Source organism: Malus sylvestris, chromosome 13 (assembly GCF_916048215.2).
Source record: "Malus sylvestris chromosome 13, drMalSylv7.2, whole genome shotgun sequence".
Taxonomy (NCBI): Eukaryota; Viridiplantae; Streptophyta; class Magnoliopsida; order Rosales; family Rosaceae; genus Malus; species Malus sylvestris.
The window spans coordinates 6523923-6660973 of NC_062272.1; the positions used below are offsets into that span (position 1 = coordinate 6523923).

General features: G+C 39.3%; 20 protein-coding genes, 2 long non-coding RNA genes, 1 other non-coding gene and 3 pseudogenes across 27 annotated transcripts; 14 read left to right on the forward strand and 12 right to left on the reverse strand.

The window, feature by feature from the left end:
* Positions 1-956: 956 nt before the first annotated feature.
* LOC126597548 (pentatricopeptide repeat-containing protein At1g60770-like) lies at positions 957-3294 on the reverse strand. The gene is made up of 2 exons (XM_050264348.1): positions 2997-3294; positions 957-2391 (listed from the first exon to the last, which is right to left on the reverse strand). Exons 1-2 carry the CDS (start codon positions 3219-3221, stop codon positions 1147-1149), a joined length of 1470 nt encoding a protein of 489 aa, XP_050120305.1. The 5' UTR covers positions 3222-3294; the 3' UTR covers positions 957-1146.
* A 5604-nt stretch (positions 3295-8898) lies between these two features.
* On the forward strand, positions 8899-12499 carry LOC126597558 (uncharacterized). Its single transcript, XM_050264354.1, has 8 exons — positions 8899-9900; positions 10030-10124; positions 10274-10377; positions 10513-10613; positions 10960-11063; positions 11240-11677; positions 11770-11901; positions 11999-12499. Exons 1-8 carry the CDS (start codon positions 9628-9630, stop codon positions 12156-12158), a joined length of 1407 nt encoding a protein of 468 aa, XP_050120311.1. The 5' UTR covers positions 8899-9627; the 3' UTR covers positions 12159-12499.
* A 5811-nt stretch (positions 12500-18310) lies between these two features.
* Positions 18311-19693, forward strand: LOC126596809 (COP1-interactive protein 1-like). Its single transcript, XM_050263467.1, has 2 exons — positions 18311-19484; positions 19563-19693. Exons 1-2 carry the CDS (start codon positions 18311-18313, stop codon positions 19691-19693), a joined length of 1305 nt encoding a protein of 434 aa, XP_050119424.1.
* A 4409-nt stretch (positions 19694-24102) lies between these two features.
* LOC126596810 (uncharacterized) lies at positions 24103-25266 on the reverse strand. The gene has a single exon (XM_050263468.1). The coding sequence runs from the start codon at positions 25264-25266 to the stop codon at positions 24103-24105; it is 1164 nt and encodes a 387-aa protein (XP_050119425.1).
* Positions 25267-35932: 10666 nt separating this feature from the next.
* LOC126597560 (L-tryptophan--pyruvate aminotransferase 1-like) lies at positions 35933-41212 on the forward strand. Of its 2 annotated transcripts, XR_007614284.1 has the most exons (6): positions 35933-36089; positions 36357-36663; positions 37511-37803; positions 37921-38225; positions 38558-38835; positions 41153-41212. XR_007614284.1 is itself a non-coding variant. In XM_050264356.1 (5 exons), exons 1-5 carry the CDS (start codon positions 35968-35970, stop codon positions 38755-38757), a joined length of 1227 nt encoding a protein of 408 aa, XP_050120313.1. In that variant the 5' UTR covers positions 35933-35967; the 3' UTR covers positions 38758-38901. The 2 variants fall into 2 exon arrangements, 1 of the variants encoding a protein (XP_050120313.1); XM_050264356.1 differs by lacking the exon at positions 41153-41212 and having other exon boundaries at positions 38558-38901.
* Positions 41213-41735: 523 nt separating this feature from the next.
* Positions 41736-45365, reverse strand: LOC126597559 (AP-1 complex subunit mu-2-like). The gene is made up of 11 exons (XM_050264355.1): positions 44970-45365; positions 44584-44730; positions 44413-44475; positions 44155-44331; positions 43960-44063; positions 43276-43383; positions 43063-43159; positions 42835-42932; positions 42604-42745; positions 42376-42498; positions 41736-42152 (listed from the first exon to the last, which is right to left on the reverse strand). The coding sequence occupies exons 1-11, from the start codon at positions 45096-45098 to the stop codon at positions 42054-42056; spliced, it is 1287 nt and encodes a 428-aa protein (XP_050120312.1). The 5' UTR covers positions 45099-45365; the 3' UTR covers positions 41736-42053.
* Positions 45366-46144: 779 nt separating this feature from the next.
* On the reverse strand, positions 46145-57872 carry LOC126596811 (lysM domain receptor-like kinase 3; annotated as a pseudogene).
* On the reverse strand, positions 50766-52672 carry LOC126597562 (uncharacterized). Its single transcript, XM_050264357.1, has 3 exons — positions 52552-52672; positions 50938-51777; positions 50766-50827 (listed from the first exon to the last, which is right to left on the reverse strand). Exons 1-3 carry the CDS (start codon positions 52568-52570, stop codon positions 50799-50801), a joined length of 888 nt encoding a protein of 295 aa, XP_050120314.1. The 5' UTR covers positions 52571-52672; the 3' UTR covers positions 50766-50798.
* Positions 57873-59823: 1951 nt separating the features above from the next.
* Positions 59824-60444, reverse strand: LOC126597567 (uncharacterized). The gene is made up of 2 exons (XR_007614285.1): positions 60309-60444; positions 59824-60198 (listed from the first exon to the last, which is right to left on the reverse strand). It is a non-coding gene; the product is annotated as an uncharacterized LOC126597567 (long non-coding RNA).
* Positions 59878-63597, forward strand: LOC126597564 (peroxidase 5-like). 2 transcript variants are annotated; one of them, XM_050264361.1, is made up of 4 exons: positions 59878-60185; positions 60348-60516; positions 61858-62549; positions 62707-63597. In XM_050264361.1, exons 3-4 carry the CDS (start codon positions 62304-62306, stop codon positions 63478-63480), a joined length of 1020 nt encoding a protein of 339 aa, XP_050120318.1. In that variant the 5' UTR covers positions 59878-60185; positions 60348-60516; positions 61858-62303; the 3' UTR covers positions 63481-63597. The 2 variants fall into 2 exon arrangements, with proteins under 2 accessions (XP_050120318.1, XP_050120319.1); XM_050264362.1 differs by lacking the exons at positions 59878-60185; positions 60348-60516 and having other exon boundaries at positions 61600-62549.
* Positions 63598-65697: 2100 nt separating this feature from the next.
* LOC126597565 (peroxidase 5-like) lies at positions 65698-66963 on the forward strand. Its single transcript, XM_050264363.1, has 2 exons — positions 65698-66000; positions 66190-66963. The coding sequence occupies exons 1-2, from the start codon at positions 65755-65757 to the stop codon at positions 66961-66963; spliced, it is 1020 nt and encodes a 339-aa protein (XP_050120320.1). The 5' UTR covers positions 65698-65754.
* Positions 66964-67026: 63 nt separating this feature from the next.
* On the reverse strand, positions 67027-70128 carry LOC126597563 (protein POOR HOMOLOGOUS SYNAPSIS 1-like). 2 transcript variants are annotated; one of them, XM_050264359.1, is made up of 8 exons: positions 69748-70128; positions 69015-69131; positions 68816-68881; positions 68564-68664; positions 68154-68473; positions 67954-68009; positions 67735-67762; positions 67027-67376 (listed from the first exon to the last, which is right to left on the reverse strand). In XM_050264359.1, the coding sequence occupies exons 1-8, from the start codon at positions 70105-70107 to the stop codon at positions 67318-67320; spliced, it is 1107 nt and encodes a 368-aa protein (XP_050120316.1). In that variant the 5' UTR covers positions 70108-70128; the 3' UTR covers positions 67027-67317. The 2 variants fall into 2 exon arrangements, with proteins under 2 accessions (XP_050120316.1, XP_050120315.1); XM_050264358.1 differs by having other exon boundaries at positions 68564-68667.
* Positions 70129-71208: 1080 nt separating this feature from the next.
* Positions 71209-73713, reverse strand: LOC126597566 (protein POOR HOMOLOGOUS SYNAPSIS 1-like). Of its 2 annotated transcripts, none has more exons than XM_050264365.1 (9): positions 73290-73713; positions 72645-72761; positions 72490-72555; positions 72290-72384; positions 72014-72207; positions 71812-71910; positions 71656-71708; positions 71514-71541; positions 71209-71365 (listed from the first exon to the last, which is right to left on the reverse strand). In XM_050264365.1, exons 1-9 carry the CDS (start codon positions 73590-73592, stop codon positions 71307-71309), a joined length of 1014 nt encoding a protein of 337 aa, XP_050120322.1. In that variant the 5' UTR covers positions 73593-73713; the 3' UTR covers positions 71209-71306. The 2 variants fall into 2 exon arrangements, with proteins under 2 accessions (XP_050120322.1, XP_050120321.1); XM_050264364.1 differs by having other exon boundaries at positions 71514-71544.
* A 1891-nt stretch (positions 73714-75604) lies between these two features.
* LOC126597568 (uncharacterized) lies at positions 75605-79137 on the forward strand. Its single transcript, XM_050264366.1, has 10 exons — positions 75605-76577; positions 76667-76824; positions 76908-76991; positions 77089-77141; positions 77239-77320; positions 77676-77783; positions 77966-78089; positions 78249-78334; positions 78472-78779; positions 78906-79137. Exons 1-9 carry the CDS (start codon positions 75707-75709, stop codon positions 78688-78690), a joined length of 1785 nt encoding a protein of 594 aa, XP_050120323.1. The 5' UTR covers positions 75605-75706; the 3' UTR covers positions 78691-78779; positions 78906-79137.
* A 604-nt stretch (positions 79138-79741) lies between these two features.
* Positions 79742-82642, reverse strand: LOC126597571 (ribose-phosphate pyrophosphokinase 4-like). Its single transcript, XM_050264368.1, has 8 exons — positions 82152-82642; positions 81723-82038; positions 81523-81618; positions 81335-81403; positions 80858-80986; positions 80674-80773; positions 80440-80569; positions 79742-79934 (listed from the first exon to the last, which is right to left on the reverse strand). Exons 1-8 carry the CDS (start codon positions 82520-82522, stop codon positions 79919-79921), a joined length of 1227 nt encoding a protein of 408 aa, XP_050120325.1. The 5' UTR covers positions 82523-82642; the 3' UTR covers positions 79742-79918.
* Positions 82643-83403: 761 nt separating this feature from the next.
* On the forward strand, positions 83404-87387 carry LOC126597569 (protein PECTIC ARABINOGALACTAN SYNTHESIS-RELATED-like). The gene is made up of 11 exons (XM_050264367.1): positions 83404-83762; positions 83886-83936; positions 84025-84115; positions 84228-84304; positions 85020-85108; positions 85376-85495; positions 85597-85713; positions 85877-86020; positions 86114-86237; positions 86338-86529; positions 86756-87387. Exons 1-11 carry the CDS (start codon positions 83451-83453, stop codon positions 87113-87115), a joined length of 1677 nt encoding a protein of 558 aa, XP_050120324.1. The 5' UTR covers positions 83404-83450; the 3' UTR covers positions 87116-87387.
* Positions 87388-91623: 4236 nt separating this feature from the next.
* On the forward strand, positions 91624-96297 carry LOC126597572 (uncharacterized). Its single transcript, XM_050264369.1, has 14 exons — positions 91624-91870; positions 92302-92440; positions 92547-92804; positions 93058-93232; positions 93371-93432; positions 93622-93785; positions 93881-93978; positions 94348-94406; positions 94492-94626; positions 94713-94978; positions 95077-95236; positions 95383-95473; positions 95565-95615; positions 95706-96297. The coding sequence occupies exons 1-14, from the start codon at positions 91809-91811 to the stop codon at positions 95924-95926; spliced, it is 1941 nt and encodes a 646-aa protein (XP_050120326.1). The 5' UTR covers positions 91624-91808; the 3' UTR covers positions 95927-96297.
* A 1042-nt stretch (positions 96298-97339) lies between these two features.
* LOC126597573 (uncharacterized) lies at positions 97340-101815 on the forward strand. Its single transcript, XM_050264370.1, has 14 exons — positions 97340-97493; positions 97979-98117; positions 98280-98537; positions 98759-98933; positions 99077-99138; positions 99269-99444; positions 99542-99639; positions 99940-99998; positions 100080-100214; positions 100297-100559; positions 100660-100819; positions 100975-101050; positions 101164-101217; positions 101303-101815. The coding sequence occupies exons 1-14, from the start codon at positions 97432-97434 to the stop codon at positions 101521-101523; spliced, it is 1938 nt and encodes a 645-aa protein (XP_050120327.1). The 5' UTR covers positions 97340-97431; the 3' UTR covers positions 101524-101815.
* Positions 101816-103835: 2020 nt separating this feature from the next.
* LOC126597574 (sufE-like protein 2, chloroplastic) lies at positions 103836-105154 on the forward strand. Its single transcript, XM_050264372.1, has one exon. The coding sequence runs from the start codon at positions 103972-103974 to the stop codon at positions 104764-104766; it is 795 nt and encodes a 264-aa protein (XP_050120329.1). The 5' UTR covers positions 103836-103971; the 3' UTR covers positions 104767-105154.
* A 2176-nt stretch (positions 105155-107330) lies between these two features.
* Positions 107331-109297, reverse strand: LOC126597575 (uncharacterized). The gene is made up of 3 exons (XR_007614286.1): positions 109071-109297; positions 108284-108347; positions 107331-107516 (listed from the first exon to the last, which is right to left on the reverse strand). It is a non-coding gene; the product is annotated as an uncharacterized LOC126597575 (long non-coding RNA).
* Positions 109298-112352: 3055 nt separating this feature from the next.
* Positions 112353-115272, forward strand: LOC126597576 (eukaryotic translation initiation factor 4B2-like). Its single transcript, XM_050264373.1, has 3 exons — positions 112353-113574; positions 114264-114482; positions 114788-115272. Exons 1-3 carry the CDS (start codon positions 112457-112459, stop codon positions 114810-114812), a joined length of 1362 nt encoding a protein of 453 aa, XP_050120330.1. The 5' UTR covers positions 112353-112456; the 3' UTR covers positions 114813-115272.
* A 683-nt stretch (positions 115273-115955) lies between these two features.
* Positions 115956-118651, forward strand: LOC126597577 (GDSL esterase/lipase At5g14450-like). Its single transcript, XM_050264374.1, has 6 exons — positions 115956-116280; positions 116665-117006; positions 117085-117294; positions 117405-117577; positions 117835-118105; positions 118201-118651. Exons 2-6 carry the CDS (start codon positions 116697-116699, stop codon positions 118449-118451), a joined length of 1215 nt encoding a protein of 404 aa, XP_050120331.1. The 5' UTR covers positions 115956-116280; positions 116665-116696; the 3' UTR covers positions 118452-118651.
* Positions 118652-118742: 91 nt separating this feature from the next.
* Positions 118743-120649, forward strand: LOC126597578 (GDSL esterase/lipase At5g14450-like; annotated as a pseudogene).
* Positions 120650-120849: 200 nt separating this feature from the next.
* On the reverse strand, positions 120850-120922 carry TRNAR-ACG (transfer RNA arginine (anticodon ACG)). Its single transcript has one exon. It is a non-coding gene; the product is annotated as a tRNA-Arg (tRNA).
* Positions 120923-120962: 40 nt separating this feature from the next.
* LOC126596813 (alpha-L-fucosidase 3-like) lies at positions 120963-122952 on the forward strand (annotated as a pseudogene).
* On the reverse strand, positions 122950-125462 carry LOC126597580 (probable protein phosphatase 2C 14). The gene is made up of 5 exons (XM_050264376.1): positions 125086-125462; positions 124817-124978; positions 124380-124550; positions 124115-124294; positions 122950-123829 (listed from the first exon to the last, which is right to left on the reverse strand). The coding sequence occupies exons 1-5, from the start codon at positions 125380-125382 to the stop codon at positions 123257-123259; spliced, it is 1383 nt and encodes a 460-aa protein (XP_050120333.1). The 5' UTR covers positions 125383-125462; the 3' UTR covers positions 122950-123256.
* Positions 125463-137051: the final 11589 nt, after the last annotated feature.

The window sequence follows — 137051 nt, forward strand, 5'->3', positions numbered from 1 at the left end:
GTAGTACTCCGTCAACGGCAACATTATCACCATCTAAACCTCGTCTTTCTCTCCCTTTCTTTCGGTGCAGCCAGGACAGTGGAACCCAGGAACTCTCCGGCGAGTTCTCTTGATCCTTCTCTGGTTAGGTAAGCCCCGGATTACCTCAATTCATCTTGGATGTTGTGTGGTTGAGATATACTAAGTTTTATTTCGTTTTGTTAACAAGGTTTTAGAACGAGATCGACCCGGGGAAGGCACACCTAGCTCTGGTGAGGCTGTGAGTGTCGAGGAACTTTTTGAACACCTCCGATCGTTTCACAGCAAACGGAAGGAATAAAAATATTTCTCTCATCTTGTGTTTCATTTTGATACCTAGATCGGAGTCTAGGGTGCTCTTTTACAGTCGGCCGGAACTGTAGAAGCTCCGACGTTCTTCTCCGATTTGCACCAGTCCTAAAATATCACGATATTATCGATAGTATCGCAATATATTGACGATAATTAAGTGGATAAGTGTAAAAATATCGCCCTCTCACAAAAATGATATTATCGACGAAATATCGCCGATAATATCAATATTTTAGACCATGATCCTATCCAACACTCTCATGCAAGTGGTGACTACCAACCACTCACCATTACACGTTGGTGGGGTTGCAAGAGAATGATAAGGCATCATAGCAATCAACTATAGCAACGAAACTTCAGTAGGGCTGCGGTATTAGCACTTCTCACGTAACATATGACTACCATGAGTTCGAGCAAGACTAAATACAAAAAATTACACATTAGTATCAAAGATACCATACAGATGTATTAGTCAATGATGTGTCTCCACTTAAGTTTTTCTCCTGATTTCACAAGGGTTCGAATTTAGGAGTGTTATTAATTTGGTGATCAAGGATGGGGCCCAAAACCCCAGACTAAGAGTTGGGTTTCTTAGGTGGAACATGGTTCTACTTAATAATCTCAACTGGTGAAAAGCATACTAAATCAAGAATTGAACTCAGTATCAAGATTACAACAATGATCCTTTGATTGCTTGTTATGGTGCAGAAAGGAACGTTTTATTATCAGAACAAAAACCCCCAAGCAAGACCAGCAAAACTCGTTTCCTCGAAATTGAAAATCTGAAGTAAATACATATGTGAAGATAAACAAATCTCATTCCACACATACGGCCTCGAGCAACTTTTTACTGGCTTCACTCACCTCCAATTTCTCCATTTTCAAACGAGCATGCATAGCAGGACTCGTCCTTCCAGCAGCAGCATAAGTTCTGATCAATGACTCAAACACATCAACCCCTAAGGATTCTACGGACTTCTTCAGAATCTCAAGAAAACCTTCTGCGCCATCAACATCCTTCTCTTGCTCGAAATGCTCCATCAAGGTTTTGACAATCTTATTTGACGGACTCCACTTCTTACCATCCCCTCTACCAATGGATATCGCACTGGCAACACAATCAACTGCCAACTGATATTCTCCAGACTTCAGATAATAATCCAGAAAGATCTCCGAGCTTGTTGCATTAGGCTTGGCTCCTCTCCGGCGGGCCAGCTCCTTGAGCTCCTTCGCCTTCTCTAGCATACCCTGTTCAGCATAAGCTCCAATCAACACATTTGCTACCCGAATATCATATGTTGAGCACTGACATTCCCAGTCCCTGAAAGTTTTCTCTGCACCCGGTACATCATTCAAGTTGACCAAGACCTGAATCATATTCAGATAACTGACATTTGCAGTCTTGGGGAAAGCCAGCCTCAAGGAACGCCACACCCGATAAACTTCACGTAGGTTCCCTGTTTTACCATACAATGTAATGAGGAATTGGAAAGCAAAAGGATCTCGGCTCGAATTTTTCTTCTCCAATTCTTTGAGCGCATTTTCTGCCTTCTCAAACATGCCGGCTTCAACAAAAATTGAAGCTAAGTTGCTATACGTGGTCCAATCACTGGCAACTCGACCATCCCTCTTCATCTCATCAATAACCCTTTCAGCCCCAGAAATATCATTAACAGAAGCAAGTGCCCGCATCCAGACATTGTATGAATAGGAATCAAGCATGACATTACAGGCCTTCATTTCTTGTATGATGGCTGGGATCTTATCCGGCTTTCCAGTTTTTGAGTAAAGGGTCATAAGGCTGTTATAAGGCATGGAGGTTAAAGGAAGGTTAAGAGCCTTCATCTTTTCTATGAGGGCTTCGGCTTTTTCAGTCATCAATTCCTTACAGTAACAGTTGAGCAGGGCACCATAACAGAGATGGGTCTTTGCTGATTCAGGAAGATCAATGAAATAATTTTCCACAGCAGGAATACCTCGGGCTTTAGCAACAAGATCAAGATGCATTGCCTGATCACTGACTGTCTTGTTCATTCCTCTTCTATCCATAGCTTCCGATAGCTGTAATGTAAAACAGCTTAGCATCTACACGCCTTGCCTTGCGGTTCAAATTAGAAAAGGGAGAACATGGAAACATAAACTAGAAACAAAGAAAAATGTTCCAGGATCAAGCTTTATCTTATCTAATATCTTTCGAATAGGAGACTATAAGAAATGTGGTATAAATCAACAAGGGGTACTGATCTGGAGTTGGATATTTTCTAATGAATCAATTCAAACTGGCATCGATCGAGAATAATTCACCCCAAAGAAAAACATACAAAGAATAGCCAAAATCCATGTAAATACACATAAGTGTACGTTCACATTGGCGATTCGACAAACATTCATACATTCTAACCTCTGAATACAAAAAAGATGTGTAAAATTCTCGAACAAAATCATCAAATTTACCATAAACACTTCCAACCATTTTACCAAGTTTCCAAATCATACACATTAAAAAAATAATCCATCAAATCCTACTTCTAGGCTCGGCATAAATTCAACAAATCAAGTAGCTATAAAAACTACTCTTCGAGATTCATAAATTGAGCAACTTTTTGTGTAAAAAATATGCAGAAAATCGGTAACTAATACAAATTTAATGATTTAGGGTTTCGGACCTTGAGGGCAGGGTAGTATAGCTTGCGTTCGCGAAGCTTCTTGAGGGTGTCGCCGACCTCCCATTTGTAAACTCGCTTGCGGCTCTTGAGAACTTCATTGAGGTGCTGTCGAACGCTCACCTCCGAGCCGCCGTCCTTGAACAGCCTCAGGTACAGAGCCTCCTCCAAGTACTTGCTCGACCGCTTCGTCACGCTCTTCGTGCGCCCGAACTGTTGCAGCGCCATTAGATCTCTGAGATTAGGGTTTTGCGAGAAAGGAGGAGCGTCATCGAGAGGGGTTTTGCTGAAAATGAAAAAAAATGGCGCAGTGAAGTATTGTGCCGAAAAATGTAGTTTGGGCCTTCCTGCTATGTAACATAAAGCCCAATTAAAGTTGACATAATGATGGGCAATTTTGGGCCACAGAGATTGAACTGGAACTTAAAAAAAAAATGATTTTATCATTATTAAGGGAAGAGTGGGAGAATTCAAACTGTCACAATAATTTAGGGGGAGGAGTTTCAGAACATGACGTATGAGTAGAAATCTAACACCCTATCTATTAGGATGTTATTTTTATTTATCTAAATAGAATTACTAATTTTGTAATCTTCACTCCCGAACGATGATGCTCTTGAAAGGGAAATAATTTTTCACACTCATTTTTTAATACTGTACTTTTATTCCAACCTTTAGGTTGAAAAATTAAAGGGAATCAAGAGACGAAAACAATAAAAGGATAATAGAAAAGAAAAAATGAGAACGTGAAAATCACTACACTCTATTATCAGTTTTTAATTGGGAGTTTTAACACTCCCGGTACTGTTTACTTTTAACGAAAAACCACATTTTTACCTTTAACTGACACTATTCATTATACCTTTAAAAATGATTTTTTGTTAAAAGAACTTTTTTTTTTTAGATTTTTCATTAGTTTTCCTTTTTTAATTACGAATGAGTGTTTAGTTCCGGACATGAAATTTTAATTTGGGCCAGGGTGAAATGGCGTTGGGCCTTCTTTATCAATCTATCTCCACTTTAGAGCGACGACTGAAAATTGGATTAGCAGTTTTTAATCATCAATTACGTCACGTGATTAATGTGGTAAATGATGCACTAGAAGTTTCCAGGATAAAGTTGATTCTTCTGACCAAATTTTTTAGGCCTTTGCCTCTCGACTTTTCTGAATTGGTGCTGGACTCTCACGTGGTCCACGTATCATATAAAGTACAAACGTCGTGTCTTTGTTGCATTCCTGTCGGGGAGTATCAATTATTCTTTCTTTTTCTAGCATTTTCACAATTTTTTATTTTTTGATGAACAAAATATTGTGTTATCCGGGTAAAGATGCCAAAGTTTACAAAGAAGCCTAACTCGAGGCAAACAGCCAACTACAGCATTTTCACAATTTTGTTTTAACAGTTTATATTAGTTTCTTCCAAATATAGGTTACCATAAATAATTTAGGAAAATTAATGAAAAGTCCAAAAAAATTTCCCTTTTAATGAAAAGTTATTTTTAAATGTATAGTGAATACTACCAGATAAAAGTATAAATGTAATTTTTCGTTAAAAGTAAACAATACCAAAAATATTTTGTTAAAACTCCCAAATAATTTAAGTCGAATTCAAGTGTTCTTGCCTAACAAATAGCCAATACGGGACCACTTACGTATGAATATGATTCACTCGACATCAATTTTAAATAGTCAATACTCGACATTTTGGATCTGATAAAGCAAAGGAGAATCATAAGATGGTTTTAAATATGAGTGTAAAAAATGAGAAAAATGGTGTTTAAAAATTGTTTTCCTTTATTTGTATTGCAACTCTCAACGATAAACCTTTACCGTTAATTTTACAATCAGTAGGGTTTTCTATCATTCTATTTGGTTGTGATGTTCTGTATTTTGATGGCAGTGTGTATCCCGTTCTTAAATACGGTGGCAGCTCCTCATAGAAGCAATTGAGCTTTTAGGGCATTTCTAACCGAAAAGGTTAAACATAATCCTTTCAGAATTATAGTCTTGCAAAAAATTATTTTTAAATCAACAATGTCAAGTCATACTTATATATCATTTCTAACTGAAATGGCTAAACATAACCCCTCAATAATTTATTAGTTTTAAGTTTATATTTTAAATTTATTGGTTAATCTTGTTAAACTAACGTTGAATGTTTTCAAATATAATTGTTGAACATAAATCAATTATTGCAACTAAAGAGCTGGACACAAAAATGGGCTAAGAGTGGCTACATTTGGCCAAGCATGCCCCTTTGCCCAAATAATATATGGTGAACTTGATAAAATTATAGCTAATTATCAATTGAAGATATATTTTTAGGCAAATCAAGCCATTTTATAGTTTTTGAACCCCTAGCCCTCTCTATTGGGATGACCTTGGTCTTATGGCTAGTTTTTAGATTTTTAGTTGGACTCTTTAGCGAGTTTAAATAAGTTGTAACAACTATTTACAAGTTTGTTGTCCTTGTGACCTATCCAAATGTGACAAAAAGAAAATATTTATTCAAATTATTGATTAATGGCATTGCATGTGAGGAAAGGTACCAACAAACAATTAGTCGATAAACAAACCAAATTAGAGTCACAGCAGGATGCAAAATTAAGGTAAGCAACTTTGGTGGCTAATAAATTATCAAAATATCTCAAATCATGCAACGATTCCCCTTTGCACAGCAAACAACAGCGCAGGATGGATCACCGCTCACGAATATTATTATGTGAGGCTGAGATTTCTCCATCTGGCAGCTTCCAGTTGGAAGGCGGGCCAACTTGTTTGTCTTCTTTTCTTTTTTATTTAATTTAGGGTTTGTTTATTTTATCCATTCACTGCCAGCAATCAATTTGCATGTGCAACACGGAAAGTGATTCTTTCCGATTCATTCGGTTCTTAGGAATCTTTACATTTTAACATTTCATTTTATATCGTACAGTCTTTTTTTATCAGATATTATTTATTTTTAATTTTAAATAATAAAAATTAAATGATTTCTAATTAGACGATAGATAATGAATGATTAAGATATGAGAATTCTTGCATGTTGATGGGATCCAATTCCGTGCAAGAACACCAACGCCACCAAACCAAACCCGACCAGGCCACCACGTATTGCAAGACGTGCGGGATACTTTCCCTTCCCAATTATTGTTACGTGAATATCGACCCATATCACTCCTGTATGTTTAGTTCACTAACCCTAATTTTGGGCATCAAGTTCGTACCAAACTAATCCTAATCACTCTAATTATTAAGGAAAATCCACGTTAGGACGCCATGAACACAATTGCCTCAACTTTTAATAAATGGTATATGCCTAATTATCATTTGGAGTAATTAGGTTTTCATCTTTATTTTTACTACTCTATTGATTAAAACCTTATTACTTTTCAATTTTTGATCAAGGTCATTTGTATTAATAATATCAATAATTATTTCAATAATAAAATATTTTTTATTTATAAATATATTCATTTAATATTAAAAATGTTACAATTAGTATATTTATATTTATGGCTAAATTTTTTATCATATATTTTTATTTTTAGTTTGTACCCATTTTTAATTTGCAACCCTTTTTTAATTTGTACCAATTTTCCTTTCAATTTTAATTTGTACCCATATATTAATTTCTTTTTGTGCCCATATTTTTTAAAGTTTTATTTGTATTGTACCCATATTTTTTTATTTATTTGTACCCATATTTTTTTATTTATTTGTACCCATTTTTATTTTTTGCTAAATGTACCCATTTTGAAGAATGTACCCATGTTTTGATACAATAATTTTTTGGTTATTTTTTATGAATGTACCCATGTTTACACACACACACACACAATAGTATATTTATATTTTAATATTTTTAATCCCACAAATTATGTTTTTTATTTAAAATCTCATTAATATAAACAACTATAAATTTTAATTTTTAATTTAAAAATATAGTAACGTACATAGAAATAAATTATCAATTAATTTTAGGGACTTGGATCAAAAATTGAAAACCAACAAAGTTTCAGTCAAAGATTGTTCATAACTAGAGACCGCATCCAAAGTCTCCCTTATCATTTTTTATGTTCTTATTGAGCATGAGTGTTATCAAAATAAGATGTTTGACAAAATTTCTTATAAAACCGAGAGAACATAGCGGTACTAAAGCAACTAAAGCAAACTAACAAATGCACAAGGTTCATCTTTCCCCCCACAAAGAACCTAACACTCAATTCACAGCCCTAGGTGTTTGTGTTTCTCTCCTTGTCTCTTCATGGTGAAGCCCTCGCGGCTTGTGAAGGTCTGCTTTTGGATATGCATAGGTTTACACAATTTAATCCTTGAGAGTGATTACAGCACTTCAAAGGAATTCCATGGATGTGCACGCCATTGGGCACATTGTGGAAGATTCCAAGGCTTTGCTGCTAGGGATCACTGGAGCTACTGCTTTCCATGCGCGTCGCCAAGCAAATGAAGCTGCTCGCCACCTTGCTCGCTATGCCTTATCCTCCCCATGCGAGTGTGCTTGGTTTGAGGATCCCTCGATATTATCCACGATGTTTTGTTGCCAGACAGTAGCTCTTAGGCCTTTGAGGAGTTTTCCTGTGCTATGTAATCCGCTACCACTTTTGATCTATTATCAATATAATACCATATCATTGTTGTGAAAAGAAAAGGTCAAATAACACCTTGATCCCCCTTTGAGTTCTTTTTCAAAGAAGGGGAAGCAATGCGTTTGATGAAATAACTTCTTCGGTAGGATCATTTTATCATGTCCTATTACGATAAAATTCTGAATTCGACGTTCCTCTCGTTGGTCCTAATTAACCTTAAGCTTGTGTGTACTAAGAAATTCCTTGCATGTATATGTTTTGACTTGTACGTCATAAAGTGCAGTATCTGTTCAACGATTAACAGAGTATAGCATCATCATTGGTTAAAGTATTTTCTGTTGAAGACTAGCTAGCAAAGTGAGGTCAAACTTGGTCAGTGTGTAAGAAGTTAAGACCAACCGACCGTCCCATACCATGAGAGGTTGACAACAGTTGGTAGCTAGCAGATGTGTGCTTGCACTTAGTGTTTGAAATTTCTTTGAAACAGTCAATATTATGTGAAAATATTCAAAAAAATCACAGAAAAATATGGAAAGAGTGTGAAATCTAAAATCCATCCCATGTCGAAAAAGCTCTTTTATTTCGGTTAAAATTGATAGATTCATCGATATTTCTTACATATAGGTTAAATATCGATTTTTTTTTATATTTGGTCTAAACTAACGTTCGATATTACCTAAAGTTTCATTTTTAATTTCTATCATTTTCATTGAAACCAATCGATACCGACACTAATATATCCATCGATATTTCAACAAATTCGTATATACCAATATTTTATACACTGCCTTGCATGCACTGGATCAGACCATAAAGCTCTTGTTAGTCAATCTAATCTTACACGTTGCGCCAAAATGCCCATAACCTAGAGCTGTCCCTTTCAAAATAATAAAGACCACCAGTACACCACCACCAAAACTCAATGCAACAAGTTTTTCATGAAAAGAACGTTAATTTCTCATGTCACACGTAAGAAAATAACTTACATAAAATCTGTTCTGTCATGTGACATCCTAATTTAATAACGTATAATTTTTGTATAAATTTACTACACAACAATGTACCATTAGAACCGAAACGTTCCATATAAGTTGTTGCTCTCGTCTCCGCCTTACTTTCTTTGTTTGATCAATCTCCGCCTTTCGTTGAAAGCGCGTGAGTTGGAAGTATGGGTTTTTCTTGTTAGGTACTAAATTCAAGGACCGGTTTTAGTTCGCCGTTGAGAGTTAGGGCACCTTTCAAAGTCATTTAATTTCAAGGTGACTCAAATATAAATGGGCTCCCAAATCTCCAAATCTCCAAACATCTTCCAAATTCAATTCACGGGAGCTTCAGCAGACAGTTGGACCTCTGTAGAAACGCCTAGAATTTTGTTGGTTTTCCTCATCCACAAATAACACAAACAAAAATCCTTATCCAAAATCCCCAGAATATTTCATCCAAAAAAAAAAAAAATCCCCAGAATATTAATTAGATTATTACTGTTTATTTAATCGTTTTAATTAGCTTAATCAACGTTGCTGTCAACTCAGCGGGGTGGAAGTTATCATAATTTCTTAGAGCGGTTTTCTCGAGGGGACACGTTGCACCCGTCCACACCGACTCTCTCTCTCTTCTCCCTCTCCCTCTCTCCTCTCTGCCTTCAACTCAAACGACAAAAGAAGGAATTAACAGCGAACCCTTCCGATAGTTGGGAAACGAGGGAATTGTGGTTGCAAATTCCAACTCCCATTTTTTTTCAATTTCTCAGAGCATTCAAAGATTAATCCTTTTCCCTTTTTTTTATTTTTTATTTTTTTGCCCCCTTGGTTTCTCCCTCTTGTTTGGACAAAGAAAACAAAGACCCGCGGAGTTTCAGAGACATTGGATTCTCGGATTTTTCCCCGTTCTATCGAAATTTCATAGAGGGGGGGCTTCAAGTTTCATGCTTATATAAAAAAAGCTCGAGCCTTTTCGTTTTCTGCAACGAGGAGCCTTCTGGGTTTTGTGTTTTCTGAGTTTCTTGAAGAAGAAGGCTCTGTAATTGTAAATGCTGACGAGTTTGGAGAAAATGATAAGACTATGGATTGCGGCGCTGCAATTTTCGGAGCTCTTTGTGAGCAGCTTGTTTCACATGCTGTACGGGTTCTATATCTTTAGCACCGCCGTGGCCGGCGATCTGTCGCAGGCGCTGAACGATTTGCTCTCGAAGCCGAACGTGAGCATTCAGGTGAAGGATGAGGTGGCACAGAGAGACCTGTCGGCCAATGGCAGCCTGCCACCTATTGTTTTGGTTCATGGGATATTTGGTTTTGGCAAAGGGGTACGTTTGTATTGATTTTTGTTCCGAATGGGTTCCGATTCGCTCTGCAAATGGAGCATTTTGAGGTTTTAAATTGTTTTTTGTTCAGGTTTTTGTAACTGGGTATTTTGGATTTCGTCTGTTTTGCAGAGATTGGGAAGTTTATCGTATTTCGCCGGGGCGGAGAAGAAGGATGACAGGGTTCTGGTGCCTGATTTGGGATCTCTTACGAGCATTTATGATAGGTTCGTGCTGTTTGGAGCCTCAAAATTTTTTTTCGATACAAGTGATATTGGTTGGGGAGAATCGAACTCAGGACCTCGATCCCCAATAGCTGTTTTTGTATTGTACCCTTTGGAGCTAACAAGGTTTAATGGGGGTTTTGGGGTTTCAGGGCTCGTGAATTGTTCTACTATTTGAAGGGTGGGCGAGTCGATTATGGTGAAGAACACAGCAAGGCTTGTGGGCACTCACAATTCGGTCGAATTTACGAACAAGGTTAGCATTTCTTTGTGTTCATATTATTTTGTCGTTCTGTGAAAGTGCTTTTAGGATTCTAAAACCACAAAAGTATGTGCTTTGTTAGGCCTTATAGCAAGTGTGTCATTGCTAATGTGTGATTGGGATATGCAGGGCACTACCCTGAATGGGATGAGGATCACCCTATTCACTTTGTCGGCCATTCAGCCGGAGCACAGGTTGTCCGTGTGCTGCAGCAAATGCTTGCTGATAAGGTAAGTCAAGACTATGAATTTGTTTCAGACTAGTTCTTCTGAGTGAGAGAAACTTCGGTTGGAGGGTAGCTCTCACACAAGCTGAGACCAACAAGGGGGTCAGGCAGGACCAAAATGTCTCATGCTTTTGTGAGAGGTGCCCTACAGATGACATGATAAGCTAACCCCTACCCAAAATTTCCATGACCATTCTTTATGTAAACATGCCTTAAACAACACTCCAAATCCTTAGAATATGTATGACAAGCTTTAATTAAGGTAAAAAGAGAATGGCAGGAAGAATCCTGCTTTCATTTTTTACTGAATGTTTCATTTTGTTGACTGAAACGTTTGATTTTGTCTGCAGGCGTTCAAGGGGTTTGAGAACACGAATGAGAATTGGGTACTGAGCTTAACATCATTGTCAGGAGCATTCAATGGGACAACAAGAACCTACTTGGATGGATTTCAGTGAGTTTCCATTTCATCATCTTATTCTTTTGTCTTTAAAACTGTGTGATGAATACAAATGCTTATATAAGAGGATGAGTGTTGTTTTATATTTATAATAACACATTTATTTCATATGCGAATTGTACTTGATTTTCTAGTGCTAAAATTCTTGCTGTGGTTTCTGTATTTCTCAGGCCAGAAGATGGAAAAACTTTGAAACCAATATGTCTGCTGCAGTTATGCCGGCTAGGAGTGATCATTTACGATTGGTTTAACATTCCCTGGCTGAAGGCTTATTACAACTTTGGATTTGATCACTTTAACCTCACATGGAAGAAAATGGGTGTGAGGGGTCTTGTTGATTGCCTCTTGGGAAACTCAGGCCCGTTCGCTTCTGGTGATTGGATTCTCCCAGACCTAACACTTCAAGGCTCCATAAGACTTAACAGCCATCTCCATTCCTTCCCCAACACATATTACTTCAGCTATGCCACTAAGCGTACCAAGAAGGTGTTGGGTGTCACAGTTCCTTCAAGTATATTCGGAATTCATCCATTGCTTTTTATTAGAGTGTTGCAGATGAGCCAATGGCGTCACCCTCCAGATGTCTCTCCCCCGTACAAAGGCTACAGGTTTGTTCTTAAGCACATATCGATAGTAATGGAATGCTCAAATTCAATTGCATCATGATGACTCAATCGTTGTGTGAATAATTCATGTGCAGGGATGAGGATTGGCAGGACAATGATGGCGCTTTGAATACCATCTCCATGACACGCCCTCTTCTTCCAATTGAACATCCAAGCCGTTTTTTAAAAGATGAATCAGATTGTCATCCCTTGCAACCGGGCATCTGGTTAGTACAAACACACTTATTTACTCATCACTACTACCTATTCTTCATTGTTTCTCATTGAACAAAACAATAAATTTGGAATTTGATTACAATGCAGGTACTACAAGATTGTGGAAGCCGATCACATATTCTTCATTGTGAATCGGGAGAGAGCCGGAGTTCAGTTTGATCTGATATACAACAGCATTTTCGAACGCTGCAGAAAGCATGTATTTAGAAAAACTCCTCAGACTTTACCGAACGAAACACACCATTAGTTCAGCATTCCAGTACTCTCACACAATAAACTACAAAACTAGAACCTAGAATTCAATACAAAGAAAGCTATTGAATTAGCACCAGCAATAGCCCCCCTTTGTTCCCCTTCTCTGACCTCATGTAGATGTTTAGTTCTCCTGTCTTTCGATTTTTTGAATTTTTACCCTCACCCTCCACTGCTGGTACAATTTGCGTAGCTTTCGTTGTAGTGTAGTGAGAGATATTTATAGGGTTTAGCTTTGTACATCAGACCTCTCTGGCCTTTCCAAAGTGCATGTATTTGGAAACAAACAGTAGCATTCAATTTACACTCCTATAATTCCATTTTCAGTTCTCAACAGTACATGATTCCATTTCTAAATATGAACATGTGCATTAATTGTCAATTTATACGAGGGATACAGAGCTCGGGTACAAAGTAAATGTTCATAATCACTTGAGCTACAAGCATGTCTCGACTGTCGTCTCACTTCTCCTTTACTAGAATCAAGAACTCAAGATAAATCTTGAATACAGGCGCCGATCAGCTTCAATCTCTACTTTTTATCTTCACAGCTCTACTAGCACTTATCCCAAGTCAAAGAACAAAAAACTAAGAGAGTTGTTATTGACACTTCAAAAAAAAAAAAAAAAAAAAAAAAACACATAACCATGCAAGATTTTGGCCCATTCCTCTAATCCTCTTTCCTTTACTCCATCAAATCTGGATCATACGTACATTGCTTAGTTGGATTAATCAAACTTGGGCTGAACTGGACCAACAACAATTTCTAGGTCTCCTTTTTTGGTAAAGCCCAAATCCGTTTTTCTTTCTCATCCATCTCTAAAACAACATTTACTTCTAAGCGAGCGATTGTGCATCGAGTGATTTATGACATGTAACAGTTTGCATTTGTGTGGTTTACTACATGTAACAGTTCAGTCCACATACAGATACAGGGCAGGCTTTACGGGACGGCTTGTGGATGGCGAAGTCTAAGGGTTTGGCTTGCATTGTGGTGGAGGGTGATTAGGGTTTAGGTGGTGATTGAGTCCATGAGTGGCGCTTATAACCCCCCCCTTGGAGAAGAAGTCCATCTTGAAGGATATTCGCTGGTTTGCTGGGTTTTTTTAGGACATGTGTTGGAATCATGTCTTTAGGGAAGCCAATTTTCTAGCGGATGCCATAATTAGTGTCGGTTATTTTGTTGTTGTTTTTCATGTTTAGGATAGAACTCTTCCTACAGCTGCCTGGCAGACCTTCCTATTTGATTGTACGCAAACTGGTTGCCCTAGGGGCTTTTCTCTTTAATGAAGTTATTTTTCTATCAAAAAATAAAAAGTTCAGTCCACTTATTTTATAAATAGGAAAAATCATTTTTTTTCTATTTATTATTAAGGAGAGGAGGAGGTTCGAAGCTACTATAATAATATAGGAGATGGGAGTTTCAAACCCGGATTCATGGATAGAAACTAGGCTATATTACTTTTCCAATATAGTAGTGATATCCAAGACAATTAGATTTATTAAAAAGCGCTTTACCACAATAACCGTAAGATGATGAGAAACGTAAATGCAAAGCCTCGGAATCCTTACTGATACATATTTGTCAATTATGTATTAATATTTCATTAATGGAATCATGCAGTTACTCAATAAGGATTAAACATATGGTGAATTAGCACTTGCATGAACATCATATAGATATCATTGGTGGCACACGGGGTTATATATGCATGTTTTGTTGATGCAACACAATGCATGTGTTGGGACCAAAGGAACAAGACAGTTGTGAATCAAACTAGTATTTGGTCGACCTAAACTGTATATCTTGAACAAAGTTTAACCCCAATGAAGCAGGGGAATCTCTTCTAAAAATATACTAGTAATCTATGCGTCTTCAGTTGTGATCATTCAAGTCAAAATCGATCCGACCAGAAATAATTAATTTGAAGTCAAGAATCGAAGTCGATTGGCCGACCCAATAAACAACTGATGCATTCATTTGTTTGTGCAATTGTATATATAACGTAAAGAGTCACATGATTTTTTTATTTTTTTTGTTTGCTTACCGCCTAAATCTTAGTAGTGTACGGCTAATAGACATGTGGCTTTTATTCGAGGGATTGTGCATTGAGTCGGAAATTGGTTCGATTTGGTTCCTATTTTTAGGAATTAAATCATGATGAACAATGTGAAGTTTAGCTTACTTTTCAAATCTTTAGCATATATAATATCGTTGCTAAAAAAAATAAAAATCATGATGAACACAAACACTGTGATTGCCTTGACATTGAAAAAAAAAAATCGAAATAGCTAACTACTATAAGGAGTATGAAAAAGTAACAAGAAATCTGTAGACATAATTCATGCCATATGAAAAGATCAATAATATCTTGGCAACATATCCATTTTCCTTCTACCTCGTTAGGCCTATATTCTAATAAATTCCTAAACAAGGCATAAGTTGGCCTTAAAACGATTCAGATTTTTGTCTTTTGTGTAGCATGATAACAAGTGATCAATTATAATTTTCTTTTGGTTGAAGATTTTTCTTCTATATTGTTAATTAGTGGAAAGTTAAGGAAAGTCAAAGTATTGATCATCAATTCAATCCTTGAAGAAAGGAAAGGCTAACCAGTAGGTTTAGGATTCAAGTCCTCTACAAAATAGTTATGGATGGAGTATTCATTTGATAAGGTTTTAGGTTTGACTTATTAATTAACAAATTTAGTACATAAATGTGTCTGGTTTATTGTAAGCAAATTTTATTATGCGTTGTATAAATATTTTTGTAAAGATTTGTTTCTTTTTCTGAAAAAAATGACAGTATTCTCTTGAACCATAGCCCTTTCCACTAATTAGATGGACCACCCACAATTTGAAGGTAAATATGAGTTTAAATGTCATATGGGAGTTAAAGAAGAAAGTTGAGGTGTATGGATAAGATAGTTGAATTAGGATCTAATTATCATATTAACTGTGCTTTTGAAGCTCGTTATTAAAATTTATAGATCGATATATAGTGGTGTTTTGAGTGCATGCAATGGTTGACAAAACGAGTTCTCTTAATAATCGAATAGGTACAAGTATCATATCCGAACAAAACGTATAATAACTTTGGAGTATCATTTATCTTACCTCTCATTAAAAATGGGGTGTGGATGCAAATTTTCTCCTCTTCGATCTTGGACGATTTTGCACCTACAAAACAACTAGCACCTTAGGTTAAGGCCAAAAGCCTCACGCGCCCACGATGAATGGGGGGGGGCTTTGGCCGAAGAACCTCCGATGCCAAAGTTAGAAATTTAGAGAGAAATAGTGTTTAGAGTGTTTTGGAATTTTTGCAAGAGGTTTGGAATGAATTTTTGGTGAGAATAGGAGCCTATTTATAGGATTAGGCTTCCCCATTTTTCACCAAGGAAGGGCCGGCCACACCCTTCCCTTTTCTTAGTCAATTTGTGGTTTTTTATTAGCCCCTTTATTGGCTAATAAAATAGAAATGAATGGGGTCTTAAATGATTAGCTTTATTTGAGTAATAAAGTGGAGGAAAATAAAAAAAAAGGTAGGGAAAAGATGGGAGGGAATATGGCCGGTTACTATGGGATTTTTAGGTTTTATTTTAGGTTTAATTAGCCAATTAATTGGCTAATTAAATATGAAAGGAGATATTTTATTATTTATGGTATTGATTGGCTAATTTAAAAGGGAAGGAAAGGTGGAAAAGGTAGAAAAAAAGGTGATGGAATAGACTTTGAATGGGGTAGCCGCCCTATCCCATTTTTTAGGTTTGAGTGGATGTTTCAAATTGGTAATTAAGGGATGATTTTAGGAGATATGGGAAGAATATATTATTTAGATAATTAATTAACTAAATAATATATTAGGGAAATTAAGTTTTGGAAGTAATTACCTAAAATAAGATAATTTGGAATTAGTTACCTCTTCTGGAGCATTTTTGAATTGGTTGAGGATGATTACCCACTACTTGCGCGTAGGAATCCCGATATACCTCAAGGGTATTTTTGTCCTCTTTCGTTCACAAATCCACGTGTCGCCTAGTGAATATTTTTGGCTCCACATGGGGTAATTGCGAGGGATCTGAATTCTTTTGCTTAAACCAACATGTATTGTATTAAGAAATATCGTGTAATATATTTTGTAATATATTTACCTAATATGATTTATGTCAAATCCCATCAAAAGAGGGATACGATTTTGACATTGATGTAGGGTTAATTGGTTGACCCAATGGTGTATATATTGTACTGTAAAGTTTATCAATAATACACACGAAATCATTCAGTTTGCTCCTTTCCATAGAGGTAGATTGTCTACCCTCCTGTTTGGGTGCATTTCTCATCTCCTCATATTTTGTGCGATCACAGTTAAATCATGTCAACATTTTATATGAATTTTTTTATAGAGATAATAAGACAAAAAACAATAAGAATATAAAATGTTGAAGTGGATTAATCATGACCACACAAATAGGAAGAGATGAGAAAGGTACCCAAACAGGAGGGCATTCAATCTGCCTCCCCTTTCCATTGCTTTGCCATTTAGCCATTTTAATATTCAACTTTTTTTAAGATGGTATACAGAGCATCAAGGAAAAGGATTCTCTCCTGAGCATATGCTCAGGATCCTGCTGAGCAGGACACGAGGACCGTTGGATGAAAATCCAACGGCTATAAAAAGGTGGATCCCTTTAAAGTTATAATAATTATAACCATTGGATTTCCCCAAAGCTTATTTAAGTCCACCTTAAGTGGATTGTTAAATCAACTTTTAGAGTGAAACTTATTCATCCTTACAAGAGAAAAAGAGAGCTTAGAGGATATTTGTTCCCCCTCCTCTAGCAATCTTCTACGTCTTGCCCGTGTAAAGGATCGCTCTTCGTTGCTTCCAGGTAAGAAAAAATTATTTTTCTTGTCTTCTTGATTTTCTGGAATCTTTGGATCTTGATTCTTGGCCTGATAGGAATCAGAGACTTGTTATAGGTTGATCTGGTGAACCATGGCATGGTAATGCCATGAAAATATATATATTTTTTCTTGCTGGGCGTTGAAGCAAGCCAGGCCGTGGGGCCTGGCAGGTTTGCTGGTCCTGCGGCTTTAAGCCTAATTCCTTTTTTTTTTTTTTTTTTGCTGCCGAGAGCTGTGTTTTTTTTTTTAACAACTCTCTAACATATCTTCCTTGTACTTTTGTAGAATTTTCAAGCATGTCCTCCTCGAGCCGTAAGAATGATGATGGTGTGCCCCCGCTGTACCGTCAAGGCGGGTCTTTGAGTAAGATTGGCTACTTCAAAGCTGCTCACATCAAGATTAGCTCCGACAATTTGTTTAGAGATTTTCTTGAAACGTATTGGCATGCCATTCCGTCGGGAGTGCATGTGAGGCGAGTTAAAGATGGTAGCAGCCGAGAACCATGTAGTGGAACTCGGAGAACTATCAAGTTCCATCCTTACTATTTTGTATTAGGGTTTACTTTCCCTATGCCGCGTTTCTTCCAAGAAGTGCTTTGCTCTATGAAATGTGCGCCTGCCCAATGTTCCCCGAATGCGGTCCGAATGATGGTGGGGTTCCACAATTTGAACCAATTCTTTGACTTGGGACTAACCACCAACGAATTTTGGTATTTCTTTGACATAGGTCGTATTGATGGAGTTGGACAACTGCGAATCCGTCATAAGCTTTTTGATAATTCGAGTAAAGGAGATCATGATTGGGCCAAAGAGACTTGGAGATAAGTGGAGAATGGGAATCTGATTCTTCTCCCGAGCTGCGTGTATCAACGGTCTTCATATCTGGTAAGCAGACTGCTTAGTCTTTTCGGCTGCTTTGCTTTAGTGCCAAATCATTCTTCAATTTTCTGATTGTCTTCTGTTTTTTTTTTTTGTAGATTCGGAATTTGGCTCAACTCCTAGGGTTTCTCCAGATACGAAAAAAGTGCATGTCGCTCTGGGTATTCCTTCCGAGTATCGTGAGTGGCGTTGGCTGCTTAGTCCTCTTCGTAGGGAAAAAGGTGGACTACCCCCAGAAGAAGAAATAAAACGGATCAAGGCAGACGCGATGGCTCGTCCTATCACTGTGGTGGAGCCTACTACCAATGAAGGTGGGAAAAAGAAACATTCCCCGCCTGCTCAAGAGATACCTGCTGAGAAGAAAATGAAGACTGCTCGTGGGGATTCTCCGGCTGCTCCCAAGATTGTGATTGACCTGACTTCCTCTAAGGGCGAGAAAGAACGAACTGCTACATTTGTGCCAGTAACGCCTATTGCTTCGAAGGCTGCTAGCTCGATTGCTGAAAAAATTGCTCAGCGTAAAAGTTCTTCCGTGCCTTTGGTACCGAAGTTTGTGCCAAAACGTCCGTCCGGGACTAAACCTGACTTACCCTTGAAGAGACTTGCTACTATGAAGAGTGATAAGGTGCCCCTGTCTGCTAAAGTGGCGCCGAATACTGCTTCTTCCGCTGCTGCAACCATCTCGTCTGCTGATAAGAATGAAGCTGCTCGCTCAGGCAGGCTTGAAGAATCCGCCAAGGCCGTTTCTGAGGAGGCTGCTAAGATTTGTGCTCTTTTGAAACCAGATCTTCTTGAAGACATGGATGTATGCGCCCAGTTTGTTGATGGCGTCAAAGAGATTGTTGGTCCGAGTCTTTTTGCAAAGCATACACCCGAGTATAGGAAGACTGCTCTGCTAGCCATGATGCAGAAAACAACAATTCTGGCAGCCGAGTCTATGTTCCTTGACCAAGAGGACACCAAGGCTGCTAAAGAGATGGCAAGAACTATGGCTGCCGAAGCTTATTCCTCGGTTGAAAAAATCAAAAAATTGGAATCTGAGCTTGCTGCTTTGAAGGAATCTCATACTTCTGACCCCACTTCTCAGCAGCTTGAGGCCGCTCACCAGGAGATCATGGATTTGAAGACTAGGTTTGATGCGGTCCAACCAAAGAATGAAAGTGCAGAGAAGGAAATCGAGCGTTACATACCTCAGATTCGAGATCTTGAACGCTCCATATCTGAACTTCGCTCCGCTGCTTATGCAAAGGATGAAGAATTGATTGCTACTTACAACCAAGCGATCCACTTCAAAGAGGTTGCTGACAGGCTTGAGCCTCAAGTGTCAGAACTTCAAGGTGTTTTGAAGACCAACGACAATCTGAAGAAAGAAATTGAGGAGTTGCAGCGAGTTCGTGCTTGCCTGTTTGAGGAGAATGAGCAGTTGAAGAGTGAGAAAAATGGTTTCGAGGCTTCGCTTATTCAGAACCAATCTGATTTCTACAAGCTGGGCTATGTAGATCATCTCTATGGGCGGCCGTCTGACTTTGAGTTTTCCGGTAAAGACTTCGAGACCTTCTCTATTTCCCCAGAAGACTTGCTCGATTTTACCTTTGAGTCTTCTATCGGTGAAATAGCTGGAGGAGTTGATACCCAGGCTGGAGCAGTCGAGGGTAAAGGTTCGGAGGATGCCGCTGCTGAGAACACCAAGGCTGCTGAAGGTGTAACAACCGAGCAGTTGGGAGATGTCCAAACTACCGAAGAGTAGTCTTCTAGGTAGCTTTTAGGGTTTCCTTTTCTTTCCTTTGTTGCTTTTGCTTGAACTCCTTTGGTATTTGCTTGTTGTTTATCAATTTTGCTATAAAATTTAATAAACTCGTTTCTTTTGCTTTTCCCATTTTTTTTTTAACCTTTAGACCTTATAAGCCAGTGGCAGGCGTGCTACTTTTCTATAAGTAGACAGGCCCACATAGCCTATGCAACCGTAGGTGTTAATGTAGAAACTTTTGCAAAGTTATTAACCATAGGGTTGGCAGCCGGATGCCTTACTTACAGAAGCAGACGAATCCGCGTAACCACTTGGCTATTCAACCTTGGATTTTTCCAATTCCGTAGGCCGTGTAGCAAGTATCACAACACTTTAGGATTTGGTATAAGTTATTCTGCGTTTGACAGAGGTGAAGCTTATCAACTACGTAGCATGTCGGTAGTGGATAAAATCTTCGTGTGTGCACGCTAACTTGTTTAACCTTTCACAATAATGTGCGGTTGCATAAGTCTAGCGTGGTTCTACTGCTCGAAGGGCAAGCCGTAGGCAGTCTTCTGGAAATCCGTAGGCTACCTTAGTGCACTCGGTAGCAGCTTTAGGTTTCCAGGGCAGCCGCCCATTGGGTGTGCTGCATAATGTGCCCCCTCCGTCTCTAGGGCCCGGTTCCCTGCGGATTAAGCCGATAGACCCATAATCCTTCAACTAGCTAAGCCTTGAAACAGACCATTGTGGCTACTTCTAGGAATCCCGGCGCAAGCCATCATGCACCTAGTCATTCTAGGGCAGCCAAGCTCATCCACGTCTGGATATTCGGAGTGTTGAGTTTATCCTCCTTCCTTGGAGAGCACAGTTGGTCCCTTGGGGGGTGTAATTTTTTTTGAAGTGCAGAAAGAAATAAGTTGTTGTAGACATATATTAAAGCCAAATTACAAATTACTTTTGAATTATTTATTGAAAAATAAAATGAGCAAATAACTTGGTTGCAAAAACTGCATGATGATTGGATAGTCCTCGGTTTACGAGGTGGTGCCCGTTAAGATGCTCGAGTCCTCGGGTCTTGATATAGTGTGAAGTCACACATGGTATTTCCTCAAATTGTAGGCGTTCCATTGCTTCTCGATCTCTTTATCATTCATGGTAGCAAGAGTATAACTGCCTTTGCCGCCGACTCTGTTGATCTTGTAAGGACCTTCCCAGATGGGGTCCATTTTTTTCGAGCCTTCTCTGCGGGCAGTGATGAAAGCTTTTCTTAGGACTAGGTCTCCGGGTTGGAACTGCCGGATCTTGGCCCTTTTGTTGTAGCTGGAAATGAGTTGCTGCTGGTAGGCTGCGATGCGGGTGATGGTTTGTTCGCGCCTTTCTTCTGCCAGATCTAAATCTGTGGCCATTTCTTTACTGTTCTGCTCAACGTTTGGCAATAGAGTGTTGATGCTTGGCACGATGATGTTGGGAGGTATGATTGCTTCCGAACCAAACGCCAAAGAGAAAGGGGTTTCACCGGTTGCTCGTCTTTTGGTGGTGCGATATGCCCATAAACATCCTGGAAGCTCATCTGGCCATTTTCCCTTTTTATCGGTGAGGGATTTCTTGAGACAGTCGAGGATCGTCTTGTTGGATGCTTCGGCCTGCCCATTGCCTTGAGGATATCTTGGTGTGGACATGTGTTGTTTGATGCCGTATTTTTGGAAGAACTTTGCCAAATCTTTTCCCACAAATTGAGGACCGTTGTCAGTGACGATGGATTGAGGGATGCCAAATCGGCAAATGATGTTCCTCCATATAAAGCGCTCTATGTCCGTCTGAGTCGTGGTTGTCATGGGTTCTGCTTCTACCCATTTGGTGAAATAGTCGGTTGCCACGATCATCATGCATCTGCCCCCCGTAGCAGGCGGCATAGGCCCTACCAGGTCGATTGCCCACTGCATGAATGGCCAAGGACTCGTTTGCGGGTGTAACTCACTAGCGGGTAGTGCTGGTACTGGTTTGTAGCGTTGGCAACGGTCGCATTTTTGTACTAACTCCTTAGCATCTTGGTGCATGGTAGGCCAGTAATAGCCTGCGTTAAGAGCCTTTTGGGCTAAGGATTGACCTCCAGAGTGATTCCCACAAACGCCTTCGTGGATTGAGCTTAGAACCTTCAAGTCATCGGGAGGTGCCAGGCAGCGGAGATGTGGTCCGGTGTAGGATCTTCGGACGAGAATGCCATTCCACATATAGTAGCGTGCCGACTTAATTTGGAGCTTCCTTGACTCCAATCTTTCTGTGGGTAATGTGCCGTTGACCAAGTAGTCTATAATTGGACTTTGCCAAGTGGGAGTTACACTAACCTGTGACACTTCGGCTATCGACTCCATCTCTATGCTTGGCTTGTCTAGATATTCCACCGGAATGGAGCGTTTGAATTGGTGGTCAAGGGCGGAGCCTAAACCAGCTAGTGCATCTGCATGTGCATTGTCTGCCCGCGGAACTTGAGTGAGAGTGTAAGTCTGAAATGCTTCAAGTTGCTGGCATACTTTCTCTAGGTATTGTGCCATCCTTGGGTGTTTTGCCGTGTATTCCCCAGTAGCCTGGCTGGTGATTAGTTGGGAATTAGAATGAATTGCGAGTTTCTTCACCGCTAAGTCTTTTGCCATTCGGAGACCCGCTAGTAGAGCCTCGTACTCTGCTTCGTTATTGGATGCTTTGAAACCTAGGGTGATCGCCTGCTCGAGCATTGAGCCATCTGGAGTAACAAGAACTACACCTGCTCCCGAGCCTTTATAGTTGGATGCACCGTCGACATGCAAGTTCCAGAAATCTTTGTTGGATGGAGTAAGTGTGGCTAAGGTACTCTCTGCTGCTTCTGGGGCGTCGTTGGGCCGCATTGTTGCGTTGCCTAGGCTAGGTGTGAATTCTGCCACGAAATCTGCCAAGGCTTGGGCCTTTATCGCTGTGCGAGGTTGGAAAACTAAACCATATTGGCCAAGTTCCAATGCCCATTTCATCACTCGTTGAGAAGCGTCCGGACCATGTAATATTGATCGTAAGGGATATTGAGTCATAACAATGACTGTATGAGCTTGAAAGTAGGGTCTGAGCTTCCGAGCCGCAACAACTAACGCCAAAATTAATTTTTCAATCTTCGGATATCTTGTTTCCGCATCGAGAAGAGCTTTAGAAGTGTAGAATACCGGCAGTTGGGCCCCCAGCTCTTCTCGTATGAGAGCAGAGCTCACTGCTACCTCGGAAACTGCCAAATAAATATATAAATCCTCCGCTGCTTCCGGCTTGGATAGTAAGGGAGGTGATGTGAGATAACTCTTCAAGTCTTGGAAAGCTTTTTCGCATTCTTTATCCCATTTGTTTCTTTGTGCCCTCCTGATAGCTTTGAAAAAGGGTTTGCATCGATCGGTGGATCGTGAGAGGAAACGATTGAGGGCGGCTGCTCGTCCGGTCAAGCTTTGGATCTCCTTCAAGGTAGTTGGAGATTTCATCTCTATGATTGCTTGGATTTGCTTGGGATGTGCTTCAATTCCTCGTTGGGTTACTAAGTACCCTAGGAATCGACCTGAAGATACTCCAAACGTGCACTTGGTGGGGTTGAGCTTCATCTTGTACCTTCTAAGGATATTGAAAGCTTCTGCTAAATTGCAAATGTGATCTGATCGCTGCTTGCCCTTTACCATGATATCGTCGACATAGACCTCCATGGTTACCCCAATTTGCTTTTTGAACATCATATTTACTAGCCTTTGGTAAGTGGCTCCCGCGTTCTTGAGGCCAAAAGGCATGACCTTGTAGCAGTAAGTGCCTCGCTCTATCACAAACGCAGTTTTCTCATTGTCGGGCTCATGCATGGCTATTTGGTTGTAACCGGAGTATGCGTCTAAGAAACTAAGTAACTGGTTTCCAGAAGTTGAATCTACTAATAGATCAATCCGGGGGACAGGATAATGGTCTTTTGGGCATGCCTTGTTGAGGTCAGTGTAGTCTATGCAAACCCTCCATTTGCCCTTCTCCTTCTTCATGACTAGTACGACATTAGCAAGCCATGCCGAGTGTGCTACCTCCTCTATGAAACCGGCCTCCAATAGTTTGTCGATTTCTGCCTCGATGATCGCTACTCGTTCGGGAGCGAAATGTCTTCTTTTTTGAATTACTGGTTTGGCAGTTGGATCGACGTGCAGCTTGTGGCAGGCCACTTTGGGATCAATACCAGGCATGTCGGATGGTGACCATGCGAAGATATCTCGGTTTTTCCTAAGGAAAATTGTGAGTTCTTCCTTCTCGTCTGGGCTTAATCGTGAGCCAATTTTAGCCGTCTTTTCCGGCTGCTAGGGATCAAGAATGATGTCCTCGGCGTCCTCTTCGGGTTTCCATCCTATCTTGTCTGCTTGGGCGCCATCTTCTCGATCCACCTGCTGTAATTGCTATTTGGCAATTTCTTTACCCTTTTGGACTTCGGTAACCTTTACGGGGGTAAAGGTCTTCTTCTTTGTTTCTTTTAACATTTGCACAGTGCATCGTCGGGATGAAACCTGGTCAGACTTGATCTCTCCGACTCCTCCTCCCGGGATGCGAAATCGGATTTTTTGATACTTAACGGAAGTGACAGCATCCAGCTTGATCAACCAAGGTCTCCCAAGAATCCCATTGTAGAGACATGGGTCGCTTACAATCGTGAATGTTTGCTTTGAGACGACTGGCGGTGTTTTTACGTCAAGTATGATATGACCGATGGCAGTTGAGGTGTGTCCGTTGAATCCAGTAAGTACCTCTGCCCGGCGTATGATTGTACTTTCCAAGCCCATCTTCTGAATGACTGAAAGTTGAAGTAGGTTGACCGCACTTCCATTGTCAACCATCATCCTGTCGACTATAGCATGGGCTAGTTGGACAGATACTACTAATGCATCGTCGTGTGGGAAGTCGACTCCTCCTGCATCCTGCTCTGTGAAGCCAATGATAGGTCCAGGTTGGGTATCGACTGCATGAACTTGTGAGATTAGTAAAGCCTGCTGGATCTTCCTCTTTTTGGAGTTATTAGTAGCCCCTAAGTGCTCGGACTCAGCGAAAATGCCATTGATTCGAATCGTCTTAGTTGGTGGCTCCTCATCTCCGTCTGCATTCCTTTTTGGCTGCTCAGCTGGCTTGTCCAAATATCTATCGACTTTGCCTTCTTTCACGAGTTTCTCTAGGTAGTTCTTCCAAGTGTAGCAATCGTTGGTTGTGTGACCGGGACCTCGGTGGAATGCGCAGTACTTAGTATGGTCCAACTTGGAAGTATCTCCTTTTGACTGCCTCGGCAACTTGAACCATGGTTCATTCTTGACGTCTCGAAGGATTTGATGAATCGGAATTGAGAACTTAGAATAGTTGTTGGTCATTGGGCCTTCTTTGGTCGTGGGTCGGTCCCTGCGCTTGAACTCCTGCCTGCCCTTGTTGGGTTGTTTTTCATCCTTCTTTTGAGCAGTTGCCAACTCTTTTCGAGGTTGTTCGGGAGCTTTTTCTGCTTGTCGAGCCTCGTCCCAAAGCGCATGCTTTTCTGCTAGAGCAAAGGAATCTGCTAGAGTTAGGTCTTCTTTCATGATCATTTCTCCAAACAGTGGGTGGTCTGCTGGCAGTCCTTTTTGGAAGGCTGCACTTGCTATCGAGTTGTCGCATCCGACGATCTTCGCCTTCTCTGCTTTGAATCTCTTCACGTAATCGCGAAGTGACTCTTTTGGGTTTTTCTTTACGTTGAACAGGTGATCGGACTTCTTCTTGATCGATCGATAAGATGAGTATTCTTTGGTGAAGACCAAGGAAAGATCATCAAAATTCTGGATGGATCGTGTCGGCAAGGTATGAAACCAATCTTGTGCCTCGCCTTGTAAAGTAGTGGCGAATATTTTGCACATAAGGGCGTCATTATTCCGATAAAGGACCATCGCATTTCGGTAATGCTTCAAGTGTCTTTCGGGATCCCCATCTCCTTTGAAAGATGTGAAGTGTGGCATGCTAAACTTGCGCGGAGGCTCTGCCTGCTCGATCTCATCCGCGAAAGGTGACCTGCTCATGTTGGTCATATCTCACCTTAGTGCCTCATCAACCATTTCGTTGCGCCGAAAATCACGCATCCGTTCATTGAAAAGCCTTTCTACCTCTTCTTGGATTTGCTTTTGTTGGGGTAGCGGAGCTTTTTGCTGCCCTTGGTCTTTTTCTACCGGTCTAGGCTGCTCTTCTTCTCGCTCGACTCGTCTACGCTGTGGCTGCAATGGATGAGATAGATTCCTAGCAGGCGAGGGATTTCTTTGCAGGCTACCGGTTGAACTAGAGCCAGATTGAACGATCGTTTCCTTCCGTTTGTCAGGCTGCCTGCTCCGATGTGATGTGGAGGATACTCCTTGTGAGCCTAATCGCGAATGAATGCTTTGCCTGGAAGGTTGCCCATGTTGATTATCAAAGCGTGGCCCCAACCGTGAATGTATACTTGCTCGTGGGCCTAACCGAGAGTGCACGCTCATCCGCGCGCTAAGACGGGAGTATACACTATTTCGGGGGCCCAATCGAGAGTGTGCACTGTCTGAATGCTCCACTTGTGATGGGTTGAATGGCTGCTTTCCAGGACGCTGTTTAAAAGGCTCCTTGTCTACCCTTGTTCTACTCCGGGAAACTTCATCGTGAGCGCGATGCATCTCAGTACGTTGTAAAAGTTGATTCACCAAGGTGGTTTGTTGTGCAAGGGCGCTCGTCAATTCTATGACTTGTCGGGACAAGTTTTGTTCGCCATTCGGATTGGAAGAACTTGGATGGAATGCACCTCCTTGAACAATGAAAGGGTGGTTGACTCCAAGTGCGAGATTTGAGTTGGGGAATGTCAAATCTGCAGAGAAATGTGGTGAAAACGCCTCAGCCTCGATGATTGGTCCGGATGGTTGAGATTGTCTCGGGCGGACTTGGGCAGCTTGGGAAACCATGAAAACAGGCTGGGCTGCGGGGGCAGGCTGGATCACTGGGGCAGGCTGGATCGTTGGAGCAGGCTGGGCTACAAGAGCAGGCTGGATCATGGGAGCAGGCTGCTCAATGCGCGGTGCATGTGAATGCGAGGCTTGGGCTTTGGTCCACGTAAACTTGGATGGCACGACTCGGGCCGTGGTGAAGGCTCCATGGACCTCGCCACGAGTGGCTACCGAAGTAGCCACCGTGGTGGTTCCCATGGCGGCTGTGGTGAAGGCTCCATGGACCTCGCCACGAGCGGCTACCGAAGTAGCCACCGTGGTGGTTCCCATGGCGGCCGTGGTGAAGGCACCATGGACCTCGCCGCGGGTGGCTACCGAGGTAGCCATCACGGTGGTTCCCATGGTGGAAGCTCGTGGTGATGATGCCGCTCCCCTTCTTGTCGCATTTTGCCTCATGGATCTCCGTAGTCCCATTTCTTGAATACTAGAATTTTTACTTGCGGAATTTTCTAAATTTCTAGTCATTATATTTTTCTTATACGTTTTATCAAAGAACCTTTGCAAGTAGAAAATTCTAATAATAAGAACGTATGAAAAATATTCAAATAGACTAGAAAATAAAGAAAAAACCTTTTTGTACGAGAGTCTTCTACGAGTATGGATTACAACTCTCAATGAAAGCACCAATTTGTGGATGCAAATTTTCTCCTCTTCGATCTTGGACGATTTTGCACCTACAAAACAACTAGCACCTTAGGTTAAGGCCAAAAGCCTCACGCGCCCACGATGAATGGGGGGGGCTTTGGCCGAAGAACCTCCGATGCCAAAGTTAGAAATTTAGAGAGAAATAGTGTTTAGAGTGTTTTGGAATTTTTGCAAGAGGTTTGGAATGAATTTTTGGTGAGAATAGGAGCCTATTTATAGGATTAGGCTTCCCCATTTTTCACCAAGGAAGGGCCGGCCACACCCTTCCCTTTTCTTAGTCAATTTGTGGTTTTTTATTAGCCCCTTTATTGGCTAATAAAATAGAAATGAATGGGGTCTTAAATGATTAGCTTTATTTGAGTAATAAAGTGGAGGAAAATAAAAAAAAAGGTAGGGAAAAGATGGGAGGGAATATGGCCGGTTACTATGGGATTTTTAGGTTTTATTTTAGGTTTAATTAGCCAATTAATTGGCTAATTAAATATGAAAGGAGATATTTTATTATTTATGGTATTGATTGGCTAATTTAAAAGGGAAGGAAAGGTGGAAAAGGTAGAAAAAAAGGTGATGGAATAGACTTTGAATGGGGTAGCCGCCCTATCCCATTTTTTAGGTTTGAGTGGATGTTTCAAATTGGTAATTAAGGGATGATTTTAGGAGATATGGGAAGAATATATTATTTAGATAATTAATTAACTAAATAATATATTAGGGAAATTAAGTTTTGGAAGTAATTACCTAAAATAAGATAATTTGGAATTAGTTACCTCTTCTGGAGCATTTTTGAATTGGTTGAGGATGATTACCCACTACTTGCGCGTAGGAATCCCGATATACCTCAAGGGTATTTTTGTCCTCTTTCGTTCACAAATCCACGTGTCGCCTAGTGAATATTTTTGGCTCCACATGGGGTAATTGCGAGGGATCTGAATTCTTTTGCTTAAACCAACATGTATTGTATTAAGAAATATCGTGTAATATATTTTGTAATATATTTACCTAATATGATTTATGTCAAATCCCATCAAAAGAGGGATACGATTTTGACATTGATGTAGGGTTAATTGGTTGACCCAATGGTGTATATATTGTACTGTAAAGTTTATCAATAATACACACGAAATCATTCAGTTTGCTCCTTTCCATAGAGGTAGATTGTCTACCCTCCTGTTTGGGTGCATTTCTCATCTCCTCATATTTTGTGCGATCACAGTTAAATCATGTCAACATTTTATATGAATTTTTTTATAGAGATAATAAGACAAAAAACAATAAGAATATAAAATGTTGAAGTGGATTAATCATGACCACACAAATAGGAAGAGATGAGAAAGGTACCCAAACAGGAGGGCATTCAATCTGCCTCCCCTTTCCATTGCTTTGCCATTTAGCCATTTTAATATTCAACTTTTTTTAAGATGGTATACAGAGCATCAAGGAAAAGGATTCTCTCCTGAGCATATGCTCAGGATCCTGCTGAGCAGGACACGAGGACCGTTGGATGAAAATCCAACGGCTATAAAAAGGTGGATCCCTTTAAAGTTATAATAATTATAACCATTGGATTTTCATCCAACGGTCCTCGTGTCCTGCTCAGCAGGATCCTGAGCATATGCTCAGGAGAGAATCCTTTTCCGTATTTCAACCGTAACCACAAAATAGTCAACCCCATAGCAAGATCGGTGTGGATTCATCAAACCCATACTATGTCCTAGTCATATGCTCGTTCCGGAAAAATTGAATGGATCCAACTATCCATCTTGGAGCAAATCCATGATTCATGCTCTCATGGCCAAAAACAAAATTGGTTTTGTTGATGGCTCCATTCAGCCTCCCTCAGCAAAAGATCAACCAAAAGAATAAGCTCTCTGGAATCAATGTATGTTTTTAATATGGCTCGCTCAATCCGTGAAGCCTGATTTATCCAAATTAGTTGTTCATGCCAAAAACGCTCAACAGGTATGGGAAGATTTTAAAGATCAGTTCTCACAAAAGAATGCACCAACAATTTATCAAATTCAGAAGTCCATCACATCCTTCTCTCAAGGTTCCATGACAGTCTCGACTTATTTTACAAAACTTAAAGGCCTTTGACATGAATTAGAGACTTATCGACCTCTTCTCATATGCGACCAAACAAAGGCATATAATGAACAAATAGAAGAAGATCGAATGATGCAATTTCTCATGGGTCTCAACGATGTCTATAGTGGAGTTCAAAGTAATATTCTCATGATGGCACCTTTGCCTAAAGTTTGTCAAGCCTACTCACTTGTTATTCATGATGAAACATAAAGACAAATGTCTTCAGGATCGGGTGAAAATTTTTCCATCGTTGCAACCGTTCAAAGTCGATCAAACTATTCCTTCAACAATTCCAAAATTCTCTGTTGTGAATACTATGATAAAGATGGACATACAATTGACAATTATAGGACTAAAAAATATCACTACAAATTTTGTGATAAAAGAGGCCACACTTAAGACAAATGCCGATTTAAAAATGGGATGAGTGGAGGAAGTCAAGGGAGCCATAAAGCATAGCAGCGCAGTTTCCAAAGCAGCAGCAACCCACGTGCTGCATTGTAGGTTGCCTATGCCTTTTCTCCTACTGCCAATGCAACGACTAGTCCCCATACTGCTGCAAACGCAGCACCTGTCCTCCCTGAAACACAAACGCAGCCTTCACCGAACCTGTTGTAAGGAATTTCTGCAGACCAACTTCAACAATTGGCTCACGTTGTGTCCATGATGAATTTAAACAATACCTCTGGTAATAACATTGCTTATGCGAATGCAGCAGGTCTGACTCATTTTACTGTTGCATTCGTTAATTCTGTATATACTCAACCTTGGATTTTGGATAGTGGGGCTCCCAACCACATCATTTCAGATTCTACACTTTTCACCAAAAACACATCTTCACCAATATCCACTGTTAAATTACCCATCAGCTCTTCAGCCACAATCACTTCTACAAGGACCGTACCATTCAATTAAGATATTACATTAAACAACGTTTTATGTGTTCCTTCTTTTCACTTAAATCTCATGTTTACCAGTCAAGTCACTGACTCTTTAAATTGTTATGCCATTTTGTTTCCCACTTGTTGTGTCTTGCAGGACTTGGCTTCGAGGAAGATGATTGGATTGGGTAAGCAACATGGTGATCTTTATTACATGTCCCCGTTGCAACGAACGCCTCTCTTCTGTCAAGTTTCCCATTCCTCCTATTTGTGGCATATGCGACTTGGACATCCTTCACCTACTCGCCTTAAATTAGTATTTCCCTCGCTGTCTTCAAATAATTTTTCTTTCAATAATAATTGTACTATTTGTCCCATGGCTAAACAAATCAGACTTCCATTTCCTTTAAGTTCTATATCAACTCATGCTCCATTTGATTTGTTACATTATGATATATGGGGTCCTCATAGAGTTCCCACACATTCGGGGGCTCCATTCTTTCTTACCATTGTCAATGATTTTACTAGGTGCGCATGGGGTTTTTTTTTTTATGCAACATAAATTTGAAACTCAACACCTTTTAAATCTTTTGTTACTTTTGCTTATACACAATTTCATGCAAGTATAAAAGCAGTAAGGGTTGACAATGAGTCTGAGTCGTTGTCCATGAAAGATTTTTTCCAAACCAATGACATTGAATATCAATGCACATGTGTCTACACTCCACAATAAAATGGCGTTGTCAAACGTAAGCATTGTCACATTCACATCGTTACACGTAGCTTACGCTTCCAATCTCAGGTACCCCTTTCATTTCGGGGCGAGTGTGTATCCACTGCTGTTTATCTCATTAACTGATTACCATCTCCTTTGTTATCTAACAAATCCCCTTTTGAGTTATTATATAAATGTCCGCCATCTTTTGACCACTTGAAAGTTTTTGGTTGTTTGTGTTTTGCTACTGTTGTTCACCTTACCCATAAATTCGACCTTCGTGCTAAACGATGTGTCTTTGTTGGATACCCCACTGGTCAAAAGGGTTATAAACTATATGATTTGGAAACTAAAAAAATTCTTTGTCAATCGTGACGTTAAATTTACTGAAACTACTTTCCCTTTTCACTCTATACCAACATCCCCTCTGACCCATACATTTCCCATACATGACAACAAGCCCCTCCACCCCATCTGCCCACAACCCATTCTCCCAGCCTTGCTGACACCCCACTCAACCTGCTAGCACCTCTTCTATCATATCCATCTCCCTCGGACCTATCTAACCCACGGACCTCTCCACCTAATCTTACCCTTCCTGACATGATCCCATCACACATCCAGACATGCTCTCATCACACATTTGTTTCACTTCTTAAAGTCCAACCTCCCTACCCACTGTCGTGTCAACCTCTTTTACTCCACCATCCACTGATATGTTTGCCCTATCACCTGACCTCTCTCATCCACCAGACGCCATGTCAGCTCAGCCATCCTCTCCCACGTTAGTCTCTCCATCCTAAGTAACCTCCCATATGGCATAAAGATTATCACATGATTAACTAGGTCAGTCACTCTCCCTCGGCGCCTCGTTATTCCTCAAGTACTAGATACCTTTTTTTCTAATTTTCTGTCTTATTCACGCCTTTCTTCTGCCCATTGTGCTTTTCTAGCCAACATTACAGGTCCCACTGAACCTACTTCTTATGCCCAGGCTATCCTTGATCCTAATTGGCGACATGCCATGCATGCAAAATTAACGACTTTGCAACAAAACAATACACGGAACATGGTTCCCTTGCCTGCAGGAAATAAACTCATTGGCTGCAAATGGGTCTATAAAATCAAATACAACTCTGATGGCACAATTGAGCGATACAAGGCTCGTCTTGTTACAAAATGATACACTCAAATTGAGGGCATCAATTATCAAGAAACATTTTCTCCTACCGCCGAACTCACCACTCTTCGTTGTCTCCTTGTGATGAGTCAATATTTTCTATATATTTTAGCCTAATCTTAGTATTAATTTATTATTTATTTTGGTGAGATTTTGATACTTTGAATTATATTTCCAATGTAGGACAATCGACTTCCTCTTGAGCAAAAAGTAACCAAACAGATGAATTTTGGAGTCATTCTAATTGGAGGATGTTTGTGAGTTTTTCAAGATGATTGTAGCAAAGTTTTAGATTTTTCTACTAAGCTATTTGATTGACCGTGGCAATGAAATAAAGGCCCAGCATGCAGCTTTCCCAGATTGACATTTTTAGACGTTTTGGGCATTTTGGAGGTCAAGATGACATATTTTGAGGAAGATTCATTCTTAGGATTTGTAGGGGACGACTTAAGCTTTCAAAAGATACCTTTTAGGACCAAATCGGAGTTGATTTGGTTGGTCAAAAGTCTGATTTTCTGAGAAGTCCGAATTTTAGTTCAAATAGGAAGCCTTTTATTTTCTATTTTATTATTTTATTATGTTTCTTAGTTTTATTCTAAGACCTTTTAGGGTTTTATTTTGTAGTAGTATAAATAAAGATATTTAGCCATTAGGGTTGTAGAGAAGAGAGGAGGAGACGCACAAGCCTTTTGACAATTCAAGTTTATTTTCTAGGTGTTGTCTGTCCTTATTCTCAATAATATTTTGTTTTATAATTGTTCGTAACTAATTTCGTTTGCTAGGACAAAGCCTTGAGTCTTAGCAAGAATATGTAGTTTCTTTTCAATTACTTATGATATTATGCATGCATGTTTTGAATTATTAATCACCGTGATTAAAACTGTCTAATTGTCTTAATGCCTAATCACCATTAGAATATTTAGAAAAGTAATTTGATACAATTTTGGTCAGAAGGTTCCTTGAAATTGATGTTGGCTTCTTGTGGTTAATAATTGTAATTTCACTTAAGATGAACACCACGTCTTAAGGGTTGCATGGTTTTTCAAAGAGTTTTCATAAAACTTAATGAGTCTCTCATGTTCATGTTTGATCCGAACGTCCGGACGGGTTGCATGTTAGATATACGTTCTATGTTGGAGGTTCCAAGTATAATATATATTAGGAAAACCTAACTTTCAAAATATGCATGAGTAATTCATAAGTAATTGGAAAAATTACGTAGGATTGTTAAGGTGACGGCTGAACCCATGACTTTTACAAATTGATTTTCTTTAAATTATTCTCTAGTTAATTTATTTAATTGTTTTAATTTAAATTCGTTTGTATTATTTTAAATTCCAAAATCATCATTTTCACAACTTTGTTCTAAATAATTAGCTAAGGATTAGTATAAATACAAATTATTCATTCAATCCCTATGGAAACGACCTTGCTTGAGTTGCTATACTACGACAACCTTGTATTCTTACAAATATTTTTAAGTGTTTTTATCCCTACTTTTGCAGGTGGTAAAAATCTCTATCAACTTGCTGTTGCCAGTGCCCATCATTGGTTCATTCATCAACTGGATGTTCAAAACGCTTTTCTCCATGGTGATTTGCATGGAAACTCCTTTTGGTCTTCGCCGACAGGGGGAGAACATTGTATGTAAGCTTAACAAATCTCTATATGGACTCAAACAGGCCTCTAGAAACTGGTTTTCGACTTTTTCAGTCACCATTCAAAATACGATTTATCAATAGTCAAAAACTGATTATTCTCTTTTTACCAAGGCTCAAGGTACTTCATTTACTGCAGTCCTTATCTATGTAGATGACATACTTCTTACATGAAATGATCTTTAAGTGATGGAACGCCTCAAAACATTTCTTCTCACACGCTTCTGCATCAAAGATCTTGGTGATTTGAAATATTTTTTTGGCATTGAATTTCTCATTCTAAGAAAGGCATTTTCATGTCTCAGAGAAAATATGCACTAGACATTTTGCAGGATTTTGGATTTATGGGAGCACGCCCAGACAAGTTTCCAATGGAACAAATTTGAAACTCACTCCCACTAATGGAGCATTATTAGGTGATCTCACCAAGTACAGAAGACTAGTTGGACGATTGATTTATCTTACTGTCATTAGGCCTGACATAGTCTTTTCAATTCGTACATTGAGTCAATTCATGCATAAGCCTCGCAAACCTCATTGGGATGCAACTTTACGAATTCTCAGGTACATCAAAGGTACTCCTGGTCAAGGTTTGTTATTCCTTGTCTTTGACAATCTTGAGTTAAAGGCTTTTTGTGATTTCGATTGGGGAGGTTGTCGTGCCACAAAAAGGTCAGTTACAAGATATTGTGTTTTTCTTGGAAATTCTCTCATCTCATGGAAATCCAAGAAACAAGACAATGTTTTTCGATCATCTACAGAAGCCGAATATCGAGCTATGGCCAACACATGTTTAGAGTTAACTTGGCTACGCTATATATTTGCAAGATTTAAAAGTTTTGCAAAAGGCTCCCACATCATTGTTTTGTGACAATCAAGTTGCACTATAAGTTGTAGCTAATCCTGTTTTTCACGAGCGAACGAAGCATATTGAAATTGATTGTCACATCATTTGAGAAAAACTGCAAGCTACAATGATTATTTCCTCACATCTACCTACACGTTTCCAATTAGCAGATTTATTTACAAAAGCCTCGGAAAAAGATCAATTTGCGATACCACGCGACAAGTTGGGAGTTCATAATATTTACTCTCCAACTTGAGGGGAGAGTATAAAAAAAAATCATGTAATATATTTTGTAATATATTTACCTAATATGGTATATGTCAAATCCCACCAAAAGAGGGATACGATTTTCTAGGACATTGATGTAGGGTTAATTGGTTGACCCAATGGTGTATATATTGTACTGTAAAGTTTATCAATAATACATACGAAATCATTCAGTCTGCTACTTTCCATTGCTTTGCCATTTAGCCATTTTAATATTCAACATGCCAACGGTATTGTTTACTTCAACGAAAAATCATATTTTTACACTAAAAAATCAATCCTGGTACTATTCATTTTACCCTTTATTTTGTCCTTATCGTTAAAACTCAAAGTTTTCAAACAATTTTCATTAGTTTTCCTTTTTAAGATACTGATATGAGATTTCCATACCAGCCTTTTAATATCTGGATTTACTATAGTTTACCAATTTCTCTAGAAACGATCTGTAAAATAGACTACGTAAACCAAACAACTTAGACGTCTTGTTTAAATACACATGTTTGCAATCTATCTGCACATGTACATATATTTAGTAAATAATCGTGATCATTTACGTCAATCTTAAATAATAGAAAAATTAAATTTATTAATTACCGTGAGTTCAAAATGTAAGGTTTCACCGTTTGGTGTGGTTGGTACCTGAACATTATAACGGGAAACTTAAAATATAAGGTGGGCACATACAAAAATTCCTCCAAAATTGGAAAGTAATTAATTTAGAAAATCTTGCCATCAAACAGAATTGTTTAATTAACCAATACGGTCATTGCTGTTGAGATTTGTTCCTATTTTTTGGGAGGTTCTTAGATTTTCTAAAGTTATAAGGAATATGGTCAGATTTTCTTACGAAATAGGAAGGAATTAGGGTTGATGCACCTCTCCCCATATTATTGGGTGTCACTGAAGGTAGACACCCTCTCCATATGTTCTATAAATAGAGGCATAAGCACAGAAGAGGAGACCCAACTTTGAGACCTCAGACAAATTAATAGCTGTGTATTGTTAGAGAAACAGAGATGACAATGTGCGGCACGGAGAACCCTACTTCCAATAACAAAACCTCCTGTGTGTCCCCGGCCAATGGTAACGGCATGACACTGCCTAGTTTTCCATCCGACCATGTCCTCAATCTTGAACAGTAAGTTCTCTCCTTAGCTTCTTTATTCCAAGTAGATCAGAGAGGATGCAACATCTTGTTATTTACTGTAGGTTAAGGTCGAGAATCTTTTATAGCTCAGTTCTTGATTTTCACATTTGGATTTTGAATACGAATGTTTTACAATGCATTATTCGTTTTTTTTCTTTCTATAAAACCATATTTTCCAACAACTGAGTTTTGGTTAGTTTACTAATTAGGTTAACATGCAATCGACATTACTGGTGTTTCCGGTTTTGGTGATGACAGGGGCGACCCGACAGTGTTCGAGTCCTATTGGAGGAAGATGGGGGACAAGTGTACGATGGTGATCTCCGGAAGCGAATTGATGAGCTACATCAGCGATTTCACCAGCGTGTGCTGGTTTTTGGAGCCAGCATTGGAGGCGGCGGTTAGAAGATTTCATCGTACGGTTGGAAACGCCGTCGTGGACGGTGATCGGCATATCGTGGTGGGGACAGGCTCGACTCAGCTCTATCAGGCTGCGCTGTATGCCCTCACTTCCCCCGGCAGGTCCGAGCCCGTCAGCGTTGTGTCTGCCGCCCCTTACTACTCGGTGAGGCTCTCTATACTCGTTGACATTTGGCAACCTTTTATTATGTTGATCATGTGTGGAACTTGATGTTGGCTTTGTTATTTTTTTTTTTTGTCAACTGCAAAAGATCAACAAAATGCTGCTTCAGCTTCACTGGTTATAAATTATATCAAATTAAGCGTGCTTTCAGCGGTTGTGTTAGCTATGTTCAAGGGCCGATTAAATTGGGCCTGTCGAGATTTCTTCTATTATAATATATCTGCTATGTTACGTTATTTGATGATCAATCTTGATCACTCAATTTATATCGATAGTTTTTTGTCATAACATGTTAAATGCACGTCTATACAATATATGAGATGAGGCAATCAATCTAGATCAGGGATAGTTTTATATTAGGTAGTTTGATTAGACTTAATATTTTTAAACATAACATGTCAAGTCTGACGGACTAAGAAAGCTTACGTCCACATATATTTATGCCATAGTTTTCCCTTGGTATGCATGCTGCGAAGGTGTTCGAGTTGTGAGGAGACGAAATTACGAGAAGACTGTCGTGGAACATGCAGATGTTCTGCATGGGAAATGCGACAAAGAGGCAAATATGTCTTTTTGAAAACATAACAATGCATGTTTGAGAACATGCAGCAAACATATGCAAGTAGCCCCGTGTTTTGAAACCCTTGGATCGAAATTAAACATAGTAACATGGGCATGTCTTGTTTATTGTTAACCACCTCTTCCACTCAACCTTAATTAGATCCTCTACGCTTTAATTACTTGTTTTCCTTCTATTAAACTCAATGTAACTTTGTACTTCGAGAACATTATCAACTAATTGTAACAAATATTTACTTATTTGTTCTAGTCATATCCGGATGAGACAGACTATCTTTGTTCTGCGTTGTACAAATGGACAGGTGATGCATATGCCTTTAACAAAACTAGACATGGACCTTACATTGAGGTGGTCAACACCCCAAACAACCCCGACGGCACTCTCCGAGAGGCCGTCGTAAAGAACAGAAGTGATCAGGGGAAGCTGATTCATGACCTGGCCTACTATTGGCCTCAATACACCCCAATTACTCGTCCGGCCGATCATGACATCATGTACTTCACATTCTCCAAAAGCACAGGACATGCTGGTTCTCGCATTGGGTAAGGAGCCTTTATTGACACTTAAAAAAAAGTCATCAAGAACTAGTTAAAGTGCAATATCTTCGTAATATTTTTTGTACGCAATTTGTTCAATTGGTTTTTGTTTTCTTTGATCAGATGGGCCATTGTTAAGGACAGAGAGGTTGCAAGAAAGATGTCAAAGTTTGTAGAGCTGAGTTCACTTGGTGTGTCCAAGGATTCACAGCAACGAGCTGCAAAGATAATGGGAGTGATCTGCGACGGATATGAGAACTGCAAGTCCACTGACAACTCTGAGCTCTTCTTCGACCACTGCCATCAAATAATGGGGAACAGATGGGAGAGGTTAAGAAAAGTGGTCGAGCAAAGTGAAGTTTTCAGCCTACCCAACTACCCCAAAAAGTACTGCATCTTCTTTGGAGATTCCGTTGAACCATATCCAGGTAAAATCATAATTATTACTCTCTTTTTGCAACTAACTCACTCGAAACATATTTGGAAACTTAAAACATGCTGGCTTACATAAATTGGATATTAAAATCGTTGATTCTTCATTTTCTTGCGTTTTAATGAAACATGAGTATTGACGTTATTCCAATTTCTGACTTCTCATATGTTTATTACCACATAATAATACAAAGTGTGAGTTGGATTTCACGTTAAAATTCGTAATCCAGTACCTAAAAAACAGAATCACAACTTCCCCGATAGATGTAATTATAATATTTATAAAGTTGTGTCTTCCAATATTGGGAATGTTATTTTACAATGCCAGCATTTGCATGGATGGAGGCGGAGGAGGATGTAGACACAGAGAAGGTTCTGAGAGGACAGATTAAGGTACAAGGAAGAACAGGGAGGCGCTTTGGGGTTGATCAGAGGTACGTCAGGATTAGCATGCTGAGCAGGGAAGACGTGTTTAACCACTTCTTGGAGAGATTATCAACTATCAAGTCCGTTACTAATGGTCATTAATTAGCTTAATCTGTTAATGTTAAAGAAATAGAAAACAGAGTTATGAGAGAGAGTAGCAGAGAACAGAGAGAGAGAGAGGTAAGAAGGTAAATGAGATTTTTGTATTGTTTTCTTAATGATGGAGTAATTACAAGTGTATGTATTTATAGTAAACTAGTCACTCTAACAGACTTCCTAACAAACTACTAATCTAACAAACCACCTAATCTAATTACACATGGCAAGATCTCAACCATACAACATTATATTCTAACTTCCCCCCTCAAACTCAAGATTGGGGCACCTAATCATGAGGTTGAAGCAGTCAGGTTCTCAAATAATCATTAGTGCAGTATTCCTTGCAATTGGAGAGTGAGGTTGCTGCTGCACAAAGTCTCTGCAATAAGAAAACCCTCCTAGCATCTTGAGCTTGTATATTATTGCTATATCATGTGTACCATAGTAGCCAAATCAACGTAGACCTGGTGCCCCCACCCTTGTCACAAATTCTCATATGATAGCCTAACTGAATATCGAATATACATCCACCATTGCATAACCGAAATACATAAAATCTTCTGAACTCATGTGCAAGTGCAACAGTTTGAGCAGGAACACTAATGTCCGTCTTGTTGTCAGAGTTAAGAACATGAAATGTCACTTGAATACACGATTGTAAACCCATTGAAATCAATTGAGATTATGTACCTTCGTTGTCAATACATTCCAAAACTTGGTCTTTGACATCATCTAAAAACATTTCATCTTCTGAAACAATGAAGTCCGAGAGAGAACCAGACTTGCAATCATAAACCGTATGAATTTCAACATCAGAATTACTCTGTAAAGGTGTTTCATGTTTCTGCAGGATGACTGGACAACCTAGTTTGAATTGTTGATCCAATGGGCTTTGACATGATTCAGGGGTTGAAACTGAAGACTGAGCATTATGTCTGGGATAACAATCATCATCAAAATGATCATTCTGTGAACAAATTTGATGTGTAGGAAAATCAGGTGGTGGAGAATTAAAATTTGGAGATGGCGGGGAGCCAAGAATTCCAGGTGAAAGTTTAGGAAAATACTTGTAGGTTGCACCATTATTGTAATGAAACCTCCCTTTACCATGATTCTTGAATCGAAAATTGATATACACACCATTATAACCATCAACATTATTATCTAAGTGTGATTGGCATGAACTAAAATTGTGTTGAGCATGATAACCATTATTGAAACCAGCATGTAACTGAGAGCTAGAGAGAGGAAAGAAAGAACCTTGTGTCTGACAGTCACCAAATTTAGTTACCACAGTAGACAGAAGGGGTGCCACAGAAGCACAATCCACAATGGCTTCCTGAGCGAGCAATTGTTGACGAAAGTTCTCGAGTGAAATAACACTCTCACGCCCTCTGATTACACATTTAAATGTGTTGTATGTTGCAGGGAGTCCATTCAACGCAATGAGCACAAAGTCTTCATCAGTAAGTGTGACACCAAGAACAGAAAGTCCATCACTTGCTTCTTTAATTCTTCGAAGAAACTGGGAAATTGAATCTGATCCTTTCTTCATGTTGTAAAGATAAGTCTGTAACTTGATTATACTGGTTTTTGTACTTGGTAAGAAAAAATGGTTTTGGAGACGAACCCACATCTCTCGAGAGCTCGTGCTACCAATCACACATGAAATTGCGGATGAAGAAAGTGTTGCAGTAAGGAGCAACATCAGAGCATAATCGTGCATTTTCCATGCTTTAAACTCATCTGATTCAGGGCTAGCAGAGGAACCATTTTGGAGTACTGAATGTGCAGAGGTTGCTGCATACTGAGGAGGACACAAATTTGATCCGTCAACAAATCCCATAATGCCATGGCCCTCAAGCAGCAATTGCAACAGAAAGTGCCATTGAAGGTAATTGGTCTCGTCCAACTTGACAGAAACGGATGTAGAGACTGAAGAAATCAAGCCAGTAATTGGGGATTGCAAGATTTGCAATTGATTTGCAGTGACCATTTTAAGAAAATTGAGAGGAAGATTTCACTAAGGAAAAAGGTCGAACACCTTATGTGCAACAATTTGCAGCTTGAGAAACACATACATGGGTAGTCGGAGGTGCCCGGAAACACAAAGAAGACACAAGCACAGCACAAGAAATGTATAGTGGAAGTTAACGATCTTCAAGAACCAATAATGGAGCTCCAAGAATCAAGATTCTAAAGCTTGGACACCGACGATTGAGGTGGTGAAAGACGACTCCACCAAAGAACTCAACAACCACCACGAAAAAGAATCAAAACAGCGGAAGAACACAGGATCGGAGTTGGCGATTAGCCTAGACTGGCGATGATACCATGTTAATGTTAAAGAAATATAAAACAGAGTTATGAGAGAGAGTAGCAGAGAATAGAGAGAGAGAGAACTAAGAAGGTAAATGAGATTTTTGTATTGTTTTCTTAATGATGGAGTAATAACAAGTGTATGTATTTATAGGAAACTAGTCACTCTAACAGACTTCCTAACAAACTACTAATCTAACAAACCACCTAATCTAATTACACATGGCAAGATCTCAACCATACAACATTATATTCTAACATAATCTACTACTTAACCACAGCGATCGCACAGAGTTTCACTCAAATTCTGCACACCTTACAAGCTACGCAGGCATATTTATTTTAAAACTAGTTTCTATACCTAATGTAATAGTAAACCCGTGAGCAGTTTATTATCGATAAAGTGAATAATTTTCATCTTATAAAGACATTACGCTTTGAGAAAACCTTATTTCTACCCAATTTTCTTTTCATTTTTATCTCATTTGTTGACGCGATTGGTTCCAATATTTGGTACATAAAACCTAAGTAACCATCCCAATAAATGAAATCAAAATCGAATCAAAGTGCGGGTTTTTCAATGCACACATAAAGACCAATTCGAGTATATGGCCGATGATAAATGGTTGAAACGAGCCGATGTTTCAAAACGAATCTCAATCAAAAAAAAGAAAAATATGTACTAATTTGGACAGTCTCCAGACAAATAAGAATCGAATCCAAAACCACAATGACGAATCTTAATTCAACGTGCTGAATAAATCTACCATCCGGTGACGATAAACTTAAAACATTGTTAGATAAACCTTCATTATACATGCACCAAAGCAAAGGCCAGATAACTCATTCTCAACAAACGACTGATCGCAGGCAACTGGCTCTCAAAGATGGTCCTGTAATCTATCCACCAATTTTGGATTTGAACCATGCCAGATTGTACGTGAGAGCTGCGCCACAGAAAACATCTTGCAGGGGCAACTTTATACCAGTCTTAATTCATACTCGCCAGCCATGGTTATGTATCTCACCCATGGAAGAGCTTGGTATCCGCTTTTTTCAATAATCTTGAGGTAACGAACCTACAAAACCCCAATTTGCTCATAAGAAAACCGCACAATAACAAATTCCTAGCTCTACGATGGCTGATCATTTAACATGTTGACATATGGAATACAAATTCCATCGTTGCTCTGAAATATCAGGTCCTAATACAGGCTTAGGTGCCCTTAACTAAGTTGATTGTAGAAAGAGATCCAGATGTCCCCGAAATAGAGCAAAGCAATCAGGTTCATAAAGGCATACCTGTATTCCAGAAACAGTGAAATATGGTATCTCGAACTTCACACGTATAGGCGCTTTTCTCTCAGGAGTTGATTCTTCAGCTGTTACACTTGGAAGACGAAACTCTGCTCTCAACATGTATTCCTAGGAAATTTGGATTAGAAACAAGATCAATAAAAGGGGATAAAGTGCACAGCATGAGGTACAACATAATAATCTTCTTAAACTAGCAATAATACGAGTCCACACCTTGCCTCCGGGAAAAGATCTTATTTTCCAGATAAGCGCATCACTTTCAGGTGCATATGCTGCAGATCCTAATGATGTCCGAACATCAGGGTTAGTGGCATCAGATACCACAGGAACCTCAATCTCAACGTTTGTTGCAGTACTGTGCAGTTAAATTTTCATGAATACTAAGGGAATAAACATTAGGATACCCAAAGCACAAAGAAATTGATTAAAGAACTTTTTTAATACCTACGCTCCTTGAACTGGCTTCTAGCTTTTACCAGAATCTCAATGCGACTTTTTGAATGCCTTTCAATTTGACATTCAACCCAAATTAGAGGCTTAACCTGAAAGGGAAAATGACGACAATTAACTGGAATGAGATGAGCAATAAATAAACCTCCCCTCCCCACTCAATGCGTGCACAGACACACACAAAGAAAAGAAAACAGAGCATCAGCAGAGCATGAGGGATACCTGTGTACTCAGCCTATATGTCATGAGATCAAAAGCTCCATCAGGTGGTACAAAAGATATTGTCCGGTCATTTTCAAACCGAGCCAAACGAACACACCTAAAACAAATTTTATAATTTAATGTAAGGACTTGCAGGAAGATTAGTCTTATATAAAATCTCAAACACTTATAAGACACAAAAGCAGCACTCAGATAAATCAGAAAGCTACATACTGATGAAATTTGATGTCTTCCAAATCAATGGCCTTTCCCTTTGTTGCTCGCCCTTGTGCCTCCAATAACACTCTATCATTTAAGCCCAGCTTACATTCAGGCATACCACTGCAAGCAAAATGGGTAAGTACTAGTTGCTAGCTGCTACCAGCATATAAAAGAGAAAGGTAGATAGTTAAAAAAGTAAATGGAATTGCTATAAATTACTATGCTACGGTAAATTCTTGTGTTCTGGAGAAGAAAAAAAAATATTGTACAATAGCACAGTGTATAAACGAGACCGCTCTTAAGATGTAAAGCTACCATTCATATCTGCAACTCAGAAAAGAAATTCAATTCCTCTTGTTTTTTTCAGAGATTTTCTCCAAACCCTGGTTTTCTATCTTTGATCTTTCTGTGCATTGGTTTTTGACTTCGATCAAGTTAATGGCTTCGACGAAACAGAGTACTCAAAAGAGAAATTTTAACTAGGATTTATACCACTGTCCTCATAAACATAGTTTCTTCTTACGAATGGATTATAACTCTAGCGTAAACCAAACAAGCTAGCAAATCTTAAACTGACATCTCTACATGAAAATGGATGTATTCACTTGGCATTTAAAAAGCATATCCAGTGAAAGAAGCACAAGTTAGAATGCTAAAGCATAGATTAAAATTAACTGGGTTAGAACAGAAACACACCTCAAATAAGTTCTCATCTTCAAGGCACCAACAACATCAGACCTAATGATTTGTCCATTGCTGTTGACTAGTATATTAACACTCTCCACCACATCCAGGAAAACCTAGGTGAAAAAGAAGAAGAAAGGAAAGTCATCCAATTGCTGTGGCTTCAAAGAAGAGTGAAAACTCTTCAGTTTTTCCCAAAGCACATACCTCATTCTTCTTGTAACGTATCCCTTCACTTCGCCAAGACACCGCATTTGTTACGGCCATGGGAGGTCTCTGTGTAACTTCCATCCTGTAAGCATCAGTCTTGATAAATTCGCTGAGAATCTTGGCTTCAGTATACTGAGGGTAACCAAAGTCCATCATTTCATCGAGCAACTCATACTACAACACAAAAAAACACATCAAATCACAATGTTTCTCAATCAAAATTAAGCAAAATGAAGGGCACAAACATCTCCTTACCACAACCACAAAGTTATCCCTAAGCGATTCTTCTTCTAACTCTTCAAAGTAATGCTTGAACACCTGCCGTCCAATAATCAATTCACTAATTACGCATTTCAAATAAGTGTAGAAACAAATAACAAGAATGAATGAGGAACAAAACCTATCATAATTATCAATAGAGCTTACATCGACTATTCGGTGTAGAAAGAAGAGAAGACTAGCCGCATTGCAGTTCTGCCTGGACGCAGTCATCAAGTAAACATTGTTATGCTGTATAAACAAGTAGCTCACGCCATTATCGTGAACAACTGGATCATGAGATTCCGGATCAACCTGAACCGCATCTCAACAAGCATGGAAAGACAACATAATGCCACCATCAATTTCTACTCTCACAAAACACAGATCAAATCCAAATTTGCAGGGGAATAATTCATCAACAAACGACAATTCAGTTTCGTTTTCCTTCGTTTTCTCGGCAACCAATCAGTTCCCCAAGCAATTACAAGATCAAAAAACGCAGAAATTCTGGAAATTGAGTAAATTTAAGTAAGAAGAAGCAATTTTTTTACCTCTTTCTCGATGAGCTTAGTGAAGAAGCGCTCGGCTTGAGCGGCGGAGACGTCGCCGCGGTAGTCGCGCCAGATGAGAACGCGGCCTTTGATGTCTAGGAGGAACAGCGCCGAGACTGCCCCTGCCATGAGATCTGATCGGCGGTTGCAGAAATTGGACGCGATCTGATTCGGATATAGCAGCGGAGTCGATTGGCGTAGTCGTAGATCTGAATCTGAATTTTAGGCGTTAGGGTTCCGTTCGCCGTCTGCTGTTACTGTTGCAGCATCAACCGCCATCTTCAATCTGTCTGAGAGTCTGAAGAAGAAGGAGTCCGAGTTTTGGAAATGGAGGTGTTCGCGCACCGCGGTGAATATTTTGCTTATTCGGACGTTAGAGACCCGCGCCTCTCTCCTTCTTACGACGACGTTTTATGTTAAACTCCCAAGGTAATCATACCGTTCAAGTTTACAGAAATATTGATATGTAATTTTACAGAAATATTAATGGTAGGTTGTTTTTTATAGAAATTATGAAAATTTGCAATGGAATAGGTATCAGATTTAGTCGAAATTAGAGAAAGTTTCTCAAAAAGTTCAAAAGTTCGAAATCTACAGTAAGTTCCGGTAAATTTTTTATACTGAATCGGTAAATATTGCCGATACTCATTGACTTCATATATCCTGTCGTTATAGGATGAAGTTTGCATTTCACACATTTTCCATTCGATCCTTAATTTTTTGGATATTTTGAGAGAAATATCAACAATTTCGTAGATATTTTAAACATTGCTCTTATTTATTACTTATGGAGAATCATTTTCATATGTTTAAAGCTGAAAATTTGATTATGTCTCACGTATAGTGTCTCATAAGGCCAACATGTGGATAGTCTTACACTATATCAAAATATGAACATTTAGTTCAAAATTAATTAAAAATAAACGAAAATTCTCATAATTCTTTAAATTATTTTACTAATTCTATTTTTCGACGTGAGATAAATGCTCTCAACAAATAAATTACAAATTGTTACGGGTTACAATAATAACATAAGATAGTTAAAAAGCTGCTATATTCGATCTGTTATAAAAGGGGGGAAAATACAACAAATCATCTGGAAAAAAAAATGACTTGATATTACATGAACTTTCACATAACACAAGAATCATCGATCATTTGGTTTAGGGTTTGGATCATCTTCCACTAAAATTAAATACACCACTGAAAACCTGGCTGTTGCCACATAGTGTTGCTTCCCACTTGATCGAAGATGTCGCAATCTGTGAGAGCATCACAACAATCTCCCTCATCTCTGGCCTCTCCACTGCTTCTTCACTCAAACACCATTCTGCAATTTCTGCCATCTGCAACAATAGTAGTGATTTGACTCTTTTGTTGTGTCAATGTGTGATTCGTCGGAATGACTCCTTAACTGTAAGGAGTCGAGCAATGTTTAAACATTAAAGACAAAGGAGCATGGACTGCGAATAAGTGTGTGTGAAATCATTAGAGCACCTTGAATATGTCCTCCATAGGATAGTTTCTTATGAGGTTTCCATCTGTGGCAGCCTCTAAAGCTGCTTCTGGATGATCATCCTGGAACACCTTTTTTATCCGATAAAATGTGCAGCAAATCAATCAAATTCAGATTGTTCTACTAGTGAGTGATATGCATTGGTCTTTTTGTTCAAGATTCGGTTGGAACTTACTACTGTAATTAAGGATTTCATCTTCCCAGGCTCTCGATTGTCACGGAAAAGTGCATGTTGCCCTGTGATCAGCTCTGCTAGTACACTCCAAATGCGAATACATCTGTTTTGTGAGTCATCTGTGTAAGAGTATAACTGACTGCATGTATAGAACCACATACATATATGAACATGCATACATGAGAGAAGTGAGTGCTTACCTGAGGAAGAACTCGACATTTCTGCAGAAGGATGAAAAGAGATCTTCTACACTCAGCAGCCTAAAGTTCCTGCTAGAATAGGGTTCGCACGTAATGGAATAATTACTGTGAGTGCAGGGACCTCCTAATATATAGCCAATCATCCTTGATATCAGGCCTATCAACTGATACCCGGATATTATTAGGGTTTCACAATAGTCCTACTTGCTGTTGAATTCTTTGTCAAAACGTGATAAGGTTTACCAATAATAGTTGCATATTAGGACTCTTAATCTCAGCCAAGTAATAGCTTAATCTTCTCCACGTGATAACCCATAACCGAAACATGGGTTAGAGTGAGAAACAGAAGTCGTTCTCCTTGACACTCACAAACTTACATTCTCCCACTTGAGTGTCCAAGAAGAACGACATTACTTTGATCGAGATTAAGGTGATCACTAGTCCATAGTAACTGCAAGTTTACCTTTAACAACGTGTCACTCATAGCTTTAAATACTGAACCATAAACACAGTATGTAATTCCTTCTACATGTGCGTTTTATCGTCACAAGCATTCAAACTATGAGCACTGTGTTGTTTGACAAAATTCAAAATACTTCAGGTTGATAAACAAAATTCAACTCCTGAACCGAGCCGCATGCTAACGCATGGCTCATATAATTTCAATAAGATAGTTATGAGCATAAAACATCATGAAAACATCCAATTAGCAAGAAACATAACGAAACAATGAGTGAGTTACTACTCCCACTTATTAACAGAACCAAGTGGAATATATTACTCCCACTCATCAATAGAATCAAAATCTTCTCGCATACCCATGTTGTGAACATGTTTCTTGAACACTCCCACTGGTAAGCCTTTATTCATTGGATCAGCTATCATGGCATTAGTTCCTATATGAACTATGTTGATCAGCCCTTTTCTGACTTCATCTCTTACATGCAAGTACTTAATATCCATTAGTCTGCAAGCAATGGATCTCTTGTTATTTCTGGAAAAGAAGACTGCAGCCTTGTTGTCACAAAAAATAGTGATAGGTCTTTCTATCGAGTCCACAACCTTTAGTCCCATAATAAAATTCCTTAACCAGATTGCTTGTTTGGTAGCAGTATAGCAACCAATAAACTCTGCCTCCATAGTTGAGGAAGCAATCACCTTTTGCTTGGAACTTTTCCACGAGATGGCACCATCAGCAAGAAGAAAAACATACCCACTTGTAGATTTTCTTTCATCCACACAGCCAGCTAAGTCTGAATCCGAGTATGCAACCATTTCCAACTGTTTAACTTGTCGATACACTAGTGCCAGGTTTCTAGTTTTCTTTAAATACCTTAGTACTTTCTTAGTTGCAGTCCAGTGAGTATTCCCAGGGTTAGATTGAAAACGCCCTAGGACACTGACTGCAAATCCCAGATCAGGCCTAGTGCAAACTTGGGCATACATGATGCTGCCAACAAGTGAAGCATAAGGCTTATCCTTCATCTTATTCTTTTCAAGATCATTTTTGGGACATTGATCAGTGCTTAGCTTATCCCCTTTTGCAATTGGAAGCTCGCCACCTGCACATTTCTCCATATTAAATCTTTTCAAGATTCTGTCAATATAAGTCTTCTGTGATAATCTTAGCATTCTCTTGGATCTATCTCTCTCTATTTCAATACCAAGAACAAAATGTGCCTCACCAAGATCTTTCATATCAAAACTCTCAGTCAACATGCCTTTGGTTGTGTGTAGAAGATTTGAATCGGAGCTAGCTAATAGAATATCGTCAACATATAGTACCAAGAATATAAATTTCGAGCCACTGACCTTGAGGTATATACAGTCATCAATTTTGTTTTCTTCAAAACCAAAAGCAGCAACAACTTGATCAAACTTAATGTACCATTGCCTGGATGATTGTTTTAAGCCATAGATAGATTTGTTGAGCCTGCAGACCATAGACTCCTTCCCTTCCTCCACAAAACCTGGTGGTTGAACCATTACTATTTCTTCGAACAAATCTCCATTAAGAAATGCGGACTTTACATCCATTTGATGTAATTCCAGGTTGAAATGAGCAGTTAAGGCCATAATCACCCTTAGAGAGTCTTTGGATGAAACTGGAGAGAAGGTTTCATTATAGTCAATGCCTTCTCTTTGTGTAAAACCCTTAGCTACGAGCCTAGCTTTATGTCGTTCAACCTTTCCCACTGCATTTCTTTTGGTTTTGAAAACCCACTTGCACCCAATGGGTTTGGCATTGCATGGAAGTGGCACCAACGTCCAAACTTTATTCTTTTCCATAGCTGCAAGTTCTTCGGCCATTGCAGCCTGCCATAATTCTGCTTTCGAGCTGTTGACAGCTTGATGAAATGTGATGGGATCGTCTTCATCCCCAATGTTGTATTCAGTCTCTTGTAAATAGACAAAATCTGGGAGAATCACAGGCTTTCTTTGCCTATTAGACTGTCGTAAGGGCAGCTGCACTTGATGTAGAGACTGATCAACATCGGGGTCAGGAATTTGTTGCTCAGGCACTGGTTGTTCAGTATCATAATTGTCCACCGGTGGCTGGGCAGGTTCTGGAATGAACGTGGTATCTTGTGATTGAGGGTTTGGAAGAACAACTGGAAGGGAATACAAGCTTCCTTGGTCAACAAGCAACGGTGCATGCATGGTTGCTGAAGCTTGATCACAATCATCTCCAATCGCTTCAAAATATGTGTTGTTATGTTGCACAATACCTTCTTCTAAATCCTCAATGAACTTTGCATTGTTGGTTTCTTGTATTCTAGTGTGGGAATCCGAACAATAGAATTTGAAGCCTTTAGACTTCTCAGCATAGCCAATGAATCTGCAACTTACAGTTCGAGGATCTAATTTTCTTTCTTGAGGGTTGTAAAACCGAGCCTCAGCCCTACATCCCCAGACATGGAAATGGTTGAAGCTTGGCTTCCTACCTGTCCAAGCTTCGAAGGGTACAACTTGGACAGATTTGCTTGGGACTCTATTCAGTGTATAGTTGGCTGTTTTGAGTGCTTCTCCCCAGAGAAAAATTGGAAGTTTGGACCTTGAAAACATGGATCGAACCATGTCTTTCAGCGTCCTATTTTTCCGTTCTGCCACGCCGTTTTGATGCGGAGTGCCTGGAGTAGTATACTGTGCAACGATTCCTGATGCTTCAAGATATTGTGCAAAGGCTCCATTGTGTTGTCCAGTCTCTGTAAACCTGCCAAAATACTCACCACCCCTATCCGATCTCACAATTTTAATATTCTTCTCAAGTTGTTTTTCAACCTCATGTTTATATATTTTAAAACAGTCAAGAACAGAAGACTTTTCAGCTATGAGAAAAATATAATAGTATCTTGAAAAATCGTCAATAAAAGTGACAAAATATGAGTTACCACAGATGGTTTTATTTGGAAAAGGGCCACAAACATCGGTGTGTATTATTTCTAAAAGCTGGTTACTTCTTGTGGATCCTAATTTTCTGGTATTGGTCATTTTCCCTTTAAAACAGTCGATACAAGTAGGTAAACTTCCATAATCAAGTTTTGGTATAAGATTTTGTTTTGATAAAATCACAAGTATTTCTTTGGATATGTGACCGAGTCTTTTATGCCAAAGAGTGGGAGAATCATCACTTTGAAATAATCTTTTGGAACCAATGTGACAGACAGTAAAACATTCATGTAAATAATCACATTGAAGCTGCCACATATCAACTTGAAGAGAAGCATATCCGAGCAAGGTATCCAATTTATTTGAATGAAAAAATCTTACACTTTCATTGTCACCAACAAAAGTATAACCTGATTTGACTAACTTAGAAGCTGAAATCAAATTCCTTCTCATAGAAGGTACATAGAGTAGAAAGCTTTAATGAAACACTGCCAATGGACTCGACTGCTACCTTGCTCTCATTCCCAACGAAAACATTGTAAATCTCATTATTTTTCTCCTTTAGTTTTGAGAAGCCCTGCAAGGTATTCGTAATGTGAATTGAACAGCCAGTATCAAACCACCAACTAAAAGGAGGAACATAAATCAAGTTGGACTCGAAACAAACAAAAACATTTATTTCATTACCTTTCTTAACCAGCCAGTTTTTAAAACCAGTGCAATCTTTCCTTAGATGGCCGACTTCTTTGCAGAAATAACAAGGCTTAGGAGCTTCAGTTGTGACTTTAAATTTTTGAGATCGTTTAAGAGGGTTAGTATTTTTAAAAGAAGAAAAGGTTGAATTTTTCTTCTGCTTACCAGCAGTCATAGATGACTGATCAACAGCCACATGTTTGCCCTTTGCATTGTGAACAAAGTTCACAGTCTCCATTTTATCAGTTGACAGCCTCAACTCTTCCTGTGCACACATGGAAATTAAGTCATCAATATCCCAGGTTGCTTTCTGAGTGTTGTACGACACCTTTAGCTGGCCATACTGTGCAGGCAAGGAATTTAGTGCCATATGCACCAAAAACTGGTCTGTCAATGGATGCTCCAGTTCTTTCAGCTTTTGTGCGATGTCTGACATTTTCAGAATGTGTTCTCTCACACTCCCAACACCGTCGAACTTCATGGATGTCAATTTCGTGAGAAAATTTCCAGTTTCAGCTTTTTCAGATTCCTTGAACTTGTTCCCTATGGCGTCAAAGAATGTTTTTGCACTGTCACTCTTTGGAATGCCACCTTTCACGCTGCTTGTCATGGACCTTTTCATAATCATAAGGGCCATCCTGTTTGCCTTCTCCCATTGAGCAGACTTCGACTTTTGTTCTGCTGTGCTTTCAACAGTCAGTGCAGCAGGCTTGTCCTCCCTTAGAGCCAAGTCAAAATCCATCATGCCAAGGGCTATCTCCAAGTCCTCTTTCCATTTCTTGTAATTGGAACCCGTTAGGGTTTCAATGTTAGAGAAGTTGAGAGAAGTCATGGCTGCATCAACCATAATTATATGTTACTTGTTCTCATAAGCTCATCATTAAGAGTCCAAAATATGAACAATTAATGGCATCGTAAAACATATAATACCAGTCACATCTTTAGATCGAAAACTGATTATATTAGGATTTGCACAATTGAAATACAAGGTTTCACATTCGCTAGGCAATTTTAACACTTTTGAGTAGATAAAATTGCTTGGATCATGATTGTGCATTTCACTTATACACCAATTAAACATGACTGAATATAAGAATTCTTTAGAATTATCTCAAAATATATTCACCATCAGTTTAATCATTATGTTCAGCATGAACAGATACTAGAATACATGATTCAAACACTTTTGAGTCGAAATTGATCATGATTCACAAAATGGTTTGTATGTAAAGTCATTAGTGATAGTAACCTTTAGTTCTTCAAGTACCGGAGATTCTTCTTCATTTTCTGAGGAAGGAATTTTGCAGAACATACATATATATATATATATATATATATATATATATATGTTTATGTGTGCGTCTATGTATAAGTGAAACATGGATGCGAGTTGAATAGACTAACATACAATGATAATCATCAATAAAACATCAGTTTCAATATGCGGAAGACTTTTATCAGGATCACAACTTGTTTAATCAGGGTCTTGCGTAAGGATTCTAAACATGACAGTGAGGCTCTGATACCACATGTAAGAGTATAACTGACTGCATGTATAGAACCACATACATATATGAACATGCATACATGAGAGAAGTGAGTGCTTACCTGAGGAAGAACTCGACATTTCTGCAGAAGGATGAAAAGAGATCTTCTACACTCAGCAGCCTAAAGTTCCTGCTAGAATAGGGTTCGCACGTAATGGAATAATTACTGTGAGTGCAGGGACCTCCTAATATATAGCCAATCATCCTTGATATCAGGCCTATCAACTAATACCTGGATATTATTAGGGTTTCACAATAGTCCTACTTGCTGTTGAATTCTTTGTCAAAACGTGATAAGGTTTACCAATAATAGTTGCATATGAGGACTCTTAATCTCAGCCAAGTAATAGCTTAATCTTCTCCACGTGATAACCCATAACCGAAACATGGGTTAGAGTGAGAAACAGAAGTCGTTCTCCTTGACACTCACAAACTTACAATCTGGAGTTCCTTCACGGATCTTTCATAAACACAGACACAGTCAGATATACGAAAAACTGGGACAAGCTTTGCTTCCTTGTGAAGGTAAACCCTAATGAAACTTACTCTGGGGGAAGATAACCCGGTGTTCCAACCAACCGTGTCGCTATAACATCTTCTTCATTTGTTCTTCCAACAAGCTTTGCCAAACCAAAATCTGCTACCTACAGAAAATGGATTTTTAAGCTACTAATTAAAATCATGAAGTAATCATCTAATAATTCAGTGAACTTCAATAAAAATGGATGGATTCATATTTTAGGTATACCTTTGCTCTGAGCCCCTCGTCGAGTGGAATGTTACTCGTCTTTATATCACGGTGCACATATTGCGCTTTTGTGTGTTCATGAATGTATTCAATACCTTTTGCAGTGTCCAGTGCAATTTGTGTTCTTGCAGTCCAAGTAAGTGGCTGGTGACCTGGTTTAATATGTTTGGTTAGCTGCAAATCATTTATCGGCAGTTCAATTAAATATCCCCGTGTGAACGCTTCACTAAAGATATGTGCGTGCAATGGTTCAAGTACCTTTCAGTAGCAGATTGTGAAGATGTTCGCTCAGCAATCCATTCTGGACATACTCATAGACCAGGTAGAGGTGGTCATCTCCAGTGGCATACCCCAAAAGTTCCACCTAAAACAGATATATTTACACAAGTGATTCATGTACTCGAAGCACTTTTTTCGCACCATGTTAGAGGTCAACTTATTCAGAAATGATCAATCACTCACGACATTAATGTGATGGATCTTGCATAAGACCTTTAGCTCTGCAAAGAATTCTTTGGTACTATTAGACCTCGTCTTCTTTATGGCAACCTCCTGAAAGTTGAATATATATAGCTTAGTTTCATAACATTTTTCGGGTAGAAATGGAGAAAACATGTGGGGTTCCTGCCATATACCTTCTTCCTTATTACTCCAAAGAACACGCTACCATATCCACTGACACGCCCCGATCCCGATATTCTCCGAATACCAGGATAAGCACATGTTGGCCGACACCCGAGGGTGACGAAAGCCATTTGTTGAGTGTAAATGCTAAGAATAAGGAATAGATAAGACTTATAAATATAAAAGAATCAAGAATATGCATTTAATGAACATGTTCAGAGCATACGACTAACTAGAACATCGAAAGAAATAATATAAAATTTAATGAAACAAAGGATGGGTCCTGCACCGAGAGGACTCGAAGATGTCAATGCGGAAGTGTCTGGATGCTGGGATTGTATGTCTCGATTCTAAGTTCTGAAGGGGGCGCAAAACAAATATGAGTGGACAAATTTGATATATACATAGTAAAACAGTTATCAACGTAATAACCCCAGGTTTTATGAAAACACATATATATCATGATAAACATCGGTTTTCCGAAACCTAGCATGCCGTGCAATATCTCAAATCATAACTTTTATATATAATAATCACTATTGAATTGTTCGATAACCCCTAGGCCCCATGCTGGCTCCCCATCTCTGAGCAGACAGTCAGAGGAAAATACACTTCAGGCCCCATGTCAGCTCCCCGTCCCTGTGCTAAATAGCCAGAGGAAACACACTCCAGGCCCTATGCCAACACCAAACCGTCGCCCGGGACGGACCGGAATCTATCCCTACGTCCCGTAGCGGAAATGACCATTAGGTAAGTACAAAACCATTGAACATATATATATTGAAAAACAACTTTGTAGTATAAAGTCATCCATCATCTATACTATAAAGAAGTGTTCGAAACATATTCTAAATATCATATCGTCATCCATCAGATATTCTATAAGAACACGGGTTATAGGAAAAATAGTAATAATTCAAACTAGCCTCAATAAGTATGTTATCTCAAAGCGTTTCATAGAACATAATAATCAAATCATGCTTTTCATATATGCATTTCTACTATCAAAACATGTATTTTTAGAAGGGGTCCACTCACAGATACTTGGCCGCCGAAGAGCCACGCAAACTAGTAACCACGGAAACGTCACAAATATTGCCCCTAAGCACATAAAGGGTTCAATTAATAAAACTATTTAATAGCAATTGAATATGGGAAAACGGATGTCGAAAACGGATAAGAACATCGAATTACCCTAAGAATAAGAAGGGTCCCAGTTAAATTTCGTAAAAGCTAATAGAATATTTCGTGCCCTGACGGAATATTCTCTGATAGAATATTCCCAAACGAAATATTCCACAAAAGGATTTGAGCCGGCTAGGGTTTAGGGTTGGAAAGATTAAAGGGTTTAGGCTTAGAGCTTTAGGGTCTAGGATTGGACTTAGGGGTTTAGGGTTTTAGATAAGGCCCAAAGGCCTTGGTTTAAATAAATACAATAAAAAAAATTTAAAATAAAGGGGTTTGGGTTTAAACGGGCCTAAGCCCTGGGTTTGGCACGGCCCAAAGGGCCTGGGTTGAGGGTGGTTTTCAGGCCACCCTTTGGCCGGTTTGGTGGTTGATTTTCCACAGCTCATAACTTCTTCGTTACGTATCAAAATCAAGTGATCCAAACATGAAAGTTGTAGTACTCGACGAGATGAAGAGATTGATACCTGCATGCTGGCCAACTCGCCGTGGTTTGGCAGGAAAACGCCTCGAAAGGGGCGGTGCTCGTTGGAAAACTGGGTTTTGGCTGAAGGTTTTGGGAATTTTCAAAGCTACATAACTTCTTCGTTACTTAACCAAATTGAGTGATTCAAAGCCAAAATGTAGCTAGAAATGTGGAGAAGAGAATCATACTAAGTGGGGACCGATTGGTAGCCGGAGTTGACCGAAAAATGGCCTGAAATATGGCCAAACGACCATGGTTTATCGCTGGAATCTGGGTTTAGCTCCTCCTAGGTGTTTCTTCATAATTTGACATCCAGAACACATCAATGTGGTTAGAAACGAAACATGGGAACCAAAGGGGAAAGTTTAAAAGGTCTTCGAAGCTCACCTACAATGAAGCAAGTCGGGGAGACAGTGAACAGTGGCTCCGCCACTATCAAGCTTCAGGGTCATCAGTCTGAGCTTCGTGGTAACAAGGCCCAGATGGTGGTGAGTGGTTGCTGTCTGGGTGTACATATGTTTGTGTGTGTGTGTGGAGCTCGGGCAGAAGGAAGGAGAGAGTGCTGAGAGAGTTGAGAGAAGAAAGAGGGAAAGAGAGAAGGAGAGAAAGAGTGAGACCGGGAGAGAGAGATGGAAGGCTTGGGTCGGGGACAACAAACAAAAGTGGGCCCCTTGGCACACCTATTAAGACCAAAAAAAAATATTTAAAAGCAAGATAAATTCAAACTTAGTGAAAATACAATTTAAATTAGGGATGGGTGTAACATCCACCCTCTCCGATTTTCTTAGTTTCATTGAAGTAACCAGTAGCCTCCTCAATCTCCTCAATCTCCTCAAGGCTAAATATGACCGGTCCGTCTGATTCAAAAACTGCCCCATCTATGAAATCAACAATATGGATTTACCGTCATGAGCAGAAATTTCTCTCTTTTCAGGCATATTAACTTGCACAAATTATTACATTAGAGATGCTGCTGGAGTTTCATCTGACCTTCCATGTTTTCTTTATGAGGCAACTGATTATGCAACGAAAAGGATCGGTGAAGAGCCAAGCTTTTCGATACAGCTTTATCTGGAACTTCCACATTTTGTTCCCGTTTTCTTCTCAGATAAAGGATGAAGATCAATGTGCTGACTGAAAGCAATGTCACAGCTAATAAAATTGCAATCAATATTGACCGCTTGTGTCTGAATCCTGATGACCAAAACAAGGGCAACGGTCGATCAACTCCGACAGAAGCTAAACTGTGAATTTTCTAAAATTTTGTGTAAACTTGTGTGTAGGATTACATCAATCGGCAGTGGAAGATTAAAGGAAAATAACTATCAATCCTTGTACATATGAAATATATATGATTTTTAGTAAATTTCGATTTGATTTTGATTCCACGTCAGAAACCCGACAAACTAAAATATGACATATAATGCGTGGTTCCACGGTCCACCACTACTAATTGCATTGAAGCCTTTTGTATAAAATTCTGCACCTGCTCGTATGTGCAGGTGGTTAAGTTGGGGACAGGCCGTCTCTCCTACATCTTAACACACAGAAAAATTGATTCTTTACTTGTTTCAAACAGTGGACAGGGATTCTTAGATATTTCAGACAAATGAAATCAACTCATGAAATCTCATACAGAGGTCTCACCTGGCCTTGATGTTCTAAATCCATTCTTTTCCACGGGGACAAACAGCACACAACCCACAACTATGAACGAAGGATTTTCTGTCGTATTTTTATTCATATCTTCGATGTTTTTGATCTTCGCAGACAGCAGTGTGCCAATATCCGACACTGTATCAAGCTCCTGAACTGTATATGTCACCGCAATCTGAGACTGGCTCTGTACGCAACCGCACGGGATATGGATGGGAAAATCGGCATCTACTTTAAACTTCGGTAGCTCTTCTTTGACAAAGGCTGCCCACTGTAAATCTGCGTTGAGACATCATAAAATGTGTCATACGGTTTCACCTTGTAGGTTGTGTCATAGAAATATCCAACAGTGCCGGATACGTTCTGGCAAGAACAAGGCACACTTATGTGGGTATCTCGTTTCTTCTTGTACTTTATAGGTCTGATTTTGGATGGATAGACGGTGTACAAAGTTGCGATTTCTTTTATCTTCAGATCGATGTTGATGTGGTAGAGTGAGGCGTTACATGTCATGATTTCCACAAAGCAGTTCATAGGGGTTAAGGAGAGCAGATTTGATGGATGCATCCGCGGCGAAAACTGCAGGAAATAGAGTCAGAAATAGGGAGAAGAACGTGCAAGGAAGAAGGAGGTGAGGTGAGGCATGGCTATGGGATGGGCGGACTGTCAAAAGATTTCAGAGACCAACTAACCTAACCCACATCTACAAATTGTTTCTAAATCCTAATGAGAGATATGATTTGACGGTTCAAGATTAAGTATCGATGGATATAGATAGATAAAACTAGTGTGTGTGTTCAGTGTAACATACCATGTAGTATACTATTTATAAAAATTGTGAGCCAGTAGCTCATGCACAGTAAGGAAATATTAGAGAGCTTTGCTTTTGCCGTTTGTAGAGCGTGCTTGGCCGTTTGGATTTTGGATTTTCTTTCTTTGTTTCTAATTAACGGAACGGCCGTCCCTTTGGTCTGGATTATGGAAACAGAATATTCTTCGTGAGCAGCTAAATATATGCTTATGTTTTAATCTTGTTACTAATCAGAATTATATACCTTCAGAACTCTGCTAAGAGCTAGCTAAGCACTGGTGCGTCCTTTTCCTTCTACCTTAATCTGGTGTCGTTCGACTGGGAATTTCCTCGTATAGGCAGCGATACGGAACATTATTATACGTGAGAAAGAAAAGGAAAAGTTTCATCAGGTTGCAACGAAGAGCGAATTAACGTATAATTGGTTAGAGTAAGTAACGATGGAGTTAGGCATTAGCTCGTGGGAGCTATGTTCCGGCTAAGAAAAACCTATTTAGAGACTTTGATGCAAGAAAGTCAATACGACTTTGGGAAGGACGAGAGGGGACGAAGCAGGCTATAATCTATTACATTGGAGCATGCTAAGGTGTTCCAATTTCCAGAGTTGACCTAAGTCACAATCATAGATTAATAAATAAATAAAGGGATAATTTGATTGCGGTCCCTAATCTTTAACATTTTTTGATTAAAACCTTAATAGTATTCAAAGTTTGATCAAGGTCCCTTGACTTTGTACACCTCATTATATTACTATTAATATTTATATTCTTATAGTTTTGCAATTAATTGTTTGATATTTTATGAGATTTATAATCCTATAAATTTAAAATCCTTCATTATAATACTATTAGAAACGGTTATAATAAAAAAAAATTCAAACATTTTAATTGAATAAATGGATAAAAATTATGTAAAAATAAGAAATAATAAATGGCAAAAGAATGTATCCATAGTGTTAAAAAAATTGGTACATTTTACAAAAAAATTGGTACATTTCACATATAACAAAGTGGTACATTAATAAAGAAGAATGGATACATCATAAATAAATTAGGGTACAAATAAAAGATTAAAAATTATGAGTACAAATGAATTTTTAAAAATATAGGTGCTAAAAGAAATTAATAAATGGGTACAAAATAAAACTAAAAAGAAAATACTACAAATTTAAAAAAAAAAATTTGCAAATTAAAAGTGGGTACAAACTAAAAATATAAATATATGGTACAAAGTTTAGGCATAAAACATAAATATACCATATGTAATTTTTCTATCATTGATTAAATATACAATGTCACGTGATGGTATACACATGGGTACAAACACAAATAAAACTTTAAAAAATATGGGCACAAAAAGAAACTAATATATGGGTACAAATTAAAAATGAAAAGAAAATTGGTACAAATTAAAAAAATATTTGCAAATTAAAAATTGGTACAAACTAAAAATAAAAATATATGATAAAAAATTTAGCCATAAATATAAATATACTAATTGTAACATTTTTAACACTAAAGGAATATATTTAAAAATAAAAATATTTTATTATTCAAATAATTAATGATGTTATTAATACCAAGGACCTTGATCAAAAATTGAAAGTGAATAGGATTTTAATCAATGGAGTAACAAAAAGAAGGATGTGAACCTAATTTTCCCTAAATAAAAGATGGGAAATTTAGTTTAGTTAAGTTGGCTAGAGCAGTGTACTTCTCTCTCCATACTCACATTATAATTTTGATCCCGTAATATTTATATTAGGTTATTTTTTTTAATGTCACTTGAATCATAAAAGAAAAACAAAGAGTAGCACAATAGAGACGCTCTTTCTAAAAATAAGTTAGTTTTAACTTTAACATAGAAAATAAGGAAACTTGTGAAACAAGTATACAATAAGAAAATAGAAAGAAATCGACTTGTTGACTAATTATAAGAAAATATCAAATACCCTAGACATTTGCTATTTTCCCGCCAAAGTTAGAAAACCTTTGCTACTTTTGGACTTTGCTGCCACTCTTGTGACCGGCAAGGGGGCAATAGAAGAAGCAGAGGTGGAAAACAAAGGGAGTTCCAGAGATCGAAAACATTCCGAAAATTCTTTTTTCGGCGAGTAGATATTTTTGTTCTTAGTTTTGGGAGGTTGAAAATAAGCAAAATGCATCCTCTCGCCAAGGAAGGCAGGCAACCATTCACGATTCACTGGTACGTAGTTCTGCTGTGGCATTTGAAATTAAGAAAAGCATTAGCCAGTAATCGCCATTAACCGTATTAATTAACACAAAGACATTATCCGTCGTGTAATGATCAATGCGACAATCTTCTCACCTTATGCATCATCATGGTCATCTTCGTCGTTCCTTGTAGAGATGCAGCTGGAAAAGGCCTCGGAACGGCTTTACATCTAGGGTATTACAATCGAGGTTGCCCGAAAGTGGAGCAAATTGTGGCCGAAATCGTGTCCAAGACTCACCAGCAAGATTCAAAGCTCCATGGAGCCCTCATTCGCCTCTTTTCCCATGATTGCTTTGTCAAGGTACGTATAGCAATGTACTATTTATATCATCTAAACTAACGTGCAACACATCTCTCTAATAGAGATGAGGTCCACCTACATTGAAGCCTACATGCTCGATTCTCGTACATTGAGGCCCACATGTTTAATTTTCTAGATTAGTCTAACTGTTGCTTTTCAATACAGTTTTATCTGGAACTTCCACATTTTGTTTCGATTTTCTTCTCCGATAAGGGTTAAGGATCAACGTGTTGATTAAAATCAATTACACAGCTAATAAAATGGCAATCAATATTGACCACTTGAGTCTGAATCTTGGACTCGAAGATTTGCTAAGGCCATGATCAAGATGGGAAAATAAATGTTCTCACTCAGAGATGATGGAGAGATAAGGAAAAGGAAAAATTAGTATCCGGTCCCTAATTCTTACTGTTCATTGACTAAGACCTTATTAGTTCTCAAATTTTGATTCAAGTCCCTAGCATTAATGTGATAATGAATTTACATGTTTATTATATAATTTTTAATATAAAAATTAGTAATTAATTTAGGGTTTAATACTCACACCTCTATTAAACTTCTAATTAATTTTCAATTCAAACATTTCCAAAATAATACTAAATTAAATTAAATTAAGTTTGTACCTATTAGTTTTTTTTTAAATATATATAAAAAGATTCTCAATTTTTTAATCTTAAATGTACCCATTCATATAATTTTTCAATTTTTTTAATCTTAAATGTACCCATTCTCAAATATATCAATTTGTTATATTTAAAATGTACCCTTTTTTTTAATATAAAATCCTTTCAAATTTTTTAATCCATGTTTAAACTTATATGGATACATTCTTTTTCGTTGATTTGAGAATGTATCCATGTTTTGGTACAATAACTTTTTTTTGTTAATTTTGGTTAATGTACCCATACATATATGTACACACACAATATAATAGAGGGTATAATTTATATTTTATTATTTTTAATCTCATAAATTATGGGTTTTATTTAAAATCTCATTAATATAAACAATTACAAATTTCAATTTTTTATTTTTAATTTAAAAAATATAGTAACTTACATTATTACATCAATGTCAGGGACCTCAATAAAAAACTAAAAACTAACAAGGTTTCAATCAAAGAATATTGATAGTTAGGGACCGCATCCAAAGTGTCCCTAAAGAAAAACTGTAGAACCCTTTAACTAACATTACGATCAATTAGCTTTGTGTAAAAAACAATTGCAAATATATATCCATGTAGTGTATTGAATCCACTCATATTAACGATTGTATATACATATAATATAGAAGAGCCTAACAAATTGTGAAAAAATAACTTTGACCATAATAAACATTCAGGAGCGGGATTGACTTTAGGGTTTTACCGGAAAAAACCATGTTTCTAGACTATTGCAATTTTAACCACCAACAACGAGGCAAAACAGAGGCAAACCTAATTTACTCAGTTGTGTGAAATCATGGAAACTACCAAAACCCCTACCCACGCGGTTTGTGCATTGTATATAATCACAACCCCGTACCATGTATCCGTCGTGGTTGTGGCAAAAAAGAGAAAGAGAAAAAAAAAGGTAACTTTAACGAAAAGTACCCGGTACTGTTCACTTTAACGAAAAACCACATTTTTACACTAAAAAGTCAATCTTGGTACTATTCACTTTACCCTTTATTTTGTCCTTATCATTAAAACTCAAAGTTTTCAAGCCCTTTTCATTAGTTTTCCTAAAAAACAATTCTAGCTAAGGCTGTGGCATTGCAAGTCACAAGCAGTCATCGATCCTTCTACCATGGAGATAGGCCCTCGTTTAATTACAGCGGCGGTTTTTGCCGTCACCTTGTGTTCCATGATCACTGTTCCTTGTTCGGCAGATGAAGTGAACAACCCGGGGAATGGGTTGCATGTGGGATTTTACGATCGGAAATGTCCCAATTTGGAGCAAATTGTGACTGACGTTGTGGCCAAGGCTGTAGAGACGGACCAAAAGCTTCCTGCTGGCCTCATTCGCCTCTTTTTCCACGATTGCTTTGTGAAGGTATGTGCTTTTTGCGATACAACATAACGCTGCTTGATTTCTTACATGTAATGAACCATTTTCGTCACCTGCAAATTACAATTTTGATTTGTTTGTGATGAAGAATTACTTCTCTAAGATTATTCGTTGATAACAATATTTACTCATGAATGTATAGGGATGCGATGCATCAATTCTGTTGGATTCAACGCCCTCTAACGAGCCCGTAGAGATGCAATCACCGGCCAACGGTGGAATCCGAGGTATCGAAGTCATTGAAGAGATCAAGGCTAGGCTAGAGCAGGAATGCCCGGAAACCGTCTCCTGTGCCGACATACTAGCCTTTGCCACACGGGAAGCTGTGGCTTTCTCCGGTTTACCCCGTCACCAAGTCCCCACTGGACGCCGCGACAGCCGCACTTCCCGTGCCTCCGACGTCATTCTTCCTTCTCCCGCCACACCAATGGACGAGATCATAGACTTCTTCTCCAGAAGAAACTTGACCCCAGAGGAAATGGTCGTCTTGTTTGGCGCGCACTCCATCGGCACCGTCCACTGCAGCTTCTTCGACTATAGGCTGTACAATTTCGCACCAGGTCAGCCGCAAGATCCTTCACTAAACCCAGTGTTTGCGGCTGACCTGGCTCAACAGTGCCCTGCACCCAACACATTGCAGGGTGAGGAGGCTGAAAACAAGGTTGTTGACTTAGATACTACACCGCTTGTCCTGGACAATCACTACTACATGAACCTGATAGAGGGGAGAGCATTGATGCAATCGGATCAGGCTCTGGCGACCAATCCTCGCACCGGCGCGGAGGTGGCGAAACTGGCTATTAGGTCTGATTCTTGGGCTCGGCAATTTGTTAGGGCCATAATTAAGATGGGGAGAATCAACGTTCTCACTGGGGATGCAGGAGAGATAAGAAAAAATTGTCGGAACTTTAACTAACTCTTAACTAACTAAGATCACATATTTCAGCTCTTAATTTTTAAACACCAATTGTGGATTGGCCTGGGGGAAGCTTGTTGTATGTTTATAATGTAAATCTTAAAACAATTAAGCCAAGATCATCGAACTTCATGATTTTCACATACAAATACAATGTGGAAATACATTAAACAACCAAGCGTACCTTGATCCATCACAACGAACGCTATGAGATCCCAAACGGATTCTGTCAGCAGCGGAGGAAATAGGTGTTCTCTCTCTTGCCTCTATTTGCACATGAAAACCCTAATCATGTTTTTTCTATCAAGTGCATATTAGATGAGTATATGCAATATATATAAGTGAGGCAGAGAGAGGATCCGTTTCTATTTAAAGTCCATAATCAATTACCACCCATCACAGTAATTCAATAGGAAACATTTCTCATAATTTGACTAATAGTATTATTTACAAATAATAATATCCGTTAAACCCTACATATTATATGGACCGTGTCATATGGACCACTTTAGAATATTAAAATATTCTTACTTATAACAATTAATGTACTTGTTAAATGAGCAATTTGTTGATTGATTTTTCGGTGTAATCATTGTGAAACAAAACGTGAGATTACCAATTCATTTATGTTACAAATGTGTATCTACCATGTATCACTCAAATAAAAAAGGAGTTAGTTTAACATACAAAATAAGGAAACTTGTGTAACAAGTAAACAACAAGAAAATAGAAAGCAATCGACTTGTGAACATTTGTTAACTAATTACAGGAAAATATTCCAACAAAAAAAATTAAAATATTTGAGCCCTAAACATTTGCCATATTCCGAAATTTTTTTTTTTTTTGGTGAGTCGATATTTTTGTTCTCAGTTTTGGGCAGTTTAAAATAAGCAAAATTCCTACTTCTCACTCCAGCATCCTCTGACCGAGGAAGAAAAGCAACCATTAACCGCATTAATTAACGAACACATACACATTATGCTTCGTGTAATGGTCAACGCAATGTACAATCTTCTTCACCTTATGCATCATCATCGTTCCTTGTACAGAGGCAGCTGGAAAAGGCCTCGGGAAAGGCTCAAATGTAGGGTTTTACAATCGCAGATGCCCGATTGTGGAGCAAATTATGGCTGACATCGTGTCCAAGGCTCACCAGTAAGATCCAAAGCTCCCCCGTGGGCTCTTTATTCAAGGCTAACCAGCATCCTTAGTGGGTTTTTTTTTTATTCATTGGATGACCTGGAAACTTTACAGGCGTCTCTTTTGGCAACCCTCTTCGCTTAGAGACTTGGGGAACTCTCATTATATGCTACTACACTTCGGTACTTAGAAGTTTTGTGATTACTTAGTGACTTGGATTTGTCAAGTCCCCAACCGAGATTTCCTCACTCGGGAACTGAGGGGAGCATTGTTTGTCCTATACTTGACCAATTCTGAAATTACAAAGCATCGGTCAACGTCATACCTTCAAGAACCCACTGAGGGGTTCATGCTAAGGCACCCCTACCGAAGCATAAGAATTTCCCTCCAACGAAGAGGTCAATCACAGCACGACACATGTTAATGTCAGAATAAAGCTCACAACATCCCACATCGACTGCGGACAAAAGTTGGAGACTCTCCTCAACTATAAAAGAAGACCATTCTCCTACAATTAATCCCTAATGTCATTATTGTACTTAAACTAGTCATTAGAACTCACCAAGGATGATTATGTATTAACCTATGTATTTGTGTAAACTCTTCACTATTAATGAGAACTCCTCTACTCTAGGGTGAACCACATGCATCTTGCGTTTGCTTCTCTATCTCTATCTCTTTACATATTTATCCTCATTAGTGACCGGAGCAACCGAGCGAATGTCACAAACTTGACATTTTGCGTTGTTCCAAAATCTTTACTGATTTTGTGCATCAACAAATATAAAAGAGCCTAACAAATTGTGAAAAAAATATACCTAACCAAAACAAACGATGTTGGAGCAGGATTGACTTTAAGGTTTTACCCGGAAGAAAAAGAAAAAAAAAAAGGCCATGTTTCTAGACTATTGCAATTTTAACAACCAACAACGAGGCAAAACAAAGGCGAACCTAATTCACTCAGTTATGTGAAATCATAGAAACTACCAAAACCCCTACCCACGCGGTTGTGCATTGTATATAAGCACAACCCCGCACCATGTCTCCGTCGTGGTTGTGGCAAACAAGGGAAGGAAAACAAACAATTCTAGCTAAGGTTGTGGCATTGCAAGTCACAGTCATCGATCTTTTACCATGGAGATGGGCCCTCGTTTAATTGCCACGGCAGTTTTTGTCGTCATCTTGTGTTCCATGATCGTCGTTCCTTGTTCGGCGGATGAGGTGAACAACCCGGGGAATGGGTTGCATGTTGGATTCTACGATCGGAAATGTCCCAATTTGGAGCAAATTGTAACTGACGTTGTGGCCAAGGCTGTAGAGAGGGACCAAAAGCTTCCTGCTGGCCTCATTCGCCTCTTCTTCCACGACTGCTTTGTGAAGGTATGTGCCTTTTGCGATACAAGTTAACGCTGTTTGATTCCTTACATGTAATAAGTCATTTTCGTTATCTACAAATCATAGTTTATCATTCGTAAAAGTTTCTTCACATGTGAAATTGTGATTTGCTAGCGATGAAGAATTACTTATTTAAAATTGTTCATTGATAACAATTTATTCATGAATGCATAGGGATGCGATGCATCAATTCTGCTGGATGCCACGCCCTCTGACGAGCCCGTAGAGATGCAATCACCGGCCAGCGGTGGAATTCGAGGTATCGAAGTCATTGAAGAGATCAAGGCTAGGCTAGAGCAGGAATGCCCGAAAACCGTCTCCTGCGCCGACATACTAGCCTTTGCCACTCGGGAAGCTGTGGCTCTCTCCGGTTTACCCCGTCACCAAGTCCCCGCCGGACGCCGCGACAGCCGCACTTCCCGTGCCTCCGATGTCATTCTTCCTTCTCCCGCAACACCAATGGACGAGATCATAGACTTCTTCTCCAGAAGAAACTTGACCCCCGAGGAAATGGTCGTCTTGTTTGGCGCGCACTCTATCGGGGCGGTCCACTGCAACTTCTTCGATTACAGGCTGTACAATTTCGCACCAGGCATGCCACAAGACCCTTCACTAAACCCAGTGTTTGCGGCTGAGCTGGCTCAACAGTGCCCTGCACCCAACACATTGCCAGCTGAGCAGGCTAAAAACAGGGTTGTCGACTTAGATGCCACACCGCTTGTCCTGGACAATCACTATTACACGAACCTGATGCAAGGGAGAGCATTGATGCAATTGGATCAGGCTCTGATGACCGATCCTCGCACCGGGGCGGAGGTGGCGAAACTGGCTATTAGGTCTGATTCTTGGGCTCGGCAATTTGTTAGGGCCATAATTAAGATGGGGAGAATCAATGTTCTCACTGGAGATGCAGGAGAGATAAGAAAGAATTGTCGGAACTTTAACTAACTCTAACTAACTAAGATCACATATTTCAGATCTTAATTTTCAAACACCAAGTGTGGCTTGGCCTGGAGGAAGTTTGTTGTATGTTTATAACAATTAAATGTACTTGTTAAATGAACAATTTGTTGATTGATTTTTCGGTGTAATCATCGTGAAACAAAACGTGGGGTTACCAATTCACTGATGTTATAACTCTGTATCTACTATAAAACCCTAATATAAGCAACTTGTGTAACATTTTGAATTAAGAGAGGGAGGATGAACAAGTTTTGGGCGGTAGGTGGTGAAAGCTGGTTCACGGCTGGGGGAACTGTAGAAGAACTGCTTCAGATACTGCAGGTGCAGGGCCATGAACAATTACAGCAGCATACCACCTCCGATTTCACTGATAACTTTCTCCACTTTAAACAACATATCTGGCAATAACAGGGGAAAAAGAACGAAACAAGAAACGAATCAACTTTCAAGTAATAGGATATATTATCAAGCAGCTTTTACGTGACATGGTAGTGCATAATCGGTTTGAGATATTAGCAACTTCTCAATGTGACGGTGTTCAAATTTTTCGTGTGTATATTCATGCGCAAACAAAGACATCAACTTAAGTTACAATCTACATGCCGGAACCAGCAAGTTCCGAATTCAGTGAGAAGAAATGAAATATGCATTTTCACTAATATTAGGACAAAGTTATTTGATGTAAAGAAAGAACAAAGACCGATATGGCATCAAGTATAAAAGTTTGCAGCATGTTAATTTCAGAAGACAACTTACCTTGGAAGGAAGCATCTTCCATATATTTCTGCAAAACAACAAATATTTATGTTAATACATCAGCAGTACGTCAGTAGAACATCAGTAACTAGTATGCAAATGCACTGTTTACAAAGAAAGCATAGCAACAATTCCGTGTACTAATAGGCACAAACAACCATTTCGTTATGCTGACTGAGAACATTAAATCCATTAAACTAACGAGTCAAGAAAGGGTACCGCAATTTGGGATTTGAGAACTTCTTCCTGTGGAGCAGTTGGTTGTGTTGCCATTACTGCATCATTCAATCAAGGAAAATGGTTCATCAGTCATCACATGGAATCAGAATAAAATTTCCTGTTTACTTTTGTGGCAATCAATCTACCGTGTCCGAATTATCCCCGAATAAGACAAACAAAACTTGAAAGAAGAAACCTACCTTGTTCAATCACAGGGCCACAGTTGCTCAGAAATGAGGTGAAACTTGGAGGCAAGGCTGCAAAGTTGCTCTGAAAGTTATCAATATGCACGGATTCTTGAGTGTGCGAGGATTGACCAGCTTCGCTCTTCAACAAGCATGGTGAAATTTGAGGCTTATAACTCTGAACAGCTTGATCAGCTTCGTTTTTCAACAAGCTTGGTGATATTTGAGGCATGTAAGTCTGAACAGTTTGATCAGCTTCCTTGTCCAACACACTTGGCGATATGTGAGGCGTACAGGTCTCAACAGAAGTCATAGTAGTCGAGTCCTTGCAAGCCCTGAAAACACAGAATTAACTTTCACTACTCTTCGACTTTTCCACCGTGAAGGGAGAATGAAGTTTCAGGAGACAGTAGTTTTGTTTTTACCGACAGTGGGATCTATTGGAAGAGACCAACCCAGATTGTGATGACATTTCAGGTCCGCAGTCAGTATTAACAGCTTCGTTATCCCTCCCTTCCTTGCAAATCTCCTGACAAATTAGCCATTTAACACCACCATTGCAAGACAAAAAAAATAGTCTTCTATACTGACAATGAGCATCAAACATGTTCCCTTTTTTCTTTACGAAAACTAATATTGCAATAACGCACTTAAATTGCCAGAAGTAATGGATTCACCTTTAAAGCATTCATAAACTTCTCTGCCTCAGAGAGAGACAAAAATCGCAGGCCGAATTTTTGGATCTGCAAAGAAGATGCAACACAATGGCAACGTGAGTTTCGAATTATTCCGTTTCCTGTATCATAAACATAACAGATACTGCCTATCATACACAAAAATGAACTATATATCTGAAACAAGGATTGAGCAGCTTGCCTCGCCCGCAGGATCTTTGTAGTTGACAAACACGGCTCTGGTGCCCCTCGCAGGAAATCCAGACATGCATGAAACCTGAGGCCAGATAAACTGTAGCTTGGAAACATAGTGCTCCTCCTGAACCATGTCAAATTATAGCAATTCAAAGAGTTTTAGCATTTAGTAGAAATAAACATGCTAAATAACTTGAAGAAAAAGGCCTCGTAAATTCTAGATTCGGAAAATTCATGAAGACGTACTCAGACTACTTGATTTGAATGTCCAAATATAGATAATTAATTAACAAATCACTCTAATTCTACTTCCAGAATTGCGATTATCGGAGATGTTTGGCCTTGATTTAATGCCGAATAGCGATTATTCAGACCGCTAAGTAATGCTTCCAGTAACCAAACAGCTAGGCCAGAATGAAATGACACAGCGTCCGTACATTTTAGACTAAATCGATCCTAAACACTCGTAATAATATAGAAAATCAAAATCAAAAGAAGTATTCAGGAACATATTTCTAAAAGGATCTGAAAATTCAACACAAATCTTGCCAATTAAATTCAAATGAAGTCTCAGCGCCGTTTGGATACTAGAATTTCAATTCGTACTACTTTATTCACTTTCCCTCGGTTTTCTCAGCAGTCAAACACAAATCAGCAGTCGAAAGAAAATTTCAAAGAGAAAACTGAACTAACAAATTACAAGACGAGAAGTTAACTGATCGAGACAAGAGTAGGCTCACCAAAGTCTTTCCAGTGAAACAGACGGTGAGGATGGCGTCGGAGCTCGAGCCATCGCGAGCCAGCTGGAGCTGAGCGGGGGAGGAGGAAGGGATCCAGTTGTTACGCGGCCGTCGCTTTCTGAATTTAGGAGGCAGAGGGACGAGGTCGGGACACGTGGATATCTGAGGAGGATAGGGGAAGAAGCGAGAGAAGTGGACCTCCCACTGCCCTTTAATGGCGGCGCTCGCAGCTGCCGCCGTCGCCGCCAACTCTGCGCTTTCGTTCGGTATCACAACCAGAGAGAGAGAGTCCGCCATTTTTTCCAGACTCTTTCTCTTTAATTTCCGCTTCTTCACTCCGCATTGCTTGTTTGGGGCCATCGCAACGAAATTGGAATTCAAATTTGTGGGGAATCGAGTAAGGAAGAAATGAATTTATAAGGAAAGACGGACAGGTGGCGCTGTGGGATTGGGGCATTGGTAGACCAAAAGTCGTCACGTCCCGCGCGTTTTTTAATTACCGCGATTAGTTAATCTTGTTTACCTCTCTTTAACCGTATTTACTTGAGTTTATCTGTCATCAAACTTGGAGCCGGATTGTAATTTTATTGCCTGCAAATTTGCAATAGCATTTGGAAAAAAAATTATGTCTAAATACTTAGAAGAATCATATGTTCTTACAACTATTATACTTCATAATGTTAGCAAGAACCACTTAAAAATCCAATTAAAGAGAAGAAAAAAAACCCTTAATTATAGTGCAATAACAATGTAATCGTTATTTTTTCCTTTAAAATAGTATTTCAAGTGTCTAAAACTAGGAGAAAGAGTTTGGATCTGTAGGACTTTTATGTGAAGAGACCGTGTGCAAATTTTTTATACAACGATATTTTACACTAGGGACCAGTGGTGGATGCATATTGGGACCTAGGTAGTCCAGGACCAATCGGAGTCCGAGAAATATATATGTGAAGGTTTTTTGAGTCCCTCTAAATGTTTGATATGGGTCATTTTTGTGCTCACCAAGTGTTTAATGAAAGGCCTTTTGCATATTGCGTCGACAAAATTCTTCAAATTCTCTCAGTAGCACTCATTAGATTACTTTGGCATATGTCAATATTCGTCGACAAGTGTGCAACTTGATTCAGCTAGTAACAAACTCACCAAGTGTTCAACGAAATGTCTTAGTGAATAAACTAAATATATTTTGCGCGTTTCACGCTCTATTTCTATCTAAAAATTTTGAACCTTTAACAATGGAACCCCCCAAGATTCGATTATGGATCCTCCACTGCTAAGGGGTGAGGAGATTTCAGCTAAGTTAACAATGGGTCATTCATTTATAATAATTTGGTATTGTACTCACTATACTCACTATACACGGGAGTGAAACTTAGAATTTCTCACTCACAAAATGACGAGAAATACTATTAAAATGTAGTACTAGTGACAATCTTGCAGAAAGAATTAAAATACCTCCAATTAAAACTTTCAACCTAGATCATATCATTAAAAGATCAAATAAAATGAGATGGTTAAAGCCTTCATATACAAATCTTAGAGACAGAGCTCATGAAAAACTAGAGAGTCAAATCACCCCCCATTTCACTGATAACTCTCTCCATGTTACTCAACATATCTGGAAAATAACAGGGAAGAAAGAAATAATTAGAAACAAATTAGCATTTCACGCGTCGCAGCAGATCATAACTTACCTTAAAAGGATTCTCATCAGAAAGAAAGAAGGAAAGAAGGTAAGAAGGTAAAAAGGTATAAAGTGAAGCTACCTTGGAAGGAAGCATCTCCCCTGTAACTCTGCTGCACAAGCATTTACATTTGTGTTAATACTTCATCGCATGGAATCACATTGTTTTGCTGACAAAGAACATCGTCTATGACGAGAAACTTTGAGGCGTTAGAAATAGTTACCGCGAGTTGGGATATCAGATTGGCCTCCGGCGAAATGACTTCTTGTGTTGCCACTGAGTCATTCAATCAAGGACAATGTTTCAGTTCATCGCATGGAATCAGAACAAATTTTTCGTTGAGTGAAATTTCCATTTACTGCTAAGGCGACGAATGTACCTTGTTCAAAAACAAGTTGAGAGTTCCCAAGCCATGAGGTGAAACTTGGAGGCATGACATGGGAGTTGAGATTTACCGCCTCTGATACAGTTGATCGTGCTGCCCGTACATTCAATTGTGATTAATGATAGTAAATTTGCCGGTTTTCTGCAAAGGAATACACATTCTACCGTGTTCAATTGTCGGAAAATAAGTAATTTACCTTGTTCAACGGCGTGGTGATAGTCATTCAGCAATGCGGTGAAACCTGGACGAACGACTGGAAGGTTTTGCTGAAAGTTATGAAAGTGCATCATCTGCTGAGCCTGTGAGTATTGTTGAGCTGCACTGCCGAAGCTTGGCGGTATTTGAGCGGTATAAATCTGAGCCGGAGTCATGACAAAGTCCGTGCAAACCCTGGAAACACAGAAAAACACCATCACAGTTTCTCATCAAGGGGAAAAAGAAGAATTTAGAAGATAGCAGGTTTTGTTTTTACCGTTCGAGGGGTGGTCCAGTCGAATAAGTGAACTCAGACTGTGCTGAAATTTCAGATCCCATGTCAGTACGAGGAGGTTCAATGTCAAAAATCGCCTGAAAAAACAAACCAATCGTAACACCATTACCATTGCAATACAAAGGAAAATGTCTTGTGTCTATCTAAAAACACACGGTACATTGTTTGCAACAATGATTCACCTTCAAAGAGTTCATAAATCTCTCTGCCTCATCGACTGACAAAAATCGCAACGCGAACTTCTGGACCTGCAAACAAGATACAACACAAGGGCACTGTGAGTTCTTCAACTAATAATTTGTATCCATGTAGCCTAAAAAGAAGCATTGCGGCTTGCCTCGCCCATGCAGTCTCGGTAGCCGATAAACACGGCCCTGGTACCCCTGGCAGGAAGTCCCGGGTTGCATGAAACGTGAGGCCAAACATACTGCAGCTTGGAAACATAGTGCTCCTCCTGCAACATGTTAAATCACAATCATTCAAAGAGTTGCCAGATGAAATCTTCGAATCTCAGCGACACCGAAAAACTGGGGACAAAGAGAGTCTGGCCTAAATGCTCAAGCATTTTACGTATCAAAAAGGAAATAATCAAACACGAGTTAAGGAAACTAATGGGAACTTAACAGCTAATTAATTAATATCTAACAGTGAACGTCCATCGAATACTTTGCCTGCAAGGTTACAAGGCTACAGGCTACAGTTCATGAGCTTCTCCTTTCGGAAACAAGCCAGGACGACGCCGTATGATTAATCTCCGGCAGAAGCATGCTGTAAACAATCTAGCACTTACAAATTACAATTACTCGTTTTATTTATCATATCACAGACGGCGTTTGAGCTCAAACGCCGTTTGGTTGCTGAGAAAATGCGCAGTGTACGTATGGAAAACAGGCCTACTTATTGAGTCCCCATTTTCATTGATTTTCTCGGCAACCAAACGGAATCGACAGTTCAAAATCCCTGAGAGAAAACGTGGCCTCACCATAACCCTGCCGGCGAAGCAGACGGTGAGGAGGACGTCGGAGGAGGAGTGATCGTGAGCGAGCTGGAGCATAGCCAGGGAGGAGGAGGAGGAGGAGACCCAGTTGCCAGCTGGAGATCGATTTCTGATCCTGGTGGACAGAGGAACGAGATCAGGACACGTGGAGTGGGCCGGAGGGTAGCGGAAGAAGCGGGAGAAATGGACCTCCCACCGCTCTCTGACGGCGGCGCCGGAAGTCGTTTTCGCCGGGTTCTTCCCTCTACGTTTCCTTGGTAAGAAAGCAAGAGCAGTGAGGTCCCCCATTTGTTTGTTTCAAGGCTCTATTGGTCGTTGGGTTTATGCTTTTTGGCCCCAACGCAGCCGAATTGAAAACGAAACGGAGTGAATTCAGAAGGACAAGGGAGTGACTTGTGTAAGGGAGTAGATTTTCTCCCCTCCTAATCTCATTTCCCTTCCGCCTTCTATTTAAACGGTTGCAATTACGTCACATTTACATCTTGTTTTGAATTTTTTTTATATAGAGAATAAGACAAAAAGAAGAGTGTAAGAGAATGGATGATAATAGGGGGGGAGAGAATCTTACTCGGCGAGGGAGTGGTGACAGTGGTCAGGTGTGAGGGTTCGTACTAGGTCGCTACGTCGATAAAATTTTCATTGTGACCGGAATACAGATAGTACATCACGTGTTTTTATATAAGTAATCATAAATTTTATTTTTGAAATTTTTAAATTTTAGTGATACGTAATGTACCATTTATTTTCCGATCAGGCTAAAAAATTTCTCTGCCACGTATCTGCGCTCTTTATAGACAACCATAAATTATTTACCACAAATAAAAGAGTTTAATTTGTTAATTAACTAATTGCTAGGTGTCAAAATCTTTTGCTTATTTTTTTCACAAGTAATAACGTTGGTGAGTTAAATAATTAGTTATTATGGAAAGATAAATTTGTGGGAATCAACTTGCATCATGATACATAAACATGTTCATGTTTGTTACTGCAGAGCATTATTTGCAAAATCTTTTGCTTATTTGCTTAATTATATTTCTTTTCGACATGTGTGAGTCAGGCAAGCTAATTAAGAAAGTATGTTTATCTCTTTGTAGTTGAGTTCGAATATGATTAGTTATGTAATTATTGAACCAAAAATTGGCCCATTGATTGAACGAGATCAAGTCAGTAAAAAATCTTAAAGGAAAACTAATGAAAATGACTTGAAAATTTTGAGTTTTAACTATAAGGACAAAATAAAGGGTAAAGTAAATAGTATCAGGTTTGATTTTTTAGTGTAAAAATGTGGTTTTTTCGTTAAAGTGAACAGTACCGCGAACTTTTCGTTAAAACATCCAAAATCTTAAAGGTGGAATGGTTACCACCGAACAACTTGAGCAACTATAATTGTTGTGAACTTTGTGATATGAACGTAACTGAAATATTTAAATGATCATTAACCCAAAATACTTATAAAAATATTAATAATTTTTTTTATTATTATTAAAAAAAAGAATGATTTGAAAATATTACAATAATTTATGAAATAAGAAAATTTTGACTCTAGAATATATAGTTGAAACTCAACACTCAATCGCCCTGCAAATAAATCATTTTCTATTCTCTAACACTGACACCTAAATCCTAAATTCCTATTTTATCTCGGCTGTTTCTCTCAGTATACATCCTTTTCACCTACTTTCGTGTTATCATGTTTTCCTCTCCACCTGCTCCTCTTTCATTTGATCTGCATCACGCGGTTGCTATCATACCTACTCATCTTTCATCTCCATAGATATGCAACATCTTCTTAAGTTTTATTTGGTCGAAAACGAATTCAAAACAAATTATTATTATTGACACATTCTTAAGTTCTATTTTTTGTTGAAATAAATTTGAACCAACTTATTATTTTTGAACTATTGTGTGACTTAGCTCAATGCCCGCACACTTTAGTATTAAAAAAATGTAACAGAAATATGTTAAGGAAGCTCTCTTATTCTTCATGGACTTTTTACCACTTCACAATTTAACGCCGACTACAGTAACCACATTATACAATAGAAAAAAAAGTGAAAGAGAGTCATATTTTTTAGTTTGATTAATGCTAGTGAGACTAAATTTGTTGATAAAATTTTAAAAACTAAAAAACATGTAAGTTGATAATTAGTCTATTACTTAAACATTAAACATATTTATTCATATTAATAACACATAATTTAATTTACAAATTTAATCTTCAAATTTAATTTCGAACTAACGTTTTAGCTTTTAGCATTTCTCAAAAATAAAAACCACGTTCGAACGTTGAAGAATAATAAACAAAAGGTTTATAGCGTGGGCGCTATCTCCAGTTTTGCGTTCTTCCCGAAGCAGCGCCAGCTGCAGGAAGAAGAAAACACAGCAGCGAAGAAAAGCAAACCATGAAATCTCTTCTCAATCCAGAACCTTCTCTTTTCACCTCTATCTCCACCACTTCCACCACCGCCAAGCATCGCAGCCTCACTCACTCTCTCACCCAAACACTCCTCAACCTTCCCGCATATACCGCCCGCCGCCGTACCGGAAGAAAACTAACCTTAACCACCAAAGCCGTATTGGAATCCGTCACCATCAAAAAATCAAACATCCCGGAATCCGATACCCGAAACCCGACGTTTTCGTCTTCGTATCGGTGCTCCGATATTCCGAAGCCGAATCAGACGGTGCTGGAAGCTCAGACTAGGGTTTGCACGGGCCCCACACAGACCAAGCCTCTCAGCGAGGATCAGGCATTCAAGGTGCTCGATACCATTTACAGATCGGTTAAGGGCGAGCTGAAGGATGAGGAGCCGGTGTCGAAGTCGCAGCTCGGCGCATTTTTCGCGGCAATGTCGATTCGCGCCAACGCTTTTCCGGAGGCGACGCAGTGGAGCGAGGGCGAGACCCGCGCGATGAACCGGTTCTGGCCGCTTCTGGTTCGGGCTCTTCCGGCGGACGTGGTGTTCATTGCCGATCCAGAGGGGTCGTTGATGGGCGCGGGAAGCTCAATCGGACCCCATTTCGTCGGGAACGGCGCGAGCGATATGAGATTGGTCGGCGCCCTCCGGGAGGTCCTCGCCGGCGGCCACCTCGGATTCGAAGAAGTCCAAGGCGTGCTGCGAGACGTTCTTCCGTTGAAGTCAGTGGATGATGGAACGTCGTCCGATGGTGTGAGTGAAGCGTTGCTTTCGGCATTGTTGATTGGTCAGCGGATGAACAGAGAAACGGACCGTGAGCTGAAAGCTTACTGCCTTGCATTTGATGATGAACTCGGTAAGCTCTAGTCTAATTAATATCCCAATTAGTCTCTATTAATTTTTTCTTCAGAGGATGAATTATTTGCTTAATGGTTGATTAATTAGGTGATACTCCAATTGCTGATGTTAAATCACTTACCCACTATGGTGAACCGTACGATGGCAACACTCGTTTCTTTAGGAGCACATTGTTTGTTGCTGCGGTTCGATCTTGCTATTCGGAATCTTGCTTGCTTCACGGCTTGTATTGGATGCCGCCTAAGGTGATATTTCATCCCCGCTCAACTAATTGACTGATAACAGAAACTAATAAAGCCGGAGTAATGATGTTTCTGGTTTTTTTTAGGGAGGTGTTACTGAAGAACAGATGCTTAAGTTTATGGGGGCAAATACGAGTGTTACCCCGTCGCAAGCAAAAGTACTTCTTGAGGTATCTGTGGTTCCCATATATTTCTTGCCATGCTTACTCACTCCTTTGTTTTTATGTCTTTCGGGTTGTGGTTTAATTCTTTATTCTGTTATTTCAGGATGAAGACACTGGTTTTGCCTATATAAGTCAACGCGAAGCCCGCCCTTCTCTGTGTGAATCTCTAGCCAACATTTTGGCACGCTCAGCTTAGTATTTACTGTAATTGGGATGATACTGATAATTAACGACATTTCTTTGACTTCTGCAGATATTCATTAGTTAAGTTGAGAGAGCATATTAAGAAACGTCCCCCACTGGCGACAACTGAAAAGGTTCAGCAATTTGTGAAGGTAAGCAACATCACTGTTTTCTTTTGATAACTTGTTAGTATGGTTTATTATTTCTATTCCCTGAAAAATAAAATATCACATTGAAACCTCGACTGGCATTTTTATGCAGAGAAATCTGTGTAAAATTTAGAATCTACACAAAATAGTACGTATGCAGAATACTTGTTTACCTACCATGCAATTCATTTATCTACTTTAAATTCTGAAAAATTAGTAGGCATCAACAAATAACATAATTTTCTCATGCAATACCTCCAATCGAAATATTGATTGAAGTGATAAGTACCCTAGCATTGTTATACAAATTTGGGATGCACCATACAGAGATATGAAATATCTATTGCTTTCTCAACAGGCCCGTGGGAAGGAAGCAATTGTTGCCGGGTTTTATCATGAAGGTTTTGAGGAGCCACTCTTAATGCTTATGAAAAGAAGAGGTGTCAATGCTGGCTTGGTGGTGAAGGTTGGTACTTTGCTATTGTGCAGTTTAAGAGGATGGTGCTTCAAATAGTACAGTGTTTAATACATTTGAATCAACCCTTTTGAAATCTTAGACATAAGAGTTTATAAGTCTAGCTCAACTATTTTTTAATCAACCGAGTAACTCAAATAAACTACTACCGTCTAACTTTACTATTACTGAAGGGTGAGGAAGGAGCTCTCTCGATGACAACGAGATTGCGCTCACTAAATTCATCAAAAGGACTTCCTGTAAACTACTGTTCGGGGTTTCGTTCAACAAGTTTTGCATCCTCTTGTGAAGTTGATGGTTTGTTCTTTGAGTCCTTATGTTATTTTCTGTCTTTTCTCAACCACTTGTAATAGTAGTTTCAAAGATCTGTGTTGTTTATGTAGCTGCCTCAAATGTTGAGATTCTTGCATCAAATATCCTACCAGAGGGACTGACTCTTGAAAGTTTGGTTTGCAGGTGTTTCACGTCAGAGCTTCAGTCTAGAGGTTAATGCCGTAGACTATGGTTTTGAACCCACTGACACTCCAAGAACTGATAGATCGGTAGAGTCCCTTTCCATCTTGCGGCATGCTCTCTCTCTCACTCACACACAAGTGCGTGTGCGCACACAGGTTTTTGCACTTTCATTTTCTACAAGCCAGCAATTTGTGACAAATAATTACTTTTCCTGCGAGTTTAGGTCGTGAAGAATATAGAGTTGGGGTTAACAGCACTCCACGGTCAAAAGGGACCAGCTTATGATCGAATAGTGTTGAATGCTGGAATGATTGATCACTTACTTGGATGTGATGGTGCAGAAGACATAACCTCTGCCCTGGATAGAGCCAGAGAGGCAATTGACAGTGGAAAGGCTCTAAAAAAGCTCTTGAATTACATAAAAGTATCAAACGAAGTGTGATATAGGCCCGGAATTAGTCTTCAATAGATAGATATTGCGATAAAGGAGGAGCAGCGGAGGGATGTGTTTTAGTTTTGCTCAAACTACAGGTACTTGTGCTCATTTTTCGCTTTCATCACTTGGTTATCAATTTATCATGCATCCGCTTGAATCTTTAATCCGAATGTTATATGTTATACGTGAGTTGTGATACACATGTCGCCATTATCTTGCAGGAGGTGGTTGCGCGGTATGAATTTGGAGTTGCAGAAGTGGAGATTTGGGAGCTGGCCTTATGGGTTAAGGGCTGGATTGGTATTGCTGTGCTTTGAAAAAAAGTTGTTTATGCTGTGCTGTGAGAATAAGTGGCTGTGAAATAAAGCTGTAGAGTGTTTAGTAAACTTTTTTGTAAAAATGCTTTTGAAAAAAAAAATAGCATTATAATATTTGGTAAATTTTTATGTAAAAGTGATGTGAAAAAAAGCCGTTTTTTCAAAGTTGGGTTTTGCAGCTTCCTGTTTTTGGCTTTTTTCACCCAAAACTGTGAAAAAAAACTGAAGCTGAATGTTTACCAAACATAAAAAAGTTCCTAGCTTTTTTCATACCAGCTTTTTTTTTAAGGAAAACTAATGAAAATGGCTTGAAAACTTTGAGTTTTAATGATAAGGACAAAAAAAAGGATAAAGTGAATAGTATCAGGTTTGACTTTTTAGTGTTAAAATGTGATTTTTCGTTAAAGTGAACAGAACCGTGGGCTTTTCGTTAAAACTTCTTTTTTTTAATCACCTCAATCCCAAATTACACCTAAATCTGTACATCAGATCTGCACTTTTTAGGCAAAGAATGAATTGATCGCGTATCTGTTACAAAAACCATTTTGTTAACGGACTAACGGAAATCATGCCTATGCTTGTCACGGTTTGATCTTCACCCATTTTCCCCCTAACTAACAAATTAACGGTTTAACTTATTAACGTTATTGTTTTACTTAAAAAAATAAAAAATCATTTTTATTAATTAATTTGAGTAATTACTAATTAATTTTTACTTGTAAGCACAGAACGAACCAGCATTTGTAAGAGAGTTTAATAAATATCGAAAGTTTTTGTTTGTTTTGCCTGTAAATATATGACATGTATTATTTATGCGTACACGCTTTCTATAATAAGGATGTCCGTAGCTTTCTCAAGTTATGGTCAAGCTAATCCCATGATGGATTTAAACGAGCGCGACGTCTATATTTAGGTCTTCATTCATGGGCCATCCTGCAAAAAATCATCCAAATCCAAAACTAATGCGTCATTTAAAACGACCAAAAAAGGCACAATTCTCTAGATAAAATTGAAATGAAAATGTAGATAATCAAAAGCTAACAAAATATTGACATAGGCATATTTGGCACGAATAATCCTTGAAAGAGTTTAAAAGCTGAATGGTTCCGATCGTTGAATTACACTACGAAAATCCATAACTTAAGAAAGTATATGCTAGAACCACTTTGCACGTTATAAACAGTTATTCGTTCTTGCTCTATCCCTAGAGCTACATTATGGCTGACGGACCGAACCAATTTATTGTAAACGAAGTTCCAAAGTTGGCTACCATATCTGCTAAAAAGGTGAAAAATTCTTCGCCGCATCCGGATTCTCAAGTGCTTTAATGTTCTCTACGCCTGATTCAACCCCGTCATAGGAAGAAAGGGTGGGGCAAAAACATAACAAAAACCAAAGAGAAGGCACTTTCTAACTAGTGCTTCGAAGTTACTCTTACATTTGCAGAGTAGTCGCTATGGACCCAGCAAGGCTAAGAACTTCAAACGGCGGATTGTTCTTCACATCTTTCACAGTCAGTGGACACGAGTCCGTAATCCAGAAGTAGGTCAGCCCATGCTCGGGGTGCCCTGGTTGGGAAGAGAAGGAAGGAATGCACAAGGGAATTAGAAATTGTACTTGGAGAGTCTCAGACAAGTTAGCACCATATAGTGGTAAGTAGAGCATGTAATACCTCCGTAATCACTTTGAAAGCGTTCCCATGATCGATTAGGAAAGATCCCGTGTGTTACGTAAGCACTGATTTTTGCTGCTCCATGGGCGGCTAAAACTTTCTAAAACAAGATGAGAACGTAATATGGAATTTCAGATTAACTTTATGAGGCAGTAGGTAAGAAGTTTGCTCAGGATCTGGATACCTGGCATTCGATCAAGGTACCACCAGACTGAACCAAATCATCAACAATCACAACATGTCGTCCTCTAGGGTCTCCCTCTTTAATACGTACGATTCGTTGGTCACCTTCCCGAACTTTAGCACAGACAATCTGCATTCAAGTTTTTGAAGGTTAGGCAGTTGGCGAGAAACATAAATTAAAACAAGCCGTCACGCAGAAAATGTAAGGCCCATGAAAATGTCAGCGAAGGAGATGGCACAACATTAGTTGAACGAACGCTGTTTAGCTTTACCTTATACACAAGACTATAAGCTTTCAGATGAATAACTATGAGGAGTATTGCACATGCATCAATGATCAGATCCTTTAAGTCATAATAACCAGAATAAACGCGACGAAAATAAGACAATTATCATATATATGCTTCAACTAAACATACACACACGCGCACAGGAGATATATACTCCTTGTTATTAGGAAAAGGAAAGCATAGCGTACTGTTGGGAAATGATGCAGCTGCTTATGAAATCGTTTCCATGCACCATCATCAGGAAAAGCAATGGATATCTGAATTGTGAAGAAATTCATCACACAATGTCAGAAATAAGAAATGTTTTGAATAATTACTCCTTGCCGCCATCTACGATTCTAGGACTCAACAGATGGGGAGGAGAAACACAGTTTACATTGTCGGAATCAGGGAGCTGCTGAAGCCTATTTTTGAGCAAAGGGATCCCGCTCTCAAAGCACGGTAAGACATTATCTCCAAAGTAAAACCGCTCCTAAACACGCAACAAACAATCAAAACAACACGGTCAGAAATCATTGCACATTGCTCATTACTAAGAGAAGACAATTTTGTATACTAAATGTGGTATAGAAAAACCTGCAAGGCATGGATATCATAGATGACTAAACTAGTAGGGCCTCCCATCGAAATGGGAATGTTCGACAATGCCCTGGCGAGCGTGAAAGCAGTGGCGACATCTCCCTCATCCTCCATACGCTCTGAAGTCCCCGTCGGAAAAAATGGAAGCACCAGAGTGAATGAGGAGATGAACAACTTGGGCAATGCATAAATCACAGATAACTGCTCGAAAATGACCGACGGGGAGCTAAACGAGGCCAGAAACGCCACATGATGCCCTCGAATTCCTTGAGCATTGGGTATGAAAATGTTGGGGAACCCATCATCAAATTTCCTAAAAGAATCCAAATTTACAAAATTGAAGCAACAGAAACAAATCCCGCAAACGAAAGTTAAATTCTTGGAGGCAAAATGCCCAATTGCCACGCTTGCAGTCGGAGCTCTTACCTCCACGTGATACTGCGGAGCACGATGGAGTCCGACTGGGCGGCGACGTTCTGGGCGAGGGCTTTGGTCTCGGCGCAGTAGAAAAGGCAAACATTCTTCTCCTTCTTCCCTGCCGAATCGGAGGCCATTGACAATTGGGCTTCGGAAGCATCGCGGAAGACGTGAACCGGAGAGTCCCGCTCGATGGTCAGGTTGTGCGGGTGGCCGAAGCTCTTGTTGTCGCACCTGATGATGTTGCTGCTGTACTGCTTCTTCTTCGTAAAGGTGGAGGCTTTGATATGGAAAGCGGCGGAGGAAGGAATGGGACATTTGGGCCCGGGTGGGAAGGCAGGGTTTTGGAAGGAAGACGGGAGGCCTCGAGTGGCCGCCATGTAGCGGTCACTGGTGTGCTTGTAGAGTGCCGAGCTCCTTGGCTCTGTGTCTGCGTGTTTTCGACGGGAATAGAAAGCAAATTTTGAGGGACTTGGATTGTCTCCCTCCCCATTCTATGCCCTTCCCATGCCCTCGTATATTCTCTATTATGTGATCACGATTAAGTCACGTTAATATTTTATATTAATTTTTTTATAAAAATAATAAAATAAAAAGTAATAGAAATATAAAATATTGACGTCCGTGATCACAAAAATAGGAGGGCATATGAAGGGTATGAGATGGAGAGGACATACAATCCAAATCCAATTTTGAGACTTATTTCAGGGTTAAAGTTAGTCTAAATGTCCGAAAATGTCATTTCCATTGCGCATAAACAAAAATAAGAGAAAATTGTAGAAATGGTTATTCAATTTTAATCCAATTGAAATAATGGTCTTTTAACTAAAAATCTATTGCTATTGATTTTTTAACTCTTTAAAATGTGTAGCTATGATTATTTTCGTCAGCCCCGTCAGAATTATGTCATTTTCGTCAGCCCTATCAGAATTATGTCAAAATAAGTCATGTTGGAATGATCATTGCTACAATGGAGTTTGAGAGACTCTCTAGTCACCCATCCTGGGTATGCTCTGACTCATTTTTCGCTTAACTTCGGAGTTCCTATGGAACCCGAAGTTAGTGAGCTTCCAAAAGGCCTTGTGTTAATGGAGATGAGCATGTATATAAGGCATAGAAGATCTATTCCCTGAATGATGTAGGATCTAACAATAAAAATGATCATAACTACGTATTTTGATAAGTTAATTACAGATTTTTAATTAAAGAATCATTACACTAATTAGGTTAAAATAAGCTACATCGGCTTTTGGCTTTACCCCACTCCACATTTAACAAACCAGAAGCCAGAAAAACCTCAAAAGAAACATGACTTACAGTCCGAAACGAGCCATGGCGGAGCTCAGGCACTCGATCTCGATGGGGGCTCGAGCCACTTCTTCTCCAATGAAGCGCGACGAGGACTCCTCCCCTTTCATCTCCGACACTCAGCCCCAAGACGACGACGACGGCCGCGGTCGCCCCCCCTTCAAAGATCGCGACCGTCCCTTCCTCTCCTATTTCCAATCCATCTGCCCCTCCATTTCCGACGACTCCAACAGCTCCAGGATCTCACTCTTCATTGTCATCGCCGTCGCAATCCTCGGCCTGGTCTCGATTCTGGCGATCGTGAAACGAGTGGTATGGCTTCTTTGTGCTTTTTCCTGTTTGGATTTCTAGTGTTTGGCAATTGGATAAGATAATCTTGCTTAGAGCTGTGCAATTCGATGTTTTTCAATTGGTTTGTTTGGCTTTCTGTTGCAGAATGCTCCTTACTTGTGTAAAAAAGATGGAATTACTCTTCACTGTCCTCATGTAAGTTGGGGAAAGCTGTTTGCTTGGTCAATATTGGAATTTCTGTGATGTAATTGTGAGATTGTTGAACTTAAATTTACATTTCTAGGTCAAGGAAACCCCTTCGCTGTGGGAGAATCCGTATTCAGCAACCACATCTTGGAAGCCCTGTGCCGAGCGCCACCTTGGTGGGATTTCAGGTGAGCTGAGCTCTTGTTTTGTTGTTGACTTGATGCACTGGCTCTGTGATCTTCTTTAATACTATGTCTAATTCTACCGTTCTAAATTTAGAATCTTTCTGGCATTGTGCAGATCTTCCACCCGAAAACGAAACAACTGGGTACATATTTATTCACGCTGAAGGTGGTCTAAATCAGCAAAGAATTGCAGTACGTTCTTGCTCCGTCATGTTGTTTATCTGTTCAAGAAAATTTCTTTCCCCTAATTTTTGCACATTGTGAGTATGAAGTGAATGAGAACTTAGAGAAAATGGAAGAAAACAATTTTAGAATTTTATGGAGAGTTTTTTCAGGAGCTCCTGAGCATTGGTTGTAATGTTAAGTGATGGCCACAGACTGTTACCAATTAGTCACCAGTAATTAGCTGTAATAGTTCATCTTGTACAACTTCAACCATATTATGTTTTCCTGCTTGGTGTCCACCTGGATGGATGCCTGACTAAGGCAACAGCTTGTCTGCTGATGCGGCAATGCAGTCGTTTTGTTGTGTTTGTGTGTTAGCTTGTCGCTCTTTCATTGGGTTTAAGCTCATTACATTTTCTCTGCTGTTGTTGTCGTCATAAGGGCTTGACTGATCTTTTATATGACATTGTAGCTTGGCTGAATTTCTTTGTTCACACACAAAATTGTTCACTCATCTACTTTTTCAACCCCGTATTTTCCATTACTTTTCTATGGTGTACGAAAAGCAATTGTTCCATTAAATTATAATGGTGGAGATTTGCACTATTCTGATTGCTTATTTGCATATTAGTTTGAGATATGGTTCTGTAAGTTTATTTGTATTACTCTTTTAGAAAGTTAAAGCCAGATGATTCTGCCTTATCTTTGTATGTGAACTTTAATGTATATCGTTTCCATGCAGATATGCAATGCAGTAGCTGTGGCTAAAATAATGAATGCCACCCTTATTTTGCCTGTGCTGAAGCAGGACCAGATTTGGAAAGACCAAACGTGAGATTTTGCCTCTATTTTTATACACACTGTCATAATAGTGTAAAGTCGTAAAACCAGTATATAAGTATATACACGATTAAACAACAGGAAAATACCATTTTTATGTTAATGGTCTCTGTTACAAATCTTGAAGAACTGTAATCTTATTGCTTTCATGCTTTTTAAAGATCTTTTGGAAATATCCCTATTTGAAGTTGCTTCATAAGATATTGTTTTGGGATCTCTTATGCTTCCAATTTGATTTGAGTATGACAATGTCTGCAGGAAGTTTGAAGATATCTTTGATGTTGACCATTTCATTGATTACCTGAAGGATGATGTAAGAATTGTTCGTGATATTCCTGAGTGGTTTACTGACAAAACTGAGCTATTTACAAGTATAAGGTTAAGCTCTCTCTCTCTCTCCCTCCCTCCCTCCCCCTCCCTCCAATTTGTAAGGATTTTTCTCTGCAACTCACACTGATTTGTGAATTTTTTTTCTTTAGACGAACAGTAAAGAACATTCCAAAATATGCACCTGCACAATTTTACATAGACAATGTTCTGCCACGAATTAAGGAGAAGAAGATAATGGCCCTAAAACCTTTTGTCGATCGACTCGGGTAAGTTGGGAATTCTTATAATAGTCTGCTGTCCAGAAGTCACACTCTTGTAGAAAGAAAAGGACTGAAAGTTTCTTTTGTCTTTGAAAAATGTAAGCGTTTATATCTGTTAGAAATCAACAATGCATAACAAGCTAACAATTTCATACATCTCTGGTTTCAGGTATGACAATGTCCCTCAAGAAATCAACAGGCTAAGGTGCAGGGTGAATTATCATGCTCTTAAATTTCTTCCCGAGATAGAGGAGATGGCTGATCTGTTGGCATCAAGGATGAGAAATCGCACTGGAGGTTCCAATCCTTATATGTATGTAACATTGGCACTACGAAAGTGAGCTTAAAATCCATTCAGATTTCTGGTAATTGTACCTTAACTTCACTAACAATTCTACACTTGCAGGGCCCTTCATCTTAGGTTTGAGAAAGGAATGGTAGGCTTATCTTTCTGTGATTTTGTGGGCACAAGGGAAGAGAAAGCTCTAATGGCAAAATATAGATATAAAGAATGGCCGAGACGATACAAGGTAAATAAAATATCTAGGTCTACGTTATGGAGTCAGAATCTTAAAAGAATATCTGTCTTATTGTGTTTCTTTTTCTTTTGATGGTGATTTTGGTATGTAGAATGGTACCCATCTATGGCAACTAGCCCTGCAGAAGCGAAAGGAAGGGCGATGCCCCCTTGAGCCTGGGGAAGTGGCTGTCATTCTTCGAGCAATGGGCTATCCTAAGGAAACTCAAATTTATGTTGCTTCAGGACAGGTTTATGGTGGCCACAACAGGATGGCGCCGCTGAGGAACATGTTCCCAAATCTGGTATGCACCTCTACTTTTGTTTACCATAGCTCTACTGACTGAACTTGTCTGATGAAGACGGCTCATTAGTTTCAACTAGATCTAAAAGATTATACCTTTTTTCCATTATTTAGAGCATCTTACTTGGACTACCTGTTGAATATAGAAAATGAGATTCCGAATAAGAATAATTAGGGGATATGTATGTGGACACTGTTTTGATCTGCTCATTTTACTATTCATAAAGGTAACGAAAGAAGAGTTGGCAGCTAAGCCGGAGTTGGATAAATTCAGGAAGCATGTGACTAGCTTGGCAGCGCTTGACTTCCTGGTGTGCTTGAAGTCTGATGTATTCGTGATGACCCACGGAGGCAACTTTGCTAAGCTGATCATAGGGGCACGCCGGTACATGGGTCATCGTCAAAAATCAATAAAACCAGACAAGGGGCTGATGTCTAAATCTTTTGGGGACCCTTACATGGGGTGGGCCACCTTTGCAGACGATGTAGTAGTCACCCACGAAACACGAACTGGATTACCAGAAGCGACCTTCCCAAACTACGACTTGTGGGAGAACCCTCTAACCCCATGCATGTGTAAAGCTTGAACAGAACGTATGGTTGAAAAACTTGACAGTCGATTGTTGAGGCGCATCTCCTCCAAAAGCTCGGAGAACGTATACCTGGGAGATGAAATCTTGAACTTCTACCCGAAAGGTTTGAAAGAATGTTGCACTATGTGATGAAGAAAATTGAGGAAAAACCAGGGCATGCATCAAACTTTTTTGGGGTTGTGTCAAGAACGACAGATAGTTTTTGCTTGTATCATCAGAACTGTGTAAATTATTAGAGGAATGTGAAAGATGTTTTTCAGGTGGTCCATGCTGATTTTTGTGATCCATAATTGTAGCACCTAGCAGCCTAGTGGTGTTTAGTTTATTTTAGTACTTTTTAATCTATTTTTTATTTTACTACTCGTAATTTATGAAAAGTCAAACTAAAGATTTTTACTTAGATCTACTTTAACTCTTGAAGTAAAATTTAAATTTTAGGTTCTAAATTTACCCCAACTTGCTTCAACCCTTGGGGCAAATATGAGTTAAAACTCACAACTCATTTGTGGGCTAAACTCATCATATATGTATATTTTTTTTAGTTTTATATTTATAAATTCATTGATTCCAACGGTTAAGATATAATTTGATGAAATCCAACAGTAAAAAAAAATATCTAGTGATCCAAATTTAAATCCAACGGCTAAAGTAATTAAAAAAAAATTTCTTTTATGTGTTTCATATTCTTTCATAATGTTTCACAAGTTTTATGATGTCGATTAGTGATTTTTCAATATTTATCGGAATGTAAATATTTTTAAGTTAAAATATTCATAAATTTAAATTATAATAGTCTACATAATTTTCTTCTTTTAACAAAGTTACTTTAAGAAAAAAAATAGCCTAAATTCATTATTTAATGATTTGAGACTAAAATTTTAACGGGTTGAAGTAAAAAAATTGTTTATGGGTTAAAACCTAAATTTTTTGAGTTAAAAATTTTAGGTTTTAGCCCAAAAGTTTGAGATAGTCTTAAGGCATTTTTTATGGGAGATGCAAAATGCTTTCAAATGGACATTTTAGATATTTTATTTGCCAAAAAAATCTTCAATGACAGAAGTAAATTATCCATATTCAATAGAAGATGTAAATAAAAACCTAAATTCAAGCAGATTTTTTTTATACATGGAGATATTCGTGCCTAGTTACATGCCATTATTATTAAAAGCCCATTTTTGGCGCATATTTTGTTTATTTGGCTTAAATCCAAATCTAAGATCTTAACAAAATAGTGGTACTATGAAATGAGATAAAATAAAAGATAAGATCACCTCAACCCATTTAATACGATCAATAACCATATCTGTGTTTTAATTAAACCGTTTAATTGATCATGACGTTAATAAAAAAAACATTCAATAATTAATCTTGGCACACCCCGATCAAGATCAAAGCATGCTGGCCGTCACGTGAGGATGACGTAGCCATGTACACAGTGCGAAAGCGATAAAGATAAATATTATACGAATAAACAAAAACCGAAAGCTACTAATGTGCACTAATAAACAGGAAATGTTAAGAGAGAGATACAAGTGTAAACACTCCTAATCAGAGCATAGAAAGTCTAGGTGCAGTCCAGTAGGACAAGTACTAATTATACAGTACCATAAGATGTCCTACAATTATTTATATATTTCAGAACCGCTGGAATCCTCGTACGCCACCAACAGCAATCTACCTAAAACCTGGAGGGGCGCAAAACATAAAACGTGAATGGAAAAAAGCAAATGTTTTACAAAACCATTTCATTTCTCAATAGTTCTAACCCCTCACCGTAAAACATGTATAATTTTTCCCAGAAATAGAATATAAGCATATGCATAAATATATATACGTAAATATATTAATTCAATTCATGCTTCAAATATTCATAATCATTAGTATATCATGCCAAGATATAACAAAATAAGTAATTCAAGTGAGAATAACTTCATGGAAAACAACATATTAGCTGAAACCTCTGCATAAATATGTACAGCTAAATTCATAACTCATTAGTCAATCTAGACGGAGTCACTAATATGACCTATACGGCATTACACTGCACATAAGTCGGAACCACTAAAAAGGGCTTTGTATGACAAGACCGGTTGTAATATAATTATGCTTGATACTACTCTCTCATGATAGCTGGGCGATAAATCGCTAGTCACCTACGAGTCAGAACCACCTATGATGGTCTGTATGATAGGACTGTGCACCTAAATTGGATCCAATATAAGCACATGGTGCGGGAGGTAACATTATAATAACAGGCATGTGTTATATCTCTGGCTAATCATTAACACCCTAGGTGCATGTTTATGAGCTCTAAGCTTCTCAATTAATCATCACCTTAATCACATTTAGAATTCATAACTCACCTAGGCTTACCTGAGCGTCCACAGCACCACAATAATATATATATATATATATATATATATGCATCATATACTAATTCATATACGAAATATAAATTTAGATGCATGGCATTCAAAGCATACTTTCATTTAAACGCATTTTCTGGGAAAATATCAAGTATATAAATATATACTAAAAACCAAAAGCATACTCACTGGTATGTCGAAGGGTCGTAGCCCCCGAGTCGCCCTTGACTGTGCTCGTCTTCGGGATAAGCCTCCCCTATATGCGAAATAACTATAAAAACGTTATTTAAAGCACATAGACAAAACTAGCTAATAACTTCTTATACAATGCTCAAATGGGGTGTTTGAATATACCAACGTGATCTACACAACCTTACGAACATCCCCATATTTTTAGAAAAATTTTCCGACCACCCACGCGCCGGCCAAGGCACAGCCAGATGCAGTGCCCACGCACGGGCATGTGCCAGGCACACTAACGATAGCAGTGACGTCGTTAGGAATATTCCGTTAAAAGTAACGAAACCGTTAAAACTAACCAACGCCGTTAGGAATATTCCGTCAAAGTTGACAGAATATTCTGTCATCCCTAACATCAGAACTCGGGTGACCGTCGCCAGCACCGGAAACTGGGAATTTCTTTAAACCTTGATATCTCACTCGTTTTTCAACCAAAATTCATGAAACCAGTACCAAATTGAAGCTCTTAACTTGTAGAATATTTCCTTACTTGTTTAAAGCCCCAAAGATCACGGAATCTCGCCGGAGAAATTTGAGGAAAACCGGCCAAACTTGAAACTGACGATCCCGACGTCCAAGTCGCTTGGTTTTTCTTCTTCGAGCTTCGTGAGGGCCTTCTAAAGCTCTATGTGAGCTTAAAATCCACTGAAACCTTCACATTTACGTGTGCATGAACAGTGCACCAAATCGGAGGTTAAAGTTCTCGGGGTTTTTGAGGTTTTCAGGTCTTAAAAATGGTACAAATGGACTCAGGAGCTTGTAGGGAACAAGAACCTTACCTTTTTAACATTGATCCGTGCGTGAATGGTGAACTTGACGTTCGTTCGTACAAGGTTGACGGAAACAGGAGAAATCGAGAGGGAGGAGAGAGAGAGTGCACGGGAAGGAGAGAGAGAGGGGGAGTGAAAGTGTGTATGTGTGTTCCACGTGGGTCACCAACCAACCAAAGAAAATAACATCTAAGTCCCAAAGCATAACACACACACTACAATTTCAACGTCCAAGGATACAACCGTCATTTTCCATCGTCGATAGTAATAATTCGGGACGGGCTGTGACAAATCTCATTTTTGGAATTTGGCTCTTTATTATTAGAAAGGTTTCACTACTCCCTGAGGAGAAGTTTCTCCTTAATTTAGGACTCATTTGGATGTGCTTTTAAAATGACTAAAAAAGTTTTTAGAGAAAATGTTTTTTGGTTCCAAAAGCACTTAAAGTGCTTTTTGCAAGAAGTACTAGTTATGTGCTACTTCTAGGAAGCATTTTAAGTGATTTTCCAGACTTTACTTGCATTTTTATTAAGGATTGGTTCCAAAAACATTTTCACCAATAATGCTTTTAGTCATTTTAAAAGCATATCCAAACGAGCACTTAGTTAGCAACCAATTCACATAAGTTCATGCTTATGATTTAAATCGTTCATATTATAACTACTATGCAAATATTACATCTACAAACAATTAATTAAAACTAAGGTTGTTTAGTCAATCAATTGTAATAAATACATAAATGGTTCACAGTTCATTTATCGAATCCGTTCATATGTTTTTGTACAGTTTAATGACCAAACGATCTTATATTTAATCGATTTTTTGTTTTGCACAAATTATCTTTACATATTGAGTTATAATATAAACTGTTTTAATTATAAGCATAAAATTCTTTAAATCGGTTATTGAAGAGAACTTATTTTCATCTATTGTTGAGCCCAATTAATTTTTTTTCCTAGAAGTTGGCACTGGCCGATCACCATGATTATGAGAGAGGATCCTCGCTAAATATTCTTTGTGAAATCACATGGGTTCACGTACATCGGACGTAATATGTCTCCCACGTCAACTTCAAGCGTGGCACAACAAAACAAAATTCCGGAAGACAAAAACATTTTAATCTTCTTCTTCTTCTTGTTTAAATGGCATGTCGTCATTTCCAAGCCCCATGACAAAGGAGCAGGATTAATTAAACATCCTTAACTCCGTTTCCCGCTGTTTGATTCCATCTCCATCTCCTGAATCCCGGCCTGGTCTGATCGGAATCGAATTTCCAGGACTGGAGTTAAAGCTTCAGCCTTTACTTTAGCCATGAATGTCTCCTTGTTCCTCTTCAGCTTTCTCTGCTTCTTACTCGGTCTCTTCAGCCAGAGGTAAAAAAAACCACTCTTACTTTTTACCATTTCATCATCTTCAATTCTTCACTTGCTCTGTGTTTTGCTGTTGATCACTAACTCGACAACCCAGAATTTGTTTCAGTGTTTCTGTGAGATTCCACTTCTGAATTGTTAATTGCAACTTGCCCATTTGTTTGTTCATATTTTGCATTTGTTCACCCCAAAAGATTGTTCTTTTGGGTTTTTGAGCTCAAATAATTGCTCCCAATTAAAAGAACATCAATCTGTAAACTTCAAGTAACCAATTGGATGCATACATGTTATCACTATTTTGTTTTAGTTATTTATTAGGATTTGTTTTGGGTACAAATCGGTGATTTTCTGTTACTGATTTGTTTTAGTTTGATCATCTCAATGTTTCTGGTTTTGTGATGCAAATCGTGTTTCCAAATGTGTACTGATTTCAGGGTATCATCACAATATCGCGCTAGCACCCCGCCCAGAGGTTGGAACTCGTATGACTCGTTTATCTGGACTATTTCAGAGGAAGAGTTCTCCACAAATGCCGAAATCATGGCAAAGCAGCTCCTTCCTCATGGATATGAGGTGTTTGCTGGAATACAATAAGAATTCGATTTCCTTTTTTCTTTTTTCGCATTCATTTGTATGTGTGTGTGTTTTTATGTATCTTTGTTTTTTCACTTCAATGCAGTATGCTGTGGTGGATTACCTGTGGTATAGGAGAAAAGTTCCAGGCGCTTATGTTGACTCTCTTGGGTTTGATGTGATCGATGAGTGGGGGAGGCCTATACCTGATCCTGTTAGGTGGCCCTCGTCGAGAGGTGGGAAGGGGTTCACTAAAGTGGCAGCAAAAGTACATAGCCTCGGTTTGAAATTCGGGATTCATGTCATGAGAGGAATAAGTACACAGGCAGTAAATGCGAATGCCTTTATCTTGGACCCCAACACGGTAATACTACTTAATCCCACCAACAAAGATTCAGAAAATGTACAGAGACTCTCATTTTTGTAGTGATCATACATAAGTTTGGAGGATGAATCGAATATTGTAGTAGTTTATCATTAACAAAGATTCAGAAAGCACACACTTACGTAATTCATTTTTAACTTCAAAAACATAAGTGGTGTACTGGGGGAAAATTAAAGACTTGGTAATGGCAATTGATCTCAGTGCTTGAGTTTTTATTCTCGTTCCTTATCAGGGGACTGCTTACAAAGAGGCTGGAAGAAAATGGACTGCAAAAGATATAGGGATTAAGGAGAGGACATGCGCATGGATGCACAACGGTTTCATGAGTGTGAATACCGAGTTGGGTGCTGGAAAGGCCTTCTTGAGGTCACTCTATAAACAGTATGCTGAATGGGGTGTTGATTTTGGTAATTAACAAAAATTACCATGTTTGGTTCAATGTTAAGATTGCATCAGTATACTTCCCCTGATATTATTAGCCAAGTCCATGCTTTATCTCTTGCTAACTCTATCATTGGTTGCTTCTCTTACCCACCCCCTTGCAGTGAAAAATGACTGCGTGTTTGGTGAAGACTTAGATGTACCCGAAATAACCTATATTTCAGAGGTAAGACTGGCTTCCCATCCCTCCCCCCCCCCCCTCTCTCCTCTCTCTCTCTCTCTCTCTCTCTCTCTCTCTCTCTCTCTCTCTCTCACACACACACACACACACACACACACACACGTACACACATGTATCCTTCAGCGATATTGTGGTGTAGAGTGGGTGCTTAACAAATAATGCATACTTTACCAGATTCTGAAGCAACTTGAGCGTCCTATATTGTATTCTCTATCTCCTGGAACCAGAGTAACTCCTGCTATGGCCAAGGCTATAAGTGGGATGGTCAACATGTACCGTATAACTGGGGATGATTGGGATTCATGGGGAGATGTTCTAGCCCATTTTGATATAACCAGGTGATGACTTGTTTTTCAGTTCAAGGTTTCGTTCAGATTGAATTCACATATTCTTTGTTTTTTGTGTGTGCTGAACACAATACATTTCGTATCAGGGATTTTGCTGCTGCCAATATGATAGGAGCCAAAGGCTTGCTGGGGAAGTCATGGCCTGACTTAGATATGCTCCCGTTGGGATGGCTTAGCGATCCAGGTCATCTTTATTTCCTTTATATGGCAATGAATATTTTCCTATTAATATTCTTAGATAGATGAATGATCTCTATTGATGCTTGCCTGATGTGCTTGCTTTCATGCTGATGGGTTGTCATCACGATGCATTTGAGTGCCAAAACAATCAAGTTCAATATCTAGGACCAAGTTTATCCATGCCAATTCGGCTGAGCAACTTCAACCAGATAGTTCTAGAATTAATCATCATTATAAGGCATTGCAGGGTTATTTATCTCCTGGAAATCTAGAAAATCTGAAATGCACCTTATTAGTTTGAAATGTTTAAATTTGAGTTCTATATTTGATGCGTGGTTCTCATAGTTTCTGTTTTATGTTTTGAAAATTTTAGGTTCAAATCACGGTCCTCACAGATGGACTAATCTTGGTTTAGGGGAGCAAAGAACACAGGTACTTGCATGAGGACAAGTGGGTCTTTTAAGTCCTTTCCGATTAGCTGAGCAATCAATTTGACCTTGTGCATTTATTTTCACAGATGACTTTGTGGTCTATTGCCAGGTCTCCTCTCATGTTTGGAGGAGATTTGAGAAAACTTCCAGATGAATTAATGAGAATCATCACAAATGACGTCGTGCTGGAGATAGATTCTTTTAGCTCAAATAATAGGGAGGTATGTTGAATAAATAACTCATATAATCCTAAGAATAAAAATTGTTCGTGGTAGCAACGTAAAATCTTGTTTTGTTGCATTTACAGTTTTCATACATTACCAGTAATGTGAATGCAAGGGCCGTTAAGAATGATGATCAGTTTCACACCTGGCAATCGAGAAGACATCTGACAAATGCAAAAACTTCAAATACACATGCTTTTGGTCTCACTACCTGTGCAGATGCGAAAGCAATTGGTTGGTCCACTCAATTTCTTGACCGAGATCTTGAACACATCTGCTGGACGGAAAACTCAAGGAGCAAACATCAGGCACCTTTTTGCTTAAACAAGAGAGATTCGCTCTTAGCAATGTAATAGTTCTTTAGCTTTGCTGATCATTTTTCTCAGTTTTATTATGTTTACTTGCGCTGTTAGGAATTTGATAAATTTGGCTCCACTGCTGATATAGAGATGAAGACATAACGGACAAACATCAATATCAGGGGAAGGTCAATTTATTAGCAAGTGATGGAACAGATCGCTGCTTGCATGCTTCTCCTAAACGAAAGGTTACTTCGAAGGACGTTAAGAGAGGTTTCTTTTCACCTTGTAGATGGGATGCGAACCAGGTATCCTCAGTCCCAATTCATATATTTAATGTATACAGAATTGATATCTTGCACACACCATTGAGTGTCCAATCTAAACAAGGTCTACGAAATGCATTGTCCCGTGGTTGAGTGACTTTTTGAAATGACATATTTGATCTTAACAGATGTGGGAGTTAAACCCCAACGGAACCTTGGTGAATAGTTATTCTGGCCTCTGTGCAAGAATTGATCCTTTTGAAGGCAATAAGATAAAACGTGAGTGCCTTTTCGCGCATTGATTCTGTCAGCGAGTTTTGAAATTATGTATGAATCATGATTTTAGCTTACAAGTTGATCGCCTGTTCAGCTAAGGCCATTAACGATGTTGCCCGCTCTTGGATTGCAACTGGAAGAAAAGGTTTTGCATATTTCTCAACTGTCGATGCAAGACTATTGCATATTTCTCAATTGTCAAATTGTAATTCTGTCTGCATTTCTGCAATTGCAGGAGAAATATACATAGCGTTTTTCAATTTGCTCGGCAAATGGTCTACTATAACTGCAGAAAGAGCAGACTTAGCCAGAGAACTTCCAATGACAAAATTGGTCAGAGGTTCCTGCGAAGGATCGGAAGTATGGACGGGACGGTACTTAGGCGTAGTACGCGACGCAATTTCATTTTCGGTTGTACCACACGGGGTTGCACTGATTGTCCTGCACTGTAGTTAGGTGCATTTTTGGGGCGTAGTTTTGCTTCTTGTCCTTCCTTTTCTTTCTTTTTCTACAAGCAATTGAAGCAAAAGGGGAAGAAACAAGCCAAAGAGGAAAGGGAGTGGCACATGCTGTAATATCTGTGGTATGCAGGCCCCATCATGGAAGGCAAAAGCCGGGCAATAATATAAGTCCGATTTTGCGAGTCATTATTGGGTTTAGTCCACTTAGTTGGATTAGGTCCCTTTCGATTATTCACATCAAGTTTTTTTATTATCTTTTTATTAAATTGTGATTAATATCATCCATTATTTGTATGCTTATCTTTACACCAATTTTAACAGTAAATATAAGAATTATATATTGTTTGCCCTTTTTCCTGCTCCTAATTCGTATCTCAATTTTTTCTTCAACCTCCATCAAAGGTAACTTGTTAACTAATCTATGTTGTAGGTGCTATGTATATCAACATATGTACTAGTATGGATTTATAAATGTATGAAGATAAATTTCTTTGAACTATTTTCATGGATATACGTGGATTAAATTTTAATTTTTATGGTCTAGGTCTCATATATGATTGCATATAAAAAAAATTTAACAATTTTTCATGAAAGTGAACATTTTTCATATATAAATATTTCAATCAAGAAATTTAATTAAAGTTAAAAATAGGAAAACTGGAGTAAATTCAACAACTCCTCAAAATTTTTGACCTGGATCAAAGTACCCCAATTAAATATATAAACAAGGGTTCTAGCCAAAATTATCTGTGAGATTGACATAATTGGTCTATGACAATAAAAATTGATAGAAGTGTATGTCCCGTAAATCATTTTAGTCATTCTGTAAAAAATTTGTCAATATCTTAATTAAATTGTCACGCGAAAGACCATATAACCACCTTTGTAAGATTAATTTTGTCAAACCAACTCTTCCATTTAACGAGAATACTGATAGATTATTCAAGAAATGACTAAAATGATATACTAAAATTATAGTAATCTCTATGATCATTTTGTCTAAAAAGCTTAGTTATACAAGAAGAATTTGAAAATAAACGGGCGCGTGAAATATTTGTCGGTTGGCACTTGACGCCACTGACCAAGAACAACGTAAGCAAAACATTCTTTATTTACTTATGAAATATCCTAAAACAATAAAAGATGGAATCGAATGATCGTCTTTGCACGAAAGATTAATTTAGAAATAAGAAATCTTAATATTCTTCTTTAAATCACCAGATTTTTTTCTAAATGACATTACGTGATTTCCATATGTGACCAAATCAAAAGGATATATTTTTACTCATTACCATTTAGTGTGATGTATGCTCACCACGTGATGGCGAGTAGAAATGGACTCAAACCAAAAAGTGGTTATAAAATGTCAGCGTCAAGACAAAGGTTAACATGTCACTGCCATCCTTAACTCCATTTCCGGCTGTCTGATTCCGTCGTCTGAATTCTGGTCCGGTCGGAGTTGGATTTCCAGGACTTCAGCTGCAACCTCAGCATTTAGCAATGAACACCTCCTTGTTTCTTTTCAGCTCTCTCTGTTTCTTCCTCGGTCTTCTCGGCCAGAGGTGAAAAAAAACCACTTGTACTTTTTACCATTTCATCTCCAGTTCTTCACTTTTTACTGTTGATTATAAGCATGATCATTTACTCGACAACCCAGAATTTTTTTCACTGTTTCCGTGAGATTCCACTTCTGAATTGTTAATTGCAACTTGCCCATTTGTTTATTCATATATATTATCAAATTCCCTCGTACTGACGAGGTTCGTTGTAAAAAAAAAAAATCATGTATATGCATTTGTGAAATTCTTCAACTCAAAAGATTGTGTCTTTTGGTTTTTCAGCTCAAGTAATTGTCTTTTGGGTTTCTGCAAATTTCATGTAACTGGGAACATCTGCATTGGATAAATGCTATCAGTTTGTTCTCTTTTATTTTATTTTTTTGCAGTAATTATTTGTGATCTGCAGTTACTACAAGGTTTTTGACATTTCTAGACAGCAATGATACATTTAATTTGAAACTGTGTGTGCAAATGTTTACTGATTTCAGGGTTTCATCACAAGAACTTGCTAGCACCCCGCCGAGGGGTTGGAACTCGTATGACTCGTTTATCTGGGTTATTACGGAGGATGAGTTCCTGGAAAGTGCCCAAATCATGAAAGAGAAGCTCCTTCCTAAGGGATATGAGGTGTTTGGTGGAATTTGATTTTTTTTTCTTTTTTTTTTTCGCAATCATTCGTAGGATTCATGCAGCCGACGCCACAAGGCTTGGTTGTTGGTTGTTGGTTGTTGGACTTGTATGTGTGAGAGTGTTTTAATGTAGTTCTTTGTTTTTTTCTCTCCAATGCAGTATGCTGTGGTGGATTACCTGTGGTATAGGAAGAAAGTTCCTGGCGCTGATGTCAAATCTTATGGATTTGATGTAATCGATGAATGGGGGAGGCCGGTGCCTGATCCAGATAGGTGGCCTTCGTCGAAAGATGGGACAGGGTTCACTGAAGTGGCAGCATTTGTACATAGCTTCGGTCTGAAATTCGGGATCCATGTCATGAGAGGAATAAGTACACAGGCATTTGATGCGAATACCAAGATCTTGGACGTCAGAACGGTACTGCTACTTAATCCCCCGATGACTCTCATTTTCCTTGTCATTATATTTTACATAAGTTTGGAGGATGAATCGTATAACGTAGTTATATCTTTAACAAAGAATCAGAAAGCACACACCTACGTGATTTTGTTTTATCTTCAAAAGCATAAGTGGCTTAATGGGCGAAATGAAAGATTCGTTGTTGGCATTGATCTTAGTACTTGAGCTTTTTATATCAGGGGTCTCCTTACGAAGAGGGTGGAAGACAATGGACTGCAAAAGATATAGGGATCCCAGACAGGAGGTGCGCATGGATGGACAAGGGATTCATGAGTGTGAATGTCGAGTTGGATGCCGGAAAGGCCTTCTTGCGGTCACTCTACTACCAGTATGCCGACTGGGGTGTTGATTTTGGTAAGCCGACTGTTATTTATAGAAATACCGTGCTTGGTTCGGTATTAAGATTGCATCAGTTTTGGATGACGGCCTACGTATGATTGGAATGCTTTAACCCTTGCTAACTCTATTTCGTTGCTTCTCTACTTACCCCCTTGCAGTAAAAAATGACTGCGTGTTTGGTGATGACTTAGACGTACCTGAAATAACCTATATTTCAGAGGTATAATTCTTCTCCCTTCCCATTGTCCCCAAACTCTCTCTCGCACGCATACACACGTATCTTCATTAATATTGTGGTGGAGAGTGGGTGCTTGTAGCCTTGTACTTAAGAAACGATGTATATTTTCCAGTATCTGCAGCAACTGCATGCACTTGGGCAACATCCTATATTGTATTCTCTATCTCCCGGAACCAGTGCAACGCCTGATATGGCCAAGCCTATAAATGGGATGGTCAACATGTACCGTATAACTGGGGATGATTGGGATTCATGGGGAGATATTCTAGCCCATTTTGATGTAGCCAGGTGAATAACTTGTCTTTCGGTAAAAGGTTTTCGTTCAGATTGAATTCACATACTCGTTGTTTCTCGTGTGCGCTGAACACAATACATTCCGTATCAGGGATTTTGCTGCTGCTAATATGATAGGAGCCAAAGGCATGCTGGGGAAGTCATGGCCTGACTTAGATATGCTACCGTTGGGATGGCTTAGTGCACCAGGTTATTGGACTCAGGATTCCCCTTTCATTCATATGGCAAATTGGCAATGAATATTTTCCTTTCGATATTCTTAGATATACAACGTTTTCAAGTGCCAAAACAATTGGTTTAATATCTAGGACCAACATTGTCCATGCTCATAACGCTGAGCAACTTCAACCGGATGGTTCTAGATTTAATCTTTTTAACGCGGTTCAGGGTTATCTTCTGGCAATTTCAGATTTCTTAAATGCACCTTATTAGCTCCAACTGTTGAATTTGAGTTCTATATTTGATGAATGGTTCTCGTTGAAACATTAGAAACAAATGACGGTCCACACAGATGGTCGAATCTCAATTTAGATGAGCAAAGAACACAGGTGTGTACATGGACAAGTTCGTTTTTAAGTCCTTGATTTTCCCTGAGCAATCCTTTTGACCTTGTGCTTTTGTTTTCACAGATGACTTTGTGGTCTATGGCCAAGTCTCCTATCATGTTTGGAGGAGATTTGAGAAAACTTACAGATGAATTAATGAGAATGCTCACAGATGATGCCTTGCTGGACATAAATTCTTTTAGCTCAAATAATAGGGAGGTATGATGAAAAACGTAATTTCGTAAAATCCTAAGACTTGCTGATGATATCAACATAAAATCTTGATTTCTTGCATTTGCAGTTTACACTCTTTACAAGTAATGTGAGCACAGCCGTTAAGCAAGATGATCGAGTTCGCACCAAGCAATCAAGAAGACATCTGACAAACTCAAAAACTTCAAATACACATTCTCTCGGCCTCACTACCTGTGCAGATGCGAAAGCAATTGGTTGGTCTGCTCAAGCTCTTGACCGAGATCTTGAACACATCTGCTGGAGAGATAACTCAAGGAGCAAACACCGGGCACCTTTTTGCTTAAACAAAAGAGATTCTCTCTTGGCAATGTAATATTTCTTTATCTTTTGCAGATCCATTATTCTCAATTTTATTATGTTTACTTGCACAGTTACGATTTTGATTAATCTGGTTTCAATGCTGATATAGAGATGAAGACATAACGGACAAACAGCGATATCAGGGGAAGGTCAATTTATTAGCAAGTGATGGAAAGGACCTTTGCTTGCATGCTTCTCCTACACAAAAGGTTACTTCAAAGGACGTTAAGAGAGGTTTCTTTTCACCTTGTAGATGGGATGCGAACCAGGTATCTTAAGTCCCGATTCATAGATCTTTTGAATTCTATACAGAAGTGATATCATACATAGATACACCACTGAGAGTTCAATCCGAACTAGCTGCACGCAATGCATGATCCCGCGGATGAGCGACTTTTTGAAGTGACATATCTGATCTTAACAGATGTGGGAGTTGAACCCCAATGGAACCTTGGTGAATAGTTATTCCGGCCTCTGCGCAAGAATTGATTCTTTTGAAGGTAATAAACTAAAACGCGAGTGCCTCTTCATACATTGATGCTGTCAGCGAGTCTTGAAATTATGTTTGCATCACGGTCTTAAGTCTCAACTTACAAGTTGATCACATGTTCAGATAACAAAGCCGTCACTGATGTTGCTCGCTCTTGGATTGCAACTGGAACACCAGGTCATGCCGCGATTTCCTCAACTCTTTTTTCTTTATCGATGTAAATACAATGCAACTAATTCTGTTTGCGATTCTGCAATTACAGATGAAGTATACGTAGCGTTTTTCAATCTGTTTGGCGACTGGGCTACTATAACCGCGCAAAAAGCAGACATAGCCAAAGAACTTCCAATGACGAAATTGGCCAGCGGTTCGTGCAGGGGAATAGAAGAATGGACCGGACAAGACTTGGGGATTGTAGGCGACACAATTTCAGTTTCGGTTCCGTCGCACGGGGCTGCACTGATTATCCTGACCTGCAGTTAGTGCAGTATAATCCAGAGCCTTTTTGGGGTCTAGTTTTGCTTGTTTCTCCTTCCCCTTCTTTCTTTATCTGCAAGTAAAAGGGAAAAGGGGAGTGGCACATGCTGTAATATATGCGATGCGCAGGCCCCATCATGGAAGGAAAAATATTCACCTTTGAGAATGAAAGAATAAGATTGTCTTCACTTTATATACGACATGTCGTTCATTTCGACATGTGTTCTTATTTTGGTTGGTGGATGCTAAAATCTATCTTTTTCGTTATTTTTATGTTATGAGGTCATGCCTAGTGTCATCTGATTGTCACTGTCACAGCATCCTCTTCGGATTCTTTTGATGAGAATCTTAGAGATATGTGAATCGTGTATGTTTATTATATATCGTACGGTTAGTTTTTATCAAGTACAGTTAGTGTTTAATTTTAAATAAAAATATTTAAAATAATTTCTGATCGCACGATATTCGATAAACGGAATGAATTAACAGATCCTTGGAATCCTCACAAAGAGTATCCAACGAGGATCCAGATTCGTCAAACATAATTCAATGATTTTGTAAATCACCGCATGATATGTACAAATTTAAAGAAAAGAAACACAAATGCTTCCAAGAATGTTACATCACTAGCTGCACATTATGTACATTTTTGGATAATTTTGCGATTACAAAGGTGAATACGACATATCAAACGCGATCTAAAATGAGGACAAAAATAAGATTTTGAACGAGAATAAAGTGTAACACTAATTGTAGGGTTACTTATAATCATGAGTTGCAAGAAATAATTAGTGGATTTGGCTACGTAAGCACACAAGTCATAACATTGTAAAAAGAATTTATAAATAATTAGTCATTTAAGTATGGGAGCATGATTATGTTATATTATTATTGTCCTAGTTAGACTAAGTTTACTTAATTATATGAGTATATTCTCTGAATCTATGTTTTGGTTATTGGTTTGGTGTGTAGAACAGTATTCAGGGGAGGAGACCATCGTCTATAGAGATCACATGGCATCCAGTAGCAGATTTAAAATTTGAATTTTGGGGTTTTAGTGTTAAATAAAAAAATAATTTAAATGGAAACAAAGCATAAAGCGTGCAAAAGAATTCATTTTATTCACCGCGGTATTTCGTTTAACACTTGGTGGATTTGTTGTTGTCAGTTAAACCATGTTACACACATGTCAATCGTTATCAATGTATGGCAAAGCAATATGATGAATAATATAGAGAGAATTTGTTAAGTGATGTTAACACAAAGTGCTGAGATATTAGTGGATTTGGCTGCGTAAGCACACAAGTCATAACATTGTGAAAAGAATTTATAAATAATTAGTCATTTAAGTATGGGAGTATGATTATGTTATATTATTATTGTCCTAGTTAGATTAAGTTTACTTAATTGTATGAGTATATTCTCTGAATCTATGTTTTGGTTATTGGTTTGGTGTGTAGAACAGTATTCAGGGGAGGAGACCATCTTCTATAGAGATCACATGGCATCCAGTAGCGGATTTAAAATTTGAATTTTGGGGTTTTAGTGTTAAATATAAAAAATTATAAATAGAAACAAAGTATAAAGCGCGCAAAAGAATTCAATTTATTAATTGCGGTATTTCGTTTAACACTTGGTGAACTTATTATTGTCAGTCAAACCATGTTGCGCACAAGTCAACAGTTTTCAACATATGTCAAAGCAATATGATGAATAATATAGAGAATTTGTTAAGTGATGTTGACACTAAATGTTGAGATATGCCCTAACATGTATTACATCAAACATTTAGTAGGCATAAAAGGAAACCATATCAAACATTAAGAGGTATTCGAAAGATCATCACATTTATACATTCCACTTGGATCTCTATTTCCATCGCCCCTGATGGCATCTACAAGATATTTTGTTTCCTGTCTTAGGGTGAGTGAGACTGAACTCTAACTACACAAACTTACTACAAAAATAATTGGACAATTTCGATCATCAAATCACATTGCAACATTGAGATGAAATAAAGTATCACGTAATTAGTATTAATTGTTTTCTATATACCCATAAAAAATATAAATATATTTCTCGCAAATGACATTCGATTATGTGTATGCATTCTAGCACATGTTTAATTTTCACTGATTCTCTTCTCTTAACAACTAACTATTTAAATCAATAACACCGTTACTCTATCAAAAGTCAATTTAATCCCAAAAAAAATAAAGTCCAAAATACGTACGACTTCAATTTTGTAATGCTTGGCGGCTCGTATCGACTCTTCCTCGTGGCGACCTATTGAACCAATCCCTCCTGTATAAATATCGTCATTTTTCACTCTGCTGTATCCTCTCATTGAAACTTTCGCGGCAAACAACGAGGGAAGACGGTGCGCATCTCCAATTTTCTTGCTCTCCATAACTTCCAGTTTCCCACTTTCCATCACTTTCTCTCCATCCAAACATGAACGCCACCGCATTTACAACAACAACACTCCCTCATTTCTCCTCCGCCCGCTCCGCCGCCGCCGAGTCATCGTCAAACCGCCAATTCCACAACCCTGTACCCGCCAAATTGAAACTCGACACCCAAGACAACAACATAAATTTCTTGTCCATCAAATGCATCCCCAGTCGAGGAATTCGAATCCCGAACGCGTTGGCTCTGACGGCGACGCAGGCTCGGCCGTCGAAGCCCACGGAGCAGGTGGGCGACAAGCTGAAACGCCTCGTTTTGGAATTCAAGTCTCTGTCGGAGCCAATTGACCGCGTGAAGCGGCTACTACACTACGCGGCGAGGCTCCCGCCGCACAGTGAGTGTGCGCGGAAGCCGGAGAGCCGGGTCCAGGGGTGCTCGACGCAGGTGTGGGTGGAGGCAGAGATGGACGAGGTGGGGAGGATGAGGTTCCGGGCGGACAGCGACTCGGAGATCGCAAAGGGGTTCTGCTCGTGCCTGATGTGGTTGCTGGACGGCGCGGAGGCGCGTGAGGTTCTGGCGGTGGAGGCGCGGGATTTGGACGACGTGAATGTGGGGGTGTACGGGAAGGTCAATTCGAGAGTGAACACGTGGCACAGCGTGCTGCTGGCGATGCAGAGGAAGACTCAGGCTTTGGTGGCGGAGCGAGAGCAGGGGATGCGGGGTGCTAATTCTTTCCTTGACGAGGTCAATGGTTTTGTTTTTGGTAAGCGATATTGGCGCGAAAGGGTAAATCGACTTGGTGAGACGATAATTGAATTCTGGACTTTGGATGCAAAGTAATTGAGATACAAGTCCCTCAATAGTTTTGGTGACTTGTGAATTAAGTTATCTGAATTTGAAGCATATTATTATGTGTTAGTGAAATATGGTGCGTCGAAACAAATTTAGGTTTCTCACACATCCCTTGATCATTTATGTTTGTTGATATTCTTCAATTCATTCGATCTGACGGTCGAAAATTAAAAATGTGTGTGAGAAGTAAAATGAGATGTGTGGATATCACATCCCATATATTGTGTAGTATTGGAATATGGGCGCGGAGTTGCTGATGTCGGGAAGTACGGTTTTTTGAAAAATAGGGGAATATATGTGAAGTTGGAAGGTGTTTAGTGGAATAATGTTTGTTGTTTCCAAAAAAGAATCAATGAAAATAATTTGGTTTGTAGAGTAGATGTTTTTTTAATTTTTTAATTTTTTTGAACAAAGGAAAACTTCATTACCAACAAAACAAATTTTTATAAATAAAAACCCAAATTCAAACAATGGGCAAGACTAAAACCAACAGAATCCTCTCCGGATCTTTTTGGTAAGGATCTTGGGGATCAATAAATCGTGTCCGTTTATCGTATATCGTGTGATCAGTTTTTGTCAAATACTGTTTGTATTTAATTTTAAATAAAAATATTTAAAATAATTTATAACCGCATGATGGAGGATGAACATATATGATTCACGGATCCCCTGGACCCTCACAAAGAGGATCCGGATTTAGACTAAAAGATGGACCTCAAAGCCAAAAAAACCCAACCCAAAGGTTGAGCCCACAACAAGCACAAAGAAACACACAAAAAACAAACTATACATAGAAGGGAAAAACGCTCGCTGCACTGTTGCTGCCACAACAAACACACAATCGCCGCCCCAGCAGCACCATAGACCAAGCAGCAAGAAACTCAGAAGTGAAAAAGAAAAGCAGCCGCATCATTCTCTAAGGACCACCACAACAACCTCCGCCATAAAACAAAGGAAGCACGCAGGAAGAGAGATCCCACGAGCAACATTGCTGACATAAGCAAAGACTGGGAAGGACCAACAAGGGCCAACAAAGGTGGTGGCGCGACCACCCAAGTTAAAGCTTTACACACCATCTCATAGATCCGCGGTAAAACGCCAGAAACATTAACAATACCCAAAAGGAATTAAGTATGATTCGAGAGATGATGGAGCCAAAACATGAAATTAATGAAGGGAAAATTAGTGAGGAAAAAAGACAACACGGAGGTTTGGGAAAAGGGAGAGGATGGAACCAAGGGATGCAATTGATGGAGGGAAAAGGATGGAGGAGAATGTTGTGCGGAAGCGTCAAATATGAAACCAATAAACTACAACGGCAAAATATGATAAGACAAATAATCCAAATGACACAAGGATTTATACTGGTTCGGCGTAAGCCTACGTCCAGTTCCGAGACGGCGAGGAAATTCCACTAATATCAAAAGGAGATTACAAATAGAGTTCAACACTCAAACCCAGATCCCACATACACCCAATAACTCTCACTCATACAAAGAACAAATGGAGAAGAAGAAACACATATCAAATCCCTTATCTCCCAAAAGCCACAAATGTAGCACAATATCTTTGAATGAATGATTGCACAAATAGAGGACAGAAAAAAATAGCAGCACTTAACTTTCTTCTCTGTCGGCTGCTCTGTTTTTCTACTCTCTGCTGCCGCTGCGTTTCTGCTCTCTCTACTGACCAAATGGCATGAATTGCCTTATATAAGGCTGGTGCCTTTTAATTAAACCCTAGCTGCCATGTGGCTTTCAAATGGATAACAAAAGGCCAAACCTATTTGGGCTTGAGACAAAAAAACTAAAGGCCCAAGAAGTATTGAGCCACAAAATCCAACAGAGAAAGGGGACCTTAAGGCTTGGGTTAAAGTGCTCAAAGGGATGGGAGCACGGACAAGGAGAGAAAAAGGAGAAGGAGAACAAGAAGGGCAGGCAACGGGACTGCCATCGACCCTAGACAAAATTTGGGACCTATGGCGACGCTAATCTATGAAACGAAAGAACACTCACACAATAGTGAGAAAAACTCTCACTGGAGGAGAGAAGAGGCTCTCACATGTGTTATGATCCCACATCGGCTACACCAGAAATGGTGTAGTGGTACTTAAGTCCTTGGGGTCCTCCCAGCTATTAGACTAGTCTTTTGGGTTGAGCTCTTTCCTTGGGCTTAAGTACCTAACAACATGAGGAGAGAGTAAATTTGAGTATGGTCCTTTTCATGCAACACACACGTATCTATTTATATGTGGTGGTATTTAGGATCTAAATGATATGAACTTTTCATGAACCATGATTAAAACGGTAAACTTTGTTGCAATTATAGTCATTACACTAACTAAACATTGATGAATGACTACTCCCAATACTCTACGCTGAAAACCGAAGGTTTATCTGCAATTATCCTTGAGTTGTGCCTCAACAGGGAGGTGTGACACGCCCCGACCCTGATATTCCCCGAATACCAGGACCGACACGTGCTGGCCGACACCCGGGGGTGACGAAAGCCATTAATTGATACAAAAGCTAAGAATAAGAAATAAATACAGGTTATGAATTTAAAAACAATGAATTAACAATTTAGGAACGTGTTCAGAGCATATAAGTAAACCTAGTCACTAACAAGAACTAAGATAAGATTGAATGAACAAATGAGTGGGTCCTACCCCGAGAGGACTCGAAGATGCCGCTGCGGAAATACCTTGATGCCAGGATTATGTGCCTTCATCCTAAGTCCTGAATGGGGGCGCAAAACAATGGTGAGTGGACCAAGCTTGTATATATACATAGTACAAAAACAGTTATGAACATACTAACCCCCACAGTTTAATAATGAAAACTACTAGAATAATAAGTGATAAGCTTTTCAGAAAACTCTAGCATGCCATAAACAATTCATATATCCATCTGCAAATCAATCTCAGAAAATCATATCATAAATCATATCAGAAATCGTATCAGGAAGCATAACACAAGTTGTGCTGCTAGTGAGTGCACTGAATAATAATACTCCCGGCCCAATGCCTGCACCTCAGTCTCTGTGCCCGTAGCCAGAGATATCTCCCTCCCGGCCCAATGCCTGTCTCCGTGTCCCTCAGCCTTTCGCTAGGGATTATTTCTCCCGGCCTCAATGCCAACACCAGATCCTCGCCCCAGGCGGCATAGTGTTCACTAGGTACGCACAAAACATAATTCATCTCTAAAATACAACTTCGTAGCATAAATTCATCGATCCTCTATACTACGAAGAGGTGTTCGAAAATCATTTGAAACACATTCTTAGCATCCTATCGTCATCGATCAGATAGTCTACCAGAATGAGGGTTCTATAGAAAATACAACATAATGAAAATAGTTCAAAATATATATATATATAATCAATCATAATTAAATCATCATGTTTCCTGTAAAGTATTCCTCAAATCAATAATTCTGTAAGGCATGCTATTTATATATGCAATTCTATAAATAAAACATGCAATTTTTGAAGGTGGTCCACTCACAGATACTCCGAAGCAGCAGAATTGTGTGGAAAACGATTAAGGAAGTCTCCACTAGCAACTTCACCTAAGCACGAAAATGTACAATTTAATAAACTACCTAAAAGATAGAATTTTAGGAAATGGAAATGGGTTTTGGGTTTGGGTAGGTTAGGAACAAGAGGGAGTTTTAGGCTTAAGCCTAAACCCATGCTTATACACACACGGCACACACACCACACATTCACACACATACATACACAACACATACTCACAGAGCTGCACCGCATAACGCACACACTGTACACTTCATACAATACACAAACATACACAACACACACGTGCACCATACACCATCACACCATCACACTTACTCTCACACACACACACACTTGCACGGACACCAACATACCAAACACACACACAGACATCATGCATATATATATATAATCACACACACGCACAGCATCATGCATATATATATATATATATATATATATATAAACACACACACACACACACACGGTTCACGCACATACACACTTGCACATACACATACATACACGCACAGTATACACGGCATGCACAGCATGCTCACACACACCCACAGTTCGCATACACACACACGGACACACACACACACTTGTACACACACACCTACGAACTCGCCGGAGTTCGTCGTCGGAACCGGGTTTTTGGCATAGAAAAGAGATAAGGTCAAAACCCTCGATTTTGACCACAAAACCAACACAACAGTGTGTAAAATAGCATGATTAAACCCATAAATTTGAAGAAGGAACACACTTCTCACCTGGGTTCGAGTTTTAGAGCTTTGAAGCTCTCAGCTTCAATGGCAGAAAAGTCCACAGTGCTCTGATGGCGCATGCAAGGGTACCATTGAGTTCGTTAGGTCTCAAGGATTCCAAATATATGGTTTTTGGGGTTTGATTTGTGAAGGAAGTGAGGTGAAAGTTAGAGAGAAGCTCTCGAAGCTTAGAGAGAGTGTGAGTTCCTGAGAGTTAGAGAGAGAGAGTGTTGGTTTCGGATATTAGAGGGAAAGAGAGACTGGAACCAAGATAGGTGTATAAAAATAATAAGGTGGGTCCCACGACTCACTATTTAATATAAAAAAATAATAAAAAAAACAAGTTTTTAGATAGAAATGGGTGGGGTGTTACAAGGTGGGCTGGTCTTAGTAGCGATGGTGGCACGTTAAGGAAGGAAATTGGATGGAGAAATTTGAGTGAAGTTGTTGAATTTGCGTGAAATAGGTTTGAAATGGAGGAAAAATCCTATCTTTCTCAAGCGTTGAGTGAGCAAAATCTGGTATGTTACAAATCTCATTGCTTGTATGTAAGAAAGATGTGTACAATATGTTGTCAAATTATCAGAAAGACGAGTAAAAAGTCCATCTCCAATAACACTATATGGTTTCCAGCATGTTAATTAGTACATACACAATCTGACAGGTGTGATGTTTAATTACAAAAAGCTCGTATTAATTAGTGTGAAATTAAAATATTTAAACAATTTTTCTGCTCTATCTCTAGTTGACGTGGAATATTTCAACACAGATTTCAACAAAACTGAAATTTTAACCAATCATGTGATGAGTGAGGATGTAGAGAGAGCGCATCCAATTAGAAAGTACAAAGCTTTTAGTTTTGGTTACAAAAAGTAGAGTTTCCGCACAACCTTTGCCTCCTCCTATCATATAGCTTTAGAGGGAGCATTTGATCAAGTTGAGTATCGAGGGTACGTTCCATTTATTCCAAAATTGTGTGGCGCTGGGATGTTTGTCCTCGCCTATATTTATTCATTCCCCTTTTACCTCCACAACAAGAAAGCTTTCCACCCCCACACTCCCACTTTTAAAGCAAACAGATTCAATTTGCAAAAACGATAAATTTACGAAAAATTATTATTTTTTCCTTCATTAATATTAATATTATTACATGACATACTGACTTATGTGTATTTTTTTTTAAGGAGGACAACTGGTGGCAAACCATGGTTATCTACCCCTTTCGGGAGCCAATAAGACTCACAAAGGCATTTCAGCATTCCCATGGTCACAAGTTTGGCTATCACACTAGCAACGGATTTCGAAACCGAGACGACTTATGTTTTAGATAAATAAAAAAATACGGAATATGATTCTCTCTCCTACGAATCCCCTTCCATTCCCTCCTATTATTTTTCACCTTTCATTTTTTGTTTATAAAAAATATTAACATAAAATGTTGACGTGACTTAATTGTGGCCGAGAACAGAGAGCTGAGAAGGGGAATGAGTCCAAAAACATTATTCACAATCAAAATGCAATGTGCTTTCACATGGCAGATTGGTGAAACGGGCCAAACCTATAAATTAAAAGTATAAAAAAAAATCGAAAAACTCTCATTGAATTTTCGATAATAGAGGTTATTTTTTTAATGGTTATACTGTGAATACTAACTATTTAAATTATATTTTAAAACTATATAATGTGATTGTTAATAATTAAATTATTACTTAATTATTAATTAATTTACTTATTTTCTATTTGAAAAACATTACATAATTTACAAATTTAATATTTAATTTCTTTAACTTTCAAAAAGAAAAAAGCGCAATATAAAGAGCATCACAACTGTTAACTACAAAGAAGTCAAAAAGCAGCGGACAGCAAACCCACACCACAAAAACAAGCAAGTAAAGTATTTTTCTTCATCATTATATAACTATGATGTAATGGACATTCTATATTTTATTATATAGTCACATGTTCTTTTACTTAATTTTAGTTAATTTCATATAAAAGATTATTTTTTTAATTAAAAAAATTAAAATTAAATGAAATAACAAGTAACGCATGATTAGATATATAATAGGCATACACTATGATTTACGATAATGAGCAAAAATTCTCCCTCCAAACTTGAATGAGTCCCACGACTCACTCGGGGCCCGCAAAACCAACGGTTCCAGTTCGACCTCGCGGCCCCATTTTCCCTTCCAGACCGCCCTAAGAAAACGCCACGTAGTTGATTAGCTGGTGAGTTGTGTGTCTAGCTTGTGTTTCTGGCTCAGTACAACTGTACATCATCATCCAACACACACACAAACGCTCACGCGCCCATTATCGCACTCGCCAACTGTTGCCTTTCCCTCTACGTCGCACGTTCTCGGAACTCCACTTTCTATTTTCTTTTTATTAATGGGTATTTATAAAAAATAATCTTTTAAATTGATCCATCCCATCTGTTCTTGAAATTGAAAATCGATATCGCAAATCAATGTAGTCTTTCCTTCATAATTTCGTTAAAAATTCTGTTATTTGCTGATGTAGCATATTTTATATTAAAAAACTAATAAAATATTATTAAAAACTAAAAAAAATCATTTAATAATTTAATAATTTTTAAATGTTAAAATAATAATTAATTATTAAAAAAAAAAAAAAAAAAACCCATGTTTGTGAACCCGCCGTCCCCTTCTCCCCCACCCCCAGCAACAACCCGAAGACCATGTTCGTCATCCCACTCGTCATCCCCCCCCCCCCCCCCGGCGGCCCCCTTCTCCCCCACCCCCTGCACCCAGAAGAAGAAGAAGAAGAAAGGAAAAAAAAAAAACCCCAATTTCGTCTTCCCCCCCACCCTCTGCAGCCCACAAAGAAAGAAAGAAAGAAAGAAGAAGAAGAAGGAAAAAAAAAAAAACCAAGTTCGCTGCAATCCAGAAAGAAAAAGAGAAGAAGAAGAAGAAACCCAAGTTTGCTGCAATCCAGAAAGAAGAAGAAGAAAAAAAAAAAAAAAACCCAAGTTCGCTGCAGAAAGAAGAAGAAAAAAAAAAATATATATATATTAAATGATTTTTTTTAATTTTTAATAATATTTTTTTAGTTTTTTAATATAAAATATGCCACATCATTTATCACATCAGCATATAACATAATTACGACGGAAGGACTACATTAATTTATGACATTCAATTTCAAAAATTACATTGATTGATTTTCAATTTTATAGACCATCTAATGTATGAGTCAATTTAAGGAACAATTTGTAATTAAAATCCTTTATTAATTTCATTTTTTTTAAATAAAACCACTTTTTATATTAATTTCGCCTTCGTCTCTTTCCATTTTTTTTGAAATTTTCTGGTTCCTTTCTCCCTTTCATTTCGAACTGCGATTTCAGATCTCGCAAACCGTCGACGATGGCCAATCCCTGGCGTGGTGCCGGCGCCTGGGCCGCCGAGGCTGAGCGAGCCGAGGCTGAGGAGCTCGCGTCGGCCGCCCAGGCCGAGTCCCAGAGCTTCCCCAGCCTAAAGGAAGCCTCCAGCGCCAAGCCAAAGAAGAAGAAGATGAGCCTCTCCGAATTCTACAACGCTTCCAGCACCCCGGCCTCTAATCGGGTCGGTCTCACTCCCGACGAGATGATGCGCCTCCCTACCGGCCCCAAGGAGCGCTCTGCCGAAGATATGCAGTACGGTCGCCTAGGTGGCGGGTTTTCCTCCTATGGTCGCTCAGGTCCGAATCCGGGTCGGGGCGGGGACGGAGAGGGCGGAGACGGGTCATGGGGTGGTGGTGGAAGAAGATCCTACGGTGGATTCGACGACGACCGGAGGGGCCCGCCTTCTAGGGTTTCTGATTTCGATCAGCCGTCCAGGGCGGACGAGGTTGACAATTGGGCAATGACTAAAAAATCTCTTCCTTCTGAAGATTCGAGTAGGCAGAGCCGGTATAGCTCGCTCGGTAGTGGTGGTGCTGGGGGTGGTGGTGGTGGTATGGGCGCCCCAGCTTGGTCTAGGGCAGACGAGGTTGATAACTGGGCTGTTGGGAAGAAGCCTGCTCCTTCTAGGTCATCCACATTTGGGTCTGGTTTTCGCGATTCGGGTGCAGAGCCGGATCGCTGGGCGAGAGGCGGACGTGAGGTCGACAGAGTTGAGAGAGAGCGACCTAAATTGGTGTTGGATCCTCCGAAAGGCGAGAATGAGCCACTGCAGGTTGTGAAGACCAATAAGCCAAACCCATTCGGAGCAGCTCGACCTAGGGAGGAGATTTTGGCTGAGAAAGGGACGGATTGGAAGAAGCTGGAGTTGGAAATTGAAGCCAAGAAGACGAGCAGGCCGACTAGTGCCCACTCAAGTAGGCCTTCGAGTGCTCAGTCAAGCCGGTCTGAAGGGCCCGGGCTGCATGGGAGTGATAATGCAGTGAAGCCGCGGCCGAAAGTAAACCCCTTTGGTGATGCCAAGCCAAGGGAGGTTTTGCTGGAGGAGCGGGGTAAGGATTGGCGGAAGATTGATCTCGAGCTGGAGCATCAGGGTATTGACAGGTTGGTCTCGACTTCTTTTATGTCAATTTTGTAGGTAGTGCATTCAGCTAAGTAATGGTTTGAATATGCATGGTGATGGTGGGTTGATTGTTATGGTTTTTTGCTATTAAGAGTTGCCCAAGTGAGTTGGGTTGTTTGCAATGGTGGGTTCATTTTTATGGTTTGAATATGCATGGTAATGGCGGGTTGATTCCATGCAAAGAAGCTAGATGGGTTGGATTATGTGTATTGAGTTCATGTTTCGGTTGGAAAAGTTTGTATCGAAATAAGTAGACTAATGTATAGTTGAAACGATTAGATTATGTTTGGGTTAGTACCTCCTCTTGGGGCACATTCTTGTCCTATTGTTGTGTGTTTATGGTGCGGGGGAGAAAAAAGTTTACACAAACTGTTTTCTTCCCCTCCCCGATGAAGTACATATTCGTTGCAGACAACTATGCAATTAGAGACAATGCAGAAGACCATGTCTTTTGACTTCTTGTGTTTTTGTAATGTGGTAAGTGGGAGTTGTCTGGATGTTATGCTGATACAGCTTGGTGTCTTCTTCTTTGCTGAATGAGTCCGATCTAATCACAAGATACTAATATTTTTTATAACAAATTTGATTGCACCCACATGCCATAATTATTAGAATTTGCTTTTTAATTGGTCATGTTTATTGTTTACTGGATTACCTTTTCCATCGATAGGCCAGGGTCTGGGGCTGGGAGGCCTGGGTCTGCAGCAGGCAGGGGTGGTAGCTTTCTTGAGAGGACGCCTTCTTATTCCGATTCTAGAAGCATGGAATATGTTGATGGGCCTCCCTCGCAAGGCAAAGGAGATCCGTGGGCAAGGCCTTTTGATGACAGAAGGTCATTCCATGGTGGCAGGGAGAGAGGAGGATTTCTGGGGAACAGAGACATGGGCAGGTGAGAATAAAGTGCTTCTGCGCTTTCCTTTTTACAGTCTTAGGGAGGAAGTTAACCTGTTTACGAAAGAAACTTGATATGTTATGCTTTACGAAAGAACATTTTGGGTCGGTTAATCATGTGCAGTTGTAAAAAACCAATCAGCACATCCCTTTTAGAACAAAAGATATATAACAGTACAAAATATTTCGTTAGAAGCTTTAAGAATTTTGGAGAAGTTGAAGGATATATTTACTCTGGGAGCTACAGATTGGTTATGAATGCCTCAAAATGCATGTGATGTTTGGTTGTTGTTTATTTGGCAGGGCAAGGTCAAGAGAAGGATGGTGAACCGCGCCGTTTCAATGGATTCGTTGAACTGCCTAGCGCTTCCAACAACCAGAACCCAATAATATTTTGCCCCACTCTTTTTGTTTTCTTCATTTTGCTCTGGGAAAAATGGAGCAAGCATTATTGATTACTGGCACTGGGAAAACACTTGCGGTGATGATGTGTTCTTACATCCCGAAACTATGTAAAATTGCAGTTTTCCGCGTTCTTTTTTGTCTGTTTTTTTTTTATGTGAAGGAGCCTGTATTGTTCTTAGGATCCAATTTTACTGAACGCTACGGGGCTCACTAGTCTATTTTTTGTGACGATCGTCAGGGTAATATACCGATAATTTGGTTCTATAGTGCATGGCCTTGTTGCTGGGTGCCATATTATGTGCAAGAAAAGTCCCGGAACTCAAATTTCTCAATTTTTGTACGGAATGTAGTACATGAAGATAAGCATTGTTAATTTTGATTTATTGATTTTTTTCAATTCATTTTATTCGACGGTTGAAAGTTCAGAAATATCAAACGCTGGATAAGCCGTGGATCCAAATTCCATCTTAAGTTTCTCATTGATGTGTGTTTAAACTCGTTCTCTGTAGTTAGCTTATGGGCCACGGTTAATGCCAAGTCTTTTGGGTTGCCTATACAAGGGTGTCACCGCAGCAGTATCTCTAGCCTATTAAACGTCACTCTATGTTTAAACTTTTTTACGTGTAGTATATTGAGAGATTGACATTTCGGAAAAGTTTTTCATTACACTATGCTTAGATGAAGAAATTTAATATTATTAAGGAACTTTAAAATGATAAAAATTAAAATGATGGGATTTATTTTCTAGAATTTGTGAATTTTCTTGTTTGGTTAACATAAAAGAACAATGAAATTGAATACAGAATTTGTTATTTTTAAGCGCTGAATCATAGAAATTAGGAAATGACACTTATTTACATGAAATTTAAACTTGAAAAGTGAAGGTTCCAAATTCCAAGTTTTTTTTTCCATGCGGAAATTCTAAAATTCTATGTTTATGAATCCAAACAAAAAAAATTAATGTATGTCAATTTATAAATTCTGATTTTTATTTAAATTTTAAATTTAACAAACTCGGTGAGAAGAAAGTTCTGCGGCTGTGCTGTTCTTTAAAATATTCATAGAAGCAGTTGAGGTAGGCTTGAACAATTTCAAGATACCGATGTGGCGCAGTCTGAATCGTTGGATCTTTCACCAGCAATATTCCGAATTCAGATGATGAGGATGTTGATGAACTGATGATATCACTAGGCATTTGTTTTAATATTTTAGTGTCTACATTTCACGTTCTGGTACCTGCTGCCCGTTGACCTAAACTTGCTAGGTCTCCTCCACCGATCCTATGGATCCCCAAATCAGTTTCTTTTCTTCAACAAATGAGCCACAAAGAGAAGCGCAATCCATGCAGAAGAACACAACCATCTAGCTAGCTTCATCGCTTATTGTTCAAGGTAAAAGTTTCACCCTCATCTTTTTCCCTTGTGTCATAAATGCTTTAGCTAAAAGTGCTTTGAGAAAAATATTTTTGGATTTCAAAAGCACCAATTATGTACGTAGAAAGCACTCAAGTGATTTTTCATGATTCACTTGCATTTTTATTGAGGATTGGTCACAAAAATATTATCATCAAAACCGCTTTCAGCCATTCTAAAACTACTACCAAACGAGCCCTTTATTTTTAGTATCAGAAGCGTTTTTAGTTGTTTGAAAACGTTTTTAACCATTTTAAAAGCAATCCCGAACAATGCCTTTAATTCCGTTAATTGATTTCAATGAGTGTGGAATGACTTAATGGATTGTGTGGTTGACATCACTATCTGTTGTTTGGTGAAAAGGGAGTGAGAGAAAGCAGTAGGAGGAGATTCATATGGACCGTGCAAGTTTTGGTAGTATCAATAGGTGGTGGAGAGGCCCTTGGGGAGTTAAGAAGAGTGTGGAGGCAGTGGCAGTAGGAGTGGTTTTAGTTGGTGCCCTTTCGGTTTTCTTAGGCCTTGCACCACAAAACACATCAAGTAATGGTTGCCAATTCCCAGCAATGTTTAACTTTGGCGATTCTAATTCCGACACGGGTGGCTTATCAGCCACATTTTTTCGACTTCCAGCCCCCTATGGCAATACATTCTTTGGTAAACCTTCAGGCAGGTTTTCAGACGGGCGTCTCATGATCGATTTTATAGGTTAGTACATCAACTGTGTTGTAATGTATCATGCATTATGTTTAAGACAATTAGAACCTGCATTTGGCAATCTTGCAGCTCAGAAGTTGGGGTTTCCATTTGTGAGTGCTTATCTGGATGCTGTTGGAACTAATTTTTATCATGGAGCAAGTTTTGCGACCGGAGGATCTACCATTCAGCCATTAGATGGCAAGATGTTTGAAGCGAGATATAGCCCCATCTCTCTTAACGTGCAGCTTGCCCAATTTGCGCGGTTGAAAGCGCGTGCGAATGAGGTTTTTGCTGAAGGTTGGGATATATTGTTGTTGAGGAAGTCTATTGTTATATAGAGTTGTAGAGAAAATTACTTGAATCATAAGCTTGATTATGTTACACTCAGTTATGGCATTGGTTTTCAGGTAAAAGCTCAAAGGTCAGGGCCAGCCTCCCTAGACCAAGCGACTTCTCCAAGGCTTTGTACACATTAGACATTGGACAAAACGATCTTCATGCTGGATTAAGATTGAAGACGCTGGACGAAGTGCTTGCATCCCTTTCCAATATCACTGCACAGTTTGCTTCGACAATAGAGGTAATAAGTTTCATAAGGAGCTATCCATTTTCATTTTGAAGTCTTATGGTCTCGGATGACTAGCGTTTTGGGCGTACCCTGTGATTTTTTTTGAGTGGAAAATTGTTAACATTGAAGACAGCTACATTTTAAACATATTTGTCACATGAAATGGCAAAACTGTGTAAAAATAGTGTCAACAGAGTGTATATGAACTCGTAAATGTTCTTAAAGAGATTAAAATCTTAAACAAAATAATGATATTGGTAGTTTTGCAGCAACTCTACCAACAAGGAGCAAGAGTTTTTTGGATTCACAACACAGGTCCCCTTGGCTGCTTGCCTGCAAGTCTTGCATATATACTGCCAAAACCCGGCGATCTGGACCAAAACGGTTGCTTGAAACCTCACAATGAGGTGGCTCAAGAATTTAACCGGAAGCTCAAGGAAAGAGTGCTTAGCCTAAGGACCCAACTTTCTGATGCAGTTCTCACTTATGTCGATATTTACATAGCAAAATACACGCTTATCAATGAGGCAGAGAAGTACGGTAAGTTTTTTTCGCTTCATGCGTCTAGCTAGTTTTCTATGCTTCATTTCTTTCGCATGTCCAAAAGCTTATTCCCTGGCGTCTGGAAATTTCAGGTTTTTCTAGTCCTCTAGTTCAATGCTGTGGAAGTTACGGCGATTACCATGTCCATTGTGGGATGAAAGCTATTGTTAATGGCACTGAAGTTGAGGCTCTCTGTAGCAATCCTTCGAAGTACATTAGCTGGGATGGGGTGCACTATTCCGATGCTGCAAATGAATGGATAGCCAACCAAATTATGGACGGCTCATTCTCCGACCCTCCAGTATCAATCACTGAAGCGTGTCACAGTCCTCCACAGTTCTGATTCAACTTCAAGCAGATAACTTGTGCTATAAGTTTGGTACAGATTTAATATTGTACTTAATCATTGAGATGAGAGTGTTTAAATTAAGGATCCAACTTTGTTTTGTTCTTGAATAAAAATAAAACAACCGATGTGGACACCAAACAAATGAAATCCAATTATGTTTGTGATGATATCACTACATATTTTCTATTTCATAATTTTTTGCTTTCACATTCTGCTTCCTGCGTGCCCGTTGACCTTCAAATCTATGAGGGCTATTCTCTCTATTTCATGAAGTAGGAGGTTCTTATGAACCGTGCGAGCTTTTTTACCATCGTCAAGTGGTGGAGAGAACCGTGGGGGCTGTAGAAGAGTGTGGAAGCAGTGGCGGTTGCAGTTGTTTTATTTGCTGTTCTTTCGACTTACTTAGGCCTTGGACCACAGAAGAAATTGAGTAGTGGTTCTCAATTCCCGGCGATGTATAACTTTGGGGATTCAAATTCGGACACAGGTAGTTTGTCAGCTACATTTTATCAGCTCCCTTCTCCCTACGGCTACACGTACTTTGGTAAACCTTCAGGCAGGTTCTCAGACGGGCGTAACATTATTGATTTTATAGGTTAGTGCATCAAACTGTTGTCCTTGCTTTTCCTTCAAATTTAAGCCAACTTATGAACTTTTTATGGAACAATCTTGCAGCTCAAAGGTTGGATTTTCCATTTTTAAGTGCTTATCTGGATTCTGTTGGAGCAAAGAATTTCGCAATTGGAGCATCTACAATTCAGCCATTAGATGCCAGGATATTTGAAGAGAGATATAGCTCCATCTCTTTTAACGTACAACTTTCACAATTTGCACAGCTCAAAGCACGCATAAATGAGCTTTTCCCTCGAGGTAGGAATTCATGTTTTATGAGACGTTTTACTTTGACTAGTAATTCTTTGTGCTGGGTTTCACCGAATGATGGATTAAGGCCGGCCTCCCAAGACCAGAGGACTTCTCCAAGGTCTTGTATACTTTAGACATCAGACAAAACGATCTTAATGCCGGGTTAAACTGGAAACCGGCAGACCAAGTGCTGGCATCCGTCTCCACCATAGCAGCAGTTAGCCTTGACAACTGAGGTAACAAGTTTCATAATTACTAAATCAATTTCTTCATTTCACGAATCACTACTGTATGGCGTAACTTTAATAACACGAAGTCAGAAACAATATCTCTAGATTATTTTCCAACCTAGGCGTCACATGAAATGCCTAAAATCCCGATGGCTCTATAAACAGATTGCAGATTGTTTTGTATGTGCAGCAACTCTACCAACAAGGGGCAAGAGTTTTTTGGATTCACAAGTCACAACACAGGTCCGCTCGGGTGCTTGCCTTCAACTCTTGCGTATAAGCTGCCAGAGCCCGGCGACCTGGATCAAAACGGTTGCTTGAAGCCTTGCAATGAGGCGGTTCAAGAATTAACATGCGGCTCAAGGAGAGAGTGCTTGAACTAAGAGCCCAACCTTCAGAAGCAGTTCTTACTTGAGTCAATATCTATGCAGAAAAATACACTCTTACAAGTGAAGGGGGAGAAGGATGGTAAGTTAACATTATTCGGGATAGGAAAAACCTTACATCCACTGACGAAGTTCTACACCGTGGGGTACATAAGAAGTGTAAATCGATTCTTTCTAATGAACACATCCGATCACAACTTCCACTTCATGCCTTTAGCTAGTGTTTCACTACTCCATTTCCTTGGCCTAACCAAAACCCTAAACTCTTTTTCTCCGTTGGGTGGAATTCGCAGGTTTTACGAGTCCTTAACTCAATGCTGTGGAAGCTACGGTGATTTCCCTGTCCATTGTGGGGTGAAAGCTATTGTTAATGGCACTGCAGCTGGAGCACCTTGTAGCAATCCTTCTCAGTGCATTAGCTGGGATGGAGGGCACTATTCTGATGCTGCAAACCAGTGGATAGCCAACCGAATTATGGACCGCGCATTCTCTGATCATCCGGTTTCAATCGCTTAAGCATGTCACAATACTCCACACTTGATTCAACTTTCAAGTATTCCAGTTGAGGTTGTATCACACACCAACAGAAAAAGAAAAAACAAAATGAATCTGTCCTTGATTGAAAGTTAGTTATTCAAATTTGACGTAATGACACCTTTTTTTTTTATTTACTGCTTATATCGAACTCTAAATGTAGCTATCCATTTCTTTCTGCTCGATGATAGTCTATTTTCTAGGCCACCTTTAAAGATTAACTCTTTTAAAATCAACCCAAAATATCGTTGTATGAACGTGATTATAATTTTTGTATTTAACTGAACATATATGGCTACCTGAAAGAGGGAAGAGAAAAAAAAAATTAAACTTTGACAAAAAAATAATAAGGGTTCATCTACACTTTGAAACAAAGGACGACTTCACTGGGGATCGAACCCAGAATCTCTGGTTTCGTAGACCAGCGCCTTATCCATTGGGCCATGAAGTCCGAATGCTTGTTTTGCTAGGTTTTTATTAATTTATACGTAATGGCCTCGCTCGTGAAAAAAGCCAGAGCGCTTCCTGTCAAAACTGACAAAGTGAGCCTAAAGAGTTGAAGGGAAACTCAACGGATACAAATTCTGTTCCAAAAGCTATAAGCCTATTTCTGAAACAAAGTGCTTACCCTTTCTTTCTTTTTTTTTAACTTTTTTGTCTCTGAAAGTGGAATCACATTTCTCAAAACTACTACTCGTGAGTTGTGACTGCTATCTTGGTGTCACTCTCAGTGAGCTTGGCAGCCTCGTCATCTCCTTGCAAATATCCGGCCATATTCAACTTCGGCGACTCAAACTCTGACACCGGCGGCTTGTCTGCAGTTTTCGGTCAGGTGCGTTTGCCCCCCGGAGAGTCCTACTTCCACCGCCCTGCCGCCAGGGCCGGCCCAGGCCCAGTGCAGGAGGGGCGACCGTCCAGGGCCCAAAAAAATTAGGGGCACCAAAATAATTAGGACGGTATATTTATATATGTTTTTATAAGAGTATAAATTTATAAAATTTGATTCGAAAACACATAAATTTAACTAGAAGTGGTGGTTTGTCATTTGAAAATAATAAGGAGGTCTTGGGTTCAAAACACCATGTGTGCTTATTTACCTTCCTTTTTTTTACAAATTTCTTTTTATAAGAGTATAAATTTAGAAAATTTGGTTAAAGGATCAAGAAGTTTAATTAGAAACAATGATTTTTGTTGTTTAAAATTAACAAGAGGTCCTAAGTTCGAAATGCTACGTGCATGTTTATCCTTTTCAATTTTTACAAATTTTTGTTTGGTTGGTAATTTATTTTTAGTTACTATCTAGTAGCTATGTGGGTTGTTATTTTTAAATATTCGTTTTAATTCAAGTCTAATCTTCAACAAAGAATAATACGTAGACCAAATTTGCAAATTATATGACGTGTCATCAAAATGTTTAATTTAGTAAGACTCGAAAACATCATTATTTTTTAGTCCCATATTGACAAAGTTAGTAAATAAGAAAAAAAACACCTCACGATTTATTCAAAAACACATTCAAAGTTCAAATGGAAAACAAAACTCATCATCTATCTACTTGTAAGCCCGAAGTTTTTTTGTTTCCCTCTCTCAATACAAAATAAATTAGTTTTTCTGTGTTTCTAAATTATTGAGTTTGAAGTGTTTTTCTAAGTATAATTTTTTCGATGTCTTATGTGTGAAAATAAATAATTTTCTTACATGAAGTTAGGGCACTTTTGTTTACGTTGCCCCGGGCCTCAAAAATCTCTGGACCGGCCCTGCCTGCCGCCTGCCGGCTGTTACTGCAAATGACAGGCTCGCTTTACCGTATCTTAGCGCATATCTTGATTATGTGGGAAGCAACTTCACACACGGAGCCAACTTTGCCACGGCGGGCTCAACCATCCAGAGCGGGTATAGTCCCGTCACCTTGGACGTTCAGTACAATGAGTTCTACGATTTTCGACCAAGATCCCAAACCGCTGGTAGTCGAGGTCGGAATTTGACATGTGTACATATACGTTTTCCTTTTGTATTAAAATGAGTTATGCTTGCATTTGGCATGTGTGGCAAACTATAATTTACACGTAAGGAACCAAGAATAAGTGTTTCTACGTACATCTACATGTTTTATTAGTTGAAAAAACTTGCATTAATGCAATGCAGGTGGAGTTTTAAGCAGCTAATGCCAAAAGCAGACGATTTCTCTCGTGCTTTATACACATTTGATATTGGCAGAATGATTTAACAGCCGGTTTATTCTTGAACATGTCCACTACCCAAGGCAAGGCATATGTTCCTGATGTGCTAAATCAGTTTAACAGTATTGTTAAGGTAATTAGCAATACAAACTCTGACTAAAAACAACATTTAATTTGGTTGTGATGTGTGTTTTAATTCTACACGTAGTATATATATGATCAAGGAGGTAGATACTTTTGGATACACAATACAGGTTCCATTGGTTGTCTTCTATATGATCAAGCAGAAAGAAATTCATGAGCGGGTTACTGAAGCTTCATTTATCACAACTTATAGTCAGTAGGGCAATTACAATCGCGCAATTGCACACACAACATATAGATACATCAGAGGTGATCACTACGTGAGGAAGAAGCACTAACGAAAGAATGGTGGTCCACGAGCACTATCCTTGAGCTTTTGAAAAGAGAGAAAGCGACTTCCTGTTACTTGCAGTTAAAGAATCTAACATATCGCTTTGGTACCTGCACAGCTTTCTCTATAGCTTTCTGGAAGGTTACCCTAAACTACAGGAGGAGGCATACCGCAAGAGTACAAATGCGAATCAATTGAGCTGGGCGAATCCACTGTTGCATCTGAAGTGATTGAGATCAATTATCATTACAGTGATGTCATCCAAACTACCCCTACTCATGGCAAGTCTCACAAGCTCCTTACAAGCAGCCACCAGTCCACCCGAAGAGGTAGGTTGAATCTTCGTGCTTACTTGCTTTACCACTGATATTCTTCTCGACTTTGATGGAGGCCTTTCATTTTCATTCGGAAATTCATTCTCGCTATCTTTCCAGCTATCTGGAGATTGAGTCTCTTTTTTGGGTGATTCCATCTTTGTGTTTAATCGCTTTACTAAGGATATTCTTCTTGCCTTTGATGGAGGGCTTTCATTTTCACTTGCAAAGTCATTCTCACTACCTTGCCAGCTATTGACCGCCTTCTTAAAGCCTGGGGATTGCATCCCTTTTACTTGCTTAACCAGCGAAATCCTTCGCAACTTTGATGAAGGGCTCACACTGACACAGCCATAGTCATCGTCATTCAGAAGATCTCCTGAGGGTGCCGATTTCTTCTGAATTGAACATAATCGTTTCACAGTATCGATGGCTTCTTGGTTGTCAACCTAGGTAAAACGGTTCAACATCAGAGTTAGAAAGAACAGACTTTCATTATTCTCAGCAGGGATGTAGACTCAGATATCCATTCATGCACCAAGAAAGACTTTAACAATTAGCAGAAAAAGAAAATGGGAGATTCATCTAACGGACATAGAGATTTATCTATGCAAAATGCAAGTCAATACAAGCAATGAGATATCAGCAAAAGCATTAATGACTGCATTTCCAGTTTTTACAATACTTCCAAATAATAAGATAGATATTTCATGCATGAAGGGTTCCGTTCTTACCTCTCCCCATAGTCCATCCGAAGCCAATACAAGAAATTCCATATCTGGAGTCAGCTGCAGGATCTTTGTTTCAGGCTCGGCCACCACCCAGTTTTTCAGATGAGCATCTCCAATGCTTCTAGAAACAGAAAGAACCCCGTGAACTCTCCATGCTCCTCGGTGGAACTCTACATAACCTCCCTAATCACAATACCAACAATTACCATCAAAATATTTCCAATATATGTCAGTACTATGTACTTGTGACAATGATTATGTTAAATACCTCATGCTCTATTCTGTTGCGTTCTTCCTCCTGTTCTGCCTTATGATCCTTTGTAAGAGCTTCCGCCACTCCACCTCTACAAAGAACTGCCCGGCAATCTCCCAAGTTTGAAATAACAACCTCCTGCCCTTCGATTAAGGCTGTGACACAGCAGGTTCCGCTGCCTAAGCCCTGCATTCACCCGAAATCATCAATAAACCTTTACTAATACAGACCATGTTCTCAGTCATAACTAACAATATTACTCCCCACAATTCAGTTGAGCCGAACAACATTTTCATGTATCGAGGGAGGCTAATAATCAATGAAGTTTTCTAAGCAAATTGGATGGAATTCATCATTTTTTTTGCTTCCAAATGTCACGTTTACACCTCACGCCTCTAACATGTAATCAGTCAAGAGAATTAAGGATGCAGAGAAACCAGAATTGCAATTACCTGTTCCAAGAACTCCTGGTCTGTCTTCAGATACCCAGCTTTAACTGCCTCTTCAGTTTCCGTATGCATTTCCATCATTTCGACAATATTATTGTGCAAATTCTCAGCAACAAAGTCTGCGGCCCTCTTCCCACCATGCCCGTCATACACCCCAAAAAACGCCTACAAATTGAAGAAAAAGAAATTAAATTAGAAAAGCCAACAAAGAAAGTACTAAAAAAAAAGGGATTCCAGCAAACCCCATAAATGATTAGAGCCAATTTGCTTACTTTCTTTGACTTCTGTCCCTGTAAGCAAGAAACAATCTTGTGGGTATCTTCCATAAACTTCTTCTTGCCTTTGGAGGCGGAGACCCCAACTCCAATCCCGTTGAAGCAGACGGCGCCGTTCTGAGGGGTGAAATCCCGGAGCTTCTCGGTTTTAATTTCTTGCAGGACGTTCGGGATCGCAATCATCGGGGGTCTCTTCCGCTTCAGAGAAGAAGATGAAGCGGCAACCGCATCGAGCACGGCGGCGGTAGCGCATAACGAATCGGAATGCGAAACGGGGAGTTCTGAGCTCGCCATTGTTGTAGAAAACGTAGAGAGAGAGAGAGAGAGAGAGAGAGAGAGGCGCCAACGGCTAGAAAGAAAATGTGAGAGAAAGTGATGGGCGAGGACTGAAGTAGTAATAAAGCAGAGGATTGGAAGGGGCAGAGAGAAGTTAGGGTTCTGGTGGGGTCAAAACTAGGAGCCGTTAGGAATGCGGTCAAAACTTTGAAATAAATTTGGTTCCAGAAACTTTCCCGGATAAATTTAACTGAAAAAATAACAGAAATTTCAAGATTTCAGTCTACCGACTATCTACAGTTGTAATAACAATTTTGACTTTTTCGAGCCAAAAAGTTGGATTTGACCAGTTGGGTTAGGATTGATCAATTCATCTGTGCTAATCGACAGAATTGAATTGATTGATCTATCAGACCGTTTTGTGTTACAATGTAACGTTAATTGGAACGAATTCGATGATAACGAACTTATATATGGTATGTTTTTGTATTAAAAATGATTCTTGATGTGACATGTAATACTTTGACGGTCCCTTATTATAATCATTAAACTCTTGCTCTATAATATTAGCTAAATTATTCGGTCAAGTATCTTCAAGTTACGTTAGGCCCTTTTGAATTAGTGAAAATGGATTGGATTAGAGGTTTTAATAGCATCGGGAAATTAAACCAAAAAATATTTATAGATGTTGGGCAACTTGCCTACGTCCCCTTTGGCGGACTCGGATCCTCGTCCATCCATTATATCTGGATCACCCAATCTCAACCATCCGTAATAGAATCGTGTGGCTTAAAATGAACTATCTTTTCAATTCATCTTCCCCCACTCTCCTTTACAATTACCGAAGCACATCGACATCAACCCAAGCTCCTTCCTTAGCGCTACGAGAAAATTTTGCAAGCGTCCATCCTCAAATCAACAGTTGCAGACAGCACGACGAAAGCCCTTGCATCCTTTGTGTAGTTCTCGTGTTGCACGCTCACCTCCGTTGAGTTTGCAACGGCGCGTTTAGGTTTGTTTGCAGCAATGATGGTGATTGCTGTAGTGGAGAGGGGAAGGAGAATATGGGTGATCTGGAAGATCCGGATGTAATGGATCCGGTGGGAATCCAAATCCCTCTTTGGCGATCCCATGAGAAATTTCACTACAAGACAGTACAAATTTTGTTCAAGAAAAGAACCCCTCCTTTCTCAGTCTAAGGTCATAAGCTATTTCTCACCCCTTAAATTAACTCTTTTGGTGCCTCACTTGTATTCTCGTATGCTTTCTCACAGAGTAATGCTAGGTAGACTAAATTTGCAAATTAAGTGATGTGTCACTAATAACAAATAAACATGTTAATCAACATTTAAGTAATAATCCAATTGTCAACTTTCATGTCATTTGATTTACAAAATTTGGTCTCCGGGTGATGAAATGAACTAAGCTTCATAATAGACTAGTAATAATGTAGTTCAAATTTGCCTTTGGTGAGAATCGAACCTAAGACTTCTCACTTACAAGTGAAAATGAATATCACTAAACTGTAGTACTAAGTGTAAGTGAAAATGAATATCACTAGACCGTAGTACTAAGTGATACCTGTAAAATCAACTTTAGATTACAATAGAAATTCAAAAAGAAAAACAAACATGTCGCAGTCCGCTTGAGCGTCAGTAGTCCGCATGAGCGCCTTTCATGTCTAATACCGAATGCCTCTCGACTGTTTTTGTAGAAAACCCTTTTGAATCTTCGATCCCAATTCCATCCCAACATGATCAATGTAAGTGGTATCATCAAATTCTAAGCCAGTGTCATGGAAGCAATTACGAAAAATCTAAACATAAGCAATTACCAAAAAGGTTTACTAACATAATTGCTGATGAGACTGCAGGACTACTATCCATCGCCATGTTCAAGGTGGAAAACCAATGGTCAAGAAAATTCTGGTATTCGGTGGCAAGCTCGGTGGATTAGGGGTCCTAGCAAGGCTTGAGAAAAACCCTAAAAACCATCCACCCTAGCCAGTGAAACAAAGAAGGAAGAAAGGAGTGCAATAACGACTGTTTTGTTGATAAAATGATTTGGGCTAATCTGAAGGATGTGCATGCATGCATGATAGTATATTCAGGTCGGTCATGAGAATTCAAGGGCCCTGTGCGAAAGAAAGTTGAAAACCTTGAGTAAAGCTAAAATCGTAATTGGTTTTCAATTGTAGATCTATAAATTGTAATAGGACAAGGAATTTTATAAAAACTACTAGTGGAGCCATGTATTAGTTTTTTTCATTGATTTTAAAAGATACATGTAGACCTGGCATTTTGGATCTGATTCGTTAACTCGACCCGACCCTACCCCACCCGTTAATATTAGTATTTGGGTGGTTGCTTAACGGGTCAGGTCATTAACGGGTGAACCCGTTAACAACCCATTAAATAACGGGTCGCTTTGGGTCAACCCGCTAAACCTGCTAGCACCCATTAGTTGAGGATGTTTGAGTAATTTCAGTAAAACCTTAACAATAAAAAATAAACTCTTAGCTTTTTCTAATGAGCACAGTTATCACCACACTGCACAGAAAAGCTTCTGCAGCAGCAACAACAAGGTAGCTTCAATGGCGGCTCTGTTGACCACCCTGGTAAAAACACATCTCCAAACCTGCTAAGCAAACACCTTTATCTGCATTATACTGTGCTCATTAGAAAAAACTCATTATGTGCGTTTGTTCGTGTTTATTGCCAATGTGGCTCGCCATTGTTGACTCTCTTTTGTAAATTCTTATGAAGGCTGGTGTTCCTGACGGAGTGTTCAATGTCATAACCAGATTTGGAAAGATTGCTGGTGATGCCATCAGGTGAAGTTCATAATTTCCGTAGTTAATATGTGTCAGTGTATTGGAATGCAAAAAAAAAAAAAAATGTTAACGGGTGAAACAGGTAACCTATTAGATTAATGGATTGGGTTCGGATGACCCGTTAGCTTAACGGGTTGGGGTCAGATTGAACCCGACCCAAACCCGATAAACCCAACTCATTTACAAGTCAGGTTCAAACCTTTGTGTCATTTTTTTGTGAAAATTGATGCATTTAACATATAGAAAATTGAAAAAAAAATGAAAAGTGTTGATGCACAAAATCAGCGAAGACTTTGGTACAACAGAAAGTATCAGGTTTTGTGACCTTCGCTTGGTTGCTTCGGTCACTAGTGAGGATAAGTACGTAAATGAATAGAGACAGAGAAGCAAACACAGGATGTACGTGGTTCACCAAGATTGGCTACGTCCACGGAGTAGAGGAGTTCTTATTAGTAGTGAAGGGCTTACACAAGTACAAAGGATCAAGCTCTCAATTTAGTGAGTTCTTGTGAATGATTTAACACAAATGGCATTAGGCAATATTGTGGGGGAATGACCCCTATTTATAGAAAAACTTGTAGCTTTGTCACATTGACATGTGTCATGTTATGATTGGTTCTTGATGTTGACACGTGCTGCGCTCTGATTGGCTTCTAATCTTGACACGTGTCGAGTAGTGATTGGCCTCCTGGTCGGAGGGGAACTCTTCTGGGTCCTTGACAGTATAGCGTTGGCCGGTGCTCGGTAGTTTCGGGATTGGTCAAGTATGGTACAAACAGTGCTCCCCTAAGTTCCCGAGTGAGGGAAACTCCTCGGTTGGGGACTTGCAAGATCCAATCCCTTGAGTAATCACGAAACTTCTAAGTACCGAAGTGTGGTCTGATCTTCATCTGCCCTTCTCTGGAAGTACTTTTCCTCCATCCGGGAATGGTGTATTTAGCTGATGTTGACGCACAAGGTAATGTATCAATTTCACTTGAAGCTTAGTTGTAGTTTCGGGCTTAGTCAAGTGTGATACAAACCCTATAGTAGGAGTCCCCCAAGTCGCCGAGCTAGGAGATCTGCCGAAAGAGGTGACAGACAAGGTAAGCAGTCAAACTTCCAAGTAAGCAACCCAGGATCAGAGGTTTGACGTCGGCTTCCGGTTGATTGTTCTCATTCTCCTTGTCTCTCATTCAACTGCCAGGATAAGGAGAAGCAAATGAATAAGAGATGATATGAGATACTTTTGCTTTTGAAGAAGTAACTTTCCACAGGCTTATTCTTGAACTGTGCTGGAGGGTTTTCTGGTGCCCTTCAGAGTATAAGGCCGACTCAAAAATTTGAGGGTCAAAACAAGTCCATCAAATCTAGAGTACGTTCGACCTTGATGATATGGGATACTTTTGCTGTTGACGGAATAATGAATGTGGTATGGAAAGGTGTCGTGCTGTAGTGATCTGTTTCAGCTCACCGTTGAACCTTCTGCTTCAATCTTTTGCATGGCAGAAGTGGTGTGCAACCTTTGCATTTAAATGGTCCTTCAGAACATTCCTTCATAGTGACTCATCCACGCTTGGCAGCTTCATTGTAAAGAGCCAATATCTGATCAACTGTCATGAGGTATTTGCCGGTGGAATTCGTGACCTTGACAGCAGTTGAGGATGAGTACTCGAGAGCAATGCTAAGTAAGCAACCAGGCAAAGGCTCCAGGCAGTCAGTTCCAAATTGGAGGTTTGATTTCAGGTTCCGACTGACTGCTCTCTTTCTCCTTGTCCTGCAGGTGTGGACAAGGACAAAGACAAAGACAGGGAGAAAGCATGATATGTGATACTCTTGCTTTCGACCCTGATGATATGAGATACTCTTGTTCTTGGTGTGGCTTATTTGCTGAGGTATTATCGGGGGGAAATAAAGCTGAGTATTTCGAGAGGTTATGTTGAGGGTGCCTTTTCGAATGCGAGAAAGGGTTGAGCATTTTTGCAGGTTTGCCTGTCCGTTGAGGAGGGAGGTCAATGTATATAGGGATTTCCCAATAACAAGTAGTAATGCTATTCCTTTACCCTTCTTGGTCACAGCAATGTAGTGGGAGCTGCCAGCTTCACGTGTTTTAATTTTGTCAGAGCACTTTGAAAAAGTGGTATGTGGTATCTGGAAAGCTGATATTACGTGTGAAGATTACAGACAAGCTTTATCTAAGGAAATCTGGCTCTCGAAGTTCTGAGAGTTGTGCCTCTTCGGTTTTCGAACAAGCAATCCCGTCGAGGATCTGACTCTCGAGATTCGGAAAGCGGTGCTGCTCCGGTTTTTGAGAAAGTAATTATGTTGAGAGTCTTTTCTCGAATGTGAGTAAAGGTTGGACGTTCTTGCCAACTTGTCTTGCCGCAAAACACGGAGGTCGACACACATAGGGACTTTCCAGTTGTCAAGCAGTGGTTCTGTTCCTTTACCCTTATGGGTAATAGTAGGGTAGCTGGAACTTCGAAATTCTCGTGCCTAAACTTTGTCAGAGATCTTTGACAAAGTTATATGTGGTACCCGAGGAGTTGATGGTGCATATGGAGAGCGGTGATTGAACAGTAAGATTCACGTGCTTTCTACTTCACTAGAAATCTTCGACAGATTGCCCGTAATTTCCGCAAAGCTGATTGTGCATGTGACAGGTGCTGACGAGGCTGCAAAAGCAGGTGCTTCTTCGATTTCTGAGATCGGCCCTCGTGGTCTCTGAGCAGCCCAGCTTTTGAGAAAGCAAACGCCTCTTCGATTTCTGAGATCGGCCCTCGTGGTCTCTGAGCAGCCCAGCTTTTGAGAAAGCAAACGCCTCTTCGATTTCTGAAGCTCCGTCGAGTGCAGATTTTTATAGAGGCTGGCATTAAGTTCCACAGCACACTTGAATCTCTACCAGTAGAAGCTCATTTCTTGCACTTCTAAGATCTTGATTTGTCTGACCTCTTCCTTCTTCAACACATTTGAAAATGTCTGGACCCTCCGACCGTCGTTTTGACTTGAACCTTGGAGAAGAGACAGCCACGCCTTCTCCAGACAACATATGGCGCCCATCCTTCATATCCCCTACTGGTCCTCTTACCGTTGGGGATTCTGTGATGAAGAATGATATGACCGCTGCAGTGGTGGCCAGGAACCTTCTCACTCCTAAAGATAACAGACTACTTTCCAAACGGTCTGATGAGTTGGCTGTTAAGGACTCTCTGGCTCTTAGTGTTCAGTGTGCAGGTTCTGTGTCTAATATGGCCCAACGCCTATTTGCTAGAACCCGCCAAGTTGAATCATTGGCTGCTGAAGTGATGAGTCTCAAACAGGAGATTAGAGGGCTCAAGCATGAGAATAAGCAGTTGCACCGGCTCGCCCATGACTATGCTACAAACATGAAGAGGAAGCTTGACCAGATGAAGGAATCTGATGGTAAGGTTTTACTTGATCATCAGCGGTTTGTGGGTTTGTTCCAAAGGCATTTATTGCCTTCGTCCTCTGGGGCTGTACCTGGTAATGAAGCTTCAAATGATGAACCTCCAATGCCTCCTCCTTCTGGGGTTTTGTCAAGTACTGAGGCTCCGGATAACCACCCTCCGGTGCTTTCTCTTTCTGGGGCTTTACCGACTGCTGAGACTTCCCCTAAGCAACCTTTGTGAAGGCTCCCTTTTGTTTGTTTATTTTGACTCATGTATATGTACATATTTGTGGCTTATCGAAAATATTAATAAATAAGCTTTGCTTCATTTCAACATATTGTGTTAAATACACCAAAGCCTTCTTCATAAAGTTCTTTGAATTTTTGCTTTTGTTGAAACCTGTATTGTTGAAGCTTTGTGAGTGAAGCATGTAGTTTGAGGTAGTGTTCCCTTAATTTCCCGAGTGAGGAAAACTTCTCGGTTGGAGACTTGAAAAATCCAAGTCACTGAGTAGTCACGAACTTTTGAGTACCAAGGCGTAGTAGCATATGGTGGGAGTCCCCCAAGTCTCTAGTCGAGGGAGTGGACGAATGAGGTGTCTTGCTAATAGTCCATGTCGTAAGTACCAAAACTTCATTCTTTTGTTGTCTAAGTGGTAGCCCCGGACTTTTTCTTCATATATTTTGTTTATGAAGGTTGCTAGGCCCGAATAAGTGGAATTGCAGAAGGTGTAACGGTTGGTAGCTGTTTTATGGAAAGCCATCTGACTACGATAGTCTTGCACAGGATGACTATAGGGAGATACACACACATACTGCTATGATAGAGGGTGTAACCGTTGGTGCATTACAATCATAATGGAAGCATCACAATGATGGAAGCATCACAATGATGAAAGCATCATAATGATGAAAACACCATAATGATGAAACATCATAATGATGTTTCTTTGGTGGAATTGTTTTTCATTTCCCCTAACACCCTGAATTGGTTTTCAATATAAGACCATCATCTGTAGCTCGAATCACAAAGTTGTCTTCATGAAAGTTGTTCTTTAATTCCTTAACTACAACATATCCAAATTTGAGAGCCATCAGATCAGTACAACTCTAGAAATTCAGGTACGACGAGTGATTGTTCATCATTTGTCTGTCAACACGTCAGACCTGTTGTGAGCTTCAAAAACTCCATTTTCTCTTGCTTATATCAACATACTTTCTTCATCGAAGTTGTTCCTTAACTTGTGAACTACAACATATCCAAAATTGAGATCCCTCGGAGCTGTATAACTCAAGAAATTCAGGTATGATGAATGACTGGTTATTCTTTTTCTGTCAACCCGTCAGATTTGTTGTGAGCTTCGAAACTCCATTTTCGATTGTTCAGATCAGCATGCTTTCTTCATTGAAGTTGTTCCTCATCGTCTCTTTCATAACATATCAAAAATTCAGAATGAACTAATGGTTAAATATTTCCAGATCGTCGAAACATCACAGCAGCTTCGAAATCTGCAAGAATCCGACTGTCCTGCTTGGAGCTTCAACACTTTAATTTCCGTGGCTCAAACAGAAATGGTTCCTTCTTGAAAGTTGTTCATCTGCTCAAGAACTAGAGGGTGTCCAAAATTCAGCTCCATTGGAGAAAAGCAGCAGCTGCAAAAATTTGATAGAGAAAAGGAGGCGAAGCTTCGTTGGATTTCTAGGCTGGGGAAGATTCTAGTTTTTGTAGCAACTTCAGTACTGGTGAATTGCTTGTATTTTTGTCCATAACTAAATTTTGGACTTTGAATTATTATTTGATCTATCATAATATGTTTGGGAACATATATAAGTGAACAAATAAGAAGGAAAATTTTGGGCCCTTGTGGGTGTAAAACAAAAAATGTTTATGTTTACCCAAGTGTTTTTGTACAAGTTCAAGGGCATCTTGGGTTTTGTGAACAAAATTTGTTTATTTGGAGCAAGGTTTTGTGTTGAAGCTTTCTAGGTGAAGCTTTGATGGTGAAGCTTTGATGGTGAAAGTATGTAGAGGGAGCTTTCTAGGTGAAGCTTTTTTAGGTGAAGCTTTTTTAAGTGAAGCTTTTCGGGTGAAGTTTTTTTGGGTGAAGCTTTGTGGGTGAAGCTTTTGTAGGTGAAGCTTTGATGGTGAAGCTTTGTAGATGAAGCTTTCTAGGTGAAGCTTTGATGGTGAAAGTATGTAGAGGGAGCTTTCTAGGTGAAGCTTTTTTAGGTGAAGCTGTGTAGGTGAAGCTTTTTTAAGTGAAGCTTTTCGGGTGAAGTTTTTTGGGTGAAGCTTTGTGGGTGAAGCTTTTTAGGTGAAGCTTTGTGGGTGAAGCTTTTGTAGGTGAAGCTTTGATGGTGAAGCTTTGTAGATGAAGCTGTTTTTTTTTTTTTTTTTTTTTTTTTTTTTTTTGGGCGCTTGACACGGTCTTCATTTGCTTGTTTTGTAGTGACTGTGGAAGACGGATTGCTTTCTGATTGAGAAGGGTTCCGGCATCGCTTTGCACCATCTTCATGTGGGTAATATAGGAACTTCCTTATGTTTTGATCATGCATGTAGTGATAGAATTTGTTTCTTCTTATTGTAGATGTCAGAGCCTGGAAGTTCTAGTGATGAGGGCTCTTCTAGCTTTAGCTCTAAGTCTGAGTCTGCAATGTCGGAGTCTTCAGGGTCTTTGTTAGAGTCCTGTACTAGAGAAACATTGGATGATCTTCCCAACCGTCGAACTTTAGCTATTGCTAGTTCTTCCTCCATGGCGTTGGGTGAGGGGGTTGTTTTTGATGCCATACCCATAGTTCGCTCTGAGTTCACACTTGAAGCTTTGAGGGCAGTCTTGTCGTCTGCCTCGGCACACCGGGAGTATTCATGGCTGAAGCGGCCAGCATACATACGTAATGACTCGTCTGGCTTCTGGCGGATAGTGTACAAGTCATCTGCAGAGTGCAAGCGATCGGTTTGGAAAATGTGTTGGGAAACAAATAGTTTCCTCAATTCCTCAAATGAGTCTACCGTATCAGGTGTAAGACGACAATACCAATTTAGAGCTCCACCAGAGAGGGTGGAGGGGAAGAGAAGACATCGCTCTTCGTCGGTGTGCATCCGGTATGCCATGGTGGACTCAAAGAGGTTAAGGTGCTCAATCGGGTCCTCTTTTCCAGTATAAAGTTGCAAGCCAAGCTTTTGCTTTGTCTTTTCTTGAAGGGGGGTGTTGAGGATCCTCCTTGTAAGAGGGCCAGGCCTGGGTTGGTTCCAGTCAGGTATTTCAGCCTGACGTTCAGCCTTCAACTTGTTTACTTCCTCAAGAAGTTGTAGGACAAGGGGGTCCTGAGCGGAGTTATGTGTCACTGGAGCTTTCTTTCGTAAATCTCCATCTCCTCTTGGAATTAGGAAGGTTTGATCAAGGGCATGTGATTTTTCCCTGGACTCGCTGTACTGGCTTCCAGGGTATGTCTGTCGGAACACCTCTGAGTCCCCTGTACCCTCATGTCTCTCTGGGACTTGTTGCCCCTTCCCCAAATTGGTGGCCGGCTTGGGCCGTGGCAGGGGACTGAGTCTCTCAGAAATCCTTGGGTCATTAATCTTTGAGCTTATATGGATGGAATTCTCTCGACGTTGCTTCAGGAAATCCCGACAATCGCGAAAGACGGCTTTCGATCCTTCTGCCCCTTCAGCAAAGAGGTGTCTCCCTCCACTTCTCATGGTTCGGGTCGAAGCAACTGGGTTAAGAGAAGCCTCATGTTGATTATCAAGTCGAGGGGTAATCTGTTCCCTATCAGGGATATCTATGTCGAATGCATGTGACCCTCCATGTTGGAGGGCACCCAGTTGATGGTTGACTTCCACGGGGGCAACAAGCTCGCGTGTCTGAGCTTGCCTAGCTTCGTGGAATGTCTCGAAGAGCTTCTCATATTGCTCCTGGAGGACCTCATTCCTCATTGCTATCTTGTTGTTCTGAGCTTCCAACTCATCGACTTTAGCTTGAAGAAGAACTCGTTTTCCTTCCTTCTTTCGTTGTTTCGCACTATGTGCAAGGGGGGTGTCATTCTGTGTGCTGTGGCTTCCTTCGCTTCCCATGTTGGAGAGGGATGCCTGATCAAAAGAAAGTGTACGAATGATAGAAACCAGCTTGACACAACTGAAGAGAGTAGGAAAAAGTGTCGTTTCCCACAGACGGCGCCAAATGTTGATGCACAAAATCAGCGAAGACTTTGGTACAACAGAAAGTGTCAGGTTTTGTGACCTTCGCTTGGTTGCTTCGGTCACTAGTGAGGATAAGTACGTAAATGAATAGAGACAGAGAAGCAAACACAGGATGTACGTGGTTCACCAAGATTGGCTACGTCCACGGAGTAGAGGAGTTCTTATTAGTAGTGAAGGGCTTACACAAGTACAAAGGATCAAGCTCTCAATTTAGTGAGTTCTTGTGAATGATTTAACACAAATGGCATTAGGCAATATTGTGGGGGAATGACCCCTATTTATAGAAAAACTTGTAGCTTTGTCACATTGACATGTGTCATGTTATGATTGGTTCTTGATGTTGACACGTGCTGCGCTCTGATTGGCTTCTAATCTTGACACGTGTCGAGTAGTGATTGGCCTCCTGGTCGGAGGGGAACTCTTCTGGGTCCTTGACAGTATAGCGTTGGCCGGTGCTCGGTAGTTTCGGGATTGGTCAAGTATGGTACAAACAAAAAGAAATAAGATATAAAGTAGCCAAAGACCACCAGCACTAACAAATCATGTTTGTTAACTACCTACACATTTAGGTATATATAGATAGGAAGCTTTTAAGAGCAACTCCACTGTTGTGGATAGCCCAGTGAATCGGGGAGGTTTTCAATCCAATTGCCTTCCCTTCTTGCTTCAGCCCATGCGGGAGATTAGGTTAGGGGGGGACAGTGAGAGGGTGGGGTCGAATCGCAAGCCCGAGTGCCTTAGGGCAAGCTAATGCAAGGCTGAGGTCAGGATAACGTCACCATATTAAAAAATTAATAAAAAATGTAAAAAATTAATAAAAAATGTAAACAATTAATAAAAAAATCCGGAAAAAAAAAGATTTAATTTTTCTATAAATATCTTATCATTATCTTCCACCTTACACCATAATTGTATATTTTCTCAAATACTTTGGGTTGTAATTTCTTATTTAATGAAACGTGGTACAACGAGACCGATTAAAAATCATATCCGAAATTTGAAATAAAATTATTTTTTATTATTTTATAAAATAAAAAATGCTAATATTTTATTGCATATTGTCATGACTATTCAGTTTAGGGGTGGAGATGCAAAAGACAATTATTGTTCATTAAAGGCAGTTACTGTTCACTAGAGAGGATTCAATAGGCAGTTGCCCTGGGGGGCCTTTCCTACACTAGAGTTGCTCTAAGGGAAGAGATTTCCATTTTTTTTTATAAAAATGGGAATTAGTTGTGGGGTCCATACCACATCGAACTTTAACA

Excerpts from the sequence above, each read along its gene's own strand:
- LOC126597548 (XM_050264348.1), bottom strand. The coding sequence starts at position 3,221 with ATGGCGCTGCAACAGTTCGGGCGCACGAAGAGCGTGACGAAGCGGTCG. Across the intron at positions 2,392-2,996 it reads TATACTACCCTGCCCTCAAG|CTATCGGAAGCTATGGATAG; the intron begins GTCCGAAACCCT and ends TTTACATTACAG.
- LOC126597558 (XM_050264354.1), top strand. The coding sequence starts at position 9,628 with ATGCTGACGAGTTTGGAGAAAATGATAAGACTATGGATTGCGGCGCTG. Across the intron at positions 11,064-11,239 it reads ACCTACTTGGATGGATTTCA|GCCAGAAGATGGAAAAACTT; the intron begins GTGAGTTTCCAT and ends TGTATTTCTCAG. Across the intron at positions 11,902-11,998 it reads CCCTTGCAACCGGGCATCTG|GTACTACAAGATTGTGGAAG; the intron begins GTTAGTACAAAC and ends ATTACAATGCAG.
- LOC126596809 (XM_050263467.1), top strand. The coding sequence starts at position 18,311 with ATGAAGACTGCTCGTGGGGATTCTCCGGCTGCTCCCAAGATTGTGATT. Across the intron at positions 19,485-19,562 it reads GTCTGACTTTGAGTTTTCCG|CTGGAGGAGTTGATACCCAG; the intron begins GTAAAGACTTCG and ends TCGGTGAAATAG.
- LOC126596810 (XM_050263468.1), bottom strand. The coding sequence starts at position 25,266 with ATGATCATGAAAGAAGACCTAACTCTAGCAGATTCCTTTGCTCTAGCA.
- LOC126597560 (XM_050264356.1), top strand. The coding sequence starts at position 35,968 with ATGACAATGTGCGGCACGGAGAACCCTACTTCCAATAACAAAACCTCC. Across the intron at positions 36,090-36,356 it reads CATGTCCTCAATCTTGAACA|GGGCGACCCGACAGTGTTCG; the intron begins GTAAGTTCTCTC and ends TGGTGATGACAG. Across the intron at positions 36,664-37,510 it reads CTGCCGCCCCTTACTACTCG|TCATATCCGGATGAGACAGA; the intron begins GTGAGGCTCTCT and ends TATTTGTTCTAG.
- LOC126597559 (XM_050264355.1), bottom strand. The coding sequence starts at position 45,098 with ATGGCAGGGGCAGTCTCGGCGCTGTTCCTCCTAGACATCAAAGGCCGC. Across the intron at positions 44,064-44,154 it reads TACGTTACAAGAAGAATGAG|GTTTTCCTGGATGTGGTGGA; the intron begins GTATGTGCTTTG and ends TTTTTCACCTAG. Across the intron at positions 42,933-43,062 it reads CATATAGGCTGAGTACACAG|GTTAAGCCTCTAATTTGGGT; the intron begins GTATCCCTCATG and ends TTTCCCTTTCAG.
- LOC126597562 (XM_050264357.1), bottom strand. Across the intron at positions 50,828-50,937 it reads AAACTGGCTGGTTAAGAAAG|GGCTTCTCAAAACTAAAGGA; the intron begins GTAATGAAATAA and ends AATACCTTGCAG.
- LOC126597564 (XM_050264361.1), top strand. The coding sequence starts at position 62,304 with ATGGAGATAGGCCCTCGTTTAATTACAGCGGCGGTTTTTGCCGTCACC. Across the intron at positions 62,550-62,706 it reads TCCACGATTGCTTTGTGAAG|GGATGCGATGCATCAATTCT; the intron begins GTATGTGCTTTT and ends ATGAATGTATAG.
- LOC126597565 (XM_050264363.1), top strand. The coding sequence starts at position 65,755 with ATGGAGATGGGCCCTCGTTTAATTGCCACGGCAGTTTTTGTCGTCATC. Across the intron at positions 66,001-66,189 it reads TCCACGACTGCTTTGTGAAG|GGATGCGATGCATCAATTCT; the intron begins GTATGTGCCTTT and ends ATGAATGCATAG.
- LOC126597563 (XM_050264358.1), bottom strand. The coding sequence starts at position 70,107 with ATGGCCCCAAACAAGCAATGCGGAGTGAAGAAGCGGAAATTAAAGAGA. Across the intron at positions 68,474-68,563 it reads TCCAATAGATCCCACTGTCG|GGCTTGCAAGGACTCGACTA; the intron begins GTAAAAACAAAA and ends CTGTGTTTTCAG. Across the intron at positions 67,377-67,734 it reads GGAAGATGCTTCCTTCCAAG|ATATGTTGTTTAAAGTGGAG; the intron begins GTAAGTTGTCTT and ends TGTTATTGCCAG.
- LOC126597566 (XM_050264364.1), bottom strand. The coding sequence starts at position 73,592 with ATGGGGGACCTCACTGCTCTTGCTTTCTTACCAAGGAAACGTAGAGGG. Across the intron at positions 72,385-72,489 it reads GATTTATGAACTCTTTGAAG|GCGATTTTTGACATTGAACC; the intron begins GTGAATCATTGT and ends TTGTTTTTTCAG. Across the intron at positions 71,709-71,811 it reads TCAACTTGTTTTTGAACAAG|TGGCAACACAAGAAGTCATT; the intron begins GTACATTCGTCG and ends TGAATGACTCAG.
- LOC126597568 (XM_050264366.1), top strand. The coding sequence starts at position 75,707 with ATGAAATCTCTTCTCAATCCAGAACCTTCTCTTTTCACCTCTATCTCC. Across the intron at positions 76,992-77,088 it reads AAGCAAAAGTACTTCTTGAG|GATGAAGACACTGGTTTTGC; the intron begins GTATCTGTGGTT and ends CTGTTATTTCAG. Across the intron at positions 77,784-77,965 it reads ATGCTGGCTTGGTGGTGAAG|GGTGAGGAAGGAGCTCTCTC; the intron begins GTTGGTACTTTG and ends CTATTACTGAAG.
- LOC126597571 (XM_050264368.1), bottom strand. The coding sequence starts at position 82,522 with ATGGCGGCCACTCGAGGCCTCCCGTCTTCCTTCCAAAACCCTGCCTTC. Across the intron at positions 81,619-81,722 it reads ATGATATCCATGCCTTGCAG|GAGCGGTTTTACTTTGGAGA; the intron begins GTTTTTCTATAC and ends TTGCGTGTTTAG. Across the intron at positions 80,774-80,857 it reads GTACCTTGATCGAATGCCAG|AAAGTTTTAGCCGCCCATGG; the intron begins GTATCCAGATCC and ends ATCTTGTTTTAG.
- LOC126597569 (XM_050264367.1), top strand. The coding sequence starts at position 83,451 with ATGACTTACAGTCCGAAACGAGCCATGGCGGAGCTCAGGCACTCGATC. Across the intron at positions 84,116-84,227 it reads CCACCTTGGTGGGATTTCAG|ATCTTCCACCCGAAAACGAA; the intron begins GTGAGCTGAGCT and ends GGCATTGTGCAG. Across the intron at positions 86,021-86,113 it reads GGAGGTTCCAATCCTTATAT|GGCCCTTCATCTTAGGTTTG; the intron begins GTATGTAACATT and ends CTACACTTGCAG.
- LOC126597572 (XM_050264369.1), top strand. The coding sequence starts at position 91,809 with ATGAATGTCTCCTTGTTCCTCTTCAGCTTTCTCTGCTTCTTACTCGGT. Across the intron at positions 93,233-93,370 it reads TGAATGGGGTGTTGATTTTG|TGAAAAATGACTGCGTGTTT; the intron begins GTAATTAACAAA and ends ACCCCCTTGCAG. Across the intron at positions 93,433-93,621 it reads AAATAACCTATATTTCAGAG|ATTCTGAAGCAACTTGAGCG; the intron begins GTAAGACTGGCT and ends ATACTTTACCAG.
- LOC126597573 (XM_050264370.1), top strand. The coding sequence starts at position 97,432 with ATGAACACCTCCTTGTTTCTTTTCAGCTCTCTCTGTTTCTTCCTCGGT. Across the intron at positions 99,999-100,079 it reads TAGATGAGCAAAGAACACAG|ATGACTTTGTGGTCTATGGC; the intron begins GTGTGTACATGG and ends TTGTTTTCACAG. Across the intron at positions 101,218-101,302 it reads GATTGCAACTGGAACACCAG|ATGAAGTATACGTAGCGTTT; the intron begins GTCATGCCGCGA and ends CTGCAATTACAG.
- LOC126597574 (XM_050264372.1), top strand. The coding sequence starts at position 103,972 with ATGAACGCCACCGCATTTACAACAACAACACTCCCTCATTTCTCCTCC.
- LOC126597576 (XM_050264373.1), top strand. The coding sequence starts at position 112,457 with ATGGCCAATCCCTGGCGTGGTGCCGGCGCCTGGGCCGCCGAGGCTGAG. Across the intron at positions 113,575-114,263 it reads GAGCATCAGGGTATTGACAG|GCCAGGGTCTGGGGCTGGGA; the intron begins GTTGGTCTCGAC and ends TTCCATCGATAG. Across the intron at positions 114,483-114,787 it reads GGGAACAGAGACATGGGCAG|GGCAAGGTCAAGAGAAGGAT; the intron begins GTGAGAATAAAG and ends TTTATTTGGCAG.
- LOC126597577 (XM_050264374.1), top strand. The coding sequence starts at position 116,697 with ATGGACCGTGCAAGTTTTGGTAGTATCAATAGGTGGTGGAGAGGCCCT. Across the intron at positions 117,295-117,404 it reads GAATGAGGTTTTTGCTGAAG|GTAAAAGCTCAAAGGTCAGG; the intron begins GTTGGGATATAT and ends ATTGGTTTTCAG. Across the intron at positions 118,106-118,200 it reads CAATGAGGCAGAGAAGTACG|GTTTTTCTAGTCCTCTAGTT; the intron begins GTAAGTTTTTTT and ends TGGAAATTTCAG.
- LOC126597580 (XM_050264376.1), bottom strand. The coding sequence starts at position 125,382 with ATGGCGAGCTCAGAACTCCCCGTTTCGCATTCCGATTCGTTATGCGCT. Across the intron at positions 124,295-124,379 it reads GCAACAGAATAGAGCATGAG|GGAGGTTATGTAGAGTTCCA; the intron begins GTATTTAACATA and ends TATTGTGATTAG. Across the intron at positions 123,830-124,114 it reads CGGATGGACTATGGGGAGAG|GTTGACAACCAAGAAGCCAT; the intron begins GTAAGAACGGAA and ends CGTTTTACCTAG.